At 31.7% G+C, this 144,179-nt stretch overlaps 1 protein-coding gene and 1 non-coding gene across 2 annotated transcripts; both read left to right on the forward strand.

The window, feature by feature from the left end:
• The first annotated feature begins 3,794 nt into the window (after positions 1 to 3,794).
• On the forward strand, positions 3,795 to 120,155 carry SEMA3D (semaphorin 3D). The gene is made up of 17 exons (XM_049772797.1): positions 3,795 to 3,969; positions 25,001 to 25,161; positions 44,060 to 44,122; positions 51,800 to 51,919; positions 57,887 to 57,980; positions 62,408 to 62,536; positions 72,065 to 72,207; positions 84,097 to 84,211; positions 85,533 to 85,602; positions 88,365 to 88,509; positions 97,306 to 97,528; positions 100,044 to 100,132; positions 101,941 to 101,982; positions 105,234 to 105,391; positions 108,012 to 108,076; positions 115,165 to 115,304; positions 119,397 to 120,155. Exons 1-17 carry the CDS (start codon positions 3,819 to 3,821, stop codon positions 119,820 to 119,822), a joined length of 2,334 nt encoding a protein of 777 aa, XP_049628754.1. The 5' UTR covers positions 3,795 to 3,818; the 3' UTR covers positions 119,823 to 120,155.
• Positions 35,720 to 35,826, forward strand: LOC126027360 (U6 spliceosomal RNA). The gene has a single exon (XR_007502251.1). It is a non-coding gene; the product is annotated as a U6 spliceosomal RNA (small nuclear RNA).
• Positions 120,156 to 144,179: the final 24,024 nt, after the last annotated feature.

The following is a 144,179-nucleotide window of genomic DNA, read 5'->3' on the forward strand; positions in this document are numbered from 1 at the left end:
AATGCTTGGTAGTTAACTGCTTGTGCCTATGCATTCCTGGCAAGCTCAACCATATGAGATGCTAGGTATTGAACCTGGGTTTGCTACATGCAAGACGAACACCCTACCCACTGTACTATAGCTCCAGACTCATATTTTATTTTATTTTATTTTATTTTATTTTATTTTATTTTATTTTATTTTGAGACAACACACTCAGTAGGATTTAATACTGATTCTGTGCTCAGGAATCATTCCTAGTGAGTTCAGGGAACCATAAGAGGTACTAACACAGTCAGCTGCATGCAAGATAAATACTTTCTCTAATATACTATTTCTCCAGTCATCAAGTATTTTTTTCTCCTTTTTATATATAATTTTTATTTTGACCCTATTTGCTTACATATCTTTCACAGTAGTATTTTAGGTATATATTAACATTGAATCAGGGGAATTCCTATCACCAAATTTGTCCTCCCTCCACTCCCATTCCCATACCATCCCTTATTTCCCCCTCTATTTGAGAGGCGGAACTAGATAGTTCAAGTTATGTGGTTTTGTTTGAAGAATAGAAAGGCAATAAAATGGGGTAAAAATCAAATAAGCCGAAAATGGGTGGAGTCCTTGAGCTCTCAACCTCAGTTTGAGAGAGGACAGAAAAAAAAAGGAATTGAAACACCACAACAATACAAAAAGAAATATTAAGTAAAATATCCAGTGAGCACTACATCAATAAAGACAAGCACCACATACTAGTCTCGGTCCTGAAATAAAACCATGCCAGAGCGCAAAAAGAAAGATAACGATAAAATAAAATAAAATAAAATTGGATACATCAACTTCAATATCTATGCCAAAACAAAGAAGTCAAAATAAATAAATAAATAGATAGATAAAAAGGATTATTTTGTGCCTTTTTTTTCCTGCATAGGCACAGTAAATATTGGGGGCATTATAGAGGGAATTCCCTTAGCCTAGGAGATACAGGGTTTCTCCACTCGTGAAGTATACTGTCATGGAATTAACTGTAGACTCCTTGCATGTTCATTTACTCTCTCCTTGGTGCTTTTGTGGTGTGCCATCAAGTATTTTTACTGTTTTATTTAAAAAGTATTACTTAAAGTAGGACTCTTTTTCTGTTTTATTTTAATAATGTCTTTAAAAATAATAAACTTTAAAAATAATAAACTAGGAATTAAAATTTTATATGTTCCAGTAATTGTTTCTTGGCAGGCATTTCAAGGCCAAAAACTCTCCAGAAAAGAAATTTGCTTTTCTATGTTCATTGTAACACTATTCTCAATATTTAAGTTTTGAAACAGGACTCAAGCAATAGCACAGCGTGTAGGGCATTTGCCTTGCTTATGACTGACCTGGGTTTGACCCTCTGAATTCCACCATATGGTCTCCCAAGCCTGGCTGGAGTAATTTCTGAGTGCAGAGCTACGAGTAGCCCCTGAGCATCACAGGGTATGCTCCCAACAAAAGAAAAAAAAAAAGAAAAAGAAAAAAATTGAAACAACCAAATTATCCAAAAACAGTTGACTGAACAGAAAATTATGACACATATACAAAATGGAATACTATTCTGCTACAAAGAAGATGTAATTCGTTGCTACCTGGATTAATCTGGAGAGTATCACGATGTCATTTAATAAATTTTATCTTTCATTTAAAATTTCATATTTTTTGCAAGGGAATTGGGGTCTTGGAAGTGCTCAGGAGTTGTTTATGGCTCTGTACTCAAATATAACTCATAGATGGCTCAGATTGAATGCTTGGGGTCAAAACCATGCAGGTCATGTGTGAGACTGCTAGACAAACACTCTACCTGCTATGCTATTATTCTAGCCCATACTAATATTATTATATACTATCATAAAACTAATCCATATAAAATATGTTTTTACAATAATTGCCTAAATTACATTTTTTCATAACTTAAGTCAACATTCAAGAAAGTACAAAATTTGTTTTCACAGAATTGGGACATACACGAAAGGTAATCTTATCTGTGCATTGTTTTCAAAAGTAATAACTATTTGGTGAAAAAATTTGAAGACAGTCAAAAAAAATAAAGCTACTTGATCCTACCCTAAGGCAAAACATGCAAAGAATTTTGAATAAATCTTAAGCTAAATGTTTAATTCATTTTCTCTTTATTTCATTTTACCATTCTACTTCAGATTAGTAGAAGTTGTCTAAATTTGCCTATGTTTATTTATCTGCGAAATAGAATAACTTCTCACTTATCCTATAGAGCTGTTGTGAGCTCGGTAAAATAATAAAGTGAAACTATTCAGCATTTTTGTTCATTTCATCACTTTATTAGAATTGTGCAGTATCAAATCAGGTAGTCCAATGAGGAGAACTCACTGGACAGAAATTGGAGGGAACATTTGTTAGAAAATGTTATGAGAATGGGGGCCAGAGAGATAGCACAGCGGTAAGGCATTTGCCTTGCATGCAGAAGGACCAGGAGGAACCCCTGAGTGCTGCTGGGTGTGACCCAAAGAAACAAAAAGAGTTCTAAGAAGAAAAATTAAAATATATGTGTATGTTTTATTGGTAATAGTTGATTATAATTTAAAGTATAATTTTCTTTTTAAGTTAGTTTTATTTAGCATCTTATTTCATTAGAGTATATATGGGCTAAGATTTTAATTTGGCTTAATCAGATTGTCAGACTCTTATCAGTCAAATTTTTTGGCTTCATTTAACATCATTAAACAATTTAAAGTACATGAAATACTTTAACATTTTGTTCATACTATGAGCTGCTGAACATTATTTGCAATTATTCAATGCTTAGATTGAAATAGATAAAATTTTATTTCTTCCCTGCCTTGACAAAGAAAACCAAGTTAATGTATTTGTACTACAAGTAGTTAACCAACTCTACCTCTTATTAGGCCTTTCATTTTATATTTTGTGGGTTATTTTTAAATTTAATGTACCATTATCTTTAATCTAAAATTTGTAGTATTTACCCTAAATTAATTATGTCAAATTGATCTTATTTTAGGAAGACTTATTAATTTCTTTAAATACAAAATACTCCCTAAAATACTAATTTTTATTTTTTAAATAACTAGTTTATTTTTAAAAATAACTAGTATTTTAATTTAATATGTTCATTATAAAATAAAATAATACAATAAAATACAATACAATAAAATACAATATATACAATACAATAAAATATTAATAAAAATGTACAACAAATAAATATTAATATTTTAACACACAGTAAAATGTTCATTATAGAAACAGTAGCATTTATAACTTTTGATAGAAGAATTTATCTATTTACAAAAAAGCAGGTTTGTGTATATTTGCATAAGCATATTTTAAGAAAAGAAATACTAATAAACATATACTGTTGAAAATTTAATGATAAAATTATTTCTAGAGCAGATTAAATTTCGTTTGAATTTTTGTTGTTGATTTTGTTTTTGGGTCATACCCGGCGGAGCTCAGGGGTTACTCCTGGTTCTGAGCTCAGAAATCGCCTCTGGCAGGCACGGGGGAACATATGGGATAGGGGGATTAGAACCACTGTCTGTCTTAGTTCTGCTCATGTAAGGCAAACGCTCTACCGCTGTGGCTGTGCTATCTCTCTGGCCCCTCAGATTTGAATTTTATACTCAATTCTGAGTTATTCCTCCTGCAACTGTTTTGAAGGAGCAAAACAAGAGAAAAGAGGCTATTATAAAATCTTGGTACACTCAGGAAATTATAATTTAATGAGATCAAATTTAGCAAACTGCTCTATTAATATAATTTCTTTTATTTTTTTAGTTTTAGTTAACTGCTTGAAAAAGAACATTGTTTTCATCATGAATGCTGATCAAGATGAGAGACCGAAGTCCAGAAGCCATGATTTTCACATTTTCCATGCCTTGATAATTCTAAGTTTTACTATGCTGTTTCTTCCAGTCAGTGGAAATTCTAAGCAAAATATTCCACGACTCAAGTTAACTTATAAAGGTAATATACAATTGCTTATATGAATTATTTTTGTTATTCTGTCTTTTCTATAGAAATGATTATTGACAATAGTGAAATATTTATAGTATGTTCATTCTTAACAAAATTATAAAATTAAGGTAAAATGTTAGGGTTTTGTAACAAAAGTGTGCTAAGTATTTTAAGCCAATTATTTAAAATGACCAATTGCTAATTAGTGTAGTATAAAGATTTTTGGCTGCAAGTTTTATTTATATACTGATTTTTATTTAAATAGTTTTTGGTCCACATTGAGTGTGCTCAAAACTTATTTTTGCAGACGGCCTTCTGTACAACATTTTATGGCCCTGCCCTAGAGGAATCTTTTATTGTTTTGTTTTGTTTTAGTTGTTTGGGTCACACTCCCAATGTTCAAGGCTTACTACTGACTTTGCACTGAAGGATCACCCTGACTTTGCAGGTAAATTGAGTTTGAGACCCTGGGTTTAAGGCCTCTATGTAGTGCTGGGCAATGAACACAGGTTTGCTGAATTCAAGGCAAGAGCCTTATTTGCTGCACTTTCTCTCCTGCTCAAGCAACTTGTATGTAATTTCACTCAGGTTAGGTACAAGGTACAATCATTACTAAAAACAGAACAATAGTAGTGAATTAGATGCTTTTAAAGGTGCTTAAAATTTGACACATGAAGAAATCTTTAAGTCTAATGTATATTTAATAGAAACAGGCAATGTTAAAGTTTTAAAAAATATGGAGATGAAGTATAATAAGTATTAAACTAATTGTTTGAAAATATTTGTTAGTATCAAATAAATTTTATAAACTATAATTTAATCATTGCATATGTTTCATAGTTTATTACCAGATTTGTTTTCTGCAATCATAAAATATCTGAAAAACAGTATATAAATCAAATATTTAAAGCCAAACAATAAAAGTAAAGAAATGTTTAAAGTAAGTGGCCTGAAGGAAAAACAAAAAGGAAATTGTCTATTCTTTGTGAAAAACATACGTGTTCACATTGGTCAGTATAACTATGCATAATAAACGGATACATGAAAAAACTCTAGATGTTTAGTAATCCAAATTAGTGAAGACATATATTTATTGTTTTTCTTCAGATGAATCATATAATTTAATATACCCCACCATCCTTTGAATGGTTAACCTATTTCCTTTCTATGTGAAAAAATTAACATACTAAAGTATTGGGCTATTTTTTAATATCTTATCTCAGTTACTGACTCAAACCCCCTTTTCACAGAATTGATGCCTACTTTGTATTCTTCAACTCTTAGAATAAATAATTTTTTCCTGAGAATCATACTTATCAGAATGAAGTTTAATAGAAGTGAAATTTACAGAAGACTCATTCATATTTTACTACTTATATAATTTTTCAATTGAAATGATTAATATTACTGAAGGCTCTATTATCTATTTTAGATCACTGAGGCCAAAATAGATTCATAGACTTATAGAAACTTATGCCCTTGATCAATTTATGAAAAAAATATATACTTGCATAATGTTATAATGTGTTGAAAATAAAGATGTTATCTAAGAATGATTACAGAATATTAACACCAATGTGTCAAGTTATTGTTTGAAAAGAAATTATTTTCCCCAATTGAAAAATATAAATTCTAGATATTTGTTGCTAATTACTTTATTCTTATTTTATTGTTATTTTTGTGGTATGATGTTATCAACTTGGAATAGAGTGATAGTTAAATATCTTTATTTACTTTTACCTAAGTAATATTGATTGCATTAAAAGCTACTCATTTGATATCTCATATTTACTATACTTTACAAATATATATGTATTTTAGGTCTTAATCTACAAAAATTATGTCAATGTAATGTTAATGGCTGGTAAGTAGTAGCAAATACTAAATAAAAGATAGCAATTTTTAATATCCCAACCCAATATCACACATTCTTTTGCTTTCCCTGTAGATTCTTTTAAGAAAATCATTTACAGATTCTATGCTAATAAATATGATTATTTTACTCTATGCAACATTCATATTTCCACTTTAAAGAATATATATTTTATCATATTTTGTAAATTATTCTTGTCCCAGCAATTTTCTACATACATCTCCTATACCATATGTGATGATTTAGAAGGAAAGTGGTTCAAATACTAATGTGCTGATTTTAAAGGACAGCCTATTTTGGACTACTCAAGATATGCACAGCAATAGAAATGTTTGACATAAAATTTGGGGTTGAAGAAAGGTAGGGTGTGTACCTTGCATATAGCTGATCCAGATGCTATCCCTAGCATCCCATATGGTCCTATGTGTCCACAAGGAGTGATTCCTGAGTGTAAAGTCATTAATTGTTGACCCTAAACAAAACAAAACAAAATACTAATTTGTGATAGCAAATTAGTGATAATGAGGACAAATTGCATGTATAGCACTCATTCTTGCTTCTTAAATAATACTCTTCTATGCTATTTTACTTCTATTTTGATTTTGAACATTGAATTGTGATCACCTAAGACCACCCTTTTCTAGTTTTATTAAATAGAATTTTAAAATTTTATTTTAGTTATAATTATCTACAATACTATGTATGGTAGGTAGTGTTTCATGATTCTAGTACTGCACCCTCCACCAGACTAATTTCTTCTAACATTTTCCCAGTGCTCATTTTATTTTTGTTTATTTGGGCCATTCCTGGTAGTGCTTATATCTTGGCTCTGCATTAAGGATTCATTACTGCTGGTACACGGGGGACCAGATAGGATACTGAGGAATCAAACCCATATGAGCTGAATACAAGTGAGTTTCTGATCTAGTATACTATTTTTCCAGTTCCATCATCTTTATCTTTATTTTTATTTTTTATCTTTTTTTTTCTTATAGAAGAATAATATTCCCTTGCATAGATAGATCATAATTTGTTTATCAAGTCATCTGTTCTTGGACACTTGGGTGAATTTTAGAATTTTGCTATTGTGGATAGTGTTGCAATGATAATAGAAGTAAAAATGTTTGGGCTGATTCTTACTTGAGGTAAGTGTCAAGTGGTGGAATTTCTGAATTATGTGGAAATGACTGAGCATTTTGAAAGCATCCATATTGTTTTCTAGAATAATTTACAATAAATCATCAACTAGCCCCTCATTCTTGACAACACTGATTATTTTGTTCCTTATGATATGAGCCAGTCTCAATGGTGAGAGATATTTTATTATTCTATTTATTTTATTTTATTTTATTTTGGTTTTTGGTTTTTGGATCAAACCCGGCAGTGCTCAGGAGCTCCTCCTGGCTCTATGCTCAGAAATCGCTCCTGGCAGGCTCGGGGGACCATATAGGATGCTGGGATTCAGAACCATCATCCTTCTGCATGCTCTACCTCCATGCTATCTCTTTGGCCCTTATCATCTTTATTTTTATTTTCCTAATATAAATGATATAGAGCATTTTCTCAAAGACATTTTGGTTATATGTATGTCTTCTTTGAGGAAGGTTCTGTTTATTTTATCCTCATTTTTGAGATAATATAAAAATCAGTAATGCCAGGATATGAAGTTTAAAAAATAACTAAAATAAAATTAATTTTGCTTCAAATATCATATTTTATGGGCACACAATTAACAGTTTTTTTTGCCTTTCATAATTCATTCTGCCTTAGGTACTGACTAGAGACATCAAAAAGTAGATTTGGCATCTTGAATAGTTGAATGATTATTTTGAGGGATTTCTAAGAAATCAACTGAAATATAATAATCATGTTATCTACTTAGTACTCTTAGTATATCTAAAGAAATATTTTTGAAATTCTCAACACACAAAAACTTGATTGGTTCTATTTTTATATAAAAACATTTGCCTTCACTTGCATATTTTGAATAATTTTATATTTATGCATATTCAATCTGTTTTTGAGAAACAAGTAGGGAATATTGAATAATTATGGTCAACTTCCCTAAGACAGGGGCATATATACTTTAAATTTGAATTCAGCTCTTAATTCATTTTGTAATAGTTTGATATGTCTCAGTATAGAGAAATAACATCTTAAATTTTTCAGATAGAAAACAAGATATAGAACAAATATACAAATATATACTGTTTCAAGTATGGGCCATGCTATGAAGAATATAGGCAAGAGACACTAGGGTGGAATTAATAACTTAGATTTTTATCATGTTAACTTTTATGGCACTCTAGAAACCATGATATCTACACTTATTTTATAGTTTAGAACATGATGCTCAGAGCTCAAGGGCCTTGTGCCAAAGTAAGAAGCTATTATGTGGCTAAACTATGTTGTCTCTCTCTGCCTCTTATGGTCATGGTTTGACACTTTATCTCCCTGGTGGAAACTTGACATATTCAGAATAGTAATATCAAGATTTCAAAACAGTACAAGATTTCATCATTTTTTTTTGACATCGTGCTTATTTCAGTCTCTAATGATAGTGTTATTCTTTTTGTTTGTTTTTTGGTTTGAGGGCCACACCCGGTGACGCTGAGGGGTTACTCCTGGCCATGAGCTCAGAAATAGCTCCTGGCTTGGGGGACTGTATGGGACATCGGGGGATCCAACCGTGATCCTTCTTAGGGTTAGCACGTACAAGGCAAATGACCTACTGCTTGTGCCACCGCTCCGGTCCCAAGTATTATACTTTTAGTTCGTTAAAACAGAGTCCTTCAGCCAGTGGTCCTCAGTCTATAATGGTCTGGAAGTTTAGAAAGATTGAAAAGCACTCTCTAGCATCTTGGTTCTTACTGTTGGATCTATGACTGGCATAAGGACAGGTGCCAGTCTACATTGTAAGAAAGTTGAAGCACGCTGCTCTATATTCTCTTCATATAAAAGAAATTTTTGAAGTTATGTTTAAAATTTCTATTTGCTGTTACAAAGTTAAACGTTAATTTATTTGATTGTTTCTTGGAATTTTCTGAAAATTGGAAGTCTCTATTATACAATTTATAAATTTCCACTTTTATCTGTAAAATATTTTCTGTCTAGAAAAGATTCATGGTTATTTGACCCAGCTAAGTTTTTGAAACTGATTCTTTTGCTATGTCAACTAAAATAAATATCATTGCTTCACAAAAGAATAAGTTATTTATTTTCAGTTCAAATGGATGAAAAAGTTAACCCAGAATTGGTTTAATTGTTGTCCTTTCCATCCCCACCCACAACTATTGGGCAGGTTTCAAAGTGTTTGGAGTTGAAAAAAGCAGACTTTTCTCAAAACAGGGAAAATACATGAATCTCCAGGTTTCTTTTTAAGTATTTTGTGCTCATGTATTAGTTTTTCTAATTTACTGAAGTTGAAGAAGAAAATGCATATTTTGAATTTGTGAGATCAGTCAATATTTCTGTGGCAGAAATCATTCTAGATTTGAGGAAATATAACTAAGAAATAATCACTCAATATTAGACTTTAGTTTAGATGAACATTTGGCTCTTGTCTTTATAATTACTATGGCCAGTCTGGTCTCTTCAATTAGTGCCAGTAAATAATTGGAATTTAAATTGACTGAGGTACAGAACTTTCCACAGATGAAAATGTAAGGATGTCTTTCCTTTATTCCAATTTAGAAGTTTCTCAAACTCATCTCACCTTCCTTGTACCCAATTTTGTTCAATTTGGTTTACTACTTCAATTCCATAAAAAACAGTATTAAAGAAAGTTATAATGTTTGGGCATTAACTCCTATTATTGGTTTGCATATATTTGGATATATATATATATATTCTGAACCACATTGTTTTTATTCATAGCTGGATAAGCCTAACATTCACATGCTTTAATTTATTTAATTTTGTGAGGTTATAAAAGTGTTTTGGTCCCAGTAAAGAAAATAATATTTGACATAATAAGCATTTAATAGATGCTGTCATTGGTTTGTATAACTATTATAGTATTCTCCTATCTTAATGATTGTTTCAAGGCCAAGTGTTTCCTATGCAATTAAGTCAAAATTATATTCATCCCTACTGAGAGTTCACATATATTAAAATTGCTTCTGTTTATTCTCAAAGTACTTTCTATGAAAGTAGTTTCTCAGAGTCCAGTACTATCTACAAATTCAAAATACTTTTTGAGACAATTTTAATGTTTTTAGCTTTGTGTTCTATTAAGTTTTTGTATTTAAAATTTTATTGCTGGCTTTGATAAAAGATATGACTTTGGATATTTAGTAGTCCTTGAGTGTGCTTAAAATCATTCATACAGATAGGAATTCAAATTACAGGATGCAAGATAAACTGGAATATTTTTTGCCAAGATAATGGGAGTAAAGTGGTTATATTCATAGTACATTGGGTAGGCACTTGTCTTGTAATCAGCTGACAAATTAATAACCAGCACCCAAAATGTTCCTCAAAGTCCATTCAGTAAGTTATTCCTCCACACAGAAAATAGAAAGCACTGAGTACTGCTGAATTTCACACAAAAAATAATGGTTTGAAAGTTATTATATGGGTAGATTATAGTTCTAAAAAGGGAAGGGCCAATAAGGTATTTGCTTCCAGGTGGCTGAGCCTGGTTGTATCCCAGGGATTCCATACGATATCCAAGCATGGCCAGGAGTTATTCCTGGATACAGATCTGAAATTAACCCCTGCACACTGACAGAAATGGACCAAAGACAAACAAAAATAGTCAGGGCAAGTCATATAATATAAGGTAAAACAATTTTTAAACTAAAAAAATAAACATAATTATATACTTGATTAAAGGAACTGACATATAAAGTTAACTTATTGATTTGTATCTATAGGAACTTCAAATTATATAAACAATAAATATACTGAAGAAATACATTGACATGTGCACATTAGTAACAGGACATGTTAGCACTTTGTTAGAGAGATCAACCAGACAGTAAATCAATAATAAAAAATTTTATAAAATGATGAGCTGGAGGATTGGACTTAATAGGCACTTATAGAGCTTTCCACTTCAAGAGTTGAATACATGCTCTTTTCTAGTGCACATGAAACATTCTCTGTGACTATAACATAAAACAAGCCTCAATAAAGTTATTAAAAATGAACTCACATTTCAGGACACAATGTAATAAAAGTAAAAAAATACAATAACAAACTTGGGAAAAGCAAAACATTGGTGAAGTAAATGATATTCTATTGAATAAATATTGAATCAGTGAAGAAAATAAAACAACTTCTAAACTCAATTAAGACTAAAACACAACCCACCAGAAACATGGTGGAAAGCAAAAACAGTGATATGAGGATAATTAATAGAAGTACTGGCTTAAATCAGAAAAAGAAAAGGCCTCAAATTCGTTATCTAATTTCATCACTTAAAGAGCTAGAAATAAAAACAATAAATGAATCCCAAATTCAATAGAGAGAATGAGATAGAAAATTTGAAGCAGAAATAAATGTGATAGATATCAAAACGATAAGACATAAGATTTGTAAAATCAAGAATTGGTTTAAAGAACAAAAATATTGGGTTAGGTCATATGTCTCTAGTAGTAGAACGTAGGCCTAATGTAAGATCCTGAGTTTTTTCCCCATTCCATATAACCTCCCAACACTACCACCAGCACCCTCTTAGACCCAACATTCTATGTGTGGACTATGTGACCTCTGAGTACTGCTAGATTAGCATCATACTTCTTTGGACAGAGTCATAGGTATTTTTCCCAATCTACAATGGAATGACTGAGTGTTATCATTGTTAACAAATTTAGAAATGAAAGATTGACAAACCCTTAAAATACTAAAAAAAAAGAAGCAAGAAGGAATGTCCAACAAAATAAAAAATGGGTGGGAGAGAAATTTTAACAGATGTCATAAAAACAAAATATAAGAAATAACTATTAAGGGTTTTATTCCCCACTAAATTATAGAACAAACTGATTAATTTTTAGAATCACATACATATTATCAATATTCAATGAAGAAAAATAGAAAACCTAACTATGTCAATTATAACCAGGAAATTGAAACAGTAATCAATGTATTCAGTTTGATAGCGTGATACAGTTTTGTAGTAACTATGCAACAAATTCTAGATTAAATTTATTTTTTATTTTATGTTATACAGTCAATCAGAAGAAAATAATCCCACCATGTTAAACTAGGAAAATGTTCAGTATTCAAAGGAATACTTTTATTGTGTTATTTGCTCAAACTCAGTTTCTACTAATCAATTGACAAATTAAAAGAAAAATTTACTGTTTATATATAAAGATTAAAAAATAAACCATGAAAGTAAAACAATAATCCAGGTAATAGAGGGAAATAATTAACATTTTGATTCTAGTCTCTTCCTTTTTAGTAAATGGCTATTGTATTCCAATTTAATAGTTAAAATTGATTTCATCCTTTATATGAGTCACTCTTCGGAATCTGTGATCCATAAAGGTTCAGAAAATGGTGGAAATTACCCATTCCTATAGCTAACACATGACGTAATATTTCTACTCAAATAGTATAGAAAAGGCATTGCTGAAATAAGATTCAGAAAATTCATTATCTTCTTATTAGGGCAAATGAAAGCTGTAGCAAAATATTTGTTGTCCATAAATATGGATTAGATTTTAGAAGATTTTGTTTACTATAATAAAATCTATTCAACTATACTTTTACTAAATAAATAACTTAAGCTACATTATATGTAATTGCTTACTATTCTATAAATTATTGAAAACAAAATTATTATAGACAGCTGCTTCTTTTATGATTTCACTTACCTAAACTTGGCTCTAATTCCTTAGATACTATTGATGGCACTTTTACAACAGCATTATTTAAATACATGTATGAAAATATAAATTTAAAAATACTTAAAAATGAGTGTCATTTTTTTTATCAGAAAACTTCACAAGTGCCTCTTTAGTTCTTAAAAGTCTAAAAAATAAATTGTGCACTTTTAGGAGTCCATTAAACAGGCTATTTTAAGCGTATTAATTTAAATTTGGAATTAATTATAACTAAAATACTTCAGAGGTGTAAGAAAAAGCACTTATAAAGACGTATTTTCACTAAATTCCCAGTGAGCCATATCAAGTCTAGGAAATAAGATATTTAAATAATCTCAATGGAATTGTGAAGTTGAAGAAGAAATAGAAATTAATTTTTCTGTAAGTATATTCTGTTAAACATAAGTACAAAAATTGTTTTAACAATTAATAATGTATTTAAAATATAAAATAAAAATCTACAGGTGATGTCACTTAGAAGACCTAGATACATTTTCATTCTTTCTCTGCCATGTACCATTGATATGATTATTTGTTCTTATGGCCTATACATCTTATCTGGGAATTATTAATCATCCTTATGCTTCTACTCAGGAGCAAAATTAATGGTTATAGGGGTAAACTAGGGTAGTGTTGCAAATAAGGTGCTTTCTTTGCTGACCCAGGTTTAGTCCTGATAGGATCCTCTCAAGCTTCTCAGAAGAGAACCTTGAGCACTAAGCCCCTGTAAGCCCTGAGAACTTTGAATGTACAGCCCAAGAAAAGATTATAGGGGAGAGCTGTTTGAATGTAATAAAGCTCAAAACATGTGTGATAATCTTTCAAGAAACATATAGTATGTTATTATTGTATTAATTACTCTGTAAGAAAAGTGAGAATATTTAAAAATATAATTCTTCTAAACTATCATGAATATAATTTCTGCTGTGTGAGACAATAAGAAATTTACTTGAATATTAATAAATCATGACTTGTCATCTTTGCACATCCTCATAAAGTATTGCATATTAAATGAAATCGCATTACCTTTTTTTTTTTGGTCAAGCTTTATCACTCGATAAAGCTCTCCAAAAATTAGTGGAGTTCCACAACACTTAGCATCGCATTATCTTTCTTAGAAAGAAATGGAAGGGAAAATTTTTATAATATTGTTATATGGAAAAGTGAGAGAATCATTGATATGTTAAAATATATAGTTATTAGTAATGAATTTAATATTGTATAAACATAATTTAATAATGCACAATTAAACACATACTATTATTAAATATTACTTTAGTACAAGTATAAACATTTTAATCAGAAACTAATTAGATCATATATTAAGTGAATTAGAATAAAGTAGGTTTTACATAAATAATAATGTAAAATTATAAAAGAAAACCACATTGGCATTTTGTATAAATTTAAACATACCATCATTTATGAAAGTGAAATATAACGTGGGGAATTTTTTTAGCTTTTGGAAGCAAAGAGGTTACAATATTGAACTGCCTTTTGGATCCAACTATAGTTCAGTGTCATTAGCACAAATGGAGTCTAGGAACTTGTTAAAAATGAAATGTCTCAGGCCCCTTTTCAGACTTCTAAATTAGAATCAATATTTTAAAAAGAGTCCCAAGTGATCTGAATGCATGAGTTTAGCTCTGAGTGTTTTGTTTCAAACAAGCATCCCTTTCTCTACTCTTAAGCAATAGCTATACAAATCATTTCTAATTGCAAAACATTAGAGCCACAATTGTGTCTCCAAATGGCACATTAACTTCTCTAAATTATGAATAAGGTTATAATGAATCTTGAATTATATGGAAGGCAGACAAACCAATGTAAATCAAAAAATTACTTGTTTAAAAAATCATTAAATAAATATTTGATAGGCTTATGTGCAAGTACTATTGATTTTTGTGAACTCTTATCTGAAAGAACTTGAAGGGCAACTTTTTAAGGGCAAATAAATGATAAAAATATTAATAGGGATAAAGTAAACAAAACCAACTTTAACTATTGAATAAAATAATTTATTGAGTGCAGTGTATATTCTTATCAGGAAATAATGGTCATTAACTTCTAACTTAGTGGTGATTTGGGAATAAAATTAGAATAGGGACTATTATGTGGTAGTGATTAATGAAAAATAGCTAAAGAGATCTGTGCTTTTTGTTTTGTGTGTGTGTGTGCGTGTGTGTGTGTGCATGTGTGTGTGTTTGTGTATGTGTGTGTATGTGTTTTTACAGTGCCCAGATCCTACTTCCAGTGCATTACCTGTGGGTCATGTTATGCTAGAGATAGAACCTAGGCCTCCTGCATGCTAAACACATACTCTAGTCCTCTCTTTGTCCTTAGAGCAAAGTTTCTATAATCCTTGCCAAATACTTTTAAATAATATTAATTTGAATCTTTGGCAATAGGAATTAATATTTAAAAAGGAAAATAGGGCCCGGAGAGATAGCACAGCGGTGTTTGCCTTGCAAGCAGCCGATCCAGGACCAAAGGTGGTTGGTTCGAATCCCGGTGTCCCATATGGTCCCCCGTGCCTGCCAGGAGCTATTTCTGAGCAGACAGCCAGGAGTAACCTCTGAGCACCGCCGGGTGTGGCCCAAAAACCAAAATAAATAAATAAATAAATAAATAAATAAATAAATAAATAAAATGGAAAATAGAAAAAAATTTATTCTACATTTTAAAAATAGCTAGTGATTGGTTTGAAATATATTTAGGGTTACCATTTATTTAAATAAAAGGAAAGGGAAATAAAATGCTAAAAAATAAAATCAATTTTGCTGATTTGATTTAAAAACTGGATCAATTTTTGAATTTGCAAATTGAGGCCTTTAGACGATTCACATGTAAAGTTGCAAAACTTCAAATCTCAGTTACCCTTTCTAGGAAACTTTTTATATGTTCTCATCAAAATAAGACTGAAGTTAAAAAGAATATAGGCTATTCATGAAGATGGGAATCATCAAAGAAAAGAGATGGAAGGAAGTTAAAGAAAACTGTTACTGATGGCCAGGAGAAAATCAGTTCAAAGTATAGGAAGTGGAAGAAAGACCTGTGTAAAAATGTCTCCAGACAAATAAACAGAGATACTTTCATTTAGAATTTGTATAAAGTGTTTTTCAGAAAATATCAATATTTTTATAATCTTCAAGAATACTACTGGCATTCTTAGCCAATATTAAATGTCATATTTAGGAAATAATTAGTAAAACTTTCTTTTAGAAAGAATATAGAGAATCTATATTTTAAGTGAGAAAACATACTTTTACAGTAATAGAAGTAAAATCACTTAATAAAAGTTTAATAAAATGGACATATTATATTATTAGAAGCTCATTTTGGGGGTGATACAACCGGTGACTCTCTGGGCTTTACTTCTTGTTATGCATTCAGAAATCACTCCTAGGTTAGTGCGTGCAAGGCAGATGCCCTACTGCTGTGCCACTGTTCCAGCCTCAGAAGCTCATTTTAAGGGATAGAGTTGGCATAACAAAATAATATTTTCAACTCTGTAAATAACAAAAATATCTAAATATCTGAAAAAAAAAGATGTTTATAAAGTAATGGTATAAGTTCTGTCTATAAATATGAAAAATAATAGGCAAAATACATAACATAATATGAATACAAAATACAAAATAACATAATACATATGTTAATATTAAGGCTATATTTGGGATGTTCAAGATTGAAAACAAAAATGATGATTGTACATGTACATTTTATCATGATTTTGTGTGTTTATTTACATAATAATATAATAAAATATATCCAAACCAAAGTCAACAACAATGCAATCAAGAGACCCAAACTCTAACAATCTAAACTATAAATGGGCCTGTTTTACTGCAGGGTGGGTGGGAGCAAATGTGGATGTATGGGTTTAATTCTGTGAATATGGTGGAGAGAGGTTGACACTGGTGGTAGGAGTGGCCCTGATTTCATTGTATGTCTGAAATCCAGCTATGAAAGACTTTGTAAATCACTACGGTTTCAATAAGATTATATTTTAAAAAATTAATTAATATTGTTTTGACATACTTAATGTATTCTCATAGCTGTTTTCTCTATCCACTAATTTAAGACCATTTTAGCTGAATAAGTTATTTTTGTTATGTTTATCTTTCTATTTAAAATCAATAGTTGATGGTGGACAAAGGAATGATCATTTTGAACCTTATAAAAAATAAAATCTACATATTGCTTGAAAACAAATCTACATGTATGTATAGTAAGGTTATTTGATATTAAATATTCCTTTAAGTTAGAAAATACAAAATATTTTAAAAAGAATAAAAAAATTATCGAAGTAGAATTAATATGCCCCAAATTATTTTTTCTGAGGAATTTTCTTTGTTTTGACATTTATGGAAATAAGTAGGTAAAATACCTACCTTTTAATATATCAATGGAAAATATCAGCAAAATTTTTGGTTTAAAATGACACATAGTTAAGCTTAAAATAAAAAAATGTATATAATCTGACGTTATGGCCCTTACATGTAATAGATTATATAAAGCATTTAGTATGAACTCTAGCCAAATATGGTTACTTTTTTTTCTTAAAAGCTTGGCTGAAGATGAATATGTGACAGTGTAAAATTGCTACAGTCCTATTCAACATCCTGTCTTGGCAAGAGTATAATTCTGATGATATAATAGTGTTGTTTCAAATTTTTAATTCCATATGTCATTTTGTCTAATTTATTTTTAACTCTAAGTAATGCTCTGTTCAATACCTAATGAACAAAATCTTATACAATGTTCTCTTGCAGAAGAGCAAGTTGTTACTTGATTTTTTTAATTTTAGATCTTTATTTACAGGAAGGTTAACAGACAGGGTTGGTCTTCCCAACAAAGAAAGTTAATTCAAAATAACATTAATCTCTAATTCTAGTGATGTCTTTTTATTGGTAATAGATTTATAATCTTTTAAACATTGTATTTGGGAGCTGAAGTGATAGTACCAGAGTTAGGATACCAAGGTTAGCCTGTTCTGATTTGAGATATGGAACCACATGGTTCTCAAAAGAGCCACCAAGAACCACCAGGAAATACTGAGCAGAAATAGTCCTGCAGTACCAGAGTTTTTACTATGAAAGTCCTGAAGCACTTCCAGGGAGCTGCGTGTAGTCCATGTATTTGCAGGAACTGGGGATTTCCACATCCTTGGTCACAGACAGCCAAAATTGCTAAAAGAAGACCCTGAGACTGCTGAATACTAATTGTTAGCTACTCTTTCACATAATTAATGTAGCTTATTCAGTTAAGTATGGAGAATAAATACATGAATAGAGAATAATAGGTATTTATGATATGTGGAGGTGAGCTGTTTTGTTAACCAGAATTTTCATAAAGTCTCATGCCTCCACAACCAAAGTATAAATTGAAACAATTAAAGATAAATCAATTATTTCAAAGTTTAAAATTGCCAAAAAAAATCCATGCTTTGCCTTGGATTAAAGGTTGAAGAAACAAACACAAACAAACACAAGTTCATGGAGAACAAAGTCTTAAAAGACTACAATAACATTAGGGATTACTTTTGATAGTAGAATTAATTTTTTCCTACTTACTGAATTCATGGCCCATTAAGAATAGGCTTATTTTGAAGAGCATTAACACTTATGATGCATCCTGAAATTGCACAATTATGGAAAAAAGAAATTTCATAGAACAAATTTTTGAGCTAAAGGCATATGAAAGCCCTGAAAATTGGAAGATCAAGTAGAAAAAAATTATAGGTTGGCTGCATGCAAGCAACTATCCACTGTACTATTTCTCCAGGCTCTACATGATTTTGTAAAATTTAAATATAAAACATTTCTTTACAAAATTATGGGAATAAAATAAAATAAATACAAATTAGAATTAAAGCAATTTTTGTTTGTTTTTATGTTTGGGCCACACTCGTAATACTCAGGTATTATAGCCCTACATTTTGTATTATCTCCCAGGCCCTAATTGTTTTTATTTTTTTTATAATTTCTTTAAGCACTGTGGTTAAAAATTTTTACTGGATATTATTACTGTATTGTCTATTATTTTTCTAAAATCCCACAGATAAGTGAGACTATTCTGTGTCTGTCTCTCTCTGATTCATTTTACTCAGCATGATAGTCTCCATGTCCATTCATGTATAGGGAAAATTTTGGCTGGAGAAATAGCACTGAGGTAAGAAGATTGCCTTGCATATGGTTTATGATGATACTCTGCACTGAATATGAACTGACCCCTAGCATGTTAAGGAATGGCCACTGATAGCAGAGCAAGGAGTAAGCTCTGAACACCACGTAGTGTGGCCCAAACAAAACAAACCAGAATTTACAGAGACAGCCATACAGAGAATATATTGGAGATTTGTCCCTATTCAAAAATTTCTACATTGTCTCTACTAATGTACTGTTAATTTTCTAGAGGAAACAGGGCAGAAAATGTATGCTGAATATCTTGCAGTAGTAAGTTCTAGTTTTGATCTAGACCCATTTTGTGCTATAAAGTTTACTTAGTTTATCATAACATCTTTGTTTCTGCTCCATGAAATTTGCTTTTCACAGCATTTTTTTTTTAGTAAAGAGAGAAACACATATCCCTATTGAGCATTCTTTATGAATGGGGGAAGCCATGTTTTAGCTATCAAGTTTCTTGTGTGAAAATTGACATGTACACCCAGTTCAAGATTTCTGGCAATAAATTCAGAATTTCAAGTATATTGGTATTTGTTAATTTAACAAACAAGGAGGAAGTCTGTGTTTCTTAATCCCAAATTTATTAGATTCCATGTGACTAACCACTCCCTTCCTTTCTGGGGTGAAGAGGAAAAATTCTAGATCATCAGGTCAAATATTTCTCCAGTCTGAATTAACAATTGTATTAAGGGACAAATAATCTAAAAGAGTACAAAGAATCTTTTCAGAACAAAATTTATTTCAAAATAGAAGCTCAGTTGTGGAATATTTAGACTTTCCTGTTTATTGCTATAAGGAAATTCCTTGTATCTGGACTCTGCCACTAAGTCTCATTAAATTTATTGAAGCCCACTCAATCATTCTTCATTTCTCTGGATTTGTCAAATAAGATCACCGGTAAGAATTGCAGATTCTGCGGCCACACCCTCAGTGATCAGGGTTTAATCCTGAAGTCTCATTCCTGCAGGTGCTCAGACCATATGTGAGGCTGTATATATTGAATGCAAGTGGACTATAACACGCAGTGCAAGTGCCTTCCCACTGAATTATCACTGTATTATCACTCTCTCCCTGAAAATTAATTTTTATTGGGGGAATCATTAGCATATTTGTGCTAGAAATATTTTAATATTCTAAGTGTGTTTATTAACTGATATAGGGATCATACATATTTCCCTATAACTTTCCAAAAGATACCTAAAGAAATTAATACCTCAGACTTTAAAAGTATTCACCTATATGAACAAATATTTGATGGCACATAGTTAATAGGATTCTTGAATATCAGAACTATCCAGTAAATAATAATATTTTGTGGATTGCTGATGAAGATAGGAGATCTGTATAAACCCCACTTAAATTCCAATAATTAAATAATTGATTAATCATATATTTACTTTATTACTTTCAGAACTAATAAGAATTGTAGATTTGTCGGTATATTTCTAGAACAAGAATGAATATTTAAGGACCTTGTTTATGAGGTTATGAGTGTGATTCCAAATTGAAAGTAAGGTTATAAGACAATGAATTGCTGAAAGGAATGGTGGAAAGGAACAGTTGTGGCAGATTAGGTCAAAGGTTTTGGTAGGGCAAAAAAAGAATGTATTTAAGATTCAAAGGTAAATGCTGCTAGTATTTTAAGAAGTGCAGAAAAGGCCATTGAGTTCCACTTGTGAAGCAATATACTCACCCCTTCTACGCAAGGGAGAATGAAGCAAAGCAAAATAATTTCTCTTCAAAAGCAGCATAATCTGTGGACAGTCCAAAAAAATCACATGTTTGAGAACTGCCACTTTAGAAAGAAAATAGAGCTCTGAAATGTACTGCCAAGATATTAGTTTTAACTTTCATGAGTTTTCTGCCTGCAGAGCCAGTATCCCTTTGTGATTGTTAAACTCCTGGGGGTATATTCATTTTAGGTGTTAAGATGCATGCTCTCAATTTAACATATTTTCCCCTGGACTTCGGTTGATGATCCTCTGAAAACAAAAATGACTTTGCTTGGTTTGGCAGAAATGCAAGAAAGATAAGCTCCTTGGAGTAGAGTGAACCTGTTCCAATCCTTGTTTCAAGGTCTTTTAAAATCTGTGTGTCAGCCTGAGAAATTTTCATGTGTAATGCCTAAGTCTAACTATTTAGTTTGGCTACAAAGAATTGGCAAAGCATACTTTAATCATTTTGATGCTAACATTATCACAAGGCAATATTAAATCATTTTGAAATTGATAATATGTTAGGTTAGCCACTATTTTTGCAGCTGTTTTTCCTTGTCATATTTGTTTGAAATTAACCCCAATAGAATTGGTTATGTAAAATAAAGTAATTAACTATATAAAATTTATATTTTCCTCACTGTAAAGTCTAAAGAATTTAAACAAACAAAAAATGGCATTAAAGATTATTAAATCTTTTTCCCCTAACCAAGAAAGTAATTGTCAAAAATTAGGCACTATTTTTAGAAATTTCTGGGTAGTGTCTTTTTTTGTTGATTCATCAACAATCACTTTTGTTGATTTCATTTTGAATATTAATTGTAAAGAGTTTTACTATTCTAAACTGTTATTTTTGTCTCATTTCTTTATAAAATATTTTGCCTATCTATGTAAGAATGAAACCCTTCAGTTTGACATCTTAAACCTTGGCTATGAACCTCATTTATCACTGCATGACATATTCCCACAAATAAACTACTGTCATAATTTCAGTCCCACAAACATGTTTCAGTTTGTTTAATTTGTCTCATAACTGAGCTAAGTGGTGGGCATTGAAAAATAAATAATGGTGTTTGCTCTGATAGAGGTTATAATTCAGAATAAAAAATATCTGTTAAAAATAACACAGCATGCAAGTATTGCATACAAGGATCTAAATCTGTATAACATTACATCTTTTCTGTCTGGAACAAGTGTTCCTTTGCATTTTTTAAATATCACTTCCTTGGGAGCCAAGAGATAGCATAGTGGGTAGGACATTTGCCTTCCATATGGCCTACCCAGTTTTGATCCCTAGCAGCCTTCAAGGCAGAGTCAATAACAATGGAATAAAGAGACTCAAACTCTTAACAAGCTAAACTTATAATAGGACTTTTATACTAACAGCCAGGTGGGGCAAAGAGTGGTGTATAGGTACATTCTGGGAACATAGGTGGAGGGAGGTTGACACTGGTGATAGATTGGCCCTGAATCATTATATGTCTGATACCCAACTATGAAGGACTTTGCAAATCACAACAATTTCAATAAAATTAAATTAAATTTAGGAGATATATAATTGCTTAAATAAAGACCATATGAAATGTTTTCTCATGCTGTCTAGATCTGTTTTATTTTATCTGTTCTTTTCATTCCACTTTTTTCTCTTCAGTTCTTTTTAAACGATATACAATACTTAAGGGATATTAACCAAGCAAAAATAGGTTTAGTCCATTTTTAGATGTTAGAATATATTATTCTATTGTGTCTGGTTAAAGAAAACTATGAAAGTTATACTTAGTTTAATGGGAAAGCAGTTTTATAGTTTAAATTTTTATTAACAAGATATTTATAATTTGGAAGCAATACTCACTTGGAATTTCAGGTATTATGGTATCTAGCATACTATTTTTTTGTTTTTTCAAAACTAGGATACAAATCTAGCTCAGGGACTAAGAAAAATAATCACTATAAGTTATAAAGAAGAATATCAGCAATTCTCAAAAGTAAAATAATGACAAAGTCAATACTTGGTGGAATACGTAGCCTTTTAATTTAGGTTCTCATAGCAATTTTATAGAGCTTCAAAGCTTCCACGAAACTTTTAATATACCTTTATCAATATACTTTTTATTTTTAGCTAATTAATTAATATAAATTAATTGAAAATAATGATTTAACTATTTCTAAGTAGTGGTCTCCCAGTGAAAACTTAGAGAGACTATAGTCACCTCTGGAAGTATTTTTGGCCACCAGGGCTACACCAAGAAGTACTAGAGGGTTATGTAAAACCAGGTCTAACTCAAACTAAAGGCCATTTATTTCATTTATTTTAATTATCTCCCATAGTTTTAAAATCCAGCAACATAATGAAATCAAAAAGTAATTCATGCCACTATCTCTTGAAAGCTTGTTAAAAATAATAAGAACTGAAAACACATTTTTCTAAAGTTCGTTGAAAAAATGGCTTATTAATACCCAGACCTAAATTTATATTATAATTTATTTATATCACAAATAAATTAAAGTGGTAAGACTTATAGACAAGTATTTGTAATATACTGGATCAATGTTCTAATTTTCTAATTTTGTGACTTTGGGACATTTGCTTTTACCTTTACATAATTAAATGTTTAAATTTATGAATGTTTAAATTTGCTTAAATTCATTTTGATTTCCTTTACAATATCAAATTGTGATTCAATTACTAATATAGGCTCATCTCTTTCATAATACTATTTGTAGTATTTATTTTATTTTTTATGTTCATGAATATATACAATAGTCATAGTATAATTACTAAAGAAGAGCACTAGATAAAGAATATCAAAAGCAAAACAGGGAGAATATTTATTTATTTCTTAGGCAAACTTTAATGCAAATATTAATCATTTTTTCAAATATTTTATTGATAATTTCTTTTTTTGATGTTATCTTTGTACTCTGTTTTATGCATACTTTATTTTTAATTTAATTTCATTTATTTAAAGATGATGTAATTACATCATTGACAGAGTTGATCAATGCAGTTGCAGTTGATCAATGCATAGTTGTTTCAAGGTAAGTGGGAGCAAAAAAGAAAAGAAGAAAAAAAGAAAAAATGTACACAGCAACAAGCAAATTTGTAAAAACTATTTTATCTCCAATGAGGTCAATAAGCAATCTACAGAAATATCAGGAGCTTGTTTACCATTATGTTACCTCTTTTCTTTCATTGTTCAACATATAGTCACTTCAGAGAAACATTGGCATATAAATTGGTGTGATTTTACAGGGATTTACAGTATTGTGAAAAAATGGAGTTGTTTTATGACCATAAATGTAGCTACATAGTCCAGAAATTCAAGCAATATTGCAGATACTATAACTTTTATGGGGTATGCTTTTGTTTTCAGTTGTCAGGTCTTCTGGTATATGAATTACTTTATTTAAAGGCCACTATCACATAGTTGACAAAATTTATCATGATACACTTTAAAAGTTATGTGGGAGTCAAATCATTAAGAAATTAAAAAAGAAAAAAGAAAAAGAATTAAAGAGTACAGTATGAAAACAATTTTTGAAAATTATTGTATCTTACAATTAGGTCACTAGATCATTGTCAAAAGATTTAGTAAGCTCTTGTTGCTATAGCATCATTCTGCTACTTCTTTTGTTTCAAAACATTAAATGCTTTCAGGTACACATTGAAATCAAATTTGTCTAAGTCGGTGCGTTCCTATGGGCTGACGGTATTAAAAATATGGAGTTGTAGTGTGCTGCTAATTTGAGGAATTCTAAGCACTATTGCACAAGTTTCTGTGAGACATATTTTTAGTTTTCAGGGTTTCCAAAAGTTTGAGAAGGCATGAGAAGAATTCATGCACTCCGAAAAAGTCTTTGTGATGTCACCCCAAATACTTTCATACCTGGAATTTGGTCCGAGTCTGTGCAGACAGCTGTGATGAGTGGTAAAGCAGGGCCATTGACGCAGTGGCAATTTGGGGTGATGCATACAACTGACATGGCTTCAGTGAGCCAGGGACTTGGCCTGTCTCTTTTCTCAAAATATCCAGCTTCCAGTTGCATGACCCATGAACTAATAATTTTTCACAGCTTGTTTTACGTCTCTTTTGAGAATAGAGTGAGTCTATGGAGCTGAGCAAAATCAGACATTGTGACTGTGTTCTAATACCTTTAATTTCTAATAATGTAGAAACAAAAATTTAGAATATAGTTGCTTCTGTATTTGTATATTGTAACGATTTTCATATTAATTTTAGTTATAAATATTTTATCAATACAATTATTTTAATATATATCTTTTTATAAGCAAGTATATTCTATATATTTGCATAAATTGGCACTATCATGCTGTTTATATGTTTTTGCAATGTTGGACATTTAATGCCTTTGAAAAACTAATTGTTTATTAAGAATCTTATCTTTATCTCTTTATGTACTTTTCTATAGATTTGCTGCTTTCAAATAGCTGTATCCCCTTTTTGGGTTCATCAGAAGGACTGGATTTCCAAACCATTCTTTTAGATGAGGAGAGAGGCAGGCTACTTCTGGGAGCCAAGGACCATATCTTCCTGCTCAGTCTGGTTGACTTAAACAAAAATTTTAAGAAGGTCAGTTTACTTGTAAATGGTTGGCTAGATTTATATATTTTCACCTATATTCTTCCCTTTATTTTATTTTAGAAGATTCAATACAAAATGTAGTAATTTCTATACATATGAAATCACAAAGATGGACTATATTACCTCTATATATAGTTTGTATATTTTCAGTTTAAATACATGTACATATTCTTTGTTAGACTTAAATGAATATAATATTAAATCTTCAAAAATAAGAATCACAAGCATAAAAATAGTTTCTAGACAATAGATTAGAAATAATGCTTCATACTAAAATGTCATATTACCTATCTGTCAAAGGTTTAAGTTTCCTTTGTATGAATTAAAAATTGGATTATTAACTTTCAGTTTAGAGAACATAGCATATTTTAGTTAATAGTGTGGCTATGGTAGTGATTTATCACTGATTTTTTAAGCACACATTTATTTTAAAACTAAAGAATTTTCTAAAATGGCCTATTAATATTTATAAAAAGAAGGTTAATATTTATGCTTCATCTCTGGCTATTAGGAGGACTTTTATTACTAAAAGGAAATACATACATACATATATGTATATATATAATTATTTAAAGATGTTTCCTACCATATTTACAACAGTATAATGATCTAAAATGATGCCATTTTACACTTTATCATTATTATTGTCCACACATTATCATTTGTGATCCACAAAGAAAATATCACAGTTTAGATCAAATAGATTATTATTAGCAATATCAATATCTATGCATAAAATTAATATGAAGGCTAAAGGGGTCTGAAAAACTGGTAGATAAGATATAATTTATGACTCATTTTTATCATTTCTTTCTATTATCTTTCTAAATTATTCTGACATATAATAGCACTGCAAGGTTTCAGGTCAGTGGTTCTCAACATTCAACTGATAATTCTTTCTTTCTTTTTTGTTTTGTTTCGTTTTTGGAGCCACACTCGTTTGATGCTCAGGGGTTACTCCTGGCTAAGCACTCAAAAATCGCCCCTGGATTGGGGGGACCATATGGGATGCTGGGGGATCGAACTGCGGTCCTTCCTTGGCTAGCGCTTGCAAGGCAGACACCTTACCTCTAGCGCCACCTCACAGGCCCCAGATAATTATTTCTTTTTATTTACAAATAATTGTTTACAGATTATTTTTTAATCTTGAAGCATCCTAGAAAATTCATCTACAAGTACTACTATAACCCTTTTAAATTATTTTTAATAATTATATATTTTTAAATATTTTAGTTCACATTTTTATATTTGAATACAAAAGTATACCTCCATTTGTTTTTATATTGTTTAATTGGTACTTGCATTAAAAACATTGTATTTAATGCTTCTTTAACCATTTAATTTAGCATTTTTATACATGTTTTCCATATTTTCACTAAAGAAAGAGTAAGTTTGTTTTTTTTATAAATATTTAGACGACAAATAAGTCTTGTGATAACTCATATTCATCCACCATATCCACCATACTATAAAGTGGTTCACATCATGACCAGCATTGAAAATTCTGGCCAATACCATAGTTTCATTTTTGTGTGTGTCTGCTTCCTTTGATAGAATGTGATTTGGACAGTGGAGGTGTGAACTTTAAGAATTCAAATAGGAATTGTAGCCAAGGCCAGGTGCACCGGTGAGCCTGAGGCATACAGAATGGTCTGTTTGTTTGAGCATAATTTACCTTCCATTACAAAATCTTCCCGAAAGTCATTAAGGAATGGTCAGCCCACCTAAAACTCTGTGATAATGAACATGTTCTTCACGGTCCATTAAGGTGGTCACTTGTTAGTGGTGGTGAATAGCCACAGGTAATAGGTGAACACTTAATATGCGACTAGTGAGTAAAAAAAAATAAATCTTTACTAGGAGAACGTAATGATGCTATCTACCAATACTTTAATCAACAGTCAATGTTTTGATATGATATGACTTTTTTCATAAACTATATCAAAGAAAATTATCATCAATTTTTGAACTTTTCCTTTAAAATATAGTTAAGAACATCTTTTTCCAAATATGGGTAAGTTTTTGTGTGAGAGCAAAAAAGAATTTGATGTGTTTCTTTCTTTCTTTCTTTCTTTTTTCTTTACTTTTTCTTTTCTTTCTTTCTTTTTTTCTTTTTTCTTTTTTTTTTTTTTGGTGCTCACTGCCTTCAGGGAATGGAAGAAAATGTCCACTTATCTGAACTGAGAGTATTAGATCATCACTTAAAATAAATTCTGATAGCATAACTTCCTTCTGTGACTATTTTAAGCTTCTCTCTCTCTCTTTGGCCATATTCCATGCTTGAAATGTGTTAATATTTAACAAAATAAATATTTATGAAATATTGATTTCCCTTATACTATTACATACATAAGCAAATTTTGAGCACATAAAATCAACTTCTATGCTAGAGTCTGACTTGCTGATGATATTTAGTTATAACATAATGCTTATTATTTATATAAGAGTTATATATGAAGAGGTAAGCATTCATGTTTATGTAGGTATCTACGTTTTTAAATTATATAAATCATTGCAGTGCTAAAAGGTACTTCACAGTAGCAAATAAGCATCAAGATATAGTACTTCAGCAGTGTTTAGACTTATGTGGTTTGCACTGGCTCAATGCCCCTCGGCAGAAATCCAGACTCCTCTGTGGAAGAAACCACACATGTTGGGACTCTGTGGAACTGAAGGATACCCTTTGTACTCTTTAGAGTTAAAGCAATCTACAACACATAATTGAGTTATGAGTTACTTGTTGGGAATTTTATCCTCTGGGAAATTAAAAAAAATTCAGTTGAAGTATTAACATTTAGGATATATGTTTCCTTGAGACTTTTGTCAAAAGGCTATGCTTATGGAAAGATAGTCATTATCATTTCATAATTACCACAAGTATTTAGTGTGGAATCACTGAAAACATTGTGATAATTTTTATGAAGCACCCAGAAATAAATACCTTGTTTTCCTCTGCTTAGATTTTGAGTCCAGTACAATGAATGGCATTAGTATACTCTCAAATAGTGACTAATAATTGAATATAGAAAAACATTACAAAATTTTAGTGTATCTCTACTTGTAAGTAAAATAAAATCTAGTGGATTAAGTTTTAAAAATGATATTTAGAGAACTAACAAGGCTGATTTATTTATTTTTAATACTAAGTTATATAGAGAATGTTAGTAGACCTAAAGGAAGTGTAAACACTCGTCACAGTTGGGAGTCTAATTTAAGTAGATTTTTCCAAAGTTGCACAAGGTCTCTCTCCGTATAAGAAATATCTCAAGGATTTCTCTTTGGGACAGAATTCAACATCGATTTAATATTTTATTTCCCCAACATTAAATTGAATGGCATACGTAAAACCTACCAGAAATGACCATATTTCAAGCAAAGGTATGGGTTTGAAACTGTACAAACCACTCTGAAAGCTTCAATTGCCAGACCAAACTGATAAGGCAGCACACATTACAATATTTTCTTCTAGTGTAAAAACATAACAACAGTATTTAACTGGGCTTATTTTGTAAAAGTTAATCTTTATTTTCTTATTAGTTCAATGAACCTGGCCATTAGAATGATTTCTATTCTCAGTTTATAACTTGACAGGTATTTTTTATTCACTAGTTTGCTTATTTTGCATTTTTCTAGATAAACACCCAGAAGAGAATGCTGAGTGACTGTTTCCAATTTTATTCTCAAAGTAATAAACCATGTAGTCAGTGTTGGACATTGAATCAGCCCCTTGAAAGGAAGCAGCTTAATCCCTATATTAATTCTTTGCCCTACTTTTGATGTTATACACTTTAATGATAATTCAATTATTTATATTTATGTTTAAGATCTTGATTCCTCCTACTTTATTTGCAGTATCATATATATATATATATATATATATATATATAATTTTCTTTGACCCCTCTATAATCACTTTCCCTCACTTTTTTCTCTCTCTTATAACTAACTACCCTGTTTATTATATCAAAAATTAACAGTGGAAATGGTCTAGGGTAAGGTGCCTGCCCTGTATTTGGTTGACTCAAACAGACTGCAGTTCGAATCCCAACGTCCCCTATGGTCCCCCGAATCCCGACGTCCCCTACGGTCCCCCGAGCCCGCCAAGAGTGACTTCTGAGTCAAAACCAGGAGGAACCCCTTAGCGCTGCCGGTTGTGGCCCCTAAACAACCAAAAAGAATAAAAAAAAGACAAAAAAATTTAATCACTTGCAAAATCTGTACTGTTAAAACTTCCTGAAATTATTTTTCAAATTCTTGCTCATTTCTTTGTTATCTTGAAGAAATTTATTTAATATGACTCTTTCACTTACTGTCTTTTTCTCTCTATGGTTCTCGACTCTTAGTAGACACTGTTATCTACTAAAACTAATAAAATAATGCTAGTTATCATTAAATTTTAATTATTTTTGTATGTATGGCAATTGCATATCGCCTATTCAGGGTCCTTCACATCTTCTTGGTGAGAAAAATGTCAATGACAATTCTTCTTCTTTTTTTTTTCTTTTTGGTTTTTGGGCCACACCCGGTGATGCTCAGGGGCTACTCCTGGCTGTCTGCTCAGAAATAGCTCCTGGCAGGCACGGGAGACCATATGGGATACCGGGATTCTTAAAGTCAAAAGAATTCAAGGGGAGCCGTAGCGGTGGTGCAGGGTGTAAGGCGACGGAACGCTGTTCCATCCCCTGGTGTCCCATGAGGTCCTCCAAGCCATGAGCGATTTCTGAGCTCATAGCCAGGATGAACCCCTGAGCGTCACCAGGTGTGGTCGAGAAACAAAAACAAAAACAAAAAATAATTCAAATATTTTCCTGCTTTAATAAACATCTAAGTTGATTGAAATATTTAATAATCAGTAATCACATTGATCACTATACTTGGCGTGAGAAAGTGGAATGTAAGTTTCAGTAAGAGTGATTCACTTACGGAAAGATATTTTTAATATTGTAAGTTACTGGAGGCAAACATAAATAAAAAATTTATCTAGATAATACCAAAGAAGGTTTATATTGTATATGAGATCATTATAAAGATAAACCCTCAACAAGTAAAATTATATGTAGAGATTTAATTTAATTTCAGAATATAGTCTTGGAAAATTTTCATTCAATTGAAAATTCTTAAAATTATTGTTTCTCTGCCATGTATTGTTAAAAATATATTACAAGATTAAAAATAATTATGTTTATGTAAGAGTTTCTTTTTAATATACTTGTTTCATGATTTATAATGAGATTTAAAAAAACTACTTTTTTATATCTCTTCAGACCTGTTAATTTTATCTCATAAATGTTTTAACTTTTGTTGGGGTTGGAATTGTTGGATAGAGTAGTTTGCATGATAATGTAAAATATTAAAAATTTCATCATTTTTCTATAGAGTGCGTTTAACAATTATCATAAAATTCAGGACTAGAAAAATAGTGCAGAGGCTAAAATACATTTTGTATGTGGAAGAATTTATTCTATGCTTGGCACCAAATGTTTCCTGAAAAATCCCTGGGAACAACATGAAAGGTTCTCAAGCACCACTTGCTTGTGGTCATAGAAGTCCTGAAAACTTCCAAGATAGTTTGGGCCATCCCTGGCACCACAGAACTCAGGAAACAGTGTTTTATTGACTCTTGTAATGAGCAATGGTCTAGATTGCCCAGAATTTCTTGGAGGGAATTCTAGGCCTCCTGAGTAGCAGCTGGGAGGCTCCCCCTAAATTATAAAAAAAATCTAATTTACAAAGAACATATTAAAAATTTAAATATATAAATGTATTTAGGCAACATTAAATATATTTCCAACAGAACTGTATATAAAGTAATGTCACTTGGGTTAATTTGCATTTGTCAATCATGGTTATATGTAACCTATTTTCAGCATTTGTGGAATAAAATGGGATACATGTTTAGTAAACTATTCTATTTTTGTGTCCTATTTTACTTGTGTTTCTTTAGTTTTTAATAAAAATAATTTGAATGTTTTGGAAATTAACATTTTAATGCAATGGAATACTCTATTCTTTTTCTTGTCACTCCTTATGTCCCAGATAGGAAGTCAAAGAATATGTAAATTTACATAGGTAAATTTGTTCTATATAAAAAAATCCTTTTTATAATTTCCAAACTAGAGAGATTACACATCACAAGAATTCAGGGAGAGAAGAGGATCAAATATTATAATATAATTTGAAGTAGTTCTATATAATTCAATAATATTAGATTATTAATATTATTGGTAGTGATTAATTTAAATAGTTCACAAAATGCTTATTATTTTCTTGTTTAGTTAGATAGAGGAAAAATGTGTAGAAAGAAATCTACTTCAATTATTTCCCCCTGCCAAAATATTTTTCTCACAGTTTAAATTAGCCCTAGGATTAAGCATCCTTTCACCATCTCTTAAATCAGAGAAATATATATATATATATATATATATATATATATATATATATACACACACACACAATTAGTTGAAATATGTGTGCATCTTTATACACTCTTATAGTTCTTAAGAAAGTGATACAAATATATTTTACATTAATTTATTATTTATTTATAAGTGATGCATTTGTAAACCTGCTTGGTGTAGACATCATAGTAATAGAATAGAGACGTGTACACACCCATGGTTTCTAAACAAATGATTTGTAACTGCATAGCACTTGTAACTGTGATTAAAAATGGACTTTCTCTACCTTAATCAGTCTTAATTAGACCTAGAAATAGTTTATATAAAGTCTAGAGTCCTTTTCCTATAAACTGTGGGATACTAAATACAAGGTGGAATTCTCTCTCTTCATCTCTCTGTCTCTATCACTTTCCCTCCTCTCAATCATAGATGAAGTTAAAAATATATCAGTCATGTACTTTGTTTGGTAATGTTTCTTAGTTTAGCTTTTGAGTTAATGAATTGTTGGTAGCCTTCCACCTGAAAATGTTATTCATTTGGAAGCAATTCAAACCATACTGGGTGGAGTGAGCTTCAGAATAGTATGGAAGCAAACAGGTCTCAGAGGGGATGATTTATTAAACTAAGCACTGTTATTCAAGCATTTGCTTCTTGGTTTCCTTTTTTCTTCTTTGATTTTCAAGTGGACTTTATAAAAAGACAAATAGACCATTGAAAGATAAATTCATGCTGAAACTGCAATTATTTATTTTAGTTACTTATCTAACAGCAACTAGTATGCCAACTCGTGAAATATAATAATAAACTTTTTTTTTCTTCCCTAACTCCCTTTCAATGAACTATTTCTATTTATGACCCTCTTCAGCCTGTTCCATTGCTCCATAATTCTACAAGTTTTATTACTCATGGGTCACACTTTAGCGACTAAGCAGTTATTATCTAGTAATTAGTAAGTCAAGTCTAGGATAATAATTTCCAACCTACTCTCCCTCTACCTGTCCCTGCTTGTGCACATCATGTGTGTGTGTGGCGGAGGTAGCTCTGGAATAGAGAGAATTAATAGACTTCTCTTTTTGCTCTAATGATCCTTGTCTTCCCCCAAGACTATCAAACACAGTAAAAGACTTCTCAATAGTAGTACAATGGGAGAAAGGGTGAAGGCTACATTAAAAAAGTTTCTTTTCTATTCTTACTTTTAGAGAGATCACATTTCTTCAGTATTTGGCCTTGCCAGAAATATTGCTTTTTTCTTCTAAGTTGCCCATCTTCTTTCCTGCAGTGAGACTGAATTTATTTGATCTCTGTTTTTATTATTTTTCTGGAGACAGTTATCAATTTTACCATGTTAATTTCTGAGCATTGCCACCTTTCTTTTCAATGAAAACTAGAAAGTACATTTTTTATGAGCAGGTTCTGGTAGATAGAGTGCATATAATATCACTGAGTCTAAACTCTGTTTACATTGAAACTCATCCATTAGAAATTCATCTACAATGCCCCACAAACTGAATGTTCAACTGCCAATGCATCCAAAGGTCCCATCAAAGCACCTTTCATGGCATGTAAGTAGTGTTTACCCTAGGGGGTTTTAAGCCAAATGTTATTACTAATTCAGGGTTACTTTTCATTCAAGTGAAAGAAACTGTTTTCTATTCTCCACCTTCCAAAAATATTATAAACAGAAAATGAGTAAAATAATCGAATACTTTGACCACTTTCACTAATTTTTATATTGTGTTAATAATTACTTTATTAAAACTGTGGATACTAGGTTGTTCATAATACAGTTGATTTTTTTCAAGATACAAAATTATTTACAATTAAGTTTCTGTCATGCATTGTACCTCAACTTCACTATTGCACATACTATCCATATCTGCAATCTCTTTTGCCTCCCCATTGCCTGCCAGTGGGGCAGACAATTTGCTTTGTCTCACTTTAACAAGATCCCTTTTAGACACTATGGTTAAGTAATATTGTTAGCGAGAGATATGCTGCCTATCACTTTAATCTTTCAGCATCCAATTCTTTTCCAGATTGATCATTTTCAACTATCATCTTTAGAGCAGTCCTTTTTCTTCCCTAACAGAACTCTCCCCTAATTTTAGGAAGCTTTATATGGTGGACTGGTCTTCCTGGCTGTTATATCTATTTTCTTTGATACTATTTTTTCCATATATCTCACAAATGGATGGGGTTATTTTATATCTTTCTCTCTCCCTTTGACTCATTTTGCTCAATATAATACTCTCTATACTCAACCATGTGTAAGTGAATTTCATAACTTCATTTTTTCTAACTGCTGCATAGCATGTGGTGGTGTAAATATACCACATTTTCTTTACCCACTTATTTGTTCTTGGACACCTCAGTTGTTTCAGGTTGTGACTATTGTGAATAGTATTTTAATGAACACAGGGATGCAGAGGGCTTTTATGCATTGTGTATTTGAGGCCCTAGTGTATATTCTTAGAAGTGGAATTGCTGGTTAAAATGAAAACTCAATTTTTAGCTTTTTGAAGAATATCCATATTGTTTTTTAAAAGTTGTACCAGTCTGAATTTCCCTGGCAGTGAATGTGAGTCCCCTTTTTCCCTGCATCCATGCCAGCATTGGTTGTTCTTGTTCTTTGTGATGTGTGTGCCAGTCTCTGTGGTGTGAGATGATATCTCATTGTTATTTTGATTCACATCTTTCTGAAGTAATGCTGTGGAGCAATTTTTTTCTTGTACATTTGAATTTCTGAATTCATCTGAATTTCTCTGAAAAAATATCTGTTCATTTTAACTCTATTTTGGGATAGGGTTAGGTGCTTTTATTCTTGCTAAACTCTACCTTTAGCCTTTTATATCTTGGATATTAACCCTTTATCAGATGTATATTATGTGAATATTTTCTCTCATTCTGTAGGCATTTTTTGATAATTGACTAGAATCCTAGTAGCCATTTCCTTTGATATGCAGAAACTTCTTAGTTTAATGTAGTTCCATTTGTTTACTTTGGTTCCACTTGCTTGGACAGTGTTGTTTTTTTTCTTTTTTCGTTGCAGATGCTTTTAGTTTCAATGTCACAGATGTCACAGTTTTACCTACATTTTCCTTTATGTATCTTATGGTTTCAGGTCGGGTAGCACGGTTTTTAATGCGTTTTGATTTGACTTTTGAGCACCTTGTTAAAGAGAGGTCTTAGTTCACTTTTCTGCATGTAGTTGACCAATTTTCCCCATACCACTTGCTGAAGACTTAACTTCATATTTCTCTACTTCATATTTCTTGCCCCTTTATCAAATATTAATTGACCATATGTTTGAGGAAAAGTTTTAGAATATTTAAATCTATGCTATTTATGTTTTTATTACAATACTATGATATTTAAACAGTTACTGCTTTATAATACAGTTTGAAGTTGGAGAAAATGAGGGCCACGATCTAATTTGCAAGGATTTATTTAGCTGTTTTTAGAGGTTTATTATTTTATATGAATTCAAGAGTATTTGATCCATTTATTTGAAAAATGACATTTATATCATTATAGGTGTTGAATTACATCTCTACAGTGATTTAGGACATATTGCCATATATTAGAATGTTAATCACCCAGCCCATGATTAGGTCATGTGTATCTATCTAATGGTTTTATCTATTGTTTCTTGAATGGTGTTTTGTAGTTTTCTTTATAAATCTTTCACTTTTGATATATTAATTCCAAAAAACTTTACTTTCTGAAGCACAATTGTGAGTGAAAAATTTTAATCTCCTTGAGCATCACAAAAAAAGCATCACCAAAAAGCAAGCAAACAAACAAAAAACAAAGAAAAGAAAATAAAAAGTTCAAAGGGAAGTTTTAGCTGAAGAAAAATTCTAAATTAAATGTATTTTTGTTGAGTTTAAACAAAACCAATCTCTAGCTAATAATTCAGATAGAAAACAATATAATGCATGCATAAGACCATTTTTAAAAAAATTTAGGGAGCCATATAAAACAATGCTCAGAAATTACTCTGGGTTTTACCCTTAGGAATTACTCCTGGTGATGCTCACATTCTATTTGGGATGCTAGAAATCAAAGCTCTGTCAGTGACATGCAAGGCAAACACTCTGCATAGTCTATCCCTATTTTTAATTATTTTAAAAAGTTTACCTTTATTGGTGCTCGCTTCGGCAGAACATATACTAAAATTGGAACGATACAGAGAAGATTAGCATGGCACCTGCACGAGGATGACATGCAAATTCATGAAGTTTACTTTTATTGATAGACTGTTTAGTCACTTTAATTTCTTTTTTAATTAAAATATTACTTTTAAGGGGCTGGAGAGATAGCACAGTGGTAAGGTGATTGCCTTGCATGCAGAAGGTCAGTGGTTTGAATCCCAGAATCCCATATGGTTTCCCGAGCCTGCCAGGGGTGATTTCTGAGCATAGAGCCAGGAGTAGCCCCTGAGTGCTGTCGGGTGTGACCCTAAAACAAATATATAAATATGTATATATATGTATATACACATATATATTACTTTTATTTATATGTATATATTACGTTTATATATACATATACATGTATATATATTACGTTTAAAACTGGCATATATCAGTGTTAAATATTATAAATAAAAATTCAAAGAATTGCATATACTAATTGAAAATGAAGCTTTATAATTGGGTTCTACTATGAACCTATTATTATTAGTATTGAAGACAAAGCTATAATTAAAAATAGTTTTGCTCACATAATTTATACTTCTTTGATGTAAAATACTATGTTTCTGGAGGGCACATTTGCTATGGGTTTTAGAAGGTAAAGTAGTGTATCAAAACAATATGTAAATTTTATATCTATGATAATGCCACATGATTCATCATTATATCATATAATTTAAATTGCAAATTTTAATGCCTACATATATTTATTTTCATCATTGTTAAATTAGTTATTAATTAATATTAATTAATAATTAATAATTAAATTAGTTAAGAAAAGTAATCTGAATTACTGAGGAAACATTGGCTATTATTAAATATAAGCCTAACCTAAAAGTTATACATGATATTTAATCTTTTATTTAGTAAAAATGTTAACAAAAAATGTCATGTGAGTAATCGATATATTTTTGTTACCTAAATTTTATAGCAGTTCTCATTAATTCATATGAAAACTGGTATATAATTAAAATAAATCATTAACATATTTGTAATTCTACAGTTAAATGTAAATCTCATAACTTTTTGCCCCACATATCTGAGAAATACACTTTCAATGATCAGTTTTACCTTTGTGCTCCTGTCATTATTTTTCAATACTTATTATTTAATCAGATTTTAATTTTCCTGTGTCTCATCATAGTCATTGATTTTCTGTTCCTTTTTTTTTCAGATCCTTGTACTGTATGGCATAAAGAGCCATGTTGTTCAAATCTCTTAACAACCATCCCAAGACTTGGGTCCTGTCTTTTAATAGACTAGGCCTATCTTTTGGAATATCTGAGCTTTTGTCCTTTATTAGATTTTATGAGCAAGTTGTCTTTTCTTTTAATGCTTTAATCAGCAGTTTTGACAAATTTGGATTAGGCCAAAGAATATTTGACTGAACTTGTACTCCCTAAATTGAGTCAATTAAACTATTTCCCTAAGGATAAAACATGAGTAGATATAATTAGAATGTCCTTAGAATCTTGTTACAAGGTCTTATCATTTGATTGTTTCTATAACTTGCTGAAGATTAAATAATTAAAAATAAATTGTATGACATTTTTCACCTTGCATAATGAAAGATTATAATGAGCTATATGTTGTAATTGTAGTATAATTGCTAGAGGTACTGTATTGTAGTATTTTATTTGTAATTTTATCTTGCCTATTCAAGTTGAAAAGAAAAGCTTCAAAAATATCGAGGAGAAAATAGCAATTGGGGCTAGAGAGATAGAGTGGATAGTGTACCTCCATTGCACAGAACCAACCCTGGTTCAATTTTCACCAACTCATATTGTCCTCTGAGCACATTAGAAACAGGCATAACCCTGAGCATTGTCAGGTATGGTCCAAAAAAAAAAAAAGAAAACAAAATAAAAAATAAATAACAAATTTTCAATGTGATGCAAAATAAGCAAAATCCGTAATTTAAAGAGATCAAAGCCTATACTTCTAAATTCATACAAATTTTTCTTATTTTCATTAAAATAGAATCTCCTGAAAGTGTGTTTGAAATACAACTTAAAAGATTTTATATGACATATGTATGGTGGCAGTGAAGACCTTTTTTTTCCTGTGTAGGGAGTCAGGAAATGGACTAAGGATCACTTCTGACAATGTGCTGGAATCTATATACAGTCCTAGTGAACAAACCTGGATAAGTCAAGAAGAAGGAAGAAAGAACCTCAATTCCTGTACAAGATAACTTGTCTAAAATTCAAGTCAATTATTATTATTTTTTGGACCACACCTGGTGACTCTCAAGTGTTGCTCCTGGGTATGGGCTCAGAAATCGCTCCTGGCTTGGGGGACCATATGGGATGCAAGAGGATCGAACCTCAGTCTGTCCTAGGTTAGCACATGCAAGGCAAATGCCCTACAGCTTGTACCACTGCTTTAGCCCCAAATTATTATTTTCTTAAAGTATATTTTTTCATTATGTAATCTATATTCACTTGATAATAGAAAAATATAAACTAAATGACTATTTGCTCTTTCCAAGTGTCAAGTATAAAAATCAATTTTCTAAAATTTTTTATTTTAATTGTGGGTATTATAAAAAACACAAAATATATTTTCATGTTTTACTTGATAAGTTATAGACTTTGGAAACCAATTTGTTGGGCATTTTTGTTTAAAATATATATGGTATCAGAATAATATTTTTGCAAACGGGAATTTTTTCTTTCACATTGATGACCTGGATTCTATCCCGAGCACCATGTTTTGTCCCTTGAACCTTTCTAGGAGTGAACCAGAAGTTCAAAGTCAAGAGGAATCTCTGGGCATCAAGGGATTGGCCCCAAAACACAAACAAAAACATTAACCCATTAATTTTCACTTCCAGATATACATATTTTATACATTTGCTCCCCACCAAATTTTTTAGTTATCAACTAAATATGTAAGATTTGCAAGAAAAATAGAATATAATTTACCCCTAATTTTTCAGTAGCAAGTCTGTTAGAAATTACTACCTAAATAATTATACTGAGAGAAATTCCTAAACTCATGTAATTCCACAGAAGATATTTTTAATTTCTGATGTATTGCTATCTGTGGTTGGAAACCCTTCTTCAAATTAGAAATCAAATTTCAAGGGCCTCAAAACTACTTAACACCAAAGTGACTGTTTTAAAAACTATTTGGTATATATCAATATATTAGTTAATAGTTTTCTGTAGGATTAAAAAAAATTTAAATTGGAGATTACGTAAGTTGCATCCATACTACTTGTATGCCTCTTACAACTGAAATAAATGTATCCTCATAACTGTCTAAAAGTAGTATAGCAACATGCACTGCAAGAAATAAGCATATTCGTTCAGGTTTTAACCTGTTAATGCATCTCTTAAAAGCACATAGTACTACATATGCAAGGCATTGACATATAAGTCAATTTATATAACATGATATTATTGAGGAATTAAAGTAACAGAGAATATTGATTTCTTTCTCAAAAAGGTTAATACTTCCTGTTTTAAATACTGTCATAGGATAGTGTAATTTTTAGTGTGAGGCATGATTTCTGCCTGAAGGAAGCATTATGGAAATGTATAAAGTGGGATACTAAAAATGTCTCAGAATCTCATACACCTGATGAACTTTGTGAACGTTTACTGTGTGCAGGTGCTACTGCCATGCACACACAATACACACATGTACATATTTAAACAGATACCTTTGATAAGAAATATATGAAAGAGGTGAAATGCTTATATATAGAGATAAAGAGAAGTGATGTCATATTATGAACATTTGTTCAAAATATTACTAAAAATAACAAATTTTTCTTAAGCATATTTCTGTCAAATCTATATGGGGATATTTCTTCTGTTGTTTTTAGATTTTATTTTTGGTTATGTTTTTAAATAGACTAGAGAAGAACTCTGTTTCTTTTATTTTCAAGGAATCCAAAGAAAAATCATTTTTAAAACAATTCTTTTTTTTTTTTTTTTTTATTCGGCAGGTGAGTTGTTACACACTCCTTAGCGTAAAACAATTCTTTATTCTACTGACTAGTGTAAAGTATATGAAAATCTCAAAAATAAATCATAATTACAACATTATCTATTAATATTGGCATAACAACCATGACTTTTTTATTTTAAAAGTTTTTTATAGTATTGAAACATTCAGATAGTGCTTAAGTTGTTATAATTAAGGTAAAACTGAAATTCTATAGTTTTTGACAATGTCCTGTCAAAATAAGCTAGTATAATCTTGATCTTGAATGTTACCTTACCAAGTAAAATTAGTTTCAGAATATTTTTAAACTTCTATAATAATAATGATCAAGACAGTTTCTAATTAAAGAAATAATGAATTTTATATTTTCAAGATAATGATGTAAAGTGAGATAACATTTTGAAGAAAATACGCTTTTTAACAATATTTATTAAATTAAACTTTGGTATTCCAACAAGTTTTAGTTCTTGTGTTTCTTTGTATAAAATTTCTTTTCTTTTACTATTTTTTTAAATAATTACTTTATTTAAACAATGTATTTACAAAAATGTTCATAGTTGCGTTTCAGTCATTAAATATACATCAACTTTCACCAGTGTAATTTTCCCACCTTCAGAAGTTTGTGAGTTTTATTTCATCATTGACTAGAATATTACAGTTCTATTTACAATTATGTGCTTATGATATAAATATATAGCAAATCATGAAAAGTATCTTTAAGAGATTTGTATTCATCTCCAAATGAATAGTCTCCAGTCCTTAATCATGACTAATGTTGAACATTTAAAGCTATATGTACTTATACGTTCTAGATAATACTATTAAAAGCAAGTATTTTCATACAATGGCACAGAAGAAAACCTGTGGAGACAGACTTTAATATTTAATTGCTTTTAGGTTGTTCCCAGAGCAGAGTGGACCAGTCTCTATGTACTCTTCTTACTTACATCTGTCATGGATGGCTTTTCATAATGATGTGTCAAATGAACACATAATAACATAGTTGCTTTAAATTTCCTTTGGAGTTTTTCATTTAAACTTCAAAAATTATACAAAAAGGTTTTAAAGTCTTAAAATACGCAAGCATATTTTAGCAGTCTTTACATGGCTTGCTCCATTGAAATCTATTTAAATATATTTAAACATTACTTAAGTATTTATTATTTTTGTGTCATACTGTGTAGTACTAAGTATTTAAATCTGACACTGTCCTCAGGGGTCATTAGTGATAGGGCTGATGATAGTGATATCATGATTAGTGGGTGATATAAGGTACTGGGATTGAACACAGGCTAGCCACATGCACGTTAAAGGTAATACATGCTGTACAGTTGATTTAAAACCACAATATTATTATTACTATAATATATTATTATATTGTTATATATTATATTATATATTAGTATATATTTATTATATTGCATTATATTGTTATTATTAATGTTATTTGGAACAGAGTACTCAATGTATGTCAGAATCCACCTAAGGGACACCTGGTGTTTTTAGGGTGCAGGACATAAGCAGTGCTAAGAATTAAACTCAGTATTACAGATAAATACTATACACTTGGAAATTAGAAACACCCTCAGCCTCCTAAATCATTTCTAAATATAATATTTAAAATTAAATTAAATTTAATTTAAAATTTAATTCAATTTTACTTTATACTATTTGAGGTAAAAATAAAACCCACTGTTTAATTTTCTTTCCTCATTAACTTAAATAATTTTCTCAAAAATTACTAATTTTGTTATTGTTAATATTAATGACTATGAATCTCATGACAAATATTTAAGTATTGAACCTCAATTTATTGCTAAAAAGCTTTTATTTTGCTATATTATTAGATGAAAAAGTATGAGACTCAACATACTGAAATTCTCAAAATTCATATGATATGAGATAAAGATTAAAATAGTTGGCATGTCAATTATTTTAATGCATTATCTAATATGACTTATTTACTATCCAATGATAGACAATTGTCCTCTGAATATTCAGTCTAATATTAAAACTCAAAACATACAGTTTTGATTTTGCATGGCATAATTATTCTGGAGATTGATTGCATAAGTGTAAATGTCTAATATAACTGAACTCTAACTTAATTATTTAACATGATATTTTGCTTTATATTTTACTACAATAAGTAATTATAGGAATTAGTAACAAAATTGGTATCATCTAGAATGATAAACTCACAAAAATTTTGTTCTTAATATTAACTTAAAACTTTTCTCTATGTAATTATCTTTATGAATTCTGTATTTGTCACACTCCTTATTTTCCTTTTACGTAATTGTTGCATCTACAATTAAACCTATATATTTTATTTTATTTTATTTTTGTTTTGTTTTGTTTTATTTTTTGGGGCCATACCTGGTGACGCTCAGGGGTTACTCCTGGCTATGCACTCAGAAATCGTTTCTGGCTTGGGAGACCATATGGGACGCTGGGGGATTGAACTGCAGTCCTTCCTAGGTCAGCGCATGCGTCACCGCTCTGGCCCAAATATATATATTTGTTTGTTTGTTTGTTTTGTTTTGTTTTGTTTTTTGGGGGCCACACCCGTTTGATGCTCAGGGGTTACTCCTGGCTAAGTGCTCAGAAATCGCCCCTGGCTTGGGAGGATCCTATGGGACGCCGGGGGATCGAACCGCAGTCCTTCGTTGGCTAGCACTTGCAAGGCAGACATTACCTTTAGCGCCACCTCACCAGCCCCTCAAACTATATATTTTAATAAATTTAAACTTTATTGTAAAAGAGTCTTTTTATTATGGGAAAGACTCCGTTGTGGATATTGTTTTTATCTCATGATAAATGACTACTTGTCATTCATATTACTTTTAAATGCTGAAATTCATTCACATTTTATTACTTGCTACTATTCAAAATAGTAAGAAAATAAATATCAGTACTTTAAATTTTTTCTGAATAAATTAAATTTGTACATTAGGGTTATAATTTGAACCTATTTCTGATTCAAACAACCTACCTGTGCACACACACTTTTGATTGTAATTTGTAAGTTGTTAGAATGTGTTCTTAAGAGTACTATCCTACTTCATTTAAGCCTCAATAATTTCATTGTTTCTGTCTGTTAATACAGGTTTAAATGCAGTTGTCTATTCTTTATTCACAGAACTAAAACCCTAAAATATAACCATAAGATAATATCATATAAACACTAGTGCTTTCTAAATCATTTGTTAATTTCAGGTTTAACAAGTCTATTTAAATGTATTCCCTCAGGTTATTTTCCTTTTTCCTTACCTATTAAAATATTTTCTGCTAACATTGGTGAGAAGAATAATAAAAGTTTGTAGGGAACACGTGGAACATTATAAGCAACTCAGAGCTTGCTTTTCTTGTTCATTCTTGCCTGTAGTTGATGGAGCAATATGATAGTTTGAACCTTATTTCTCAAAGGTTCCTGACATAATTTCTTATGTTCGTTGAAAAGATGAAGCAAAACCTTTGTTATAAATTCACGGCTGTTAAAGCATTACTAAAATCTACCAATCATGAAGTTAGTGGCTTTTGTTATTAATCATCTGTCTGAACAGTATTCATTATATAGTAATTGGTAAATTGAGGTTCTGAAGGTGGACAGATAATGATTTATCTCTATAGTGAACTAGCTTCCTATCCTTGCCATATTACTTAGAAGCCCTATGCTATGTTTTCTGATAAAAAACCAGAGTAAATACAGTTATACCACAGAGACTTTTGAGAATTAAATAAGGTAAGTCTCTTAAATAGTGCTTAACATCATAAACATGCTTAACAAAAATGAGATATATAAAACTTATGCACCTTAAATATTGTAAACAAATCTATACCTGTCTTTAGCTGAAGTTAATATTTTTATGCTTTGTGACTGAGAGTTTTGTTTCCCAAACCTCATCTCTAAGATTTGTAATTCACCAGCACTGAGGTAACAAAGATTAAGAAAGATTTTAGATCAGAAAGAATAATCTTTTACATAAGCAAATACTAATATGGGGTTCCATTGACATCACGGTAAGTCCCTATGACTCTAAATATAATTTATTATAATCAGCTAGTACTGAGTTCATTTAATAAAAATTAAAATATAAAAATTAAAATATAAATAAAAGTAAATGTGCCTGCACAGTTTTTCTTAAGTTTTCAGTGGTGACTTTGAAGATATTGTAAATATTTGGAAAAGTCTTAAAAAAATCTTACCTCATATTTAAAAAACATGCCTTTATATTTATATTCACTCTTCAATTTCAAATACTGGCTTTTCTAATTAGAATTGTGGGTTACACTATATATTCAAATTCTAACACACCTTGAAATGTTTTACAGATTTATTGGCCTGCTGCAAAGGAATGGGTGGAATTATGTAAATTAGCTGGGAAAGATGCCAATGTAAGTAAGAGACTGTAGAATATATCTTTGTTAAACTGGAACTGATATATTAGTAAATATTTATATTGAATTTTATTGAATAAGTGACATAAATTATTTTTAAGATTAAACTAGCATATTCCAAGTAAACATTAAATGATAAAAATATTTCTAACTTGAAAATAAATATTAATCTACTTTGCAACATAAATAAAATATTTTTATTAAATATTTTAAAAAATATTTTATTAAAGTGTTAATTCTTTTATTTTATTAGAAAGTTTCGAAACAATAAATATTACTTTACTTTGCAACATAAATAAAATATTTTTATAAATTTACAGTAACTATTTTATTAAAGTGTTAATTCTTATTATTTTATTATAAAATTTTGAAACACATTTTAATATTTAAATAAATCATCACAAAATGTCATACATCTAGGTATAGGCATTTTATATTTATATTCAATGTATTTTTAGATAGACTAAGTTGGATTATCAGTTCATTTCCATTGCAAAAACTGATATTTAATTTGAGCTGCAATTAAAGTTACAATGTTTTGAAATATCTTGATTTTGCATTTTTAATAAACATTGAAAATAAATGACAGTATTCTGGTAAAGACCTAGAAATTATTAAGTATAACTTTAAGTTTAATTATTTTTTAATAACTTAAAAAGAGTAAGTTGTGGAGACTGAAGTACAATTCTAATTTCAGCTTACTTGAAAAGTAGAAAAAATTTGTAGACCTAGACCACATGATTAACCTAATTTTGGGAGTGTCCTATCTGGATTACATTATGAAAGTTGTCTTACAGCCTCTCCCAAATTGTCTTGTCTATGTTATCTTCTGCAACGACTGAGCAGAGCTGTCTTCTGACACTCTTCTCCTTGGAGTTCTCTGAGTCAGGCCCGTATCTCTGTGTTTTGTATTGATTTCTTGAACTGTGGTGATAAAGAGAACCCCCACATTTTTTTTTTCACTACAAATCACTTCCTGAATGTAACTCAAGGAAAAAGGTTCTGACATTAGTCAGAAGCGTAGGCAGATTGAGGTTTTCTGCAGTATCATCTAATATGGTTTCTAAGTATAGCAACCAGTAGTATTTAGTTTAACATTGCCTCACTTTTAATAACAATGGTGTTACATGAAAATGTTTTATGTGAATGTATAATTATTCAAATGCATCCTTTTGTTATGTGAGAAAAGTAAAACAGACACATGATTTCTAATGAATAATTAAAGAAATATTTAAAAATAAAAATTTTATAGAACACTTTAGTCAACGGTTATTAAGAGTGAAAATATTCATTTAATATGTGTGAGACTGGTTTAGTATTTGCTCTCATGGAGCCTTTAATCTAATGAGGGATATAGATGCCTTAAATGATAATTTTTATAAAGTCAAGGTACTACAAAAGAAAATCGTCAAAACAGACCACAAAATATATGTAATTATGCCCAGTATTGTATTTAATAGTTAAATGTGATCTTTTCAGGAAGATATATGTGAATTAAAATATGTTATTGTTAGCGTCAAGTGTAATAAGAAATCATTTTCACATGCATTTTATCAGAATTAGAAGTTAAAAAAAATCCATTCTAGAGTTTTGTTCCTCCTAGATCTCTAATTACTTTGTAAAATATTCTAACTCTAGGTTCCCAGGTCTATACAATTATAAATAACTTTTGAATTTGTAAGAAAAAACTATATACTTGGTTATGAACATCATCATATATTTTGTTGAGTAATTGTAAAAGCATTTCATAAACAGTATGAACATTTTCATGTTTTAAAATATTGAATAAAGAGACAAGTGGAAAATAAATGAATAAATTTATTTAAATCTCACATTGAAGTGTTTAAAGTATTTTATAGAATGCTAAAATTTTATGTTCAAATATAATGTTAAATTTCCAGTAAAGAAGATGACAAAACTTAAGATAAAACTGAAGATTTTAATTGTAGCAGTCTTCTTGTTTCAGTATATACACTTATTCCAGTTATATTGTAACCAGAGCTCTATTACTAAGTGATAGTAAAGAGTGACCAAGTTTGATACAGAGTATTTGAAAACAAGTAGGACTTCAAATATGGAACCTGTTCTTTCAGTTCAGTTGTATCAACTTCCTTCTTATCCAATACTAGAGAATTAGGTGGTTCACTTTTCTTTTTTTAAATCTGTCAAAATTGAGTGTTGAGTAATTTATGTTTAGAAGGAGTCTTCCTCCCTTGAAAATAATGGTTTAGGTTCTGGCAAGATAGGACCAGGTTTAAGGCTCTTGCCTTTTATGCAACTGACTCTGGTCTGAACCATAGCACTACATAAGGTCCTTCAAGCACCACAAGCAGTACTCACTGAGTTCAGAACCAAAAGTAAGCTGTTAGCAGAATTTTGTGTGACCCCAAGCAAAGCAAAACAAAAACAAAATAAACAAAACACACATCAATATTTAGCATTAATAATACTAGCTTGAACTCTTTATTATCTCTTCTTTCCAGAAGACAATAAAGAGGCCAGAAAATGAAATTGATTGACCAATGCCACCCACATAGTCAATATAAAGCTAGGTGTTAAGCCAGCAATCTAGAATATATCCCCTAGGATATATGCTCTTACACATAACTATAATCTAAAATCTGAAATTTACATAGTGTTCTCAAGAACTTTATCCCACAAACTATTTCTCTTTTTAATATTCCTTTAACAAAGATTTAATTTTAAACAAGATTACATATATTTCAGCATGAGAAAAAAGTATTTTTATTTGTTTTATTGGCATCTTTTACTCTCTTGTCACTTTCTTTTCTCTTCCTTCTCTCTAGTAATTTTTATCTAACTCCCAAGAATATGTGTAGGATTAACAATAGTTTGAAATGACCTCCCCTAGATACAAAGGTACTGTATAACTTTAAAAAAAAGTCAATAATTTACCACAATGGAAATTAGCTAATTAAAGTAAGAAGGGAGTTATTTCTGTTCTTCAACATATTCCTCAGTTTAATCCAAGAAAGGAAAATGTGATGAGATTCTTGGGGGTAGCATTTGTTTATATTTTGAATAATATTTAAATGAAAATAACTGAAGAAATGTCTTTAGTTCAAATTTTAAAAACTAGGTAAGACAGTAAGTTAAGACAAAGCAAGGTAGAGAGTGTGGACAATTTGGCATCTATCAACTTAGCCTGAGAAATGTACAATATTGTCCACATGAGAATTCATAAATAATCTTCTTGTTCTAAAGTTCTACAAATACATTCATTTTATAAGACTAATTTAATAGCTATACTGTGTTATTTTCTATACTTATATTATATTATTTATATTACTTATATTACTTATATTTATATTATTATATTATATAATATATAATATACATATTACATATTATAATAAACTTCTTTTGTTATAAGCTTGGCATACATCTATTTTTAAACTGATGTAGATGAAGTTACAAATTACAAACCTCATAATAAAAAATATGAGCATCACTGATTATGAGCCAAAGATTTTTTTAAAACTTTGTATACACACAATGGAATACTATACACTGTTAAAAAATGTCTTAAAATTTGCTTACACATGAATGGATCTGGAGATTATTATGTTGAGCAAAATGATTCAGAGAGAGAGATAATCATAGAATGAGCACACCCTTTTCTGGGATGTATAAAAAAGATAATATTATGATAACATCCAGAGGCAGTAAACACGAGGTCCAGGAGTCAGGAGTATCAGTCCATGATAAAAATTTCCCATGAATAGTGGAAGACTGCAGTTAGGGCTGAAAAAGGAACACTTTTGTCACAGATAGTTGAAAATGATCATTTTGGACAAGAACGGGGTGCTGAAAGGAGATACATAGGCATATTAAGCTTCAGTGACAATATGGCAAACTGCAGTGCCTAAATGGAAGGACTCAGGGAAGAAATGTGGTGGGTAGTAATACAGAGAGAGATAGAGACGTATATAGTTGCTTCTGTAATTGTAACTTATTAAGAGAACTTTGACAATAAAAGGTATATATCTATAGAATGAATGATGAGGTCTGCTATAAAAATCTAACATAGCATGATGATAAGCTTGTAGAAAATTATCATAAGAATACTCTGAAAAATATAGTTTTATAGAAGTAAAAGCAATGAGACAGGGGTATGTTTAGTGGTAGAGCACTTGCCTTGCATGAGTGAGGCATAGAGTTGGACCTCTCATTGCAAAATCCATTACTTATACATTTTTTTAAATAATGAAGTATTCCTCCATATTTAATTTAATACTTGAAAGTTAGTTAACAAAAGTATATATACAGTTGTATTGGATTTAATTTCACTATATATAGGTAGGAAAATTAAGCATTAAGCATTTATTTTTGTTTAATATATTTTCAGGTATATAGAAAGAAACTAAAATTAAAGGTGTTTATAAGGTTCAGAGTGCCAAAGTGATGACAAATAGGCTATTTCCCTTTTACTAAATATTCAGACTTTGTTTTATTTATTTATACATCTATGTATATGAGTGAAGACAACTCATTACTCATTAAAATATATATTATTTTGTAAAATTATAACATTGATATTTGTTTTGATATTTTTTCAACCAGTGTGTGTTAGGATAAAAAGGAAGTGAAGAGAAAATCAGTGCTTCCTTAAAATGGAAGATTTGATTAAATTCTTAGCTTATTTGCAACTTCTGCCAAAATGAGCAATGGCTGTTTTTCAAAGTTACTTTCTTCATGCTTCATAGAGTTACTCTACTATTTATAGTCAACCAAGTAACAAAGTAAATTAGATCAAGTTAATTATTTCTCATACAATTTAAAAAAAACTGTGAAACCTAGTGTGTTAAAAGAAAAAAAAAACACAGAATCTTGAGGAATTAAAAAATGAAGTTGTGAGTTAAATTTTAAATAACTATCAATTTGTGTGTAAGATTAGCAAAAATATTTACCCCAGGGTAAACTTAAAGTTAGAGACTTTATCTTTTATAATCTATCTCTGTTCTCAATTTACTTTCCCTCAGAATATTTTATTTTTTTATAACCTCTAGGATAACTAGAAAACTACTTTCAACTTAGCTGAAGACTTTGAACAGAACTAATTTGAACAGATAATTAAGACACATCTATACCTATTCTATTTCTTAATAAAGCCAATATGAAAGAAGAAAAATATTTCATAAATAAATCCCTAGATTGCCTTGATCAATTTAGGAAACTAACATAATAGGCTAATAGAAATGAACAACTGCTAAAGTTTTACAGATATGGCTATTATCTTAAAAAATCATATCAGCCATTGGGATATTGAATTTTTATGTAAATTCAGGAAAATATTAAACAATTATTCATCATTATATTATTTATATTTATTTATATTATGTTATATTTATATTATATGTATTATATTATTATATATATTTAATCTATATAGCATTCTGATCAATTAAGTCACTTATGCCTTATAAAATAATTCTAGAAATTATTCTAGGAATCTACTGTTAGGTCATTAGCTAATTTTGTCTTTTTCCTTTTTAATATATCTTTTCTGATAACAATAGTGCTAAGTCACTTCCTGAGTGGCAAGAGCCCATGATCTTTCAAACAGAGATAAATGGGACTTTTCCTATGCCAGTGGTTTTGATCTTTTTTAGTAAGCACTTATTAGTCTTCTAAAATAAGTTAATTTAATATTATATTGTTCTGTAACTCATTGATTTTTTTCAGGCAGGCTTCTTTGTGTCAGACATCATGATACTAGAAACATACATACATATACATACATATATAAAGAACCACCTATGAAAATATTACTTTAAATAATATAAAATTACACAAACTGAAAATAAATGTTTTCTTACAATTAATTGAGGATAAAATACCATTGTTTTTCCAAAAACCATTAACAAGTAATTTTTTATTGGCCAGAACATATGCAAAACAAGTAAAAAGGTAAAATTTTCTTCAAATATTTGACATGTTCAGGGACGGAGTAGAGGTGCTAGAGGTAAGGCGCCTGCCTTGCAAGCGCCAGCCTAGGACTGACCATGGTTCAATCTCCAGGCGTCCCATATGATCCCCCCAAGCCACGATTGATTTCTGAGCGCATAGCCAGGAGTAACCACTAGGCGTCACATGGGTGTGGCCCAATAAAGCAAAAAACAAAACAACAACAAATATTTGACATGTTCATGAATAAGTTAGGAGACTCTTGGGATAAGGAGAAATTAAGCTGATTTTTGTTTGTTTTTGGGCCACACCCAGCAGTGCTCAGGGGTTACTCCTGGCTGTCTGCTCAGAAGTAGCTCCTGGCAGGCACGGGGGACCATATGGGACACCGGGATTCGAACCAACCACCTTTGGTCCTGGATCGGCTGCTTTGCAAGGCAAATGCCACTGTGCTATCTCTCCGGGCCCCAAAATTAAGCTGATTTTTTTTTTTTTTTTTTGGTTTTTGGGCCACACCCGTTTGATGCTCAGGGGTTACTCCTGGCTATGTGCTCAGAAATCGCCCCTGGCTTGGGGGGACCATATGGGACGCCCGGGGATCGAACCGCGGTCCTTCCTTGGCTAGCGCTTGCAAGGCAGACACCTTACCTCCAGCGCCACCTACCCGGCCCCAATTAAGCTGATTTTTAAAGTTTCTGTTATACTAGAACATTTTGGAAATAAAGTAGCAGGATATTTCAAACAATAGGAATTCAGTATTTATAGAAATGATGTATCTGTGTTCAGTATAGCCAGAGTAATCAATGCTGCAAACAGGTTCTATATGGCACAGACAATGTGGCTATATTAGAATATGACAGATTTTATTCTACAGGTAATCCTGGAAGGTAACACTGGATATTTATTCTATGCTTTGTTTATATTCTCAGGAGGAAACTTTCCTTATCCCTCTGAGTTCTTTTAGTCAAAAAATTAAGTTGATCTCAGGCATATAATTAAGTATGAACAATGCAAAAATTATTACATTTACATATAAGTTGTATATTGATTAACACAAATTCCTAAACCAATTATGCAAAATTAGCATATATACCCTGAATTGGTTAGTGAAATTAGTGACTGGAGCTTCAAATAGAGAGGAAAGACTCACATCATGATAACCTGATAGTCTATAATTGTTTGTCCTGCTATATAGAAGGAATTCTCTATTAGAAGCCTAAATGTTAGTAAACAATTTAATTATAGGTAAATATCTTCATTTCTCATACTTTTAAATAGTTGAGAGTGGTACAATATTTTGTGAATCTGTTGAGACTCCTCTCATTTCAGCTGGAACTAGAGCTCATGCTGTAGTAAAACATCTTAGAAAGGCCTGTACTAAACAACTTGAACAACTCTCATTTAGTACTAATTCTTTGTTGCCTACTGAACACCACTATAAATACCTGTATTTAAACATTTTTATTAGTTCAATATGTTTTTTAATTATTGTGCTGTCTTCATTTTAAACATTTAAAAATTAAATTTTGATTTTATTTTACAATTTAATACTTACATAAATGTAGTATCAAGAGTAATAATGTTGTTCTCACTTAGCTGAAAATCTATTATAATCAACTATACCAACTATGCTATGAATTATCTTTAAATAATTTATGTATATATATGAGTTTGATTTTGTGCTAATACTTTTATTTATTATGAGTTTGATTTTGTGCTAATACTTTTATTTATTATGCCCAATAGACAGAATGTGCAAATTTCATCCGAGTACTGCAACCCTATAATAAAACTCACATCTATGTGTGTGGAACTGGAGCATTTCACCCAATATGTGGCTATATTGATCTTGGAATATACAAAGAGGTAATATAATGAAACATCATAAAGCATAATTTATTATAATAATTTGTTTTTAATGACTATGGAATAATCCAGATGTATTTGAAAATAAAAGACTTATTCAGGAACCAGCATTTAGAATCTTTCTTCTGAACCTCCATGGATCAGCTAGTGTTTTCCAAAGTCACTATAATTCTAGCCAAATAAGTTGCTAAAAGATTTTGCTGTCCTTGAGCAACAATTATAATTATAAAACTTTCAAAAATGATTGTGAATATTTATATAAAAGATACTCTGATTTCATAGATGCTAAAATGTCATAGGAAAAGATATGCCTTAATTCTTCTAAGGAGTTTTATTGCAAGGGTAGAAGAAATGTGTGCAAATTTTTTTTAAATTCTGGGAACAACCCTAGAGATTGTAAAGTAGCTCATAGAGTTAATGTATGTTAAATGCTTACATCAGAAAAATGAAAAAAAAACTATTAAATCATACAATTGTCTGGTAACTTCTTCCTAATCATTTTTATGGGTTGTCATTTTGACATGACTATTTACATAATATACTTTGTATTAAATTTTGTTTTTATTAAGTGATCAAAACAGTGAAAGTACTTGATTTTTGCGTTAATTTTCTGCCCCTCTTGAGCAGTTTTTAGAACATCTGGGGTCCCACCTGCTATTCTTGCCCAGATGAAGTTGTGATTCCAAGCGAAAGCTCAAAGGTGCTATGCTGCTTTGACCTTATGAAGCCAGGGTTACCAAGGCCACCCGGATTGTGACAGTGACCTGCAAGGCAACATATGGCAATTCTCAGGGGACCACTTCGTGCTGGCAATGCAAACCTGGTAGTTAAGGATGCATTTAACCCAGACTGTTACTCATGCTATGCATGCTTTACTCTATATTATCCCCTTTCCCCTAAAATACATACGTTTTAATATATTTACATATTACTTTCTTTTGGCTGTTTTTTTTCTTTTTTTGGTTTTTGGGTCACACCCAGCAGTGCTCAGGGGTTCCTCCTGGCTCCAAGCTCAGAAATTGCTCCTGGCAGGCTCGGGGGACCATATGGGATGTCGGGATTTGAACCAATGACCTTCTGCATGAAAGGCAAATGCCTTACCTCCATTTTCTCTCCGGCCCCTCTTTTAGCATTTTAACTAGATCTATATAATATGTTACTGTTTATAAAAATACATTTCCTTACAGTGGGTTTGGTATTTATAAATATTATATTATTTTACTATCCAACAAATAACTTTTCATACACATACACATATATATGTATATATATATAGTAGAGCATACTACATACAGTAAACCTTATTTGTTCTTAAATTGTGGAGATATTAATTAGCTCATTGAATCCATTATTTCTGAAGTACTAAATTGACATTGTAGAAATAAAAGTATGTTAATAAGAGTGTCTTGTTCTAGGTAATAATAAATAATTTAATAAAAAAGATCATGACAATTTTTACTAATGTATTAGTAATTAATATATTGAAGTGTTTTGTTTACATCATGGAAAATATCAGAGTTTGTCTGGATTGTTTATTTTGAATTTTACAAAACACCTTATAAAGTCAATACGTTCATAATTTCTTTTTCTTCAATTCAATAAATTAGCAGTTTCAGTGGAATTAAAAAAAATTCTTGAGATTACCTGATAAATGGTTTAGAAAGGAACCAAACTAAGACAACCTGTCTCTAGAAAGTTACTCAAAATTGTTTCTTTGTGTGTGTTGATGGTTACACTGTCATATTCTTATGTATGTTTGTTTTGCTTGTGATTAACCACATATTTTTGCAAGATAATAGGATGTGTTTGAAAGTAAAGTACAGGATTATGTAGAAAGTTTCTTTCATTTACTTGATGCATGTAGAGATCAAGCCTACAAATATGTCTGGATGATTTTTCTCTCTAAAATTCTTGCCTGCCAGACCAAATTCAACTGTTCAAAAGTAAAATTACCCTGGTAGTTAAGTCTATGAATCACTAGGAGTCTTGGCAACTTGAGACCATCATTCCTACTAGCATAAATTTCTCTTTTGTCTCTTCAGTGAAGGGTAATATAAATCAGTAGCCTAAAGCATAAGGTGTAATTATATAAGATAGCCCCACTACTTAGATGTGTTTTGATGCCTAATGCTACCTGCTGAGGAGGGCAAATAGTGTTTTTTAGCCTCAAAAGTGACAAATGCAGAAAGTAGATTAAGATGTAGCTAATTACTAATTTGGAAAATATCAAGATGCCTTACGGAAAATTAATGCATTGTATGTTAATAAAATTATTCCTGAACAGGGCAATTGAGCTTTTTGAACTTTCCACCAGTGGCGAAGAATAGATAATAGGGTCAGAGAGATAGTCCAGAGGTTAAAACACTTCCTAGCTTGTTACTAACCCAGGTTTGATTCTTGGCACCACCTAAAGTCTAAATGCCCCCCCTTTAGTCCCATCAGGAGTAATCACTTATCTCAGTCACCTAAGTACAGTAAAGTATGCCTCCCTCCTTCAAAAATAAATTTGTATGGCAGGTCAATACCTTTTCAAATTAATTATTAAATATGTGATGTCATTGTCCTTTCAGAGACAATTTCAGAGGAAATGTAAAAAGTTTTTCAATTTTTTTTTTTTTTGGTTTTTCGGGCCACACCCTTTAGATGCTCAGGGGTCACTCCTGGCTATACGCTCAGAAATTGCCCCTGGCTTGGGGGGACCATATGGGACGCCGGGGGATCGAACCGTGGTCCTTTCCTTGGCTAGCGCTTGCAAGGCAGACACCTTACCTCTAGCGCCACCTCGCCGGCCCCAAGTTTTTCAATTTTATATAACTATATTTATTCAAAGGTTACTGGAAAGAAATATCCAGAATATATATATATATATATATATATATATATATATATATATATATATATATATAAAGAATAGAATACTATGTGGAATTCTGAGTAGTTTAGGCCATAAAAGTAGAAGAAAAAGATCAAATCAATCACAGATTCCTTTCTTTGGCAGTTGAGTTCAAGAGAGGTATTATTTATTTAGGTGAGAATAATGACAATCTTGTATGGGAAAATACTGGATTCATTTTGTACATTCCACTTTTGAGAAATAAAAGTGGGTCATGCCAATTGGTAATTCAAATCTGGATATCAGCATAGAAGTGATAACTGTTGTCAGCAGCTGATTGATGGAGCCCATTGTCAATTGTGGTTCCTGGCATTTACTGGCTCCCTGGTGTTATGCATACTGAGAAAGCTTTCTAAGCTTCTACTAACTCAGTAAAATTATGCTGAGAATAATAGAGGAACTATCACACAGAGTTGTTTTGAAGATACAATGAGAAATAATTGTATAGCTTTTGGTAGACAACTTGCCCAGTCCCTGATACTCAGCCATACTAGAAAATGATGGAGAAGATGTTTGATTTTAAAAATAAACTGTATGTGTGTTTACTTTTTTTTTTATAAAAATAATACATATTTTATGTCTTACATATAAAATACTGGAATTTGTAATATTAGTTGAAGAATTGGGGGTATTTTATTTCCTCTGTATTGCCATTCAGTGGCAACAAGTATTGATGTTAATAATAACCTTGTACTCTTTTAATGTTTCCTGTCATTTTTACTGTGTTAGCTCTGTGCTTCAACAGTACTTCTCTTTATGCAGCCTAGAGAAATGTCCTTCATATACTAATTAGCTTACTGAATTTAATAGAAAATCATAAAATTAGATTTCAATGTTAGGGCCATGTAATTGAGTTAGCTAATTTTCAGAAGTACATTTTATTATTCATTATTTTTCTCATAATTTTTATGTTGGTGCACATGAATCTGGATTAAGAAAACTTGCTTCTGTCATCTTCCTTCACCAGGAGATTATAAAAGAGACCTTTTACTAAGCCTCCACAAATAATAATTTTATGAGTTTACCTTGAGACTTTAATAAGGTATTACATTATATAAACAAAAATCCTCACAATTATAGATTTTATCATTATTTTGCATCAACTATGATTTTTCCCTCATATTTGTTTTTTAAAGCATTTATTATAAGTTTCTATCAACATAATTTAGTTTACTTACTCCTTTTAAATATTCCATTATAGGCTTTAGAATAAACAGTAATGTTTAATTTATGGAGAATAATGTACCTTTGATAATATTTAAACATACTTACAAGTGAAGTTTTCCATTGGTATGTCACTACCCTCATCCACATTGTTAATCTTTTTTTTTTTGTTTGTTTGTTTTGTTTTTGTTTTTGGGCCACACCCGTTTGACGCTCAGGGTTTACTCCTGGCTATGCGCTCAGAAATCGCCCCTGGCTTGGGGGGACCATATGGGACGCCGAGGGATCGAACCGCGGTCCGTCCTATGCTAGCGCTTGCAAGGCAGACACCTTACCTCTAGCGCCACCTTCCCGGCCCCCACATTGTTAATCTTTACATTCCACTATTGAAACTGGAGAGTAATCAATTCAGTTCATAATAACCTTCATATTTTTATATATCTTCAGTTATACTTCCAGTTACATACTTTATGTTAGTTACATGGTGACATCCTGTCTATTTAATTTTAACCATTTTCAAAATTGGTTTAAAATTTGGATTTCAAGCAACTGCTTTGCTATGTCTAGTTATATGGCAATGAACAAAATATTATCTCCTGCTTTTCTTGATAGTGGTCTTCTAAAGTTGTTGGATTTGATAGTACTCTTAAAATACTTCCCTCTCGCGTATTGTGAGGGATTCAATGAACTATATGCAAAAAGATTTTAGCCAGCATAAAGTATGTATTAAATCAAGAATTTAAAATGATAATAACTAAAAACTCTTATGAACTGTTACTATTATTTTAAATACATTTACTTAAAACTATGAAATATTTAAAAACTAAACGTTTGTTAGCTATATTTTTTACTAGTAGTTTAATAGTCATTAACTTACTGCTGGTCTTGTTCAAGGAGAAACCTAAAATTAAAACAATAAATAATACCATTCTATTGTAAATTTGCTTCATTCTTTTCCTAGGTAGGTAGCCCTAAATGGGCCTTTATTATTTCATAATAATATAGGAATAACTTTTTAAATAAAAAATAACTTTTTAAATAAAACTTCCAGAGAGAATGTCCAAAATGCTGAATTTCTCTAAGTCATGTCTCAACAGAGTGAGCTTTTAGCCTTTGTGCTGCCTGGTAGTTTTTTCATTTAACAACTCAAATGAATTCTAATGACTCAAATCTCATGAGGCCACATGCATTTTACACATATTTTTCTTGGAAAATTCAGCATTAGAAATTATTTTTTTCCTTAATACTAAAAGTTTGCCAACATCTTTCTAATTGTGATCACAACTATAAAAATAGAAACTTGGGCAATAATAATTTGTAGATTTTAAGGATATAGTGAAAATACTACAACACAATTTTATTGACCATGTGTATCAACAGTTTTGAAAATGAGCTGCCTGTTTTAAACGTTTATAGCACTAAAATGGCAAAATATTACATAACTTAAGTAATTGGATATATTTGGATCCAAATAGTTTATCCATATTTGAATCAATATTTGGATATATTTGAAGTTGCTTATTTTTTGATAACTCAGTTATTGTAATACATTAATTTTAGATAATAATGGTAGTGTTATTAAGCTTAATAAGTATTGTTAGGTGGTGATTTTGGTAATGATAGTAATGCAAGCAAAATATATTGTTGGATATGTTAGCATGTACAACTAATATTCATTTATAATTAATATTCATTCTTGCTTTAGGTAAGTGGAGCCCAAAACATGGGGATTGAGTCTTGGCCAGAAAAAATATTTACTAAAGAGTTAAGAAGCACAGCATGATGCACATACAATATTCTTGACTCATTGATATTGAATTAATGAGATAGAATCTAGTTCTTATCTTCTCTTTTCTTGCTGATTTTGATACTTCTTAAAATCTCATTTGTGTTACTAATTTTCATTACAGGAAGTTATGTTCAAATTAGACACACACAATTTGGAGTCTGGCAGATTGAAATGCCCTTTTGATCCTCAACAGCCTTTTGCCTCAGTAATGACAGGTAAGATCAATGACAGTCAGTTCTTGTTTTGGTGTTTTTCATAATGGTATAGGTAATTAAGCCACATTTTTTCAGTGAGTTAAATATAAAGCATTATCCATAAGTTATTTGGTTATAGTTTCTGTTCTGTACATTCCTATTCTTATCACTAAAGTGAACCCAACAACATGAACATAACATTATAGACGTCTTCATTTAAATTTTTCTTAATGTAAATGGCAATGAACACATGTATAATTATAGTATATAAAATATATTTTTATATTTAAATGTTTCATATTTTCTTATTTAAATTATACCCATGTTTTTCTCAATATAGATATCTAATTTAGCAGTTTATTAAATTGTTATCAAATTAGCTGAAGAGTTATTTAAAGACTTAATTAAAATGATTTATAAGACATAGGTAGATTAAATAATAAAACACATTTTATAATAACTTTTAATATAAAAACAAGCTACAGCTAATAGAATGTTGAAACATTTCTTCTTAGTCTTCACCATAACCTGATTATATTAGTGGTAATGTAATTTCTTTTCCTTACAGTTTAAATCTTCTCTTACTTTGTATATATCTGAAATTCTCTGAGAAGATAACTTTCCTGCTTAAAGAGTTAGTATTAATACTCCATGGTCTGAAGCCTGATCTCAGTAATGTCTGCCCAACCTCTGAATTTAAAGCATGTTAAAGACTTTTTTACCACACCCAGCAGTGCTAAGGGGTTACTCCTAACTCAGCTCAAAAATCACTCCTGGCAAGCTCAGGGGACCATAATGGATTCTAGGGATCAGACCCAGGATGGTCCTGGATTAGCTAATTGCAAACAAACACCCTACCCACTGTGCTATTGCTCTGGCCTCTTTATTTTAAGAACTCTTCTCTTGATTTAGTTCACGACTTAAGTCTCTCTTTATTTGATCTATCAAATGTTTGACTAGCTGATAAGATTAAAGCATCATGACATTTGAATTTTCATTTAGTGTAAAGCAGTAAACTTCCTTTGAAGTGCAAGTGTGTGTTTTGGAAACTATGTGACTAATGTTTTGTCATTATTCTCAGAAAATCAAAACTTGTAAATCTGTCAAGCGGATTTCACACAATTTAATAAAAAAAATACATTATAGGGGCTGGAGTGATGGCACAATGGTAGGGTGTTTGCCCTGCACATGCTAACCTAGACAACTGCAGTTTGATCCCCTGGTGTCTCATATGTCCCCCAAGCAAGGAGCGATTTCTGAGTGCATGGCCAGGAGTAACCTCTGAGCATCACTGGTGTGGCCCAAAAATAAAGAAAAAATACATTATAGACATTGATGACACCTATTTGGAAACCTTAAATAATTTAATGACAAAAAAAAATAAAACATTTTATTGCTATGTGTGTGCCAATTCAGTGGTAAGCAGGGTGTGCTGCCAGCTGTGCACTCAAGAATCAAGAATAATTCCCAGTGGGGCTGGAGTGGTGGCACAAGCGGTAGGGCGTATAACTTGCACGTGCTAATCTAGGACAGACCATAGTTCAATCCCCCAGTGTCCCATATGGTGCCCCACGCCACGAGTGATTTCTGAATACATAGCTAGGAGTAACCGCTGAGTTTTACCAGGTGTGGCCCAAAAACCAAAAATAGAAAGAAAAAAAAGAATGAAAGAAAGAAAGAGAGAAAGAAAAAGAAAGAAGAAAGAAAGGAAAAGAGAAGAAAGACAAAAAGAATGGGAGAGAAAGAAAGAAAGAAGAAAGAAAAAGAAAGAAAGAAAGAAAGAAAAGGAAGAAGGAAGGAAGAAAAGAAAAGAAAGAAGAAAGAAAAAGAAAGAAAGAAAAAAGATAAAGGAAGGAAGAAAGAAAGAGAAAAGAAACAAAGAAAGAGAAAAGTAAAAGACAAAAAAGAAGAAAAGATAGAAAGAAAAAGAAAGGAAAGAAAATAAAGGATGAAAGAAAGGAAAAGAGAAAGAAGAAAGAAAGGTAGAGAAGAAAATGAAAGAATGAAAAAAGAAAAGGAGAGAAGAAAGAAGGAAAGAAAGAAGAATAAAAGAAAGAAGAGAAAGAAGATAAAGAGAAAGGTAGAAAGGAAAGTAAAAGAAAAAAGAAAAAAAGAGAAAGAATAAGAAGAAAAAAGAATGAAAAGAAGGATGGAAGGAAGAAAAAAGAGAAAGAGAAGAAAGAACAAAGAAAGTAAATGAAGGAAGGAAGGAAAGAAGGAAGGAAGGAAGAAAGGAAGGAAGGAAGAAAGGAAGGAAGGAAGGAAGGAAGGAAGGAAGGAAGGAAGGAAGGAAGGAAGGAAGGAAGAAAAGAAAGAAAAAGAAAGAAATTGAATCATTTCTTCTGGGCACCAGGGACCATATAGGATGCTGGGAATTGAACAAATGCTTTACCTTCTGTGCTACTACTCTTGCCTTGCAAACAAGACAGTTTTAAAACCTGGTTACTCTGATGCAATTATTAAGCTGATATATCGCATTTTTGAACTGCCAGAACTATGATGATCAAGTTTTGTACATTTCAAAATAATTGTTTCATTGGTGGTGGGAAGGTTGCACTAATGATGGGAAGTGTACTTTTTATTATTAAAGCCCAACTACAAACATTTTGTCTCTTATATAAAGATATTATTAAAAAATAAGTGTTTTCTGTATCTATCCTTACTAAATTTTTAATAATGTCTATGTTTATATTTTATTTTTATTCTGTATTTTTAAAAAATTTTCCATGGTCATTGTCTTTTATTTACTCTTAGAAAGTATCTTAAGAGATGGAAGCATACCCTGTCTGTTTACTGTAACATGTCTGGGCATTTTCTTTTTAATGTTTAGATTTTGATAAATTTTATTATGTAGGTTGGTAATTATTTATTAAATAATTTATTAAATGTCTCATTAGGTTGATCAAGGCATTTAGAAAGTGAGGCATTTGGGGCTGGAGAGATAGCATGGAGGTAAGGCGTTTGCCTTTCATGCAGGAGGTCATCAGTTCGAATCCCGGCGTCCCATGTGGTCCCCTGTGCCTGCCTGGAACAATTTCTGAGCCTGGAGCCAGGAATAACCCCTGAGCACTGCCAGGTGTGACCCAAAAAACAAAAACAAAAACAAAAAAATAGAAATTGAGACATTCATACAAGAAATTTTTTTTCTTTTTTTCTTTTAACCATTGTGATTAAAAATGTCTTTCATAGTTGGGTTTTAGACATAAATGTTTCAAACCATTCATACCACCAGAGTCAACTTCCTTCTATTAATATTTCCATGGTCTCTTCCCTGCCATCACCCCCACCCCAAGCTGCCATCATAACAGGCACCTACAAGACAAAATTTTAAGAATATACTATTACAAAAGTTGGATTTCTATAATACCATTAGTTGTACTTATATTTATGAATTTAAAAAATGCTAAGTAACCCAATAGATTAGACAATTTTACTTTGATGTTCTGTGTATGACTCAACATGGTTGATTTCTTAAACTATCAGAGAATTAATTACTTTTTCCAGGAGCAAATACTATACTGTAGGGACAGTATTTTCCATAATTCCCACCTTCACCACACCAGCATTAATCAAGATTCACTCTATTACCTTCTTTTCCTGTGTATATCTTTCTCTCTCACTTCACTCTCCCCTCCTTCCCCTATTTTCACCATTACTTATCTCATTTTTTCTTCTCCTTCTCCATGCATTCTCTTCTTACTCTTTCCACCCTTTCACATCTACCTTCTCAACCCCTTCCCCACTCTTTTCATCATCTTCTTTCCCTTTATCTCATTTCTTTTTACTTCCTGTAAAACATGGCCTTGACATAAAAAAAGACACTTGGTATGCATCAATGGCAACATTCATCTCTTTTCAGGAATTTCTGTTTATCAGAACTATTAGAGACATGATTAGCTACAAGGAACGCAACATGTTATAATTACAAAGAATGACTCCAGTGCTGAAAGTTCCCTTTCATCAGAGGTTAGACAAAGAATAGTTGTGGTCATTTAGGTTGTGTCAGTTAAGTAAATACTAATCATACAATTCATTTCTCATTAGAGCCCTTACTTTAATTATTTTCTATGTATTTCCTCAAAGGGGAATTATTAACTGTTAAATGCCTTAGAATTATATATACTTTAGAATATGTGGAAGAAGAGAAGCAGAGACAGAAGAAGTTATTCATTATAGAAGATAATACAATGAAATTTTAATTTGCATTAATAATAATCTATTCATACTAATTAAATTATCTGTTCATATATATCTAGAATTATTTAACCCATGTTTATGAGCTAATTTTTCTTCAGTGGTACACATTTTTTTAACATCTAAAAGTAGAGTATATGAAATAATTCTGATGTTGACATTATGCTTTTTGTTAAATATTGTGAAAATTAGTATATTGTAAATAGTATCTGTGAGTAAACTTTTATAACTCTGTGCCTTTTTTTCCCTGCTAGATGAGTATCTCTACTCTGGAACAGCATCTGATTTCCTTGGCAAAGATACTGCATTCACTCGGTCTCTTGGGCCTACTCATGACCACCATTACATCAGAACTGATATTTCAGAACACTACTGGCTCAATGGTTAGTGATTTTTTTTTCAATTATTATTGTTTTTATTTTGCTTATAGTAAGAGAAGAAAGTCTTTATTAGGGGCTGGAGTGATGACGCAGTGGTAGGGCGTTTGCCTTTCTTGTGGCTGATCCAGGACAGACCTTGGTTCAATCCCTGCCGTCCCATATGGTCCCCTAAGCCAGGAGCAAATTCTGAGCACATAGTTAGGAGTAACCCCTGAGTGACACTGGGTTTGGCCACCCCCCCAATATTTCAAAACACTTTGGAAATTATTGTCCATTAAATTAGGTAAATCTGGGGCCGGAGAGATAGCACAGCGGCGTTTACCTTACAAGCAGCCAATCCAGGACCTAAGGTGGTTGGTTTGAATTCCGGGGTCCCATATGGTTCCCCGTGCCTGCCAGGAGCTATTTCTGAGCAGACAGCCAGGAGTAACCCCTGAGCACCTCTGGGTGTGGCCCAAAAACCAAAAAAAAAAAAGGTAAATCTCCTAAATCTATTTTGTGTATACAACAATAATGGTTGATAGTCATCATAAGTGTTCTGTGATATTGTCCTCAATATCTAGACTGAAAATATTTTCAAAAGATATTAACAATAACCAGATATATGCTATTTTTATATATGGATTAAAGATGAATAAATTAAAGTACATATAAAACATCTCTATTATATAAATTTCACTTTGATAGTAGTGGTAAAATCTAATTATTAGTTATAGACAAGTGCTCACCATTGAATGATATAAAACATGTAACTTTTCTTTAGTACTAATTTAGTAATTTTTTTTTTTTTTTTTTTTTGGTTTTTGGGTCACACCCGGCAGTGCTCAGGGGTTATTCCTGGCTCCAGGCTCAGAAATTGCTCCTGGCAGGCACGGGGGACCATATGGGGCGCCGGGATTTGAACCAATGACCTCCTGCATGAAAGGCAAACGCCTTACCTCCATGCTATCTCTCCGGCCCTAATTTAGTAATTTTATGTGAAACTTGCTCCTTGGTTTTAAAATTATTACCAAATTTGAAAAACTAAACAATTTTAAATATTAGAGTAAATGTCCATAGTTTCTTCATATTACTGCGTTTCAGATTACTTGCCTCATTAATTTGAATATTTTGTTAAATTTACTTTCTTTTTTAATTTAAAACCATTTGCATATCTACATGTATGTTTGAATTAAATTACTTGAGAGTGCTTGGAAGCTATTTCTGACCAAGTGTCCACTTCTAGTGGTATTATGGAACCTTGACATGCTGGGGCTAGAATCTGGGTCTCCTACATGTAAATTGTCCTCAACCCATTGAACTATCTTTCCAGCTCCAATTTTGTTTAAATAAAGTGAAATACAAAATTAAATTAAGATTATAATCAAGTATTTTGGTATTAAGATAAATATTTTCAGTAATTAACTCTTTAAACGTAACTTTATATAAATATAACATTTTTGTACATTGGGAGGAATTTTATTTTTTATGATTTTTTCTCTTACCTAGAATTTACCAAATTGAGATCAGTGAATTTTTTATAAGTTTAAGGATCAGTTACAGTTCATTGTGTTTCTTATGAAATCACAGTATTTTGAAAGTTTTAACAGTGGGCAAGGGAAATTCCTTGTACATGGCAATTCCAGATTAAAAGCTCTGCACCACATATGGTTCCCTGAGCCTCTCCAGGAATGATTCCTAAGCACAGAGCAAGGTAAAAGTCCTAAGCACTGCCAACTATTGCCCCAAAACCAAAATGGCAGATTTTTCAATGCAGTGTAATTACATAGGAAAAATAATACAAAAAGGTTTTATTGAAATGCTTTTTTCAATAAGGCAAAAAAAGACAGATTCACACTTCAGTATGAAGCGTATATAAACTGGAAGAGAATTTTTTTTTTTTGGTTTTTGGGCCACACCCATTTGACACTCAGGGGTTACTCCTGGCTATGCGCTCAGAAATCGCCCCTGGCTTGGGGGGACCATATGGGATGCCCGGGGATCGAACCACGGTCCGTCCTACGCTAGCGCTTGTAAGGTAGACACCTTACCTCCTGCGCCACCTTCCCGGCCCCGAGAATTTATTTTAAATAAATTTATTTTAAACTTTTTGCTGATTTTTAAGTGTATCTAAAGCAGAAAAAGCTTTATATGAGTTTTTGAAGGAATGAAAGCTTGCTGTTCTCATCCCTAGGAGTCAAGTTTCAATCACTTTTAAGTTCTTCATAAGACTCTATAGACAAAGGTTGCTTTTGCAATTGTAGATTTCCATGGACAGGACAGGCATTTGAGATACCATGCTGATATATTTCACCTAGTATATAATGAGAAACATGGGATGGGGGAATCAGAATACAGGTTGTCCCTCCCTCGGTGGCATTTTGTATGCTGCTGGTATTGACAGGTATAAAGACTACATCCTGAGACTTGTTACAGGAGGCTCTACTAAGCTTAAGTGTAAGAATATGTTCATTGCAGGATGTCGGGGTTAGATAAATAAATAGCTCAATGGGCTGGAGCATATGCTGTTTACGTGAATGGCTTAGATTCAATCCTCAGAGCCTTCTGTTCCTTCAAGCACTTTTGGAGTGACCTCCAAGGACTGAGCCAAAAGTAATTTCTGAGTACTACTGGGTGTGCCTCCTACAAGGGAGAAAACAAAACAAAACACTGCAGGGAATTAGCTAAACTGTAAACCTGAGGGGATATTATATCCTTCCAAAGAGTTGGTTTCCTGCTTAGATCCTTGTCAAAATTTATCTTGGACTTGGTCTAGTACAGTTCCAAAAGACTTGAAATACATGAATCCTGATGCCTTCTTAGAGAAACAAATTCATCTATAAAATACCTTTCCAGGAAGGTAAAAAGTTTGTCAAGATGGAGTCTAATGGACAGTAGATGAAAACTTTTTACACTTTATTTACTTAAGTTTATAACATATCAAAAAATAGAGATCTAAATACAACTCAGTGTTTACTCAAACACTGAACTTTTTGTGCGAAATTTTTTATTATAAAACTAAAAACTTACAACCATTTGGAAAATAAAAACAAACAATGATGCCTAAGATGCATGTGTTTTTGTTTCCTTTCCTGGAGAATTTTTATTTTAAATTTCCACTTTTTAGCATACAGAAGCCATTTTTTATTGAAGTCTCTCTCTGTGGGCTCTTTGTCTCTTAATTTTTCTCCCACACAAAAGGATAATACTTTTCACAAGTGAAAGTATTTCACACATGAAAAGGATAATAGTTTTCACAAGTGGTAATACACAAATATTACAAGAAGAAAAAACTCACTGTGTTATTAAATCTAATGTAGTGTGGTCATTCAGGTGAAAAGAGTTTATGGAGAAAGGAAAGTGATTTCAGCCACAAGCCACATGGTTTTTTTGCCATTTCCATTTGCAGTGACATATGGTGTCATGGTAAAAGTTCATTTGTGAAAATTCATGATTTTAAACTCCAACCCTATTAGGGCATGTGTTTCAAATGCCAAAGGGGAAAAGAGTGCTATAATAAGGCCCAGGTGTCTATTGGTATGATTTTAAATTACTTAATTCAACAGCTATGCATGCCATACACCGATTAAATGATACTTATTTTTACTTTAACTTGGCAGCAAGTCAGGAAAGGGTTTCTATCATAAAATTCTAAAATCAATGTTCTAAGACAGGGCCTCAATTGGATCTATAATAAAGAAAGTTTTTATTCTTAACACATATTTATTTTTAGCTTATAAGTATACTTATTTAAATTTTAGAATAGAGGAATACTTGATACTAATTCTTTATCCATAATTGGATTTCTTTATATATTAAACATTTGGCTTAAACATTACTGCCATTCAATTTTCTAACAGTACTTCAAATAGTACCGCCAGGATAATTTTCTTAAAGTACTTGAAAATTAACCATTTAAAAAAGAATTCAATAAACTAAAGTCACTGAATAAACACTCTAAGACCATATATGTTTCATACTAGTTGAAAGTATAAAAAGAACCTAGCTTCAACAAGCAGTCTCTATTTCTTATATGTCATGTGAAATTTTTGTAAGATAGATTGGTGTTATGCTCTTCACTTTTGATCACTTCACTTGGTAATGCCTGGCTATACTTTAAAACATGTTTTAAAGAGTGTTACTCCTATATTTATGTAGTAAGGGAATATGAATTTCATGTTTATTTTCCTTATAGGGTATATAAATTCACCTTTGTTATAAATCTATGCTCTCTGTTGATTATTTTTAGCAAGTGAAGAGAAAGCAAAACAAATCAAAATGGAACAGTTTAGATACCCATTTCTTCCATCTTACTATTGAGAAAGCTTTTTAAAAAGTGCCCTCTTTCGTACTCTCATTCTTTTTAGGATGATTTTTGGTTTACAATACCTGATATTTTGTTTGTTTGATTCTTTGTTTTGTTTTGCGCCACACCCAGCAGCCTCAGCAGTTACTCCTGGCTCTGAGCTCAAAACTCGCTTCTGGCATGCTCAGGGGACTATATAGGATTTCGAGGATCAAACTGGGTTCTTCCCAGGTCAGCCACATATAAGGCAATGCCCTACCACTGTGCTATTTATTGCTTTGACCCCAAATATTGTGGGGTTGGTTATTTATTTTTCAGTAGAATATTGTATTCATTTTGTATCACTATGATGTTCTTTCAAGCATAATTAAACAAAGTCATAAAAGTAGATCTGATAAAGCATATCCAAAGTGATCTGATAAAGCATATCCAGAGTGATCATAGTACACAGATAACTTCTATTTAAATTTAAATGCTGTGATAAATTCTACATGTAACATTTTACATATTAAGTTCACATATTTATTCATATAAATAGGTCAATCATATCCTCATAATTTCTGTACATTTTTGATAATGTCTTTTTATTACTTATTCTAATTTATTAAGAATTTTTCCCAGAGATATCACACAGCAGTAGGGCATTTGCCTTGCATGCGACTTACCCAGGACGAACCTGGGTTCAATCCCCAGCATCACCCTGAGCCAGGAGTGATTTCTGAGAGCATAGCCAGAAGTTACCCCTGAGCATCACCAGGAAGTCCAAAAACAAAACAAAAAATTAATTTGACTAAAAACGAATATGTATAACATTGCCCTGTTTTAATGAGAATCACTTCCTTTTACATATAGGACAGATATATGTCAGTAACTCTTATAATTAGATACAGGTAAGAACCAACTATCTGGTTTTATTTATTTTACATTTATTTTAAAAATACACATGTTGTGCAGCTGGCAGATTTTCATCCAAGTTTGTATCACTGTATTTACAGTCTCTAAATTTTTAATTTTATTATTAATGCTTACTCTGTATCTGTGGGAGCCCAAATGTGCTTGCCTGTGTTTTTCTTTTTCTATTCTTTATAGCTGTCATTTTTCAAGTCACTAGAAGAATCAAGATTGGTGTCTTAAAAAAAGATTGATGTCTTGCTTAAACTTGAACATTAGTATTTTTTTAATCAACTGATTAGTTTGAAGTGAAGATTGAGTTTTTCTCTTTTTGTCTCTTTGTCATAGAAATTTTAATTTATCTAAGTGTATTGACAGTTATTACTATAATTATCTAAATTTGTATCACCCAATTATAGTTCTGTGTCTTGGTTAGTTTGCTATCATAAATAATTGAGTAATCAACAGTTTAGTACAGAGTGTTTAATTTTTGCAAATACATTATTATATAATATTATTTTGGTTTTGGAGCCTTGTCCAATGGTGTTCGGGGCTTACTCCATATTCTGTGCTCAGAAATAACTCTAGGGGTGGCTCAGGAAGCTATATATGGTTCTAGTGGTTGAACCCTGTTTGGTTGCATGCGAGCTATATGCTTTAATTAAATACTATCTCTCTAGCCTAATAACAATTTTTAATACATAGTTTTTGATATATAGTATTTGGCTGGCACTTGGATTACACTCAGTAGTATTCAGTTAATGCTCTGAATTTCTGCTTGGTTTTTGCCTTCAAATCTGTGTTCAGAAGTTACTTATAGAAATTTCCAGGAAGCCAAAGCATTATACAGATTTAATGTGATCCCTCTAAAGACACACATGACATTCTTCAAAGAAGTGGATCAAACACTTATGAAGTTCATTTGGAACAATAAACACCCTCGAATAGCTAAAACACTCCTAGGGAAAAGGAATATGGGAGGCATTACTTTCCTCAACTTTAAGCTGTACTACAAAGCAATAGTTATCAAAACAGCATGGTATTGGAATAAAGACAGACCCTCAGATCAGTGGAATAGGCTTGAGTACTCAGATAATGTTCCCCAGATATACAAGCACCTAATTTTTGACAAAGGAGCAAAAAATCCTAAGTGGAGCAGGGAAAACCTCTTCAACAAGTGTGTTGGCAGTACTGATTAGCCACTTGCAAAAAAGTGAACATAGATCCCCCCCCCCAGTTAACATCATGTATGAAGGTAAAATCCAAATGGATTGAAGACCTTGATATCAGACCTGATACCATAAGGTATATAGAACAACATGTAGATAAAACAGTCCATGACATTGAGACTAAAGGCATCTTCAAGGAGGAAACTGCACTTTCCAAACAAGTGGAAGCAGAGATCAACAGATGGGAATACATTAAGTTGAGAGAAAAAGTGTCCAGGATACAAGAGCCACCCACTGAGTGAGAGAAACTATTCACCCAATACCCATCAGATAGGGGGCTAATCTTCAAAATATACGGGGCACTGACAGAACTTTACAAGAAAAAAACATCTAATCCCATAAAAAAATGGGGAGGAGAAATGAACACTGATAAAAATGAAATACAAATGGACAAAAGGCGCATGAAAAAATGCTCCTCATCACTAATCATCAGGGAGATGCAAATCAAAACAACGACGAGATACCATCTCACACCACAGAGATTGGCACACATCACAAAGAATGAGAACAATCAGTGCTGGCGGGGATGTGGAGAGAAAGGAACACTTATCCATTGCTGGTGGGAATACCGTCTAGTCCAACCTCTATGGAAAGCGATATGGAGATTCCTCCAAAATCTGGAAATTGAGCTCCCATTCGACCCAGCTATTCCACTCCTAGGGAATACAGTAAAAAAAAACCCCTTCCTCACACCTATATTTATTGCAGCACTATTCACAATAGCCAGGCTCTGGAAACAACCAAGATGCCCTTCAATAGATGAATGGCTAAAGAAACTGTGGTACATATACACAATGGAATATTATGCAGCGTCAGGAGAGATGAAGTCATGAAATTTTCTATACATGGATGTACATGGAATTTATCATGCTGAGTGAAATAAGTCAGAGAGAGATATATACGCAGAATAGTTTCACTCATCTATGGATTTTAAGAAAAATAAAAGTCATTTTTGCAACAATTCTCAGAGACAAAGAAAGGAGGGCTGGAACTTCCAGCTCACTTTATGAAGCTCACTACAAAAATTGGTGAGTGCAGATATAAAAATAACTACACTGAGAACTACCATAACCATGTGAATGAATGAGGGAACTGAAAAGCCTGTCTAGAGTACAGGTGGGGGTGGGTGGGATGGACATTGGGGTGGGGACATTGGTGGTGGGAATGTTGCACTGGTGAAGGGGGTGTTCTTTACATGACTGAAACCTAATCATAATCATATTTGTAATCAAGATGTTTAACTAAAGATATTAAAAAAAGAAATTGCCAGGAAGTTCTGGGAATAGACCCAGTATTAGCAGCACATCATGAAACCCCAATACTTTAATTTTTGTACTTTCTCTCTCCCTTTCTCTCCATCTCCCTCATTTCTACAGCACATGGTTTTATGAAGTATACTATATATTGTTTATACTTCTATGTAATTTATTACTTAGTATAGCTGTGTGTTTGAATATTTTAAGTTCAGGTACAATTTAAATGATACAATAAACAAATACATATACAGGAAAACAAAACATTTAAAAATTAATAAGAGGAATATGGTATGGAGTATCTGGTATTGCAGCTGACATTGAAATACTAGTAGTCATGTCCTGCACCATCATGGCAATGTAAGGAGCTCAAAAAGGTCTTTGTTAAACTCCTAGATCTTGAATTATAGATAATTGCGTCTTTAATTCTGGCTCATAATCTTAATATGGTGATGTTGTTTAAGTAAGCTCTGGTGGTGGGAAAGTTTCACTGGTAAAGTGGTTGTGCATTTTATGGGTAAAACCAATTACAAATATGTTTTCAAGAATTGTGCTTAAATACATAAATTATTTTCATGAAAAAATTAGCTCTTGTGTTTCATAAATGCTACTATTTGAGGTTGCAATTTTTACTTTGAAGGTAAAGCTGAATTATAGCTATATAATTTTAAATGACTAAATATTATTACTATTTTCTTATTGTGAACAATTTATCATCTTTTTCTTATTTATTTCTTTATTTTTTTGTTATTGGGTCAGGACTTCTTTTTGCTTCAATGCCCATGGATGATTCCTGACAGAGCTAGACAAACTAGATATGTGATGTCAGGAATTAAACTTGTGTTGTCTGCTTGAACAACAGGCATCTTATCCACCCTACTATCTCTTTGGCCTCTCACTTAGTTTTTGTTTGTTTGTTTTTTGTTTTGTTGGGTCACACCTGGCAGCGCTCAGGGGTTACTCCTGGCTCTAAGCTCAGAAATTGCTCCTGGCATGCTCGGGGGATTATATAGGATACAATCATCGTCCTTCTGCATGCAAGGCATACACCCTACCTCCATGCTATCTCTAAAACCCCTCTCACTTACTTTTTGTAGTTATGATATTAGTGCTCATTAACACACCAATTGTTATCTTGATGATGAATACTTTGAACCTTTACTAGGAGTCTAGAACTTCTAATTGTTTCACATATAAAAATCACATGGTTATTGTATTAGTTATTGTACACTTTATTTACAATTTAGATTATGTGAGGGTGACCTCATAATACATCTGAGATATCTGAAGTATATAAAAGTCATATTATAGTCCTGAGGCCAATTATTAAAATAAGTAGTGATAGATTATCTTTCTGGAATGTGTACTCCAGAGCCTACACTGGAATTAAACCAAGTTCTTTTATACCCGGTTTAGCAATTACATAAAACATAGAAAATAACCTTTTACTATGCAAAATTAAAGATGTTTATGGATTTTCCCTAAGATATTCATAATAGGTATTGTAATTAGAAAGAATTTTTCCAATCCTTTCCAATAGAAAGCAATGACTATCATATAGACAAAAATATGCAATAATTTAATAAGCATTAATTTAGTTGTGTTCTAACAATAGTGTATATCATCCACGGGTGAATCACTAGTTTGGGGCAATGCATAGGGAGCTTGTGCATGTTAACCTTTTCATGTTAACTGTGTTTCTACACTGTTTCATGCTTGTATATTAGTCTTATTTCCTACATCCCAGTTCTTTTCTATTAATTTTCTATTAATTATCATTTTGTTGCGGCAACACGATGAATATTGGCTCAATTAGGAATCTTGGCTAAATTATGAAAGCATTTTAATATTTGTCTTCTTTTCTCTCAAACAGGAGCAAAATTTGTTGGAACCTTCCCCATACCAGACACCTATAATCCAGATGATGATAAAATATATTTCTTCTTTCGTGAATCATCTCAAGAAGGCAGCAATTCTGATAAGACAATTCTTTCTCGAGTTGGAAGAGTTTGTAAGGTAAGATATATATGTATATATATGTATATATATATGTATGTATATATATCTGTTTTTTTAACTTAAGACATTGTATATAAAAACCATGTAAAGCAGAGGTAAAATTAAATATTCTTTATTTATAAGTGGCAAGATAACTTAATTCTTATTAATGTATCTTGCATGTCAAGTATTAAATATTAAAAATGGACTACATTGTTTCCAATATTTTAGATATTTTTCAGCTCTCAGGTATTTACATATTTCTTTTGTAGGTGAGTAGTTTTATTGACAGGTGATTCACTTGCCATTTATTGTTAGTGAAATTCCTCACTGCTTTGTCTTCTTACAGAGGTTAAAATGTATGTGTGTGTGTGTGTGTGTGTGTGTGTGTGTATTCAACATAATTTATTCTAAGAAATAAATTTTACTTAAAAGGGACAAAGAAAAAGTAACACATTCAAGAGAGTATGTGGGGGCAGCTCTGAAAAGAAAAGAGCAAGATGAGGTAAAACAATAAATATATATACTTTAATATAATCTTATTTTAAAATTGGTTTTAACTTAAAAAATGGAAAGAATAGGAAATATATCCTGTATTTTTGAGTGCACATTTTAAGTTATATATTTGTTATGATAAAATATTAGCAAAATATACAAAAAAGTAAAACATTTATGTAGTAAAATATTGCAACTAAATTGTATAATATTGCTATTTTGTATGTTGCAAGACAAAATATAAACCGAATCAATTACATCTTAACTTTAAACCTCTTATTTTAATAAATAAAGCTTCACAGAATAATAAAACTATGGTTATATTACTCTTAAAATCAGTTGTATGATTTTTAGCTTTGGCTTTATATTCATTGAATTCTCTTTAATTTGGCTTTATATTCCCTGGAATCACTTTAAATAGACACCTTCAGATAAACGCAGCTATTAAAAGGAAGAGCTGTTAAGTTCACAAATACTTTTCAGTGTGAAGCTTTCTTAGGTCTTATGCAAACAGTTCATTTGCTTCCATCTGAGCCTATCACTTTTGTCTCATCTGTGCCCTTAGGCTTTTGAATGCTTCTAGGGGCAGAAATACAAACCACTTAAAAGTACTAATGAAAACATGGGTGTTTAAATGAGACCAACTTGTGAGCACAGTGCATTCTTTACCTACTGTTCTAGCCGGTAGTGTCTCCCACTGATCCCTCTGCCTGAGGGGACAGATTCTCTAAAAGCATCCTCATTCTTTTAGACACTAAGAATGCAATCATTTCTTGTAAAAACCTCTTGCTAGATTTGAATGGCCATTGCTTGGAGTGGTCCTGGTGTATTGGGGTACTGAAGCATGCCTTCTAACAACAGAAGCACTGCACTGAAAAGCTGGGTTATGTTTTGTCAATCATTTGCATAAATGTTCTATCTCAAATATGCCATAGAATTTTTTCAATTGATTAAATGTTAGCAATGATCAGTTTCTAAGGAACATACATAATCAAAACATGTTGTGTCTCAGTCAAGTACTTCTTTCTTGATAGGGATAATTCATTTGATATGAATTCACTTAGAATGATATTTTTAACTCTAGCAAACAAACAAATATATCCAGTTAATTTGAACATTAAATTTATTGGAGAGATTTCAATGAACCCATCTAAAAGTTCTTACCATAGAATTATTCTTGATTCTCAATATTAACTATGTAACATAGTATTTGTATTAGGAACAGATTCTTGTCAAACTGAAAAGATAGAGTTGAGCATGGCTTTTCCCAGCACAAAACTCTGAGGCCACACAGCAAGATTTTGTCATGCTATTGTCTTTGGATAAATAGCTAAGAAACTGTGAGTTCCTATAAGAAATATGATGGATGCATTGCCTTTAAAAGTATTTTTTTTCTCACAGTAATGTGTCTTTTTACTCATTATTTTAAATGAGTACCATATTCAAAATTTCCTAGTTGATTCAGTAACTGGAAAATAGCAACTAAATGCTTTCTTTGTAATTTGTTGCAATTTGTCCCACCCATGTTTTAAAAGTTACTGAATTACTTAGAAATAAGTTGTGGTAAATAAAAGAGCTCTTTTAAGTATAAATTTAATTGACATGATTAAAAATATCTTGAATTTTTTAAGAAAATGATATTGCAAAACAATAGAAAGACTATTAAAAGTCATTACTCAGCATCATTGTTGCTAGGTTAGTGTCACATAAAATGACTTGCATAACATTTGGAACAAATTATTCTCTCGATGAGTTTTTTATTTACTCCTATTGAACTATTATAACATTTTCTATTTTCAATAATAATGGCAAGTATACATCTATTCTATGAAACAAAACTTAGCTTAAAATATATAAGCAAATATTTGAGAAGGAAGAGCTCTTGTTAGAATTATGAGTTAACTGTGTGAATTTTATTTCTCTTACAAAGCTTTTCCAGCAAAACGAGAGGCACTGTTTTTATTCCACCAAAATTTTCCCACAGTACCTATTATTTGGAAATATTTGGGCTTTGTTTTTATTGCTTTTGTTATTATTTTCATTTTAAACTAATAAGCTTCAGCCCAATGAAAAACTCTTGACAAATTAAGATTTCTCTTTTTTCAGCTAAAATAAAAGTTGTTACATTGGCCTGTTAAAGATATAATTCTTCCATAACAATATATAGACATTGGTAAATAATATGTTATAAATTGGCAAAAAAAAAAGTTCACAAAATGAACAAATAATTGTTTGCAGAATATGGACAAATGATTTAAACTCTATAATTCACTTATTTTATTATTCCAGCATTACCACACTATATAAAATTAAGATCTGTGCAAATAAAGTAGGCATGGTTTTATAACTCACTGTTCACTTTCTTTAAAAACTTGCTTCAGAGGCCTGAAGGATAGCACATTGATAGGGTATTTGCCTTGCACGTGCTGGACCTGGGTTCAATCACCAGTATTCCATATGGTCCTCCAAGCCAAGAGCGATTTCTTATCATATAGCCAGGAGTAACACATGAGCAGCACCACATGTGACCCAAAAACCAAAACCAAAAGTAAAAATAATAATAAAAGTTGCTTCACTGAGAGTAATAGCTATAGGGGTAAAGAATCACAATTTAATGAAATAGAGGACAGAGTTGGGAAATGTATACATTCAATGAAGCCCATGTTTTCAGGGAATGGATATAGAGCTCCAGAGAAAGAATGCATGAATTGCATGCATGAGTTAGGGACTAGCTCAATACTAGGTTCTAGAAGTGAGGTAGCTTTGGTGCTGTCTAAGAACCACTAGGAATGTCATGGACTCCCTACACCCCCAATCAACAAATGTAGCCACAACTCTTAAAAAAAGGAAAACAATTTTTCAAGGAAGTGATGCTTGATTTTTGTCCTTTAAAGGAACCTTGCACTAATGAAAGAAAATGTGATATATTGATTAAAGCCATAAAAATGTCTGAAATTGGCCCCAAAATCTATACTGCAAGATCAAAGAGCAAGATCAGAATCCTGAAGAATAATAATGCATAAAAGAACAGAGGATGGGACTAAAGTTGGAAAGGGTATTATAACACCTGTTTTGAATGTATGAGGTTCTGGTTTTTATCCCCAGCTCTGCATTCCTCATTCCCATTACTGCTAAGTATGACCACAATAAGAAAGAAAGGAAAGAAAAGGAAGAAAGGAAAGAAAGAAAGGAAAGAAAAAAGAAAGAAAGAAAGAAAATGAAAGAAAGAAAGAAAGAAAGAAGAAAGAAAGAAGAAAACAGAAAAAAGAAGAAAGAAAATGTGTATAAAATATGAAATACAATTTTTTTTATTAGGTTGGTACAGAAGTATTTCACAGATGCGGGGGAAACTGCCCCAAAACAAAAATAAAATGAAGAAGTGGTTGCTATTAGTTCTAAATACACCAATGGGAAATCATATACATTTCTTTATTTTAAAAAGAAAACCCATTATGATTTTCAGCCAATAATAAGCATACCATCAAAATCAGTTGACCTGATGACTCAACTTAAAAACAAATCTAGTTTCAGGGCCTAGAGATAAAACAGAGAAGACAGTGTTTGGCTTGTATGCTGCTGACATGAGTTTCTTCTCCAGCACCACATATGGTACCTGAGCACTGGCAGAAAGATTTAGCACAGAGCAAAGGAGTAAAATCTGAGCACAATTGGGTTTGGCCCAAATTTCCACATACCCTCAAGAAAATAAGATCTAGTTTATTTTAATCTATAAAATGAGTAAAGTTTCATTATTCACTAATTACTATTACAAAGTTAATATAAATCTTAAATGAGAGCATATCATGTGAATATAACAGGCACTAAAGGTAACTTGGCTTTAATTATTTAATCATTTAATCTGCTCAAGAAATTTATATGTAAATAATATAAATGTATGACCACACTAGTGTGAGTTGTCTTAAAATCATACATGCACATTCAAACAAACACACATACAAACACAGCATGTAATCTGCTGGAATCAAATTATGGAACTACACTGAGGAATACATAAATGGACTATTTGTACTGAAATTTAAGAATTGCTTAGATACAAAACATTACTTGAAAGCTTGACTTTTTGTTCATTTTATAGATTAAAATGGCACAAGTTTTTTTATATTTTCAACAATATCTATTTAAAAGATGGATTTTTTTTTTCTGAACAGTCAAATATACTTTAGACATAATGTAGGAACAATTTGAACACTGAACTGTTTGATAAGAATAATGGAAGGGAGAGACTTTGGAAAGTAATGATACTGGGAGCGTTAATAAGGCATTGTTGATCCAATTTGATGTAGAATATATTTCTTAATCTCAATAATCTCTTGCAGACCCAGTATTATATCATTATATATGACTGAAGATAAATTTTAGTTACAGTATCTACTCAGTTTTCTTATATTTAAAATAAAGTTGTTTCCCTACATACCCTCCCCCCCCAGACAAACTAGAATAATTTTTGAAATCCAAGTTTAATTCTCTAATACTTTGGGTCTAATAGTTAATATTTTCAAACACTAAGTAATTTAACTTAACCCTGGGATTGTTTTATATATGGTAAACTCACAGATCTTCTTGGCAAGGTAATAAATGTTGATTGGCTGAACAGGTGAGACAGCATGAAATCAGTCCCTGGAAAGATTTGTGTCTGTTTACTTTTCAAGTTAGTCTGGAAAGATCCTATTATTTATGTCTGTGTGATGTTTGTTTCGGAGAAAGGTGAAAAGGGAAAGTAGAAAAAGAGAAAGAGGGAGACTCAAAGAGAGTTAGTGAGAGACAAAAATGAAAAGAGAGAATGAGAGAGTGAGGGAGAGAGAGAGAGAGAGAGAGAGAGAGAGAGAGAGAGAGAGAGAGAGAGAGAGAGAGAGAGAGAAGGATTAAAAAAGAAATCAGTGTGTGTGTGTTTTTTTTTTTCTTTTAAGACTTACTTTTAAATATGGGGAAATACCAGTTAGACATGCCTGTGATTTCCACCTCAAGGCTGTTTTGCATTATTTTGGGATTCTGTTCATTTTTGGTAGTGTTGTCTATTAGAGTACATATGCTAGCACACTCTAGATTTATGCTGTAGGTTATGCCAGCTCTTTTTATTCTGCAGTATTCCTTTTATCCTTGCCAGGAATTCAATATGGATGTTCCTTTCACATAACTTGCCTGGAGGTCTAATTAATAGCCCTCTGCTTCAATTTCACTTCCATTGTCTATTTAGATATATGGTCCTATTTGGACAATTATAGCCTTTGAAGAATTGTATCTTACTTTAGACTGATGACACTTTATGTATTTATTGATCTTCAAATTATGGGGGTTTGTGCTTACTTTTAGTGTGTCACTTACAACCTACTTGAGAGATTTAGAGTCCACAACTTACAGATGTGCTTTTGCTTTATTTCCATCTGTTATTCTGTCAGAAACTCCTCGGCAAGAATTTATACTGTCGACTTGCTATTTTTTTTTCAATTTAATGAATTCCGATCTTTCCTGAAAATTTGCCTAGCAGACTAAATTTTTCTAATTTAAATATCTTAAATCTTAGAAATTGATTGGTTATTAGCATGGCATACTATGCAATTCCTGAGTTTCGATTAATTTTACAAGTTTTGAAGTACTTACAAAAGCATTATATTCTTAACAGAAAATCTAAAACAGTCATCTCTAAATACCAAAATTCTTTTTAAAGAAAACAAAATGTTTTGCCTGGAAGTTTATACAAGATTTATTCCTTAAAATAGAAGTATTTAATACATGCCATACAAAATTTTGGTGATTAAATTTTTCTTGTGCCTTTCTGTGTGCTATTTGTTTATATAATTTAATTTTTTTACTAGGTAAAAGAAATTTTAGTAGATAAAATAGAAAAGCCTTTCTTTTATTATTTTATATTTTAGAAACTACAATTCTTTCTTGCCTATGTGAATCAATTTTAATTTTTAGTGAATCATCATATAAAGTATTATAGCACTTTTTAAAAAAATTTAAGCTTAAGATAAAGTATACTATAGTTCTGAACTTTGATTCAATGGTTATAAATAATTCACTATTTTCCATTAGTTTATAGTATGTGTTAAGAAAACCCCATTTAAGCTTCTCTCAGTTGAATACTATATTTTAATATTGATGATATGGCCATCACAAGGCACTATTGAGATTGTATCTTAGTCTTGTATTTTTGACACTACTCTCCATTTTCATAATTTCAGGCTTTTAAAAATACTGTCTTGTGTGTATGAACTTTTTAATCATGATGACTTTTATATCATTGATCTTACTTAAAAACATTCTAAAATTTATATACAGATATAGTTTAGTTAAGATGAGGGCAAGACAGAATTTTATTGAACTATTGCTCTGAAAATTGAATGACATTTTAAAATAACCTAGGTACTTAATAGAAACAATGAATTATTAAATTTTACTCTCCTTATCTGTTGCATTTGTAAGAAGGATCAATAGAATAACTTGTATACTAGTTTTATTGTGATAGTTTTACTGAAAAAAAGATTTTTTTCTTGATTTATAGTAGTGGTAACAAAAATATTTAAATGAGACATAGAAACGGAAAGGTGAGGTTAGTTCAAGATAAAATTTCTATAATGAGTAGAATTATTGAATAACTATGGGTGTGGGTGTGTGTGATTGTGTGTGTGCATGTTATGGTTTTCTTATGTTCTTGCTCACACGAAGATAGTGAAGAACAGCATTAAGCAAATGAAATACATTTTAGGCAAGGGAGAATTTATAAACTTTGACTCTAGTATAAAAATTTGTTGTTGCTGCTTAAATATTAATGTATCATTAGAAAAAGTATGGTACCTTCTTAAATACAGTAATATGACTACAAATTTCTTAATTCATGTTGTATTTTAATAGATTAATATGTGATCAAAATGTCTCTAAGACTTCACTGGTTTATAAAACTTCAATATTTAAGAGCAGAAAAATATAATCAAAAATTTCATTTTCCAAGTGCTTCTGTTTCTCAATTTACAGATAAAAATGGCAATATTTATAATGTACCAAGAGAGTCTCAAGAAGATAGTACAGATTTAATAGATTAACCCAGCATATTGACCCTAAGGTCAAAAAAACACACTCAATAGAAATTCATACTTGACAGCTCATAGATGCTTTTAGTTCTATGTAAGATTTATAAGGACTTGAGTGTGCTAAGCCAAAGTAAAGTGGAATAATCATTAAATTGCTTCATGAGTAAATGCTATGTTTAGCAGAGCATATTTAATTTTATACAACAGTCACACTAACAGATAATCCAGAAACACTCTATTAATGGTGATGAAGGACTATATTTTATTTCATCTTAATTTTTCTTCTATTGTAGTTTTGAAATTAAATCTTGCAAAAAATTTTAAAAGCTGCAAATATAAACAGGCACACACTCCGCCTTTACCACCCACATTGACCATGTTTACAATCAATTTCTTTGTTACTTTCGTCTGTATCTTTGTGTAGAGGATGCCAAGGCTTTCGGTGATTTGACCACAAAGAAACGGTGATAAATAGAGGCACAGAGAAGTGATTGGTGACTAGAAGCTGCTGATTGTGACATCTCAATAATAAATCTATTGTGTTAGTGAGATGGTGTGTTCTTTAGAACTTCACAAAAATAAGCAAGGAGGTGACAATTAGGTATAAAAGTGGTTACCTCCCTCTCTGTCCTCTTAAGAGTTTAAAGTTCTCAGAGGGGATTGAGTGGATTTGCAAACAAATCCAGAAACTGAGAGCTGGTCAACAAAGTCAGCCAGCTGACACTTCCCTACAGAAGAAATACAATTTCTTGTGACTTGAACTTTGCTGTCCTAGGTCATGCTTCTGGGTGTCTGTAAAAATTACTGTCCAGCCATTAAACATGTATACTCAGTTCTTGAAAGCTCTTATGCCAGCAACTAGACATGTTTCCCTAATAACAGGAGGTGACTTCCATATTTGGATTTGGTTTGTTTTTTCATCTTTTTATTCTTTGAAGGGTTAGGGGAGGCCACTAGATGGACAGCAAGAATACTTAAAGATTCTTTTGTTTGAGGGATTGCATTTTCTATTTTACAGGTTAAAAAGAGAAAAAAACCTAAAGGTACTTACTAATCCCCCTTCCTTTCCAATAAAATTTTATTAGCAACATAGAACTTTGTCATGCTTGGTCCAAACTTATAGAATTAGAGAAAATGATTGGATGTGGATGTTTATTGCTAATTTCATTGATTGGGGGGCTTTACATAGTTTGTGTAGGGACTGCAAAATAAGTACAGAATTTAAGGCCCTTACTGACACTTGCTCAAGCCCCAACACAACCTGGTTCACCAATGATAGCCAGAAATGATCCCTGATCATAAAGACAGAGTAAGTCCTGACCACTGTCTGAAATTTAAAAAAAAAAAAATTTACTCAGTTCTGTAATGAAGTTCTGACATTTGTTGTGTTTCTATTAACGAAATGTGACTGAATAAATACTTGTTATGCATTTGTTTATTGTATTTGTTTTAGCAAAATAATTTGAGCAGATACTCTGCTAGGGGAATAGCAGTAATCAAAACTAATTCATATAACTCTATTCATGCTCACTTACAGCTTTTAAGTGTATTGGGTGTCTGTAAGATTTATTCAATGCAACAATTTTGCATTACTTATGACTCAAAATATAGATAGGAAAATTTAATACAATTTAATACAATATAACTTTTAATACAATATTATACAATATTTAATACAATATAAATAAAATTTATACAATACAAATAAAATTTAAAACAATATAAATAAACTAAAATATTATAAGTTCATATCAGCTCTGTTTTGAATAATTGGGATCTGCTATCAAAAAATAAAAAATTAGGTATATGAGTTTAGATTTATTAAATGATTAAAAAGCATTGACCTTAAAAGGGACAGTTTTGAAGAGAAGAAGTGGGGAACTAGACTGTGGTTGCATTTGGTGGGAAGTGTGGTGTGTGATAGTAAACATGTACTTGGGAGAGACAAGAAAGGACTTTGTATTCCTAAAATATATAGTCGGGTACTAATATCAATTATAAAAAATCATCCATTGATATGCTTGCACATCACTAGACAACTGAAATATCCAAGAACCACCTCTACATGTGTTGTTTTTACCATTGGGTAGTAAGAGAAATGCCATACACAAAATATAAGTTTAGGAATAATTGTATTTATTTATAAGTAAATAAATAAATTTATTTATTTTGCATTTGTTTTCTTAGAAAGAATGGTTATTTCATATCTTTGTAAAGTCTCCACCTTGAATATTAAATACCATAAACAGTTGCTTTAGACTTTGTTTTAAAATTTTCTTTGATTTCTAACCCAATTAACTTTCATAATGATATCCCCATACTTTCACTTTACCTTAATTTTAGTTTCTTCTGCCCTTTATCTAACCAACATCTGAACTGGCTTTGAGACATTTTCTGTGCTGCTCCACCTGCTCTTCTGTTCTTTTAGTTTCCATCACTTAGATTATTTATTTAATCAATCTGTGCAAGTCTGAACCTACTCTACCTGTTATTTTGAAGACAATGTTAAATCTAACTCTTTGTTCAGTGAAGTCACTTTTCCCACTTGAAAGAAACTTCAGAGGAGACTGAAATTCTTTGGGTGAAATGAATAGAGAGTGCAAACAAATTTGCAAACAAATCTAGAAACTGGGGTGGGAGGGTGGTCATACTTTAAAAAGTAAGAGAAACCACAAAATATCAGTTTTATTTTTGTTACTGCCATGCATAAAAATTCTGAACAGCACCAATAACAAAATACTACTTCCACATAAGTCTTTGTTTTTCAATTTCTAGACAAGCATCATAGTTATCACTCTATTTTTGTTCTGTTTAAATACAAACACACACATACATACACTTACAAACAGTCAACTCCCAATAATAAGCTCTTATGTTAATGTGTTTCCCAAAAAAATCCATAGGGATTTTTAATTATTTTTGAGAAACTGTGAATTTTTTCAAACTGTTGATACAGGTAATAATTTGTTTAATTTAAAATTATTCTTTTAAACTTTTTCTTTATAGATATTAAAGCTGATATAAAATTATATTAGAGCTATTACTAAAGATTATTCTTAAGTTTAGAAAATGGATATGTAAAACATTGTTTACACTAGGTATCACATTTCTCCCTAAGTTTAGGTATTAGGACTATAAAAACAGAAATGGTCTCTGGTCTCAAGGATTTCATTTGCCTTCTTGATTCTCCATAAATCTACCTATATCTTGAGTTTGCTAATACTATCATATAGCTATATATTTGAATTTCTGTGCAGCCCAAGTTTAATGCTAAAAGAAATTGTCTCAATCAACCTGCTCACCTTCTGCCCCTTTTATTTAAGAATCATGGCTCTTCTGGGGCCAGGGAGATAGCACAATGGTAGGGTGTTTTTTTCTTGCAAGCAGCTGATCTAGTATGGACGGTTGCTTGAGTTCCAACATTCCATATGGTCCTCCATGCCCGCCAGGAGCAATTTCTGAACACAGAGACAGGAGTAACCCCCGAGGACCGCGGGGTGTGACCCAAAAACCAAAAAAAGAAACATGGCTATTCAATCTCTGGCAACACATACACTCTCATTTAATTTATCATAAGCATATCATGTCTAGTCAAATCAAGTAAAATATTGTATAATTGTACATTCACAGGAATATATTAAATAAAAATAACTATAATTTTGTGGTGTTATTGAACAAAATGATCTTATTTAATTTAAAGATTTAGTGCCTAAATTTTAATAAAGGTTCAAAGAACATTCGAATACAATTACTCAGAGTAAAATAAATATGAAAAATATAAATTAACAATCAAAATCGCCTGTATTTACATGTTGTTGTATACATATTGATGCTGCATTGGTGTCTAGTGGTTATATTGAGGTATATTTCTAAAGATAAAAAGTATAAAGATGCACAACTGATTTTAATCCTACATGGTATACAAGTCAGTGATGATACTTTTGGAACACAGTTATTTCACCTATGCTTAACATTTTATACATTTTTATTTAATCATCAAATTAACTGTTGCCAGTCTTTAATTTTATTTTATTAATAAGAAGACCTAGACTTAGAGGTTAAAATACACATTGTAAGCCAGAGAGAAACATGGCTAAGAAGAAATTTGATTCCAAGCCTTCCTTCTATAATGTATCTCTGCACTTATCTGCTCATTAGCTTGTTGCTTACAGTGCTTTCATGTCCCCAGATGAAAAACATGCATCATTCAGAAGTTCAAGTCACAAATCCATAGATACTCTGACTTTATAAACAGACACTTTAATGAAACACAGACTCTACAGTAACCACCAACTCTAGTTGGTAAAAATAATTGTGTCAATGAATATGTATTTAATAATTTTCATTGTTTTTCTCCCAGAATGATGTAGGAGGACAACGCAGCCTCATCAACAAATGGACAACTTTTCTTAAGGCCAGATTGATTTGCTCCATTCCTGGAAGTGATGGGGCCGATACACACTTTGATGAACTTCGTAAGTGACTCATTTAAAAAAATTCTTTCTACTTAATTAAGTAAACTATGGTTTATTTTGTTTTATCCTTAAATGTCTACATGTAGGCCCTAATCTAATTAATAGGAATGGCTCAGTGAATTTTAACACACAAAACTCAAAACACAATGAGGTATTCCTGATTAGTTGTACATTATATAAAATGAAGCAATTTTTCTCTGTCTGAGACTTCTTTGTATATGTGAGTGAATAAAAATGGAGCAAGTGACAGAAATATACTCACTTTGGGACTATAGGGTCTATTCATTCTCCACCCAAATTTGACCTGGAGAAGGTAGAACTACTTTTATCAGAAGCAAGAAACAGTTTATTTTATTTAAACATCAAGGTTAGAAACATGTTTATAATTGGGTTTCACAACCCCCTTCACCAGTGCAACTTTCCTATCAGTTTAAGAAATAAATAACTTTGTCTCTTTATTCTGCTGATGCCCTCTGCTGGACAAAACAGGAAATTTGGTGAATAGTCAGAAAAGCATTATAGATTTTTTATCATTCATTTCTCTCTTCTCAAACCTAATTGCAGAAATATTTATAATATATGCATGCTTAGAAAGATTTTTATTTATATTTGAATTGTATTTTTGTATTTTGAATTTGTATTTTTTCACTCAAGATTATCATTGCATGATAGGTCCACATTGCATTTTACATTTGATTCTATTCACTATTAATAACTCTTATTTATAAGGAAACATTATATATCATTAAAATAGACTTAACACATACTAAATAAACATGTTAAAATAATAAACACATACTAAAACATAAATAGTAGTAATATACATATTATGTGCATATAATTTAAAACAATTAAACACAAGCATATTACATATCTAAAGAATTCTATTTGCACAGTTTAGTATAATTTATGTAGCAATTACTTATGTAGCTATTTTACTACCAGAGAGTTCACTGAAAACAATAAGAAATTGACACAATTACACACTGGATGTTTAAAAATAACTTTTCTTTTCCTTTTTATTTAATATATTTAATCTTCTATTTTACCTAAAACACTCATAATTGGATAGTTATGGGGGTTTTGAAAGTGAATTATACAATTTATAAATAATGAAATAAATACTTAATAGATTAATATTTCACTTTGCTAGTAAGACCATTGCTCTTTACTCTTGATTACTCAAGGTGCAACATGATTTTCATTGATATCTTTACTATGTATACTTGTTGGACACTCAAACTGTTTTCTTACTAAAAGAAATGGAAACGTGTTATACTGAAATCTTAAATAACTGTGAATTATTTTTCTCCATATATAGAAGATATTTACTTACTCCCTACAAGAGACGAAAGGAATCCGGTAGTATATGGCATCTTCACCACAACCAGGTATGAACTTTTAAATAATTATTATGAGTATGTAAAAAATAAATCGTTATTTTTGTCTTTCTTTTTAAAGGTAGTTATCATATAAGGTTTTTATATTTTTACTATGTACCTAATCTTTTAATATCAGCATATCTATATCCTTGTTCTTTTTATTAGTACCCCCTAGAAAACTGTAGCCATTTTCTTTAACCATTCCCCTATGAATAGCTATTTCCATGTGTCCAGTTTTTTACTGGTACTCATGATGCTTGGTGAACAATATTGTCCTTCAGCACATGTATCAATGAAACAAATTACAAGACTAAAATCACTGAATACAAATATATATGTAGTACTAATCATGATTTTATTAAAACATCATGGTCTGTGATTAAAAAAAGATAACAAAAAATGCTTGTGTTAGGGGCCTGAGGGATCTTACTAGTTATTGTCATATAAGCTAGCTCACTTTACTGTCCATGCAGTTGCTGACCTGGCTTCTTTTTAGTTTGGGTCCTTAGTCTTTGTTTGGGACCCTAACTGGCTCAAAAGTAATTTCTGCCTCTACAATCAATAATCACCCCTGGCAGTGCTTGGGGGAATATATGGGATGCCAGGGATCAATTCCAGGTTAGCTACTTACAAGGCAAATGCCCAACCCACTGTACTATCTCTTTGCCACTAACCAGGGTTCTATCCTTGTCTCTACATATGATCTCCCCTAGTCACACCCTGAGTGATCCCAGAGCACAGTGAGTGGAAAAAGTGCTGAGTTCAGCCTCAGTATAAATTCAAAACAAACAAACAAACAAACAAAAATGATCACCTTAATCTTTTAATTAGACTATATTGTATTCATGTATTCATGACATAGGACACTTAATTTTTTATTATAGAAAATATGTTTTTCATTTTTTTCAAGTTTTTTTCCTAGTAATATACTTATTTAAATTTATCCTTATTAATTATTCTTAGTATTTATCCTTATGTAACTGTAGTTACAAACATGTTTGTAATTGGGTTTAAGTCAGACAAAAGGACACTTAAGATTTTTAACACATCAACTTAGGCTGTTGTATTTCTACTTTTCCTGCAAATATAGTTCATCACCATTTCAATACTACACTAATTTTGGCATTGTTTGATATCATGTGTTATTACCTGCACAAAGAATAAATAGACAACTAGAAGTAAGCATGAGAAACTTTAAAATGTTTTCCTAATTTTTACCTTATATTCTTGTCTTCTCTATAATACTATTATAGGCTTTTTACAGATTCATTGACTTCCATCTCAGTTAATTCAGCATGTTTAACTCAATAATATATTTGACAATGATTCTTTATAAATTTATCTTTTGTAATTATCTTGAATCATCTTTAAAAATTTGTACATATTGTTGTCTCCATTTATATATATTTTTTCTTCTTTTCTTTTCCTTCTTTATGCGCTCTGCCATGTTTTTTATCTCAAGACCATGGCATTTTTGTGGTGCTTATCTTTATTGTTGGAGTGCTCACTGGATATTTTATTTGACACTTCTTTTTGTGCTGTTGGGGTGTTTCACCTTCTTTTTCCCCTTCATCTCTCAAACTGATGATGAGAGCCTCTAGAAGGATTACGCCCATTAATGGCATATTTGATTTTTACCCCAGTTTATTACTTTTTTCTTCTTCAAACAAAACCACATAACTTGAACTATCTAGTCCTGCCTCCCAGTTAGAGGGGAAATAAGGGAGGCACCAAGACCAAATAGGTGCAAGACTACTAAGTAGTAAACTAGGTACAGAGGGGACCACATTTTCTAGTAGCCCTGGGGGTGAGGGAGGAGGATATGGGAGGTAGGACAAGAACGGAGGTGTAGGAAGGAGAAATCGGTGATGGGAATCCCCCTGATTTTATGTAAATATGTACCTAAAATATTATTGTCAACAATATGTAAGCCACTATGATCAAAATAAAAATTATATTTAAAATATCTTTGTAAGCTAGTAATCTATGCTGATTCAATAAAAATAATTTAAAAAATTTGTACATGTACTGTTAGTCTTCACCAGTAGCTGTTAATATTGAATGAATTGGTGGCCTTTGTAGTAATACTGGAGGAATGTTTACTGTCTCACTTGAAAATTTTGTTAAAATATTTTGTAGACATATTACTTTCCTATGCATTGTTTTCCTCATAAAGTTCATAATGTAGATTATACATAAGTCTAAATATATTATTTGAACAAAGAGTATCAACAAAAATTACACTTAGATTTAAGAATAACCATTTCCCACAAGGCTATTACATTGTACTACATTTTTTCTGCCTGTTTCTATATAAAATTCAACATTTGGGAAGAGCAGGTATCTATAGTTAACTAAATTAAGTCTCAAAATTATTTTCTTGGTATTTTTACATTTATAGAATTTTCTGAGTCAATTTATATGAGTCCCTATGTGTTCACACACAAGGCAGATATAGATGCCAAGGAAGCATAATTATGTTGCAGTTTTCTCTTTCTCCTACCACTTGGAATTTGAAGTGCCAGGGCTCTTTCATTTGGTGTTATACTTTGACTTACATTACTTATTTATTTATTTATTTTGTTTTGTTTTGGGGTCACACCTGGTGACGCTCAGCGATTTTGTATTGGGAGTATTCATCCATGGACCTGCATTTTATCATCGACACTTAAGCAAAATATATCAAATAAATTTATCTGTAATACCTGATAGAATATATGATCAATAAATGTCCTTTGAACCTGTGAGTGACTCATGTTCCTGTCTTTCAGCTCTATCTTCAAAGGTTCTGCTGTCTGTGTATATAGCATGGCTGACATCAGAGCTGTGTTTAATGGTCCCTATGCTCATAAGGAAAGTGCAGACCACCGTTGGGTGCAGTATGATGGAAGAATTCCTTATCCTCGACCTGGCACTGTATGTATCAAACTCTGTAACCACATATTTTCTCAATACTTATATTATCTTCTTAATGTGAATAAGCTACTATTCAACAAAGCAAAATGTATTATGGTTTTTAAACAATGATTTATTTACAGTAATTTTATAGTATTTTTACCCTTCCTGGGAATTAAATCTTTACTTTTTTTAGGGAGAATAGAGCATATAATCAACAATACTATAATGATTAGACTGTGCTTAGAGATATTGTTTATTCTAAATAAATCTATAGGAATATAAAATTAATTTATCACAAAGAGCAGCAAGTCCATTAATAGATAAAAATGTCAAGTATTTTCTAATCTCCTACTCTGCAGAGAGCTAGTCTTCTAGTCACTATTTGACTTTGAAAGGATTACAATTGCAAAAACTGATTTTTATCATTTAGATGATTCTTTTCTTGCCATATACTAATTTTTCCTTTATTGTGTTGCACTGTGGGATAATGTGTTGTATTTTAGATTGATACCTAGCCTACTAGAGAAACCTCTTCTAAAATTATATTATTTATCTGGTTCTCAACACACCCAGCTGTAGAGGATACTGGGGATTGACCTTGCTGGCCATGTGTAAGGCAAGAATCCAACCCTCTGTACTATCCCCCTACTCACCCAAATTTTTTTTAAATAGTGTATTTCTTTAAAGCATTTTAAAAAATAGGAAATGGGTTTTTTAGTTACTTTATGAGTTTGCTTTTTTAAAATTCTTAGCTAAAATATGTATTTTAATATAATGGTTATATTTTGCTCTATTAAGAATATAATTTAAGTTAAAGATTGGGATTAATTAATAGACCTGATATAAATATAAAAACTTTCTATTTTTCTAAATTAAGAATTTATATTGAATATTAATGCTAAATTTGTAAAAAAGTAATCAAAACTTGAGAAAAATTAGAACAAATGCTTCAACTTTTACTGAAAAAAAATTTTTTTTTGTGGGAGTCACGAACTGCAATAAACAGTAGTCATTCATGCCTCTGTGTCCAGGAATCACTCCTGGCAGTGCTTGGAAAACATATATGATGCAGAAAAGAACCCAGGTCTGTTGCAGACCAGACAATTACCCTGCCTGCTGTGCTATCTCTCAGCGCCCTTAAATTTGATCTTTTATATGTTTATTCCTTAAGGTAAAATAGCTGGTGCCCAGGCTCTCTGAAGTCTTTCTGGGTTCTTTTATTTAGCAATTCAAGAGCACACTGTCTTGCTCTATCACAACTGTTCCTTAAAGGACAGAGAATGTTCTCATAAGTGAAAAACTTGCCTTGCATTAGTGAGGTCCCTGTATCAAATTCCAGGCAACACAAACACAATCATACACAAAAATATCCCTCACTAGAAGGATGCTGATGAGTTATTTACATTTTGTGAATATAAAATGCTGAGTATTTATTGAAAACAAATAGTTTTTCGAAAAATATGTTCAAGTTCAGATGCATTTGAAAATATATCTTATAATTGCTTTTTCAAAAATATTTTCTTATTATAGTATAGTCGCATGGTTACAAAAGTGTTAAGTTTCCTGTATCGCTACTTTTTAAGTTTCTTAGCTGTTGTACACACTTGAGTGATTGTTAAATAGAAACATGATGGGGCCTAGAGTGATAGTGCAATGGTTACTTTTCAAGTTAGTCTGGAAAGATCCTATTATTTATGTCTGTGTGATGGTTGTTTCGGAGAAAGGTGAAAAGGGAAAGGAGAAAAAGCGAAAGAGGGAGAGTCAAAGAGAGTTAGTGAGAGACAAAAATGAAGAGAGAGAGAGAGAGAGAAAGAGAGAGAGAGAGAGAGAGAGAGAGAGAGAGAGAGAGAGAGAGAGAGAGAGAGAGAGGGAGAGAGAGAGAGAGGAGCGAAGGATTAAGAGAAATAAAGCAGTGTGATAGTCCAATGGTTAAATCATCCGCCTTGCATGCTGCTGTCCAGGTTCCATTCCTGGTATCTCATATGTTCCTCCAAGCACCAGTAGGAGTGAGCCCTGGACACAGAGCCAGGAGTAAGTACAGAGAACCTCCAGTTCCCTCACAACACACAGAGAAAGAATGAATTACTGTTTTTATTGTAAGGTGAAGAAACATTATTTTAATGATATATGTTCTGTTCATATATGATAATAAGCCAAAGCCTGGTCCCTAGATTTTTTTACATTCACTGTGTTAATTTACCTATAAATGCACTGAGAGGACTATTCTCACATTCCTTCACTTCAATTGATTCTTCTGCCCTCTGCTGTTCAAATAGAATGACTGAATGAGCAGTTTAGAAGAATTTGGTTTTGGGTGTTTTGTTTGCTGCTGGGCGTGGCCCCAAAAAGCAGCCTCCCCCCAAAAGAAAGAATAAAAGAAATTTCTAGTGAAATGTAATATGGAAAAATCCACTCCAGTCAATGGTACAGGTCTGTTATAGAAGTAAACCTAGGTCAATCGCAAAATGTAAGGTTTCCATAGAATCTGTGAATATATAAAAAGGTAAAATTGTTATTATTTGATATTTGATGTATTAAGAAAGATTTATTCTGCACTTTTATTGTATTTATAAAAAAATTAAGATTTTATGACTGAAATGTAAATATATATGATAACAAATATAAATGTTTATAGAAAAGCAAGCAGTACTTTTTTATATATATTTTTGATTAACTAGCATGTTAACCAAACTGTGGAAAACACTTGTTTTTTAAATATTTGCAATTACAGTGTTTACTGTCAAATATTTTAATTTGGTGAGAGTTGGGTTATTGCCAAAGATCAAATCAAGACTACTTCAATCTCTGCAGGGACAGCATGTGTTCTTAGGAATGAAATACATTCCCAGGACCTCATTTCATTATAAAAATATTAGAACTTTAAAATGAATTTATCAACTAAAGCCCCATGTTTTAGTAGAAAACAAAATAAAGCAGTTATATCATCTCAATTTCAAATTTTAATTTTTATCTTACTGTGTTCTAGATTGGCAATTGATAAGCATATTGTAGTTCCCATTAAGAACGTACATACTACAACATTGTTCTTTCTTCGTAATAAAAATTTATTATGAAGGTTCTTATGAACTTCATTACCTAAAAATCTGGAGCATAACTATATTTCCAAAAAATGCCATAGAATGTTCAAAACCTCCTAGACTAGTATGCCTGTCTTTTGAAATTTCTATATGTTACATATTTGCTTATTTTCTAGTCATTTACTCATTGAATTTTTTGCTTTCTCTTAAGCCATATAAAAATATCAAGATATTTAGGTCAATGTTCTTTTATTTTAACATGGCATATTTCTAGCTACAGATCATGTATGTCTTTGTATTTTTATTAAAGAAAAAAGGATAAAATATTCTATAGAGACATGAGTGAGAATGATAAAATCTCAAAAATCCTTGTAATAAGCATCTAGCCAGCCCCAATTCTGTTCTACAAATTTAGAGATCTTTGAAAAAAATCTAAAATCCTTTAACAGAGTTCATGCTACATATTAATTAATCAGCCACTTAATTTACCTAATTTGCTATAAAATTTTTAATGTTTCAACTATAATCATATCTAAAATAACAAACAGCTCCCTTTGTGTAACATCACAGATATTATTCAAAATATGCTGATACATCCCTTAGATGGAATTTGTCAAAATTCCAAGATAAATGTGAAATACTTTCTGTCCCGGCAGCAGGGTTCTTGCTATTCCTCTTCCATGCTGTAAAATAAAATTTCCTAAATATTTGTATAGGTATTATGTATATGTTTTTATCTTTTCTTCACCAAATTATCAAACTAACATTCTGAAATAGATTAACAGAGCCTAGAGAGATAGTAGAGAGTATAAGATGCTTGCTTTGCCCATGGCCACCCAGGTTTGACCCTTGGCTACCTAAGCTCTATCAGGAGTGATCCATGAGCATGTAGCCAAGCACAAACCCTGAGCAAAACTAGATGAAACTCTGAAAATTAAAAAAAATTCATTCCAGTTCTATTAAAAAGCACACAGTTCTAGATGTCTAGATCTGCTACCATCAATCAGATCTGAGTCCTGGCACACCCACTTGCTCTCAAAAGATTTACTTTTTTCTGGTAACAAAATATTAATGCTTTAACGGCAATTGATTTATAATTTCATTCAAGAATAAAATTGCATATCTTTTATAATAATACGTGCATAATGTCAATCCTGTGATCTAATGAGACTACTGGTGCATGTGCTGATGCTTTGTCCAGAGCTAGTATGAATGTAGTTGAGAGGATTCAACTTGCATGTTGGACAAAGTTTTCAGCAACAAAAAAGCTGTAAGTCTTGGGTTTTCTTTGGACACCCTGTAATTCTTTTTATTATCCAGCTTAAATATTTGACTGGAACAATCACATATTATTGCAATGTTTACTTTTTATAGAGACTTAATATTTTTCCAAATTGTCTTCATTAATCATATAAGTTAAATCTGAGTTACCATGGACTGAACATTAATGGAAGAATAACCTTACAGATTTTCACATGATCTACTAAATTTTTGCACTGGAGAAATATTGTAAATAGTTTAAGAAGACTTTTCTGATCCATTTAAATGGAAAATGTTGGGAGAGACTTTATTCTGTGCTTCATATTTATTTGAGTATAATTTTGACCCTAATATTTGTTCTCTACAGAGCCTACCACTCTAGTGAGTAGTGTACAAATATTACTTGCAACAAGTTCTCTAATGTCTGAGATTGTCTTTAGTTCTATTTGATGTAGGCTTTTATTTTAAAAGCAAAAGGCAGGGGCCAGAACGAGGGTACAGCTGTAAGGCATTTGCCTTGCATGCAGCTGACCCAGGAAAAACTTCGGTTCTATCATTCGGGGTTCCATATGGTTCCCCAAGACAGGAGCGATTTCTGAGCACCTAGCCAGGAGTAACCTCTGAGCATCACCGGGTGTAGCCCAAAAGTAAAAAAAAAAAAAAAAAAAAAAAAAGCAATAGGCAGATACTACATTAGTCTGACTACTGCTTTTTTTTTTTTTAATTTTGTCACACTGAAGAATGTAGGAGACAAAAATACCTATCGCTGCTTGAAATGAACATTGCCTATTTCTCTAAAATAGTGAGAGACAAGAGAATTCTTAAATAAATAAAACTTTTCAACTGGACTTTCAACTTTCATTTCTCTAGGGACAACTTCTACTCTTAAAATTAGATTCTCTAAACCCCAGGCTTTTTATTACATTCAAGTGTTTTCCTTTATCGAGCATAATTTTTTTTTTTACTCTACAATAGCAACACTTTTGGAATGCAGAGATGGAAAAGGAGGAAACAAGGAGAGTGGAGAACAGAAGGATGGTGGAGGAAGGGAAGAAATAAAGAGACATTTTCCTCTGTAACTTTAGCCCTTGTCTCTGATATTGAACATAGATCTTCCTCTTCCATATCTGTTATAAACTAATTAGTACATCAATAAGCAGAGGGATAGAAGAGCATTTGCTAAATATGCACTTTACCTTATATAAAATATGAGACTTTCTTGAGCTATTGTATTACTTTTCCTAGTTTGCTAAAATGGAAACTGGTTTATTCTTTCCCTGTGCCATGTCTTGCATCACATTGACCATTTCTCTGGTGTTTCATTGGAAAATGCAACCTGTAGAGAAAATTCTAAGGCAGCAGCAGGAGAAAACCTTTAACAGCTGTCTGGGGCCTTTCCAAGGGCAAAGTTCTTTTATTGGATAAAACCCATTTTTCTCCTCTTATCCATTGCTTCCCACTGCACTAAGAAAGACCTTAGACAAACAAGCAGATCAGCCAAGCATAATACAATCACACCTAGCCAGCTGTGGCAGGCAGCCACGGGAGATAGGCGCTGAACCAGAGAGCCTTGCTGTTGGGTTTACCCTTTCATCTCAGGGTCTCTCCAGTCTGCTCTTGTGCTGCTATTGCTTCCAGCATGAAACTGACATTTTACCGTTTGAGAATAGTTTCTTGTGGACTCTTTCGTCTCAAAATTTAACAGTTTTATAAAAGATTTTCCAAACAGTAAGTAGATTAAAAGCCTAGATTAATTTCCTGCAGCCAGAGAAACTGAAGTAGCAGACATGAATCAAACAAGGAAAAGAGAAAAACAGATGTAAATGACCCTATAATATGAAGGCTCGTGTATTAACAAGTAGATCCTAAAGTCCATGTATAAGGGGGAAACCTCATCAAATATTTAATACCCAAGATATACACCAAATAATAGGAAATTTCCTCAAAATTTTTGAAGAGAAATGAGTAATAGTAGTATTTAATTTAGCTGTAGCAACATTATTTTCTGAATGCCCTTTTCATTTAGAGGATTTTCCCTCTTTCTATTCTGCTCTAACCTGAATAAAGTCACATGGCACCTCTAGTTATTTTTTGATCTGTCACATGCAGCTATGAGATGTCAAGGAAAATAATCCCAGTTGCTTGAATGTGGCAGAATAACAAAATTTGGTTAAACTGTACTGTCTCAATCCTCAGGTAGTACAGTCTACAAAATCACTTTCACTTGTGAAACGAGATCTAGACCCTAGAGATCACTCAGAGCAAGCAGGATGATAAAGGTCATGTGCAAACACCAGAAGCATGCATGAGGGGAAGAATGATACAACAGAACCTACTACATTTTCAAAGATTATTCTGGAACAATCAATCAGGTTTCCTCCCTCTATTTCTTAGTGTTACCCTTAAAATTTAAGGTTAGAGTTGAATAATAAGGAAAATTATATTTTCTTCATTAAGGATACTGTTATATCTTAATTTATCTCTAGTATTTCACACTAATATCTTAATTATTTAAGGGTTGGAGCAATAATACAAGAGGAAGGTTTTTGCCTTGCACATGGCTGACCAAGGTCCTGTCTGCAGAATTCTGAATTGACAAGAAGTAATCCCTCAGCACAGAGCCAGGAGAAATCCCTGAGTAGAGCCATGTTTAGTCCCCCCCCCACAAATAAAACTAATAAAATGTTAGTTGCCAAAAATCAAAATAATTAAATATTTTATAATTTGGGGAAGGGGCAAATATTTTATAATTAGTATTAATCATTTTAATTAATTATTTTAAAAATCTATATTAAAACCCATAACTTAATGTCATGACAGATTTATTTTGAACATTGTATAACTATATCATAGTATTACTGTTTAACTACAGCTGCAAAATAAAAAGATATTTTCTCTCTTAAGTGGGAGGTTATTTTTCAAAAAGATGATCCAGGAAAATCTGCTTTTGCTTTGATTTTAACAATAACACTACCAGTTTGTTTCGCAGCCATTCTAAATCATAAGCCCATTATGAATGGTCCTTAACAGAGCTTCCACTATGCAGCCTATAATTGGGCAAATGCTTTCTATCATTTGAGCTCCATATCCCTTTTGAGCTGCTGCTTAATCTATTTAATGTAGGGTTTCTTTCATTGTGAATTCACAGATCTCACTTAGCGGAAACCAAGTTTTAAAAACACTGGTGATAACATAGGCATAGACAGTAAAACCAATGTTCAGTTACAAATGTGCCATTTTCAACCTTTTCAGTCTTCACTGGAACAAGGATTGAAAGCTTTTTTTGATCATGAGATTTCCTCAAAATTTCCCAAATTTTTTTAGGAAATCATGAGCTTACTTTTATAGCAAGTTTCTTTTCCCATAATTATTGAAAGTACAATTTTTACTGGTGTGATATGTAATAAATTTGCCTCCACTATTCAACATAATTTATTCTTGTATTCCAGAAAAAAACATTCTTGAGTCACTTATAATCACAATTTTGGATCTTTGGTGGGGTTCTTCTATTAAGTGCCTGGTCTAAATAGTTCAGATTAGTGTAGAATACTTCTAATTTGTCCAAAAATTAAAGGAAAAAATAAACATGTCTTGAAAGCTTGTTTATGATCACCTAATTTACTTATTATGTCTGCATCATCAAGCCAATTTTTTTATTCCAAAAGAAAGCTCTTGTTTACCTATTAAGAATTTGAATAAAAAGAGAAGTATGGTAACATGTCCTATCTGAATTGAGTTTCTAAGATATAATTTATTTAAATGATAAAATAAATTATTTTTGAGTAGGTCTTTTTTAAAATCAATTATAAAGTAATTTCATCTTTTATTCACGTTCTTTAGATAAAAGAACATTGAATTTGAACTAGTCTGGACTTTTTACTTTCACCACCAGGGGGCAGGGTATGCTAACTATTCAATTACTAGAAACAGAAAGGCGCAGGAAGTACTTTTAGATAGAAGTGATAATTTTACAAGGGTTTTTCCACCTATTCTGTAAGGGGAGGTCTGTTGAGCCCATGCACATTTAATTTTTAGACCAACAAGAAATTAACTAGCTTGTTTTGAAGCGTCATCATTCACATATCAGTGAGAAAGTACACAATGAAAAATAATAGTTGTTCCACATATACACATAAGGACCATCTTTGACTATAGTTTATAAATGAATGGCGTGAAATATATAAAAAAGAAATTAACTAGCTATAATGACAAAGTATTAAATGTATTCCAAGTAATTTTATTATGTATAAATTTGTTCAATTGTGTTTTTAATAATAGGGCTTTAACTTAGAACTGAAATATAGATAATACATTGTAGAATATTTTAGACAAAAATGGATTAAAATGCATCAAAGTAAAACGGTTTTATTTACTAGCACATGTAAGTCCATTTTGATGGTATTATTTATTTCTATATTATTGTCAATGAGAAGGTCATAGAAGTTTATTAGAAGTAAGTGAACTTATCTCAGGTATGAACAGTGTCTTGCATTGTCCCCCTCCATTTATTTTTCAGTGTCCCAGTAAAACTTACGACCCACTAATCAAGTCCACGCGAGATTTTCCAGATGATGTCATCAGTTTCATAAAGCGGCATCCAGTGATGTATAAATCCGTGTACCCAGCAGCAGGAGAACCAACATTTAAGAGAATCAATGTGGAATACAGACTGACACAGATAGTGGTGGACCATGTGATAGCAGAAGATGGCCAATATGATGTAATGTTCCTTGGAACAGGTAAGCCAGAACCAGAAGATGCTTTTGGTGAAAAGTTTTAATATTGGACAAACAACTACAAGCAAGTAAACTGATGTAAAAAAAATAGTAATTATTTTCAGAAAATTAAGATTTCCACAAAACTGCCTAACACATGCTTTTGGTTGACGTTTTTAAATAGTACAGCATTTGTTTGTCTTCTTGGTTATTTAAAAAATATTATATATTATGATATCAGAGTGTCTGCTATAAATTGGGTGTTAAATACATATTTGCTAAATGACTATTTGATAAAATTTAAAAAAAGAACAAAGGGATATCATTATTTTTAAACTTTATATTCCCTCTCTCTATAAGTATATTATTATAATCTTTCCTAAAGATTTTTTACCTAATTTTGAAAATCACTGATTTAGTTACTAAACATTAAAAAGAAATTAAATGTTTCTTGCATAAATACTTAATATAAATTTCTTATAGATTGTTTGCCTTTATATGTTGGAGATACTCTCATAACTGGAGCTTGTTTGATTTGTTTAATTTATTTACTTGTTGTCTTTCAGTATTTCAAATATCTTTTTTCCAGAAAGGGTTAAATTGCTATTTTTGTGAAAGTGTATATATTTTTATTAAGTACCTCTAAGAAATGAGAAGAAATATCATTTATTAAGCTCTTGTGATTAGGGGTTGGAGAGATAGCATGGAGGTAGGGCATTTGCCTTGCATGCAGAAGGACAGTGGTTCAAGTCCTGGCATCCAATATGGTCTGCTGAATCTGCCAGGAGCGATTTTTGAGTGTAGAGATAGGGGTAACCCCTGAGCGCTGCAGGGTGTTACCCAAAAACCAAAAAAAAATAATAATAATAATAAAAAAGATCTTGTAATTCCTAATTTCAGAAAGGCTATAACATCTATCATTTTACAAAATCTCTGTCCCTAGACAATGTTATATAATTGAATTACTTATGCATTATACGGGGAAATAGGAATGAGTGGTGTTTAAAATAATGAACATTTTTATTCAAATAGAATTTAGGATTCCAAAATAATTTTTGCATGACTTACCATTGTTATGCCTATTTAAATTATGAATCTGTTGTATACTCAAGTTTAAAATAGTAGAGTCAGGGGCCAATTCAATACTTAGTGACTTAACGTATTTTCCCTTCATGGGTGCAAATCCTGGTGTAATAGAACAACTCAGTCTCTGCTAGAGATCCACTCCTAGGTAAGAATACTGGAATATATCTTAGTGACTTAGTAAGTAGCCAGGGATCAAATAAGAGTTTCTGAGTTTATCCCATGGTGCCAGACCCTAAACAGGGCCTAGAATTCCTAGTAAAGTGATATGTGTTTGGGAGGGAGGATCTAGAAGTAGAGTAAATTTTTGGCCAAATTATGTTGCAGATAGCAATATAGCAGTACAGGAAAATAAAATGATCTTTTCTAGACTACACAGTATATTGTCTACATTTGATATGTAGATTGCATCAAACTTGATAAACTTAAGTTACCACAATTTATAATGTGTTTGTTACTTAATTGGCTCTATCCACCTATTCCTAGGTCTTTAATATTTTAATGTCATAGATACCAAAGCCACTAGGTGGCACTACAAACTTACTGAGTAAGCTGGATTTTTGGATAGATTTGAGACATTAGAAAGTGTATATTTAATATTTTCCAAAGATTCTAAACACTATTTAAAAGTAGGCTTAAGTAATCAAGACTATTTCTTCAGAAATTCCATATTACACATGTAAATGACTCCAAAAACAATGCTAAGAAGTTTAAAAGCATTTTTGTAGCAGTTAATTTCCAAAAGTGATAAATGTTTTAAATGCTTTTCTGATTGTCTTTTTATAAGGTGTGTCACCTTATAAAATAAAATGATATGTTAAGGTTATTGTCCATAATTTTGTTTTCTATTCTTAAACTTGTTATAGTTTATAAAATTGAAATATAATGTTTTTAAACAAAACCAGACCATTAATTGTAAATCAGATACATCTGATGAGTGAAGTGCAGTTTCTTTCTGTACATAGCTTCAAAGTGAGCTCTTTTTCATTTGTTGACATTATTAATAAATGTTATATATGCATATCAAATATTCACATATACTTTATATGCTTTTTTATGAGAATTGGATATAAATACCAAATAATTCTTTATTAATATTTGTTGGTTTAATATAGTTTAAGTTTTTTAATTAAGGTCAAAATGTCATTCCACTTTTATTTCATGTGTGTATACTATATATTTATTTTATTAGATACTATTTATTAATTTTATTAGCAATGGACCATGAGTACATACCTTTTAAAATCATCTTTATAAATATAAATTTTATGGGCTGAAAGTGACATTTCATAAGGAGGAAATTATATACCTTAAATTTTGTTTCATGCATGCTTTGCTTATGTTGATTTCTTGAGAGGCATTGAAATAAATGGGGAGCATTATCGAGGTTGTTAGGATTATATTTACAAGTAAGCATTCAAGTAAAAATAGCATGATCATGAATAATGTTTTTCAGACATTGGAACAGTTCTAAAAGTTGTCAGCATTTCAAAGGAAAAGTGGAAAATGGAGGAAGTGGTACTGGAAGAGTTACAAGTATTCAAGGTAAGACTCAGTACAGAGTTCTGGGGAAAAAATTGTGACACAGAGTAGCAAAGAGTTCACATTATTTTTTTAAAGGCGTCATCAGTTGTTTTGGGGAAGTTTACAGTTAGCTCCATTATTTTCCTTTTTACATGAGGAATTGGGAGACTTTCAAAGTAGGTGAGAATGTAATTCACCTTCTCCTACAGAATAGCATTCACTGAATCTGGGCTCCTGAGCTTATCCCTCATTATTGTATTTTCTAAACATATGGTCAGGTAAATAGTCACAATAGATGAAAGCCTGAAGATGCCTACAACGCAGATGCTCTTCTGCTTTATAACCTTTGCTTTTCAATTTTCTTCCATTTCATTTAAGTAAAGTTGAAGAACAGTGTATAAATCATGTAATCTTCAATAAAATGAGGGGATATGGCAATAATGTGAGACATATATCTGTATTTCTTATGAGGCTTTAAAATGTGTATATATATATATATATACTATGTATTTTAATGAATTTTTGTTGAGATAGTCTCTTAGACTGGACCAATTTTATATAAACATCTAGTGCCTATTAAAAAAGAGTAGTGCCCTGCACCATGAGGACCTCAAGTTAATTAACATGCTGAGTTCCACAGGATCCTGTTTACATTGTGATAATAACAGTGGTCAAGGAGTTAACAAGAACAAGACCTGCTCTCTGTTGTCTACCAAAAACAAAATCTTGGGTGGTTCCTAAGGGAAAAGCCAATTTCAAATATAACTTAGAGTCCAAAGGCCAAAAAGCTCAACTCATAAATGAACATTAGAACAAGACTTACTCATTTGTGTTAGTAGTCCTAAAGAATTGTTTGAATTCCACTGTTACAACTAGTAAGCTCTTTCATCTAAATAATTTTTAAATGTTTTTACAAAATTTTTTTTCACTTAAAATTGTATATCTCACACATTTTCTTAAATTTTTGACATTTGTTATTGGAGATTATTATAGGCTGAAAAAATGATTAATATATGATAGGTAAATAATTAGAGACATCTTATTGGTTAAAGAATTTCAAATATCTCCTTTCATTTAAGTAGTTTTGTGTTGTTATTCATAAATTTACATTTTAATAATAGAACCAAATTTTGTTTTGTTTTGTTTTGGGGATAAGCACAGCAGTGTCAGAATTTAGTCCTCACTTTGTGCTCAGGGATTATTCCTGGCAGGATTGAGGAATATTCCTCAATCAACCTGGGATTGAATCCAGGTTGGTCACATGCAAAACAAATGTCATACCAGCTGTACTATTGTCCTGGCCCCAAGTCAAGCCAGATATTCTATAAATATTACTGCCTTTAAGTGTTCCTATATTGAAATCATGGGAGTTATTATCTTGCAATATTCCATAGAGAATATTACAAAGAGATATTCACAAAGAGTGCTATAACTTATCAGAACACACATACTTTAGCAGTTTTCGAACTACTTATATAAGAGCAGAAAGAGGTAATAAATAATTCTGAAGATGTCCTTGTCAGCACTAGGTTGAATTATATGGAAGCACTTAAGATAAGCAAATGTAGAAGAAAGAGAAAACTGTAAATAGCTGGAATTATTTTTTATTAATAATGTTACCACAAGATACTCCAAATAACTTGTTTTATCATTTCTATTAAGGTAAAATAACCCTATATTGGAAGAAAATAAAAAGATTAAAATAATTTTGTTCTTTATACAATGTATATTAAAGTTGACTTTAGTGATCTCTAGTATAAGATAAAACATATTGCCTACTATAAAGACTGTTAGTGCTTATCTTTAGTAAAGCTTAACTTCTCTTTCAGCACTCATCAATCATCTTGAACATGGAGCTGTCTCTTAAACAGGTAATTTTATTTTTATTTCCTTCATTATTTCTATAAAAATTAACTGCAAAGGCTATAGTTTGCAGAATCAAATGTTTTTTTATAAAACTCCATTGAAGTTATAAAATAAATTATAAGCAACTTGAAATGATTTAGAATGATTTTACAGTTATTTAGATGCTATTGTTTTACCCTTGCATAAGGAGAAATGGGACCACATTTTATTAATTGAATAATATATTCTACCCTTCATTTAGCTCTTAAAAATAAAGCTCACTTTTCTACTCTCATGAGGATATCTTTCTGTCAAATCTGTAAGAAATTCATGTAAGGGGCCGGAGAGATGCAGGTAGGGTGTTTGCCTTGCATGCAGAAGGATGGTGGTTTGAATCCCGGAATCCTATATGATCCTCCAAGACTGCCAGGGGCGATTTCTGAGCATAGAACTGGGAGTAACCTCTGAGAACTGCTGGGTGTAACCCCCCAAAAAAAAGAAATTCATGTAAAATACAAGTCTTTATCATTAAATGTTTTTTAATCATGGTATATATGAATTAGAGTACATCTATGGCAAATAATATTACAATTAATTTTAACCTAACACTTAATAGCTGTCTCCCAGAGTCAGTTATCTAAATAGTAAAGCCAGGATACAATAGTATCCAATAAACAGATCGCTGATGGAAATTTCTGGACACAGAGCTGGTACATATTAAATTTGAAGTAAGTGGTAGCTATCAATAATATTTGATATGATTTCATAGTTGTTAAATATGACACCCAAAATTCTCCTAAATTTCAGTTGCTTCAAAGGATTCATATTTGTATTATCAAGTCTATATGTCTCTAAGTTTAAAAGAAAATAGATATATATTTAACATTAATGTGCTGATAATATTGCTTCAATATACTACAGAATGTATTAAGGGAAAGCCCTAAATAATTTTATACCTCATATTTTCTTTCCCTTAATTAACTCACCCATTTAACCTTTATTTCTCAAAAACTAGATTTTACTGTCTTTGGAGATCACTAAAGTGAATGAATAATATAGTTTTATTGTTTGTTTTGTTTGTTTTGGTGTTGGTTCACTCTTGAAGGTACTCAGGGCTTACTGCTAGTAAGTACTGCTAATACTCAGGGAACATTTTTTATTGTACCAACAAGACCCTATGGGATACCAGTGATCAAACACTGTGTGCTGAATATATAGTAAGTTCCCTATCTACTATTCTACCTCTGTAGCCCTATGATACAGTTTTTAACTTCTGGAAACTCATAGTGGATGGAACAGGAAGAGCAAGAAGCAGGCTAATCGTGCAGAATTCTGATTGTAGTATGTACTGGTCACACAAAAGAAAGGAACACGTTTAAAAGTTAACCAGAGGCTGGGTTGAGAAAGATAGTACAGTGAGGAGGTGCATGCCTTGCTTGCATTTATTTAGTTTCTATTCTTCACATCCTATATTGACCCCAAGATCATCAGGAATGATCTCTGAGTGAAAAGTCGGGAGTAGTCTTTGAGCAATACTAGGTATGACAAGAAAGCTAAAAGAATGTTCCAGTGGAGCTAGGGAAACAGGAAACATAGTTGAATATACTGTAAATGATGCTATTATAGATAAAACTAGCTAGTTAAATAAAGAATAGTGAAACTTGTGCTATGCTTAAAGGGACACAATTTGAAAAGGAATGAAAAATGAGAGACTAAAGTTTAATACGTTTGTATATAAATAGAGCAAAGGGTACATTTGTGCACAAGAGGGAGAGAGGAAAGATATGAGTCTGGGGAAGATAAAGACTGGTTACTTCTGTAAGTGTCCTAAGAAGTTTAACAGTTTCATGTAAAAATGAAGAAAACCACTAACAATTTTAAGGCAGAAAGATCAAAAGATTTTCTTTTAGAAATATTAGTCTGGTGTGCCAGTGTAGTAGATGGATTGGGTTCTGGGAGAGAGGTGAAATTTTCTGGAAAACAAGGCTCAAGTTAGAGGAAATTGTACACTTACAAGTAATCCAGGAAAGAAATGATAAGGACTCAAACAAAGGTCATGGAAGTGGAAAGGGAGAGGTGGGAATAGATTAGAGAGCTCTGTATGAGAGAATGGAAAGGATGTGATGACAGATTGGATGTGAGAGAAAGAAGATTCAAGACAGCTTCCAACTTTGGGTCTTGGGTAACTAAAGATGCTTCTTGCCAAGTGAGGGTAGCAAGAGTAGATTTAGGAAAAAAACATCTTTTGTTCATTTTTATGTCATTTTAAAAATTCCTCTAAGTCCTTGTATGAATTAATAGAAAGGATAAAAAACTAAGAATAGAAATGAGAAAAACATACAGAGGTAAAAGGGTTTCAAGGAGATGTTTTTTGGAGTAAAATATGACAGAAAAGTGCACATTGCAGATACCAACTCAAAAAATGTAACTTAGAGTTTAATAGAAAACAGACTACAAAATTTCTGTAAGTTTGTAATTTATTTATACTAATATCTAATTCTTAGATTTTTTTATATCTATTTTGAGTGCTGCAGGATCTACTAAACTTGAACATTAGTTAACTTATGGCAAGGTTATGTATGGCTTATTTACCTTTGTCACTCTCTGCCTCCCTCTCTTCTTCACTTCCCTCCATTTCACAACTAGATATACATGAATAGATACATATAGAGTTGTGCATTATATTCAAAATATGATTTTATTTAGTAAGTTTTTCAATATCCTACACATTTTGTATATAAAGTGGAATTCCTCAACTCCTCTTAATACTCTGTTCATCTGATGTCCCATTTTACTTTAAGAATCAAGTGCTACATTAACAAATATAATGGTTCATTCAAATCATCAGAAAAGTTTATTAATCCACTTCTCAGTTGCTGTCATATATTATGGAAGGAGAACCATCAGTATTTACTATAAAGCATCTGTGCTTTATATAATTTCCAAAGTATATTTTCAACTTTTTGAGAAAGAATTTGACATCTTAATTCCTCAGTCTAACAGCTGGGTTTTGGCCTTCTTAAATTACTGTCAGGGTTACATTAACTCTATAGAATGTTTTCCATCCCCAAATCAACATATTCAAATGGCTATCCTGCCAAGGGTAGAATGATTGACTTACCTTATTCTTAAAAGTTGTATTTCTGTATGAGTGTTTGTAGTGGGAAAGATACCTAAATAGATTGATATAGATGTGTGATTTGGTATTCAGGAAGGGGATGTTCTTAAGACTAATCTGAATGATGCTTCTAATGCATTTGTTTTGCCTGATTTGCAGCAACAATTGTACATTGGTTCCCAAGATGGATTTGTTCAGCTCTCCTTGCACAGATGTGACACTTATGGGAAAGCCTGTGCAGACTGTTGTCTTGCCAGAGATCCCTACTGTGCTTGGGATGGAAATGCCTGTTCTCGATATACACCAACTTCAAAAAGGTCAGAAGCACATAGAATTGATAGGAAATTCTCCTTTGTACACAATGGATAGCTCATATTTGTACCTTATCTTACTTACAGAGAATTAATCTTAATTACAGAGAATATGTAGAAAGCATACTTAAGACTATTAGAATTAAAATACTCCATAGTTTTTTATAAAACCAAAAATATAAGAAAGATAAAATAAATTGTTCAAAATTTTGAAATGTAAAACTTTAAAAACTTGTTTATATTGTTTATATTATTTTCCTTCTAAGATTAACACTAATAAAATTTTTATATGTTATCAATGTTCTTATTTTCCCTTTATGTTGATTCTAAGAAATATTCACCTATACTTAATATTATATAAATAATGTATAAGTATATGTGTTGGTAAAATTTTACATACAGCACACTCCATGACTCATGACAGTTTTACTTTTGCTATATAGACTCTAACTTGCTAACTTACAGCTTATAATTTAGATATACCATTAACTATTGTCCTACTGTTTGTAGTTTACTACTTTGTGTGCTATTAAAAGTAATGTTATCTTAGAGACCAGAAAGATAACACAGCAGCAGGGCATTTGCCTTGTAAGAGGCTTCCCTGGGACGGACATGAGTTTGGATCCTAGCATCCCATATCATCCCCTAAGCCTGTGAGGAACTATTTCTGAGCTCAGGGCCAGGAGTAACCCCAAGCACTGAGGGGTGGGGACCCAAAACAAAAACAAAGAAACAAAAAAGTAATGTAATTTTGAGTCAACAACTTCCTGCTAGGAACTTTTTTTACACATACATGGGCAAAATTACTACAAAGTTATGTGTTGACAATATTCATTTCAGCATTTGTTTTCTTAGCAAAAATATTATAAACAACCTGAATTTAATCAATATGACTGATGATGCCTAATATAGTATAAATATTTTACTTAAAAATGGGTCAATCTAACAGTACTTTATGACATTATTCAAAGTTACTGTCTGTAAATAAAATAATAGCAATTTATATGTGTTACTTTTTTTTACATTTGGGGGCTACATCTAGCAGTGCAAGGGACATACACTGGCTCTGCATTCAGAATTCACTCCTGGCAGACTAGGGGGTGGGGTGGAGTGCTGGGAATCAAAAATGAGTTGGCCTCTTGCAAGGCATAGGCTCTTTCACTGCACTATTTTTATAACCCCAATGTATGGTATTATTTTTATCTTAAATCTTATAAACAATATAAAATAACTTAAATAAATGTTATTCTATCTCTAATTATACATTTTTCTCTTTTAAATCTTAATGACATAATAAGTTGAAAATTCTAAGAATCACTATTTAAATATGTAAGAATACAGCAATATAAAAAACCCAGCAATATAATTAAAATTAGGAAATATTGTATATTTATTAAAACTTTCAATTTAATTTTTAATGGCATACTTTTATTACAAGTTAAAAGTAATAAATACTCAACTGTCTACTTTTTGGCCAAGTAAACAATAGATAAAACCTAGTAAGTCTTTGGAAATGCTTTTCTAGAAGCTAAAAAGCATAAATACTTATTAGTTGGTAATGAACCTTCAATTTGATGAATTGACAAAATTCTTTAAGCAGCCAAGTTTTAAAAACATTCTTGACCTTATGTACTTATACTGTCATCAATTTTTCTCCTTATATTTCCCAGGATGATACCTATGATCTCACAGATATGCCACTGTGAGGTTTTTCCTTAACTCGTAGAATGTCCATACGAGCCCTAACATGAATAGGATAGTTGAGTTCAGTGCAGGTGTTCACTGGTCAGGCATTGCCCTCAAGAGATACCCAGAATACTATACAAAACATGTTTGTTTGATTTCTAGCATCTTCTGCATGATAACATAGAACAGAAAATAACCAAAGTTAAAGAAAATATTCTCTAATTGAATACTGCTTGGCTAGTGTAGTGTAACATATCTATTACCCTCTATGTACTCATTTTTGATAAGGAAAATAAATGATATTGAAGACTAGCACATTATTTTTCTCATACTTATCATTATCATATCACTATTATTCAGCATCATGGTGATTAAATAAAGTAACATATCTGCTTTTGAATTTCTCTGATCAGCCAATAAAATAACATTGCCTTGTTAAAGGCATGCCAAATTGTACTTTCATTTCAAATAACTATCTCTTTCTGTTTAATAAAAATATATGTAATAGTGACTCAAAATGACAAATGATTTTGTATTTGTTTGTATTTTGTCATCCACTAACTGAAATTTTTATATTGTATCTTTTTCCCCAATGATGATATAAAGAAGGTTGGAATATTGAACCCCATTCATGTATGTAAAAACCTGCATTATGTTTCATTCAGTCGATTCTCATGAAAAATTTACTAAAAGTCAAGGAAAGAAAAAGCTTTGAAAGTTAAATAAAATGTCTTATTGCCAAAATAGCATTGGTTCTGTCAGAACTCTACTTCTAGTAATATTTTATTTACTATAGGAGTGAATTAAATATTGGCTTTCATTTAGAATGAGTAGCATGATTATTATAGCACAGATATAGCTAATGTTTTTATATTGTAGTTTTTTTTTATTTTCACTTGTCATGCTAAACATTCTAAATAGTTTAATTCATTTTCCATAGGAGAGCTAGACGCCAAGATGTAAAGTATGGAGATCCAATTACGCAATGTTGGGACATAGAAGACAGTAAGTATAGATTAAAAGGCTTTTCTCCCATTTAAAATTTTAAGCCTGTTTATGTGTGTCTTTTTGTTATATGAATTAAATCATCTATTATATAGAAAGAGCTCATTTTGTGTATTTATGCTCTGGAAAAGCAATAGAAGAATTTTTTTACATCAACTTACTGTCTACATGCCTAAGTGAATAATACTTTGATATATTGTTGTTTCATATGTCTTTTACAATTCCTAAGACCCCCTCCCTTTTTATTTTACTGCTTATCTAGTCTTGTAAAGTTTGAAAACTGCTTTTAAAGATAAAGCAGGATATGATCCAAAGCACTGGGACATTTATAAACTTAAAGGGACCCTCCCTGACAAGTCTGATAAATGTATTGGCATCTTCTATATTGTTTGTATTTGTATGTAAATTTGCATATTACTTCATTCATTACATATTATTAAATGCCCTCCTGTGCTTATAATTGTCCTGAGTATTTTCTGAGACAAAGAAACTCTTTTGAGAGCTTATTATTCTTTGGGGAAATGTCATAAAGCATAATTAGTGACTTGGGAGTTATTGAAAAGAGCCATCACCAAAGAATCAAGTGTTCACAGAAAATTTCAAAAACCAGAAGCATACACACACAAAAAAAAACTAGAAACACGAGAAAGCATGAATCTTGATGGGTAGACTGGAGAACAGAGAGGCAGTGTTTTAAGTGCCTGATAGCAGAAAATAATCTCTAAATCTCTAAACAATCTCTACAGCTTTTGTTAATTTTCATAAACTCCAGTTTGAAATTGCAAGTTTGGATAGCAAAACACATAAAAACAGGCACACACATGCTCATATACACACAACTGGAGAAAAAAAGATGTTATTAGATGCAACCCTGGCGATGGAAAATTAACTGTTTGTTTAAATAATTTATAACCTTATATTACTGAAAAATGAGCACTGTTTGGCCCAGAATATTACATTTAATTTTTCACTACAATATGTAGGCAACATACTATTGTGCCCCATATTTTTTACAGTTATTTTTCTGTGTGTCAGGTATATAATTTTTAAATGTTCAAGTAAGATTAAATAGGAATTGTTTTAGAAATTAAAACTATATTTGTAAATAAAAATAGAAACAATCTGTGCATTTCTGAAACATTAGAAATGTGTGTATTGGTAGAGAATTAGGCAAAAACATCAAAAACTAAACAACAAACTAAGAACAAAGAAGTATATTCTTATGTGGGTTTATAATAAATATTATAAATAAAATAATCTTAAACTCTTGTTTAAAATTAACAAGGTATTATTTCCACTGTTCCACATCCTATTCTTGCTATAACTAGCCACTGCACACAGTCTCTTCTAATCATCATCATCATTCCACTCTATCCATTTTTTGTCAAGGTCACTAGCAATTTCCTCTTTGCCATATCCAATGGGCAATTTTCAATTCTCACTTTTACTCAATTCTGGTTCCTTATTTTAAATGCTTTCTCTATTGGATTTTTATACAGTGGTGTGCTAAAACAATGGACAAAGTTCACTATGGTCCCAAAAGAGCTGTTTTCTTTTCGGGATACTTATAGGAACACTGTGAGATGGATTTAAATAATTGGTAGCTTTAATCGACAATGCTGGATTTTGTTTTTAGATCAGTAAAAGTGATAAGCATTACAAAACAGTCTTTTTGTTTGCATAGATATCTTTCAATAAATCTGTTTCAGTAATCAACTCCCTTCTAATTTTCCTCTTTCTTTACAGACTGCTTCTTTTGACTTTGTTTAACTTTCCTTTTGGCTCTAACATTTTAGTATCCAATCCATGCATATTCATTCCCTAATGCTGTAATTTCCATGTTATCTAAAAAAATTATTTCTACAGTTATAACAATATTTTTGTGTTAATCTGTATATTCATTCAAAATCTTAAGAACCCTCCTAAATAAATGCTCAATAAATCTGTCAAATGACATCAAGAAAAGACCTACTGTTATTCTTTTTAAAAAGTATTTGTTATGTAAATATTTTCCATCATACTTATATGATGGAAAAAAAAAATATATATATATCCTTTCATCTAACTGACCAGTTTAACAAACACCCATCATTTAGCAGTCATTCTTTAGCTTTTTTTTAAAATGCCTAGAAAAAATTTATCTACACCTTTTTATTCTATTACATACATACCTAATACCAATTTAATCAAAGCTTCCAAACTTGATCAGAGGCCATGCAACTGAAATTTGTGCTCCCAAACCCAAGTCTGCCTCCCCTGAGTCTCTTCCCCATTCTATGAGGGAAGTTAATATTTTAGAACCTCCAACTCATATTCAGGGGTCCCTTGGACCCCTACTTGTAATAAACAGCCAACAAGGCACAGTTCAGTGCTAGGTTCAGAAAATGTAATGCTTAAATCCTGTAATACCATGACCACTAGGACCTCCCAGTCATGTTAGAGCTCTCCAGAGTGGTACTCCATCATGCTTAAAACATCATTGGTGTTGTGGTGAAAGTTCTGTAAAGCTCATGCAAAGCATGTTTCCTAATTCCTGAACTACCTCCCTAGTCCCAGAGTAACCTATATACTTATTTCACATCATTGCATTCCCTTAAAAAAAATTAACTCTATCTTTTAGAATTATAAAATAATTATAAATTTATGGCCCACAAATCTCTACTGATCACATGGCAAACTATCATTAATGTATCAATTGATTAATATTTCTTATTCAAAAACCCCAAATATAGTATTCTCTTCACATATAATAGTAACTTGTGTTTCTTCTACAAAAGAAATCATTGCTACAGATATTTGTATTCTATCGTCACATAATCTAATTTTGTACCCTAAGTCTTAGTTTCTCTTCATTAAAGCATTTTTTGTCCATTTCACATAAAATACCTTTCACTATTCCCTCTTTATTCCTTTATTTGTTTAATTTTATTTTAGCTCATAAAAATGACAGATAAAATCTGTTTTGATTATCTATACATTTGAAAATATATTATATTTACTAAAATAAGTCATAATGGCAAGGAATTTGCCCATCATAGTGCCTCAATAATAGTTACATATTACACAAGAACATTTGTTTAATAGATAGATGAAGAAAAGTATCTCAGATAGCTATATTTTGAGAGGTTGCCTTAAAAGCAAGTCAAATTTGATAAAGTAGAATTAGGAAGAAATTACAGTTTGTTTAAACTTGTCATGTTTTCTGTGTTTTTAGACAAAATTAATATTTACTTTATATGTATAAGGAGCTATTTAATATTTCTAAAGACATATTTATAAGTAAAAAAGTATTTACACCATATTGATATAAATTGGAATTTTCAAAAAGCCAGCAGGAAGGAATAGATTTTTGGAATTAAAGAAAAATGTTAAGGGAGAAGATCAGACATGAATAATAGTTTCTAAGAAACAAGAAAGGAGATAATTTGTTTGTAATTCATAGTAAATAGTCAATAGATAATTTTATTTGTTTTTCTTTCTTTATTACTTGAACTGTCACATGCTGTAATACTACATGATTACTGATACTATAATCAGTAATAAATTTAAACTTTAACATTTAAGTCAACATTTAAATTCTAGCAATGTTAAATATAATATTATTTCAGTTACTGATAATGATTTCAGTGATGTCATTCAGTTATGATTTATATAATATTCTAGACATTTTATATAAAATATTGTCATCTAAAAACCAAACATACTCTTCGTAATTATTTTACACAAGTTTACAATTATTTTACACCAGAGAGAGGGGTAAAGAATTTTTTTTAATAAAATCTTTATTTAAACACCATAATTACAACCATGATTATAGTTGGGTTTCAGTCATAAATAAAACACCACCCTTTACCAGTGTAACATTCCCACCATCAATAATCTCCTACCTCCTTCTCCACCCCTGCCTGTATTCGGGACAGGCATTCTACTTCTCTCATTCATTAACACTGTCATTCTACTAGTTAGTGTAATTATTTCCCTAATAGCATTCACCACTCTTTGTGGTGAGCTGCATATTGTGAACCGGTCCTTCTGGCCCTTAACTCTATTGTCTCTGGAATTATTACAATAATGTCTTTGCTAAACAGAAGGGAATATATTAAGCTGAGAAGCTTCTGCACCTCAAAGGAAATAGTACCTAGGATACAATAGCCACGTACTGAATATGAGAAACTATTCACCTATTACCTATCTGATAAGGGACTAATATCCAAAATATACAAGGCACTGGCAGAACTTTACAAGAAAAAAATCTAATCCCATCAAAAAATGGGGAAAACAGACACTTTGTCAAAGAAGAAATACAAATGGCCAAAAGACACATAAAAAAATGCTCCACATCACTAATCATCAGGGAGATGCAAATCAAAATGACTATGAGGTACCATTTCACGTTACAGAGATTGGCACACATCACAAAGAACAAGAACAAGCAGTGCTGGCGGGTATGTGGAGAGAAAGAAACTCTTATTCATTGCTGGTGGGAATGCATTCTAGTTCAGCCTTACAGAAAATAATATGGAGATTTCTCAAAAAACTGGAAACTGAGCTCCCATATGATCCAGCTATACCACTGCTAGGGATATATGCCTTAAGAACACAAAAATACAATTCAAAAATCTCTTCCTCACACCTATATTCATTGCATCACTGTTTACAATAGCCAGGCTCTGGGAACAACCAAGATGCTCTTCAACAGAGGAGTGGCTAAAGAAATGGTGGTACACAATGGGATATTATACAGCCATCAGGCGTGATGAAATCATGAAATTTTTCTATACATGATGTGCATGGAATTTATTATACTGAGTGATATAAGAGGGAAAGATAAAGAAATTTTTTAATAGGACTGTACCACTTTAATATAGTTTTTACGTGAGATCTAAGTGAAAATTATGAGTTTTCTTTGCACATAAAACAAATTATATTTGTTGGGCAAGTCAAAAATTAAGTCGCTAATGAGGTGGTTTTCTTTGAATTTTTAATTAATTAATTGAGTCACCATGGGATACACAGTTACAACATTGTTTATGTTTGAGTTCAGTGCTCATTTTCCTCACCAGTGCATATTCTCCACCAGCAATTCCATATTTCCCCTTCCACTCTTTACCCTGACATCTGTCCTCTATGACAATCATCTCTCTCGTTCAAAGAGAATTTTGAGGGTCACACTTGGCTATGCTCAGAACATTCTTCTGGCTCTGGACTCAAGGACTCTGAGAAACATTGGTAGTTCTGGGGAGCCAACACTGGTCTGCTGTGAAAAAGAATTGTTAAGGCCTCTGTGTACTCCCTCCAGTCCAAAGAGAATTATTCTTACAAACATTTTTAAACATTATCTAGAAACTTTCACAGATTAAAAATCAGATAATAGTAGTAGATTAGTGTTGCACTTACCTTGTCAAGTTTGATTGATTCCCCCAGCATTGGTCCCCGAGCACTGCTAGTAGTGACCATAAACTCAGAGCCATGAGTCAGCCCTTAGTACTTTTGAGTGTGTCCCCAAAGCCAAATTTAATTTATATTAAATAGTAACTTATTAATAAATCTTTGTCTATACAAATGTATGTATGTGTATATCAGTATATGTATACTGTCAATAACTTGTATAACACAAATATTATCTTAATTAAAATTTTAAGCTCAGAATTGAAACAAAATGTGGGAACAAGAATTTCATTTTTAGTTAAACTGATACAGCAATGACTATTTTTTATGATCACTGCTTTTTAGTTCTTTGTAGAATGATTTAAGCCATCTCAATATCTTTTTTTTTAGTTTTCACAAAGCTGGACATCTCTTTAAGTTTGTCTAGTTGTATTTTTCTATATCTTTCTTAACAGTCATCCTACATCTTCCATGTTTATTCCATAAATTTTTCTTGCTCAGGTGAAAAGACATTTGTCACTATGATGACAAAAGTAATATTTTTGTGTATTAGTAATTTATTAACTATAAACCATCTATGAAATATTTTTGAATTGGAAGAGATGTAAATGTATTATAAGGTTAATTGCTACACATTTTCAAGATTATATGAGGATAATTCATAATGGTGTCAGAAAGCTTGACCATAATTTCTAGTAATACACAAATAAGTTCAAAGGAAATTTCTTGAAAATTAATATTTGGTTATATGTATTCATGCCATTTACTAATAATTTTGTGTGTGTAGGTTTAGAATCCACTTTGGTCTCTTAAGTCTTACTCTTTGATTTGGGCCTAAAAGTCTAAGTAGGCTCATTTATAGAATAGAGACATCTGAATATATGATGAAAAAGTATATATTAGAGCCAGACTAGGCAGTCATTATGTTTATTTGATCAAATTTTAGGTACAGATTTTAGATCACACATGGGGCACAGCTTTGGCTACTCCTAATGAAATGTGTTTCAGGTGTTGTGGTTGATTTATGAGAATAGGGTTCTGAGACACTGTTCCTTTAGCATCTGATTAACTTTATCATACCAATACATGTGTACTGAAGTTTTCTTCTTTTAATAAATTTTCTTAATAACCAAAACAGAAAATATCTTGATTTTTAATTACTAGGTAAAAAAATTAACTTGTCATTACTGTAGAATGTCATCAAATACCTTTCTTTTTATTAAATGTGCTTTATGTTATATATTTAGCTTTGTTACAAATTTATGGCAGAGTTTCTTTCTAAAAGTTACACAAATTGTCTCCTAGAACAAACTACAGTATTTAGTGAAAAATTAATTAAGTCTTTAAAAATAAAAAGCATTAAAGAATGCCAAAGGATTTTGAAACAAGCATTTTATTCAACTAAGTCAAAAAAGAATCAGTGACTAGAATTAGATCTTATGAATTTTTATTTTTTAATTGAATTATAAATAGATACTTGTTGATAGAGGAGTAAAATGTTCATTGTGTGGATAGAGTTTTAAAAATCAATGTCATTGATAATTTTTGACTTGTAGGTAATAATATTATAACTTGAATTTCCTTTCTCTTTAATAATGTATGAATCTTTCCTTCGTAGCATCTGTTCTAAATCATTCTATTTTCCCATTGTTTTTAAAAGAAGGTCAAGGTTAATCTCCTATTCCATGTTTGCTTTCCAGGCATTAGTCATGAGACTGCTGATGAAAAGGTGATTTTTGGCATTGAATTTAATTCGACCTTTCTGGAATGTATACCTAAATCCCAACAAGCCTCTATTAAATGGTATATCCAACGTTCAGGAGATGAACATCGAGAAGAGGTAACTTAATGATATAAAAAAATGCTCACCTTGAGCGAAATAGTGTGAAGTATTATTTGTTTTGATTTGAGAGGAGTTTGTCTTTGTATTATTCCACTATAATCTCCCCATCGCTATTTGATAAAAAAAGAAAAGTACATCTAATCTCCTCTATGAGAGTAGCAATGAGCTTGCTCTCTTCGATATTTAACAGGTAAATAATTCAAGTGTGTCAATAAATACATTTTAAAGTAATTTGAACATTAGAATTGTAAGTTTAAAATTTTAGTTTCTCAAAGACAGTCATTTTATTAGAACATTTCTATGATGAATATTTCCTCCACCTTATAGTACAATGAAGAATATTTCTTCCACCTTGTTGTACAATGGTTAAAATTTAACTCACATTGGGGCCGGAGTAGTGGCTCTAGAGCTAAAACATCTGCCTTGCAAGCACCAGCCTAGGATGGATTACTGTTCGATCCCCAGGTGTCCCATATGGTCCACCCAAGCCAGGAGCAATTTCTGAATGCATAGCACTGGCTTTACAAGCAAATACAGATTGGCCCCACAACAACAAAAAAAAACAACCATTTTTTATATTTTTCAGACAAATGTATTATTTTATAGCTCTATTGTGTCTTACTCTCAGAAAAAAACTCCTTCCTCATTAAAATAGAAATACTAATTTTTATGTATGTTATAATGCAAAATAATTACATTTTATATTTCATTTTAATAAAAGGTGTTATTTAATTTAAAAATGATTTTAGTTTACTTAAATTTGAATATTTAATGCTTGATACCTATAGTGTTGAGGGAGCTACTTTATGCGTTGTGACTGAGACTCATTCTTGGTGGTGGTGCTCAGGGGACCATGCACTGGGAATTCAAATCTAGGCCTAAAACAAGCAAAGAATGTGCTCCAATTCTTTGAACTATGCCTTTAGTCCTAACTTTGATTTCTTTAAACAATGTTTTTAGTAACTAAGCACTATTTTAAAAGAAGTTTCTATATTTGATGAAGAAATGCATTATTTTTAAAGTTTTAGATTTAATTCTAAGACACCTTCATGCTGTCTTTCTGAAAGGCTGACAGGTGAATTATCTACAAGGAATTATCATTAAGTTGCTATTATCACAAAATGATGTGCATGACCTTTACCTGCTGTTTGGTACCTTAAGAGTCCTTTGTCTCTTTCCATGTTACTCTTCTCATTTTAAATGAATTGCCCTTCACTAAAGATCTATGCTTAATAAAGCCAAATATATGATCTTTGTTCACATTAGCTAAATGGATAGTCGACCCCAGTTCAAACATGGTTTTGATTTGAAAGACTGAGCAGTTTTTACTTATCACTTTTAAAGTAGAGAAAATTCCATGACTTTAAATCAGTGGCAAGAGATTACATTATCTCCTTATAAAGGACTGGAATTCTCTAAATTGACTGAGCTGACATTTCACTGTGAAATTCAGTCCTCATAATGTATCCAATTCTACCACAGAGTGAAAGCATTACAGAGAATGAAAATGGAAAGTAGGCAAATGTTCATCAGCCATTTAATTTCTGGGCTATTGATTTCTATATCTAAATCACAAAATTTCTATGAAAAGAAATCAGTTCAATTGTATTTTATTCAAGATGTAATTTTATTAAAGGCATACCTTTGTAATATCTGAAGAACAAAAATCCCGTAATCTAATAAAGATTCAACTAGATAAACGAAAGAGATACTGAGATACACATTTTATTAGAAGGTGAGATATTAAGAAAAAATATTCATTCATGGGAGAAAGAAATGATAAAGAAAACAGACTAATGCAATGACAAGTCTTTATGAAGTTGAGTCTTGTATGGACAGCAGAAGGCTCAAAAAGTGCAACAGTAACCAGACATCAGAGGGGAAGCATAAACAGGATACAGAAAGAGTAAGAACAATAATGATGAAGTGTTGCATAATGTGTGTGAAATTAACGTCATTCTTGCTTCCTGTCAGAATATTAAAGAGAACAATAAAAATTAATGAGTCAGAGCTGAGATTATCTCTAAAGCACATTAAATGCAGTTTCTATATTGGCACGAATACCAGTTATGAAAGGAAGTCTAGAGATAAAATGGAATCAGTCAACCCATTTTGATTTCCTTGCTAATAGCCACAGTTCATTTTCTATTAAAAGAATCGCAGAAATATATATAAGATATATATATTATATATATATATATCTTCAGAACATCTCTCTTGCTACACAGCAGTAGTCTATAATGTTGTTGATAATTCTTCACACTTCAACCTTCAAACAGCTTTGCTTTTAACCCTCAGATACAACCATATGTTATGTCACTAACTTGATAAATGGGAGGCCAATCAGGGAAGATGAATGAGTCATCAGTGGAAGCAGAGAAGATAGGGAACAGAACCTAAGCTATGTAGTATTGTCGCCTAAGATGTTTTTACATTTTTTGCAATGACTCTTACAATGGATAACTGAAAAGAAATATATTTTTATATTAATTATGATATTGATGAATTTAACATAATACATAAATACATATTTTAGTTAGCCTGTGGAATACTATCAATGCAAATTCACATTGGTTTAAGTATGAATGCCTGTGGTTTCTGAAACTACAAGTGAATTCAAGGTTCATTTGTACTACAATAGCATTTTTGAATATCTATGCCTTTAGAATAAATCCATTTGGGGGGAAAAACAATTCCATACACAACTCACTAAATGGCAAAGTAAGGGAAACAAACAAACAAAACCCTGATGGTGCAGATTTATTGTGGAGAGAAGGCAAGGCTGGAGACCATTCAGCCTCATTAACTAGAGATCTGAGCTGTGACCTGCCTGTGGCCTCAAGTGGTACCCCGCCAGCTGCACTTCTCTGGCACAGAGGGTGGTTGGCCATATACTTGTTAGTTAACTGGGCTGGTCGCCAGAGATGTTTCTTTTCCTTTTCTCATATTTCAAGAATTGAAGGGATTTTTCCTACATATTTTTCACATAAAGATGCAGAGTATAGTCCACCCACTGTGAATAAATCTAATTTAGCTGTCTTTATGCCTCCTGGATTTCCATCAACGAAAAGTCGACAATACAGGGGCAGATGTGTAAAATGGGAAATCTTCCAGACTTCTGTGTTGTTTTGTTGTTATTCTATTTAATATGGACCCTCTCAACAACATTCCACATTACACAGGGCTCTTACATACATGCACATGCCTCTAGATTTATTGAAGATAGATTTGCTATTCACACCAGATTGTAAACCAGGGGGGCTTCAATACTTGAATTGTCTATTGCTTTATAGAATAGACAGGATCACATTTCAGCTGAGATTCTTTTAGTTCACTGAGTTTCTCACACTTGAAATCACATTACAATGTTATAACATACAGAGGTATGACAACTATTTCCCTAAATGACATAGTCTAAAGTATCATATAAACTCACACAATATCAAAATTCAATCTATGATAAAAAGGGAAATTCAGCTTTAAATGTTGCTAACATTCCAACTATGGTCCTTTTCAATTATAACTCTAACTTCTAAAAAGGCTGTGTCCTTACCTTTCCACTTGACTTTTAACAAATTACTACTTACAGATTCCATATGATATATGATATATAAAAAATGCTAACTTGGGGGATCAGTGATTTCTTCTATATTACAAGTTGTAGCAAGCACTAAATTTTCTTTTTTTTTTCTACACAATGGCTGTGTCATTAAAGTTTTAAATATTTTAGACCAATTGATTTTCTTAATACACCAAAGATAATCCTATATTTTTTCTTAAACACAGCCAGATAATAATTTCCTATTTATTTCACTAACTTTTACTAACTTTCTGCAATTAGTACACTGGGGAAAAAGAACCTAACCAAATCGAAATTTTTCCTTTAGTCATAATAGATTTAAACTTGCATCTTTGGGGGATATTTCTTTTTTCACCCTCTTAATTATATGTGACAATATTCTACTTGATGACAGAGAAATGGAGAATATAGTTTTTAGATTCATATAAGTAAAACTATGTAGCCTGTTTTCATTTTCTCATAGCCCTCTCTGTTTTTAATTTATTACCTATATTTTTCCAATTCTGCAGTTGAAATCCGATGAAAGGATCATCAGAACAGAATATGGGCTACTGATTCGAAGCTTGCAGAAGAAAGATTCTGGGATGTATTACTGCAAAGCTCAGGAGCACACTTTTATCCACACCATAGTCAAGTTGACTTTGAATGTTATTGAGAACCAACAGATGGAAAATACACAGAGGGCAGAGCACGAGGAGGGGCAGGTCAAGGATCTGTTGGCTGAGTCACGGTTGAGATATAAAGACTACATCCAAATCCTTAGCAGCCCAAACTTTAGCCTGGACCAGTACTGCGAACAGATGTGGCACAGGGAGAAGAGGAGACAGCGAAACAAGGGCGGCCCAAAGTGGAAGCACATGCAGGAAATGAAGAAGAAACGAAATCGAAGACATCACAGAGACCTAGATGAGCTTCCTAGAGCTGTGGCCACGTAGTGTACTATTTAAAGAAAAGAACACTTTACTGCAAAAATACTGTCTTCTGTACACCCCTTATCCTATCTAATAATAACTTTCTCAAGAGTTTTGCCTAGATGCAAGAACCATAATTTGAATAAGAGTATTAATGAATATGGCGATGAAAGGGAAGTAATTCACTCATCTCAACCTTTTTTTCCCCAAGAACAAAACTTGTACCAGCAAAACATGGAACTTGAAATTTATAAATGTTGTACATTCTCGGTTTTAGAGTATGTTATATTATGTATGTAATGGAGTAAAACAAGTACCAAATTTGTTATTCTAAGAAGATGCTTCATATTCCTTCCTTGCCATTTGACAAGTAGTTTAGCAGGCAATTGAATTATATGAACAATTCTTAGGAACAGGTAAATCATTCCTGGTTGTCTTGTGCAGGAATTGAAAGAAAGACACACATTTACAAAGCTCACATTATTAGCAGAAATATTCCTAGTGAGCCTTTCATTTACAATGCTTGGTTTAGGAATTATGAGAGATGTGTTACTTCTCCCATATTATGGAAACACCATTTATTTACCTTATATAACAACATTATTTTTTGTGTGTGGGGGGGCATACAGCTCCTTTCAGGATTCCTTATAAATTTTCAGGAACAGCAAGTTAGCATAGAGATATTACTCCTCAATTGTGATAATATGTGTGTTCTGAGTTTAATAACATAAGACACGATGTATACTGCATCCTAATGACAAAGCATACAGATGGGATTTGTAAGAGACAGAAGGAAAGAGAGCCATAAATTTTGGCTTTGGGGGAAAATCTTATCCCCATAAAGAGAAAGAACATTCACAAATAGAGTAGGTGAAATTGAATGGGGCTTTATTCACTAGAGTATAAATAGTTGTGAAGTTGTAATCCATCTGTTTCTGAAATATGGATTACGGTAAAACTGCTAGTAAAAGTCTAATGAAAAATGCTCTAAGGCAAAGAATGAAAAGAATATTTACAAACAATGGGTTTTCAATATTTGCTTCTTCTCCTTAAAAAATTATCATACTCTAGAAATTATTTCCATTTACTGCCTTTCTTCTCTCTTGAATTGCGTGTTATTGGATTTTATTTGAAAACTAGGGGAAAATATATATAAAGAGAGATAGAATTAGGTAGGTAATAGACCTGGAAATGGGAATATATATATTTGTTGAGTAACAGAATAAATGCAAAAATGTTGACAACGGAAAGGGTTAAATTAACTCTTTGACATCTTCAGTCTTTTTGCATTTCTGAGAATATGCTGTAATTCAAGTATAATTATTTTAATAATTTAATAATAAATCTGCTGCATGTAAAGAAAAACACACCAAGTAACATTTTGTCATATTTTATTAGCACATTTAATTGTCTTAATAATGGCTATCCTCTATTTATGTATGGTTTGCTATTCATTTAAGCAAGGTTCACCTTAGCCTTCTTCTGTTTTGCCTTTTCATGCCCTTTTTAGTGTGAAATAAAAATTAGTCACTTTCTAACATGGAAAACAGCTTTGCAGAAAACTAAATAGCAGACCATGTTTGTTTTTCATGTGTTCTACAAGTCCTGAAAGAAAATATCTCTGAGCACCTATGTGATCAAAGATAGTTCATTACAAAATTCATTATGTCTATTACTTTTTTGTTTTGGTGCAAAACATTCTCTTTATTGTATTTGCATTTCTTACTCATCTCAAATTAGTAGTACTGCTAAGTGAGGCTAAGATTTTGATATAATACTCACAAGTATCTTAGAAGTTTTATTGTAAGGAGAACATAGGAAGATAATTTGTTGTTTTTAGTGCAAATTACTTTAAAAATTATGCACAGGGTCTTATTGCTTATTGATTTGATAGGTTAAAATGTTATAGAAATTCAGCAAACTCCACACAAATACATAAGAGCATGTTTTAGTTATAGAATATTTTCTAAAATTTGTATATCAGGCAATAATCAAATTATGGATGGCTTTGGGATAGTTACATTATGCTCAAATGTTAGAATTTATTTGTGAAAATAAATTTAATTTTCATCAAAATATAAATGTCCAAGACATTTTTAATTATTTTTTCTTATTTTTGAGTAAGACAAAATTTGGGTGACCTTAATTTGCTTTATTTCTTTACATCCAAGAGTCTTTCTTAGTATTAGAAACTTAAAATATATTGTGTACTTGGTCTATCACGGTATGATAGATGACAGGATATTTGAAAAAGCCAAACTTTTGTAGAGTTATAATTTGTATCCAATCCCATTGAACTTTGGTTAGAAATGCTCATTTGTAAGATACTGCAAGCAAAATGATTTTGTTCTTATATATTGCCTTTGTTCTATATTTTTATTCTCAAATAGCTATTAAATATTATTTTTGCTAATTGCATAAACTCAACCAAAATATATTTACAATGTTAATGCCTGTTTCTCAATATAATCAAAATTAAAATTTCAGGGACAAATTGATCTTATTCTAATGTCCTCACAATAATAAAATAAATTGTCATTAATTAAGATTATATTTTAAACTTAAATATAAGATATATTTCATAGAATTCAGTTATAAATGAAAATAAAAACTGAAATATATCCCTTTATAACTATAGCTATCTTGAATACCATTAAATAAATTTATTGGGAATTAATTTAGTAAAATAGTATTTGAAAAATATATACAAATGTTTTTTATCAAAGTTAACAACCAAATACTAAAATAAGTTATTTCACTGCTGAGGTTAACTGATAAAAAAAAACTCAATATGTTATCTATTGATCATACAAAGATAGTAACATGTGCATGGATTTGCCTCATTTATATGTAAAGTATTTATGATATGCTGACTAGATAATTTGGAATGGGGGAATAACAGTTAATTTTTTAACTTAATTCTGGTATTGTAAATGGTTATCTATTAATTTTAAGTTTATAGTTTTTTATTTTTAAAGAAATGTAGTCCTGTGATTTAAAATAATTAAAATTTGTTAAATGTATATTTTGCCTGTATTGTAATAAAATTTAATAATTTGTGTAAAGATTTATTTTAAGACCTTATATACAAAATCAAAATTTTATGTAGAAAAAGCACAATATCAATATCAATACTACAAGTGTATTTTATAAAATTTTTTGCTAGATATATTTTTAAGCAGTTGGGGAAGTACACTGAAATTACAGTGAATAGGGGACTTTTCTTTCATTCTACTTATCCAAATTGGAGCCCCAGAACAGTATATGCTCTCCTATCACCATCTGGAGTGATTCTGAATACAGATCGAGAATAATTCTTGAAAACTGCCAGATCTGGACCAAATTTCAAAATAAACTAAAATAAAAGCAGGGCTAGAGATCAAACCTTGGTCTTCTCACATCATTAAAAATAATTTTTTATTGTAAGTATATAGTAATGTTTGTGTAAGTGAATGGATAAGTATCGCAATTAATACAGTGATGTTGTTAGGCTTTATTCTGATTTAAACAGATTTTTTTCCTTTTGGGAGGATATCACTTGATAGTGTTTTAGAGTTTCTTTACACCCAGTGCTTGGTGGGGGGCACACTATGTGTCACTTAAGGGTCCATATATTGTACTCCTGGGGGTTGAATTCAATACTGTGGCATGTACAGTGTATAATCTAGACTTTTAAGCTATCACTTTGGCCCTGTCATTTAATTTTTACTTTGGCAGACTGAAGTAACTATTAGTATCACAAATTAAAATTTCTAAGATTTTCAATTCTCATCCTATAACTAAAAATATACATTTATTTACGAATATCTCTATATGAATATACTTTATTAAGGTGTTTATAAAGATATCAATTTTTCTGTTTGCTTCATAAAGACACTTTGAGAAGAAAAATGAATCTCTTGCCAATTTAAAACAGATGAAGGATAATTAACATTTGCAAAAATATATTATCCTCACAAAATGTGATAATGAAATAATTTATAAAGATAATATAGAGTAGCAATATTAAAGTATATGTTATATCAAATAGATGAATTTCAAATGTCAAAATTTTTGTAGGTGTTAATAGCCCAGAGCATAGATTTATAAATTATACACTGATTTATAATTTATAAATTAATTTATAAAATATAGCAGTGATTTCATGTTACCCTTAGTGAATACATGTCCAAGCTGTTATTGTAAATAAAATACAACACATTAATAAAATATAGTGTGACTAAATTTAATGATTCTAAATAAAATTGCAAATAAATCTGTTAGATCTGTTACAAAACCAGTGATTCTCAAGACGAAATGAGTTTAACTATTATGTTGAGATTCAAAGTACAACTATATTCGTATTCACAGACTTTATAAGGAAATGCTTGTTTATAAAGTGAAAGACCATGTTAATTTACTTCTTATTTCAGTAGTTAATATACACTATCTTTGCATGATATTGATATACATATTATTAATATTGATATTAAAATATATTTTTCCTTTTTTTATTTATGAAGACAAAGATGCAAAGAAAGAGGACAAGATGAAGTTACAGAGGGAAGATAATCACCCATAAACATAATTCTCAAAAGAAATCCCCTTGCTGACATCTTAATTCTGAATTTTCAGCCAAAAAACATTAAAAAAATAAAACAAAAACCCATGCACAATTACTTTGTCCCTCAAGTCCTCAGATTATAGTACATTATAACATTTCTTAGCAGTACACAAAGCAATCCAAAGCCAAAAAATTTATGTAACTCCTTTTACACTGAAGTACATTAAAATGTACTCTGATAATCAGATTTTCATCATTAATGTATACCCTGAAATAGTTTTCACATGTGCAATCTAATGTAGATATTTTAAAAAGTATTTATTGTAGAATTTTAATAGGGAATAGAGCAACTGTATTTGCAATGTAATAATAATAATAGTTAAACTAAAGTGCAGTCACTAAGAGGATATAGAAGTTTAAATGGAATGAAAATGCTGATGTATCAATATAAATATAGGCATAATATGAAATTAAGGGGCCAGAGAGATAGCACAGCCTTAGGGCACATTCCTTTCAAGCAGCCGACCCAGGACCAATGGTGGTTCGAATCCCAGCATCCCATATGGTGCCCCATGCCTGCCAGGTGCAATTTCTGAGCACAAAGCCAGAAGTAACCCCTGAGTGATGCTGGGTGTGGCCCAAAAACCAAAATAAATAAATAAATAAATAAATAAATAAATAAATAAATAAATAAATAAATAAATAAAATAAATTAATAAAATTAAAAGACATAGGAATTTAAGAAAATTTATATTTGGTATATTGAATTTAAGAAAGCAAATTATACCACCTGTATATATATATTCATATTTGTATGTAACTATATATAAAAATTCTCTGGAAAATTTAAACAGAAAAATAAATCTATATTTTTCTTTAAAAAACTATGCAGAGAAAAATCTACAACTATTTCAATAATGCCTCATTTATTTTCTCAGTCATATCTAATATTAATATATCTCCAATACTAACTACATAAAATTGTAGGAAATAATACTTAAATATAATTATTTACAAAGTTGAATACTGAATTGTAATTTTTATACTACTAACAATATAATTCTTTGAAAATGAATATTTTCACAATGAAATTATAGCTGATAATGTAAGTCTAAAATTAATATAATAATCAAATTTAAAGAAGGATAATACATTGGAATATTAAATACTTATCTGTCAAATTAAATATATTATTTTGATTCTAGGTACTTTATATATACATTATAGAAACTCTTGTATACAATTATTATTTTAAATTTTTTTCAATCAGTATTGTGGTTGACTTCTGGAACCAGGGAATAATGTGTACTTTTCAAAGCAACACCTTATTGTTATGGAAAGTACTATAGTACCAGAATTAGCTGAATAATGCCCAAATAATAAGATCAAATATTTCCAATATCTGGATTGTCCTTTCTTGAATTGAGTATTGCAGGAGATTGATGTTTAAAATATAGAATTAAAAATGGCTCAATAATTAGCCAATGTGTCTTTTCTTGAATTGGGTATTTCTCAATGTTGATGTTTAAAATAGAGAACATTTTATTTACATTAAATGCAAAATATAACTAATTTTCTCATGTGGATTAAGAAAATAATATATTCATATATAGACAAACACAATCATTAAATGATCCTATAAATCATAGTCTTTACATAAAAGATTCTGCATCAATATAATTCACAATTCTTTCTTTTTTTAATTTTTATTTTATTTATTTATTTATTTATTTATTTATTTATTTATTTATTTATTTATTTATTTATTTATTTATTTATTTATTTATTTATTTATTTATGTTTTTGGGTCACATCCAGCAGTGCTCATGGGTTACTCCTGGCTCTATGCTCAGAAATCGCCCCCGGCAGGCTCGGGGGACCATATGTGATGCCAGGATTTGAACCACCGTCCTTCTGCATAGAAGGCAAACGCCTTACTGCTGTGCTATCTCTCTGGCCCCACACAATTCTAATTTACTTTGGATGCTTTGTAATGTTTAAAAGTATGCCAAAATTTAAGGGCTACATTTTTGTCCTTTAATAAATTCTTAATTTTGTTGCAAAATAAATTGATTTTTGCAGGGGTTATTGGCCTACTATATGTAAATATGTGTTGCAGAGCTACACATATAGGGTTCTACTTTAACATACACAAGCTAATTATAGCAGAAAATGTAAACAATTCACCAGATAAGAAGATGTTCTTTGGAATTATAAAAGTCCTGTCTAAGGAGCTATTTTACTCTAACTTCTAGCATATTGAAACAAGCTATTATTTGACATTATCCTGATTGTTTAATTGTTTTGTAGTTTCATTCCTTTCATAAAGGTCTTTTTTTACTATTAAAAAAAGCAAACAACCTTTAATATCTAGTGAAATTTGGGCCAGAGAGATAGCATGGAGGTAGGACATTGTCTTGCATGCAGGAGGATGGTGGTTTGAATCCTGGCATCCCATATGGTCCTCTGAGCCTGCCAGGAGTGATTTCTGAGCATAGAGCCAGGAGTAAACCCTGAGCGCTGCCAGGTGTGACCCCCCAAAATATATCTACTGAAATTTGTGGTGATATAAATAATTTTTATGGATATTTGGATGTAGCCTTAAATGTAACTGACCACAGGCACAGTTAAGAGAGATTCTTAACTTAATCAGGTATAAAAATATTAGGAATGTGCATAAGGTTATTAGACTTTTATAATTCAGATTTCATAGATCTCATGCAATGGGCAGAACTACTTATCTTGTATACAGAATTAACTATACAAAACACATAATTGAGTCAATTATTTTTAAATTTTTTTATTTTTAATTATGAGAACAAGGATGCAAAGAGAGAGGACAAGGTAAAGTTACAGTGGAAGAACAATCACCCATAACATAATTCTCAGAAGTCCCCTTGCTGATATCTTAATTTTGAAATTTCAGCCAAAGAACATTAAGATAAATAAGACAGAATCCATGTACAATTACTTTGTCCCTCAAGTCTCCAGATTGTAACACATTATAATATTTCTTAACAGCACACATGGCAATCTAAAGCCATAAAACTTACGTAACTCCTTAAACATTACAGGCATAGTATATTTTTACATTTCCATATACACACATATTAGCTTAAGTTAACCTCAAATTTTAAGTGGGTTCTTTTTAAGGATTATAGTCAAAGGAGCACAGTAAAAATGGTGTTAGAGTGGCAATTGTTGTTTGCATAGGCCCACCAAAATATGAGGGACATGGAAAGAAATAACCTTGGCCTAAATACAAAGAGACCCGACCCCTAAAGGTTCCTGGAACAAGACCAATTCTAGGTTCCAGGCAAGCTAGATCGTCCAATCCAAGACATTGTCTGTAATGCCAACACACTTTATTTTTTCACACAGTCTCTGTTGTTGGTATCATGTTTCTGTATTAAAGATCCTGAAATCTGCATATCCTACATTGAAGTTAGGATGTGGAGCATCCTCTCGTTTCACCTCACAGTCAAAGGGCAATGCAGGGAGCCCTGTCCTGTAAGCAGGTCATTGTTGTTGTTAAGTCTTCTCAGTGTTAAGGGAAGTCTCTTTTGAGCAGGTCGATGTCTGAGCAGTGTAGGGTCTTCCGTGGTAGAGGATTGCTTCCAGGTGATGTTATAGACCAGCCTGGATGTTTCGTGGAAGGCTTCCATGGTTCAGGGGTGAATGGAAAATGCCCTTTCTTCTGAGGTCTGTGCCAGGTCGTTCTGTCAATGTTCAGGGTGTAAGGTTCCTTTGCACTACAAGATTTGTGTGTTCCAATCTCTATTAGATAGGATCTTATTTGTATGTATAGTATTTTCCCATTTTAATGTGCCTATGCAAAAAAGGAGCAATGCCACGTGGAGCCAATTTTTAAGGGGAGAAATTACATGATAAAATTTTGAGATTTACAAATTAGAACACAAATAATAAAATAAAAAATGTCGCATCTTCATTTTTTGTTTTGTTTTGGGGCCACACCCAGCGGTGCTCAGGGGTTACTCCTGGTTGTCTGCTCAGAAATAACTCCTGGCAGGCACGGGGGACCACATAGGACACCGGGATTCGAACCAACCACCTTTGGTCCTGGATCGGTGCTTGCAAAGCAAACGCCGCTGTGCTATCTCTCCGGGCCCCGCATTTTCATTTTTAAGCTTTTATTCTGTGCAAATGATGGTCCTCTCAAATCAGAGGGAAAACAAATTAGATTGGTGAGTTAATGGTTTCTGGCTTTGAACACTGTAAGTTTCAGATATTTTACAATTGTTTTTTATTCAGTGTGACATGTGAATTGGATGTTCAGATTAAATGAAAGTAGGGATTGTTTTGTGGTCACTGATATAGAGATCATAGGAACAATATAGTACAGACTACAGTGAACATTAGCATAGCAGGGTGATCAAATTGGAGCCTAAATCAGTGTCCACTGATGGAAGTTACCACTAATTGTCTTGTTGCTCATTGAGATGCCTCTAAGATTTCAGACCACTTATCCTTTTATAGATTTTCCTTAATTCTTCCTGGGAGAATAAAATTTCTAATGAACTGTATTCTAACAATCTAGTATAATCTCTAATAAGTGAATGATATAGTTGTCAATGTTACAAAATAACAGAAGAAAACTATGGTAATTTATTATCTAGAGAACTAATAAGAAAAAGTTCCAACAAATGGAAACATTTTCTGAAATTGCTACCCCATGTGCTTCTTTTTAAATAAAATTGGTAAATTGATGAGAGTCTATTTTCATTTTGAATGTTCATTTTAAACAAAACAATTGCAAAGTGGTGTTTTTTTATCCTTTGATTCAAGTGAACTCAGTACCATAAACTATGCAGTAAAATTGATATGAGGACCCATACAATTTTTAGCAAAAAGTTTGTTTAAACACAGACTTTGAAGAGGGCAGAAAATGCTGAAAATGTTTAAATATTTTAGTTCTTCCTAAATCAAGGATATAAATTTATCTGACATAAATGTTATGCCTAAAAATAATTTAAGTATTATTTTACTATAATATTTCTTTGTTCAATATACATGAAAAAAGCACAGAGGTCTTACATAGAATGATCTTGTAAAAACATTTTATTATACCTTTAAACATCCTACCTATTGAAAGTACGGTATTTAGTCAGAATTCCAGAATTCTATATGATCCCCTAATTTTTGCTGAAAGAGATTCCTTAGCAATAAATCAGAACTCAACCCTAAGCAGAGCTGTGTATTTCCCTTAAAAATATAGTAATTTGGAGACTACTAACACTTATATGATTAAATTAATGTGAATTAAAAATCTAATGATATATCTTTAACTTTCTAAAAAGGGTATAACTGTCCCAATGTTTAAAATATGAATTAATTTTCATAATCTTATGTGACATAACATATGTATCTAGAATTTACATATGGAAAACTGATGCCCACTGAAATTAATAAGTAACTGCTCTGAGATTACATAGGGGCTGAGATTGGTTGTGATTCACTGCTCTAAGTTACTTTAAAGTTCCAAATTGGAGGGACTGGAGCAGTGGCACTAGAGGTAAGGCATCTGCCTTGCGAGCGCTAGGCTAAGACAGAACACAGTTTGATCCCCCTGCATCCCAAGCAAGGAGCGATTTTTTTTTTTTTTTTTGGTTTTTGGGCCACATCCGGTAACTCTCAGGGGTTACTCCTGGCTATGCGCTCAGAAGTCGCTCCTGGCTTGGGGGACCATATGGGACGCCGGGGGATCGAACCGCGGTCCGTCTCCTAGGCTAGCGCAGGTAAGGCAGGCACCTTACCTCCAGCGCCACCGCCCGGCCCCAGCAAGGAGCGATTTTTGAGCGCATAGCCAGGAGTAACCCCTGAGCGTCACCGGTGTGCCCCTCCCCCCAAAAAAATAATGAATAAAGTTCCAAATTGGAAAAAAATCACTAACTTAAAATTCAATCATTAAAACTCTTCTAAGAACCTGGTTATCACATCACAGGCAAGAAACTATAGTGGAATGGTTATTATATTATAAAAATTAATTAGCCACACTAACATTCCATATTGTAAAAGGGATTCTTAACTGCATTTTTTCTGAAATGATGTCTACACCTATTATTCTTTGAATTAATGTATCTTTAGATTTAGAACATGAATTAGTGGAATTAGGAGATGATATTAAATTGACCATGTAGTTTTGGCCTGAACTAAAATCCTCATTTTTATGAATCTACTGATAATATTCCAATTACTCTTTTACACATGTGAAATTGAAATACCTTTTGTTCATTAGAATGTGTGTGTTAACATTTGAGCTAAACTCAATTTCACTTATCAAAGAATCAAATAAAGGCTCTTAGCTAAATCTAGAAAAGTCAAATGAAGGCTCATTGCAAATCTGGAAAGGTCTGCTGGAAGAAAGTTATTACTCTTCTACTTAGAATTATTGAGTGATATTATCCCTGAAGTTACCTAAATTATGGCTTTAGATACAGAGGCACATTAAATAGAAAACCACTGCTGGAGGCTGAACAGACTAATTCCATTTTTCCTTTTGGCATAGAGTCTGTCACTCCAGGGAGCCAAGTTTTTAATCAGGACATATGTCAGGTAACACTATCAGTAGGAGCAGGCTGTGCTTTGCTCCAGAACAATATCTGTACATGTGCTGAGCAAGGTGCAGAGCTGATTTATACAAATTACTACTTATAGAAAAGGGTTGAAAGTAACAGGCACTGACTATAATGGCTATTTATAAAAAAAAATGAGAGAGAGAGAAACACCTTGTTCTGAGACTTTGACTTACTAGAAGCAAAAACAAAAGAGAAAATTAAGTGAATGGTGATTAATAATGATGAAAATTGTAAGTTCTGGCAGATGAAGACTTAATTTTCCACCAACATTTTATCATTTATTTCAATGTGTCTCCTATATATTGTTAAAGGTTTTATTACATGAACACACTGTGGATTAATATATATTTCACTTTGTCCTATATATGAGTGAAGTAACATAAAGCGGTCTGATAAACTGTTTCTTTCCTTTCCCTTCAGTCCTGTCTGGCAGTTCCTGCATACCTACTAAAGTGGAGCTAAAGCTATATATAGGACATGGCATGCTTTCTTAGAGCAAATATCTTTTTAGGAGCAGAACAAACATCTGTCAGGTTTTATTCTGTGTTTGTATGTATGTGTGTAGGAATACTTTACTTATAATTCCAACTTTTTTGTTTATTAATATCTTTATTTAAGCATTATAATTCCATCTTTTATGCTTTGAAAATATATAAACTAAGAAGTGATTCTTTTCAGGGAAAGAAGGGGAAATGTGCACACAAAAGGTCTACATTGTTATGTTAAATCTTAGTATGCTAGGAAGTTGTCAGAAGTTTCTCTTTTGCTATTCTGGATCTTTCTTTATTTTCCATAATTTTTTTCTAGCCTAGTAAAACTCTATTATGATATAGTTGAGTCTATTCCAAGTTTTTACCCTCACACTCATTTGAATATATATATAGAATATATAGATAGATAGATAGAGATAGAGACAGAGAGACTATATATATAATATATATACATATATATATCCTGCCTGAGAAGAAAACATGTCTGGATTATCATTGGGGTAGTATATGCTTAGTTGTGTACCACGATAACTTACACACATAATATACCAACTTCTAATGTATACTAAAGATATTTTTGATACATAAAAGATAAATAGATGCCGGGTGAAAAACTCAGGAGTAGAATAATCTGTCCTGCATGTATGAGACTGTTGAAGGCATACATATGGTTTTTCACTGTCAGTGAGATCTCTGGCCCATAACCAAGTATACAAGATCAAAGAAAGAAGGAAAGAAAGAGAAAGAAAGAAAGAAAGAAAGAAAGAAAGAAAGAAAGAAAGAAAGAAAGAAAGAAAGAAAGAAAGAAAGAAAGAAAGGAAGGAAGGAAGGAAGGAAGGAAGGAAGGAAGGAAGGAAGGAAGAAGAAGGAAGGAAGAAAGGGAAAAAGAAAAAAGGAAGTGAAGAAAGAAAAAGGAAGGGAAGAAAGAAAGGAAAAAAAGAAAGAAGAAAAGAAAGAAAGGATGGAAGGAAGGAAGGAAGGAAGGAAGAAGGAAGGAAGGAAGAAAGGGAAGAAAGAAAAAAGGAAGGGAAGAAAGAAAAAGGAAGGGAAGAAAGAAAGGAAAGAAGGAAGGAAGGAAAGAAGGGAAGAAAGAAGGAAAGAAAGGAAGAAAGAAGAAAAGAAAGAAGAAAGAAGAGAAGTAAAAGAAAGAAAAAGAAGAAAGAAGGGAGAAAAAAGAAAAAAGAAGGAAGAGAAGGAGGGAGAGAGAAAGAAAGAGAGGGAGGAAAAAGGATGGAAGGAAGAGAGGGAGGGATAGAGAGGGAAGAAAAGGGAGGGAGGGAAGGAGAGGGAGGAAGGAAGGTAGAAAGGAAGGAAATGGGGGAAAGAAAGGAGAGAAGTAGGAAGAGAAGAGAAAGAAGAAACTGGTTAAATATATATTAAAATGAAAGTTTAAAAGTGGAATGGAAATGGATGGGGAAGCTAGACAGATAGATAACAGCATATTTCTTATATGCTGTTGACTGGTTTATTCCCTGGAACCACACATTGTATCCTGAACACCTGAAGCAACTTCCTGAATGCAAAGCCAGGAGTAATCCCTAGACACCATTAGATGTGACCCAAACAAGCAAAAAATAAAAGATTTTATGTTACCACATCCTCTTCAATAAATGCCATTATTATAGGTGTGCTGATTTATCAGTTATTTTCTTTTTTTTATTTAAACAACTTTATTACATACGTGATTGTGTTTGGGTTTCAGTCATGTAAAGAACATCAGTCATGTAAAGAACATAATTCAGTGCAACATTTCCACCACCAATGTCCCAAATCTCCCTCCTCCCCATTCACCCCTGCCTGTACTCTAGACAGGCTTTCTATTTCCCTTGTACATTCTCATTATTAGGATAGTTCAAAACGTAGTTATTTCTTTAACTAAACTCATCCCAGTTACTGGTGAGCTTTATAAAGTGAACTGTAACTTCCAGAACTTTTGTCTTTTGTGTCTGGAAGTTATTATTGCATGAATGTCTTTCATTTTTCTTAAAACCCATAGATGAGTGAGACCATTCTGTGTCTTTCTCTCTCTCTCTCTATGACTTATTTCACTCAGCATAATATATTCCATGTACATCCATGTATAGGAAAATTTCATGACTTCATCTCTCCTGACAGCTGCATAATATTCCATTGTGTATATGTACCACAGTTTCTTTAGCCATTCATCTGTTGAAGGGTATCTTGGCTGTTTCCAGAGTCTTGCTATGGTAAATAGTGCTGCAATTTCCTTTTTAATAAGGACATCTTTTGTCCTTACTTTTTTTTTTTATTTTTGCTTACAGACCAGATGTTTGTTCAGATCCTATTTCTAAATTTTATTTTTATTGTAAAAGTTTATGAGTTATTTGTATAATTTATACATTAACCCTGTTGATGTTATGAATACATCTTCTCCCATTCAGTAAGCAGTCTTTTCAGTTAGTTGCTATTTTCTTTCCCTAAACATATATGCATTCTTATCTTTATAAATTTACCTTAGAATGTGAGAGTACTTTAACAAGATATACTATTGATCTTTGTCACTTTAATTTTTACCAAAATTTTATTATATCTCAATTACTAATTTCCTATATTCAGGAATGATTTTTGACTGTGTACTACTAGATATCTCTTCTAATCTCCTTTATTTTAGTCATGTTTTCTAATAAAATTATGACTATAAATATCTTCAATTCTTCTGTATATTTATATATTTCAGATTCCTGAGAGTGAGGGTTTTGCTAATGTAACCTATCACTTAGGAGTTATAATCCTTACAGAAGTACAGTGAAATAGTGTAGAAATTGAAGTGATCAGTTAGGCTTCTATGTGATCAATTAGGTCAGTCCGAGCAGTTCGTGTTCCCCTGAGCACAAAAGGAGTGACTAGAATACAGAGCCAGAAGTAAGCCCTGAACACTGCTAGCTGTTTCTCATAAACTAAATCTAAATAAATAAATAAATAAATAAATAAATAAATAAATAAATAAAAGCAAACCAAAAATTATCTTGTCTTGTGTTCACTTTCTGCCTTTCTGACACTGGTGATTAATATCACTTCTTTCCAATTAAGTCTGACTTTGAAGTCAATTGCACAAGACTTTTCTTTGTTTTTTCTATTTCCATAGCATTATTCTTTATGTCTTTTCTTATATTTTGTGTTCCTTAAAATATAATCCAAAGAGGAGAGTCTAAATTATATTAAATCATTTTTTTTTGTTTGTTTGAACCCAGGCTCAACTACTTGAGAGCTATATAACTTTGGAAAAGTTATTTATTCTGTGTTTGGGGGATAATAGCAATAAATAATGTAAGTATTAGCTTTAACTATTATTTTCTAGGTGATATATTTGTGTTTTTATATGTCTCTAGTTTCTATCCTGAAGATTCCCAGGTACACATCTAGGATTTAGACTCTGACTAAATTATTTTTGGAATTATTTTATAATTAAACATTCATTCCAAAGTATTATATTCAAATCTTAACATAAATTTTAATTTTTATTTTGGTAATTGAAAATGCTAAAATATTTCTCTGTACCCTTATTGCTCTTAAACTGGGCATCATTCTCATTAATCTACTTTTGGTACAACTTATTTAATAAATATATTTTAGTCTTTATAATTAAAGACTTTACATATATAACTTCTCATCTCCATCAATTCTTATTAACACAAACACTTCTTCTTGTGTCCTAAATTTGTTATTATGTTTGTTACAATTTCTGTCATTTTCTTTACCATTGTATCTTGCCTTTCTAATCTATCCTTCACAGAAAATCCAGGAAAGTTGATAACTATTGTTTTGATCATAATTATTATTCACGAAGTTCAAATTTCATGTCACATTAAACCCTTTTGTATTGATTCATTCCCATTATTCCTGCTTATCTTTTGCCTAAGGCCCACTCCCATCCTTTTGTTTAAACAATAGATATGGTTTTAAACAATAGGGAAATATAATGTGCCCTCAAATATATTGTATCCTTCATCTAAACTCCTCATTTTCCATTCTACATAAAAAACATATATTTGAATGGTTTCAAACTAAACTTTCCTTACTTAATAAAACTTGATTTGAAACCAAATATTTGTTGACATTCTTCTCTTTGCCTCCAAATCTATATTACAACATAGTAGATTTATTACATCTCTACATCTGACGATTTGTCTTTGAGTAAAATTAAACTCCAACATAAAAATCAATATGTATTGATAAACAATGCTCTTGCAGTCATTTGCAGACATGTGGGTAAACTTACCTCAGGTCCCCATTGATCTCTTTTGGTCAAAAGTTCAATATTAATGAAACATCAATGTAGCTGAATTGATATCTTTATAAACAAATCCCATAAAACAGAGATACATATTGACTAGTAAATTAAATATGGCTAAAATGTTGCAAGATTCTTTCTATGCTTTCACTCATAACAATTGTCAGCACTCATAATTCATTATTTGCAGTAAATGTAATTACTGTAAAATGTTATGATGACCTGTGATGAAAATTAATTTGATATTTTGTGTACACATATAATTTCTTGAAGTTGCAGCTCTATCTTTTCAATTTGTCTACTTTCTTGGTCTTGAATCATCCTAAATATAGTGTATCAATATTTTTGAGTAGATAACATGAAATTGTAGTATGCAGGGACTAGAATATATGACAGAATTTTTCATTAATGTATGCATAAAATCTTTGTACAATTAGAATCAAGTCAGTAAGTACATTTAACTCAGAGGAAAGGTTTTTCTTGTTGTTTGTTTTGGTTTTTTTTGAACCACACCTATTTGACACTCAGGGGTTACTCCTGGCTATGCACTCAGAAATTGCTCCCGGCTTGGGGGACCATATGGGACACCGGGGGATCGAACCTCTGTCTGTCCTAGTCCAGCATGCGCCACCTCTCCAGCCCCAGAGGAAAGGTTTTTTGAAGGATTTAAATGAGTAGGGATAATGAAACAGGAAATAGTTGGGTTAACAGATTCTAGACAAGGAGAACCCATATAGAAATGGCAAGAAATGAAGAGTTACATAGGATCATACATAAACAACCATTGTCTTTTTCACTTTTTTTTCTATTGGTGGCATTAACTGCTAGCATCCCTTTCAATGCTACATGAATTTATAGGGTGACTAAGTACATAGAAACATAGTATGTAACTTCAGATAATATAAATATTCAACCATTATTCATTCAAATGAAGTGTCAAACTCCTATTGGCAGGTGATATTTTGGGGCTTTAGGACAAAAATGATAATTTTGAGACTCCCCTTAATTATTTCACTGTGACAATTCAAAATTAAGTGTACTTGAAAAACTAATATATTTTTGTATGGAATCAAGCCATAAAAACATAAAAATAGGTACTTTTTTAGTGTTTTATTAAAGACTGAAATCTTTAAAATTGGCCTACATTTACAAAATATATTTCAAGGAATGTACAGAGATTTTCCTGGTGTTCCCTTGTCACATACAAACACAACCCTCCTATTATTAAGATAGTTCTCAAAACTGCATTTTTTTTTGAAAAATGAACCCCTTTGGCACATAAAATATCCTTTAAAGTTTATAGTTTGACTTTATGGCTCACACTTACCATTAAATTCTATGGGTTTACACAAGTGTATAGATAGCAGGACTCATCGATCCAGCCTTAAAAGTCTATAAACAGACTATTCTTCATTTTCCCTCTTCTCCTTGATCATGACCTTTTATCCTTTGTCCAAAGTCTTTTCTTGTCTAGAGTGTCATTTAGTATTAATCTTATTTGTCTATTTGTCATAGTAAACATATTATGTAGTGTGAATTATATAGTCTCTGATTTACTTTTCCTAGTATATATAATTAATATTTACATATTTACAGATAAAATGTACATTTTATATATGATTACATTTCAATGTTTAAATATACCATATTTATTTATCTAACAAAAGATAACTTTGTTGTTTTTGTGTTTAAACAGTTAATGATTTGAGCTTCTATAAACATCTGTGTTTATTTTTCTTTTTATATTTGTGGATGTTTTCAACTCTTTGGATAAATTCTAGCAAGGCCTTGCTAAATCACCTGGAAAAAGTACATTAAGTTTTAAGACCCAGTAATGTTTTTCAGTGACTCTAATAGTTCCTGTTGCTTCATGTTTTTTCTACATTTCATGTTGTCAGTGTTTAAACATTCTAGTAAGTTAATTCTAGTAATTGAATAGTGATATTACAGTATTAAATTCTTCACTTGACTAATTAACAAAAAAGTTATTCTTGAATAAAGATAAATATGTCAGGGATACAGCTATTTATATTATATTATATTATAAATTTTACTTATGTTGGATGTAAAGGAGAACTTGTGGAAATATTTGATAATATAAAGAGATGCAAGGGGAAGAGTAATATATTTGGAGAGAGATGAAGAAAAAATCATTGATGCTTTTTGCTGTATGTATTTAGATCTCTAATGATTCCCCAAACTCAAGCATGTATTCAAAAAATAAAAACAAATTGACTCTTTTTTGTTTTTTTTTTTTTTGGTTTTTGGGCCAAACCCGTTGACGCTCAGGGGTTACTCCTGGCTATGCGCTCAGAAGTTGCTCCTGGCTTGGGGGACCATATGGGACACCGGGGGATCGAACCGTGGTCCGTCCAAGGCTAGCGCAGGCAAGGCAGGCACCTTACCTCTTTGCGCCACCGCCCGGCCCCTGACTCTTTTAATATATAATTAAGCATATTTTTGTATTTTTCTAGAAAGAACAGTAATTTTTTTGTTTGTTTTTTGAACCACACCCAGTGGCACTCAGAGATTACTCCATGCTATGCACTCAGAAATAACTCCTGGCTTGACAGACCATATGGGACTCTGGGGTATCTAACCTTGGTCAGTCCTAGGTCAGTGCAAGGCAAAAGCCCTACCTCTGCGCCATCGCTCCAGCCCCTAGAATGAACAGTAATTTTTAAAAATGTATTTAAAGAAAATGTATCACATAGTTGACATAATATGATATTTTTGTTTCAAAATGACAGAAAGAAAAGTTATTAAGAAATAGAAATAGAATAGAGAATTAAAAAAGGGAGTTAATTAGTAGTTATATTTGTGAAAATTATTGCATCACCAATAAAATCATTAATACAATAGCCGAAGGTTTCTTGCACTCCCTTTTATTTTCTTTAGAGATGGGAGATACACTTAAAAAAAAGATGTGTGTGTTTGTGTGTGTGTGTGTGTGTGTGTGTATGTGGCAATTGTTATTAGAGTAGATACAGCAAAATATACAAGAAATTGGAAAGAAAGACCTTTGACCTAAAAAAGACAGGAAGATCTCATCCCCGAAGTATTTTGGCGTAAGACCAACTCAAGACTCCAAACATACTAGGTTGTCCAACCCAATAGTCATTCTCGGTGGTCAGCTTTTCAGTATCACAGTTGTTGCTGTCAGGTTTCTGTAGTTATAGGTCCTGGTTTCTGTAGTTATAGGTCCTGGTTTTTGTATAGGTCCTATGTCGAAGACCAGGTGGTGTCTTGTGTCTTCTGGTTCCATCTCACCATCATTTAGCTTTGCAGAAAATCCTGCCCTAAAAGAAAAATGTTGCTGTTGCCTGGTTGTCAGGGTGACATAAGAACTGGTTTTAGAGTAAGTCAGTGCCATGATGGTAGTGAGGCCTTCCTTGGTAGAATTTATGTTACTGGTGCTAGTGTAGGAAACTACGTTTGTTTCCGTAGTTGGTATTTATGGTTTGGGGGTAAATAGTCAATGTCCAATCAACTGGAATCTAAACCAAGTCATTATGCCAATTGTTTAAGGTGTAAGGTCCCACTGTAGTATAAAAAATTTTGTGTTCCCATCTCTATTAGATAAGAACTTGTTTGCATCTATTATCTTTTTTCCATTTTAATGTGCCTATGCAAAAAGAGACAATGCCACAGGGAACTACTAGTACATGTCGGGGGCTGAGGTTTCAAGACTAGCAGTTCCCAGAGCCTTTTGCTTACATAAACTTTGAGCAGAGATTTGCCAACTAGTATTCTGTATTGAACAGATCCCGAGGATAGAGGAAATTGCCACTACATGAGAAGATATTCGATAATGGTTATGCCTATTAAAGGGGTGTTATAAAACAAATATTTAAAGGAAATTTAAAAATGTCCTCTTTAAATCTTTAGAAATATGCGGGGAAGAGGTGAGATAAAGGATGCAGCTTCAACTTGTGATTTGGTTTTGTGTAGTCTATGGAAAATGGCTCCCAACAGTCCCACATTGGGAAGTGTCCAGGGAGGGATTTCTCAGGAACCAAATCTGGTAGCAAACAGAAGTCCACGGTGAAGGGAGGTGAAGGAAGAGGAGCCACCAAGAGCAAATCAGTAGCAGCAGACTATCATTTTCTTCTCATGCTGAGAATCTATCTTTTCACTTTGGGAGCTGGTTGGCATCTGGCTGGCTGGGGAGAATGTTCTGCTTAGTGAGGAGTTAAGGACTGAGAGTAAAAGGTTTAATGTGGAGAAATAAAATGAAAGGCTCAAAAAGGGTTGTAAGGTGATAAGCAAAAAAAAGGGAGGGAGGAAGGGTTATCTATGAAAGAGGAGACAATACTATACTACGTAGACGTATCTATTATGGTTTGCAAGTCTAAAACCCAGTGACATGGTAATAAACACTGTCTGGGAAGACTATATCATGAAATTGTTATTATATCTATTACAGATGAACATTAGACAGTCCTTAGTATGGTGAACATATATATTCATGTGATCGATCCATTGGTTACAGTTAAAAGGTGAGATGGGACATAAAATTAAAAAAGGGAGAGAGATAGCAAAGGAAGAAATAATTAAAGCCAGCAAAGGCTTCCCATTTTCTGGTCCAATCCTGTTTGGTGAGGATAATCTTTACTTTACTGGGGAAAGGCTACCTGGAATAGATTGTATATAGAGCATTATAGAAAATACGTGATATGGTAATGAGCACTGTTTAGGGAGTATATACCATGAATTATTATCCAGTGGGTCTTGCACATCCCATTTCCTTTCCTAGAGGCAACCTATAATTATGAACATTATGGTATCCTGGTAGATTATACGCCCACGTGATTTGGGAAAACACACAGACACACACAAAACAATCTTTTTTATTTATTTATCTATTTATTTTTTTATTTTATTTTTTTGTTTTTGATATTGTTGTTTCCTTTATTTGCGTTCTGTTCTGTTTTTATTTCAGGACAGTGGTTATTATGTGGTGCTTGTCTTTATTGCTGTAGTGCTCATTGGATTTTTTGTTTGATATTTCTTTTTGTATTGTGGTGTTTTTCTTCCTTTTTCCCTTTCTTCTCTCAAACTGATGTTGAGAGCCTTTAGAAGGACACTGCCCATTTTCAGCTTATTTTATTTTTACCCCTTTTTATTGCTTTTCTTTTCTTCAAACAGAACCACATAACTTGAACCATCTAGTTCCGCCTCTCAAATTGAGGGGGAAATAATGGAGGGTACTACCCAAGACCAAACAGTTGTATGATCACTAAGTAGTAAGCTAGACACGGAGGGAACCACTTATCCTAGCAGCCCAGGGTGGACGGGTAAGGGTGAGGGATATGAGATGCATGCTGAGGGTGGAGGGAGGACAATTTTGGTGATGGCAATTCCCCTGATTCAATGTTAATATGTACCTAATATATTACTGTGAATGATATGTAATCCACTTTGGTCAAAATAAAAATTATATTAAAAAAAAAAAAAAAAAAAGCTCTTTTGTAAGGCCTGTGAAGGCACCGGGACTGAAGTCCTGTTGCCCAGATCTCCTGCCTTGGCAGATGCCACACAGTTCTCAGATGAAAATGGATTCATTTGGTAGTGATACTGGGCACTGGGGGCCCACCTGAAGCCACCTGAGCCACCCCGGTCCCTCCCAATGAATGTCGGTCACTGACTAGTGTTCCCTTTCTCCAACACCCCTTTGGACTCACCTTTCTGCTCCCGAGTTGGAGTGGTCTGAGTTACGCATAGACCCAGAAAGGCCCGAGGACTGGGGTCCTATTGCCCAGGTCTTCTGCCCCAGCAGAGGCCATGTGATTCCCAGATGAAAAATCTGAACAGTATTTTTAAATATTTACACTAAAAATATATAATATATATTTGAAAAAATAATGTATAAACAAAAATAAAACAAAGTGCCAATTTAGGTTTATTTATCTGATTATAAACTTATTTGAGATTGTTTTAATCAAATATCCTAAAATAGTAATTATATCGTATAATTTTAAAAAGGACAGATGAGAAGGAGGAAAAACCCACCATCCAACCTTGAACCCTGGATCCCAGACATAGAAACGACACAGTTCTACACAATAGCTCCAGGAACTAAATCCCCTCTGGGACATCAGTTTAAAGTGTATAATGTGATGTAAAAATTAGCCTGGAATCATGGTTCTGGGTGTCTATTCTGGGATTTGACACTAAAAGATTATGGATGCAACGTTCTTCCAAGTTCCTTTCATGGAAGTGACAAAGCTGAGAAATATGGGAGGCTTTAAAACTGCTTTTCTAAAATATTGTTTGAGTCAAAGGTATAGAATTAGAAGGGACTTGATCAGTTGCATATGTTTAAAACCTGTTCTATTTTATATCCTGTCCTGAAACTTACATTTAAGCACTGAAGCATGCAGTTAAATGAATTAAGACTAAAATTTACCTGAATTGGGAATCACATTTTTGATAATGTTAGTTAGATATGGAACATACCTTTTATATCAATTTAGACCCATAAATAAACTAAATGACTTCTGTCTCATTTTAATGCATGATTATATTTTCAAAGTATTTAAGTAATATCTCAGTGAAAAAGAAATTTATGCTTATTTTTTAATTGGTAAGTAGCAGCTGAAACCAAATATATATTTTTTTAATTTTTGGTTTGGACCTCACAAAGAGATGCACAAAGATTATTCATTTCTCTGTAGTCAGGAATCATTCCTGGTGAACTCAGGGGACCTTAAAGGTTGCTGGAGATTAAATCTTGGTTGGACTCTCATGCAAGACAAACACCTTACCCACTATACTATCTTTCCAGTCCCACAAAAATGATTTAAAAATCTATGTAAATTTAAATTTTCTCAGGCTTTGTCAGATACAAAATGTGGAAACTCACTACCTGACTAATTTCACTTGTAAACTTTATTCTGATCACATTTTCCAAGCACGTATATTAATTTACTGAACATTTACTTGGTCAAGACTAGTAATTCTGATTTTCTTGGTGAAAGCAGGAAGGCAGTTTGAAGTGTAATATTAAATTAATTTCTGTGGATAGTTATTTTTTTTTTTAATTTGGATCTTTTTCTGTTAAACTCAGAAGAGCTTGTTTCTTGCCCTATGTCTGAGGTCACTCTTGGCAATCCTTCGAAAATTATCTTTAGTACCACAGATAAACTAGGATAGGACCCATAAGTCATGAAAAGCAACCCCTTTACTATTTCTCCATAGCAATTAAGTCTTTCAGAAAGTGATCTGAAGGTTCCTAAATTAGTTAAATGATCAGCCATTAAGTATATTTGTGTTTCAATCTTTGAAATCTTTGGGCTTCTTGGCAGAAAAATTTTAAGAATTCACCTGATTAAGGTAATTTTTAAATCTAATGTCACTCTATCTCTCTAATAATTTGGAAATGGAAATTGTGTTAGAGTATTTTAATAGTAAGATTTTTTCAGAATTATAGCCATCTTCTTTGGAAAATTGAAAACCCATTATGAGGGGCCCGGAGAGATAGCACAGCGGCGTTTGCCTTGCAAGCAGCCGATCCAGGACCAAAGGTGGTTGGTTCGAATCCTGGTGTCCCATATGGTCCCCCGTGCCTGCCAGGAGCTATTTCTGAGCAGCCAGTCAGGAGTAACCCCTGAGCAATGCCGGGTGTGGCCCAAAAACAAAAAACAAAACAAAACAAAACAAAAAAACATCATGAAAAGTATGTCTCTTGTTTTTCTTACCTTAAAATTTACTTGATTTCTCTAGATAAGAGAAGAAAGTGGCTACTTCCAAATTTGTTTGCCTTGACTTCCTGGCAGTTCCCATGGAAATTATTAGCAAAATATAAAAATATAGAAATTCTAAAGTACTTAAAAAATTAAAGATTTCTGTTTTTGGGGATTTTTTTTTTTTTGCTTTTTGGCTCCCACCTGGTGAGACTCAGGGGTTACTCCTGGCTATGCTCTCAGATATCACTCCTCGCTTGGGGGACCATATGGAATGCCAGGGGATAAGACCGTTAACCTTACCGCTTGAACTACTGCCCTAAAATTTCTGATTTGGAAGACCTCAAAATTTCAGTTTCTTTTTATAATTATCAGATAGTATATGTTTAAAGAATATCATGTATAATACATTTAAAACTGTCTGTATAGGGGCCAGAGCAGTGGCACGAGAGGTAGAGTGTTTACCTTGCACTCGCTGACCTAGAATGGACTGTGGTTCAATCCCCAGGCACCTCATATGGTCCCCCAAGCCAGAGGTGAAAAAAATTAGAAATAAAAAATAAAATAAAATTCTCTGAATACTCTGGAAACAACCATGATGCCCTTCAACAGATGAATGGCTAAAGACACTTTGGTACATATACACAATGGAATATTGTGTAGCCGTCAAGAGAGATGAAGTCATGAAATTTTCCTATACATGAATGTACATGGAATCTATTATGCTGAGTAAAATTAGTCAGAGGGAGAGAGAAAAATACACAGAATAGTCTCATTCATCTATGGGTTTTAAGAAAAATTAAAGACACTGAAA

The sequence above is a fragment of the Suncus etruscus genome, chromosome 1 (assembly GCF_024139225.1).
Source record: "Suncus etruscus isolate mSunEtr1 chromosome 1, mSunEtr1.pri.cur, whole genome shotgun sequence".
In the NCBI taxonomy this organism is placed as follows: Eukaryota; Metazoa; Chordata; class Mammalia; order Eulipotyphla; family Soricidae; genus Suncus; species Suncus etruscus.

Bases quoted from the DNA above. Each gene is read 5' to 3' on its own strand.
- SEMA3D (XM_049772797.1), top strand. From the start codon at position 3,819: ATGAATGCTGATCAAGATGAGAGACCGAAGTCCAGAAGCCATGATTTT. The intron at 51,920-57,886 runs GTAATATAATGA...TTTTCATTACAG, and splicing joins ATCTTGGAATATACAAAGAG to GAAGTTATGTTCAAATTAGA. The intron at 84,212-85,532 runs GTAAGTGACTCA...CTCCATATATAG, and splicing joins TACACACTTTGATGAACTTC to AAGATATTTACTTACTCCCT.